Source organism: Idiotropiscis lumnitzeri, chromosome 21 (assembly GCF_059441095.1).
Source record: "Idiotropiscis lumnitzeri isolate Australia: NSW breed Sydney's pygmy pipehorse chromosome 21, RoL_Ilum_1.0, whole genome shotgun sequence".
NCBI classification, from domain to species: domain Eukaryota; kingdom Metazoa; phylum Chordata; class Actinopteri; order Syngnathiformes; family Syngnathidae; genus Idiotropiscis; species Idiotropiscis lumnitzeri.
In genome coordinates, this window is record NC_142411.1 from 9,988,047 (window position 1) to 10,099,520 (window position 111,474).

The window sequence follows — 111,474 nt, forward strand, 5'->3', positions numbered from 1 at the left end:
TACAGGTTGCTTGAAATTCAGAAAAAGGTTTAGTCGAACAGCTGGCATGATTGCCGTGAAATCCTGCAGCCCCAAACCCAGCACGACACAAGCAAATCTATACCATATCTCCTTTCCCTTTCTAAATGGCAGCAATGGCGATTGTTCGGTCAGCCGTGTGTGAATGCACAGTGTGATATGATAACAGCACAAAGCGGGAGCGGGATGTGATGCAGATTCAGGTTCTTTGTGGACATAGCAAGGGATTGTGGTAAACCTTGATAGGTGGTGGCGGGGGAGGGGGGGTTACAGCTTGATAAATATTTGCTGCTCAGGTCGTTGTCGATCAGCCAATAGATTCAAGTTGAGGCTTGTGCTTCACCAAGGAGACGCAGGCGTTGGAAACAATGACAGATTGCAAACCAGATGTGGTTTTGCAATAGATTTGTGGTTATGTGTGTCTACAATTGTTTTGTTTTTTTAAAAGCCCGCGGACGATCAATAACTTCAATTTACAGTTGAATTGCAGTATCAACCTTGATGCTTTGCCGCATATTGTTATGAAAACACTCCCTCCACAAATTGCACAACATAGCTAAAAATGTTTTCTTATCTGTATTTGCATAATTTACATTGGCATTCTCTTAAATCCACAGACATTGTAAGTACAAATAATGGCAACTTCTACTACATAAAAACAAGTCTTAAACAACAATATATAAGCACGGGGTCACAGCACATTGTCAGAATAAGATGTTTTAGAAAAGGCTGAATTATTTACTATCAAAATATATTCTCAAGCAACAGTGCCTCTATCACAGTGACAGAATTTCTAGACGTGTTTGATTGTATCGATCGGCTGAGCAGGATGCTTATTATTCACAGCAAAACAAATATACAAACACATGTAATAAGTTCATTTGAACAGTGCCACTTTCAATATATTGTGAAAAAAACATGTAAACAGATTTCGGCATTCTGCATAGACCCACATAGATCCATTATGTAGCATTAGAGTCTACCATATAAACCAGACTCAATAAAAAGTTTGTTCATTCATATCAGGACAAACCTGAAATCCATTCTAAAGTTTACAGGTGAAATGAATTTAACCGTTGACGGATACGTTTTCAAGGCCGTCAACTTCTATGTCTTATCTCTCTGTACCTCTGCGTTGCAACCAGCTGCTGAGAATCTGTAACACGCTAGTTTCAATGGCCTCTACCCTCTGAGAAAATCCTGTTTGAAACATAACCGAATTCTAATTGAACCAGGAAATATATTGGTCCATACATGGACAACGCCTACTCTGAATTTTCCTGTTCGTCTCCTCGTAAGAGAAGAGCCAGTTGTGCAGAAAGTAGTATTGATCAGTTGCATCCACAAGTTTGGAGAAAGTAAAATTAAGTTCCCCCGTAAATGTTACGGTGCCGGAAATTTCACCCGAAAGCCAACTTTTTGTGACTTGTGTAGTTCATGGGTCCGCAGCAGAAATTGTGCTGACCTTGTTGTTCCTGCTTATTCGCCTTTCAGGCCGTGGTTTGGCCAACTTGGTTTGGATGAGCTCCTCAGGTGTGTTACCCAATGGCGGGAGCAGCCTCTTCTTGCTGTTCCTCGTCTCAGGTAACCACTGAGGAGGTAGCTCAAAGGGTCCGAACCCAAATTGGCTGGGGTCTTCTGTTTCTGGAAGCGTAGCCGGCGCCACCTGCGACGATGAGGTATAAGCACACGTGTGGACTGGAGATGAGCGCGACGCCGTCATCGTGGGCATGCCTCCATGTCTTTGCAACAGATCATTTTTGGTAATAACGTGTGCCCGTAGGTCTCTTAGTCGTGAGCCGTTCTTGTGATCCTCATTTGACCCTTCTAACTTGTGAGGGGGGATCTCATTTGCTACATTGTCCTCTTCCTCCTCAGAGGGCCGGAAAATATGCTGTTGGCCGATGTTGAACATCTCCAGAAGTTGGCTCCCAGAGCGACCTGCCGTTTCTAGTCCCACTGGTTCTCCTATCACAACCTCCCCGTCCAGAGATACCAGAGCCCCCATGCTGACCATGTTCCGTCGACTGTAGCGTCTGTGGATTCGGGACAGTAGTTCCAGGCAACTGTGGCGCGCTGAGCGATTAACAGTCAGGAACAAAAGTGGGTTGGTGAGCAGGGACACTTTAGGGAGCCATAAGGCTGTGAGGTACAGTGACGCAGGCAAATCTTTGGGCTCAACCAAAAGGGTACGATAGACAACCAAAGCGCCATAGGGGGCGCTGCAGGCAGAAAAAGCCAGAACAACCGCCAGGAGGCTGGCGTGCAGCTCGGCCTCTCGTCGAGACACGTACGGGATGGAGATGCTGTTCTGCGGCGTCCGTAAGGCGGCGATGATCACCTTCTTCTTCTGGCTGGCGCTGAGCGCTCTGCGGATGAGCAGCATGAAGAAGAAGACCAATGCCAGAGGGAGGATGACCGTGGTGATGTTGTAGATCAACACGTACAGCGTGTGCCCCAGTGTGCGGGCGTGGTCTTCCGAGCAGGACGACGTCACGTAGATGTCTGTGACGTTGGTAACGGCAAACACGGGAAGACTCACTACCACCGCGTGGACCCAAATGTAGATGACCAAATCCCTGGATCGTGCATCTGAGATCTTCCTCTCAAGTGGGTATAGTACTGAATAGTATCTAGAGACACAATAGAAAATTCATTGGTCAACAAATATACAAATTATCAAAATACAACTGCAATGACACAACCTCTCTTAAATTCTGTGGTTTTTGACTTGAACAGACCCTTTCCTTTCTCAGCTGGCCAGAAGTTGAACTGCAGCATGCAGTTACTCACTTGTTCATATTTGACGAACGACATGCAACCAGTGTGCGGACAGGGGGAGGGGATTGTCATTCATTCCCAGTAAGTGAATCCCAGAGGGCACATTCGTCAGTTGTTATGCCGTTCATTGGCAGTGAATGAACGATCCTGCCCTGAGAGATTTAAAACTCGTTGTGGCACTGATTAACATCCATTTCATTTAAGCCAACCACAAATGTTGAGTTAAGCCACATGAATACAAACACACACACAGGGCGTGTCCGTCTCCATTATTTTATTTTAACAAAAGAAATTTTTTTTTTTTTTTGTTGCATAATGGTGGAAAACGCTTTGAAATTATTTATCTTGATTTCATACGTCAAAAAACACAACACACACTACATGATGTATGAAACACTCTTGTATTTCATTTCATTAATCAAAATGCAACAATTAAAAACAAAAAAAACCTATATTCCCAAACCATTTTTTTAAATGAGGCAAAATACATATTTATCACTTTGAGAAAAAAAGCATTCTGAGTGATTTGTATACATTGAACCTAGAAATGCTGCCTCTCCTCACGTCTGCATTACAGATAATAACAAATATGTAAATTGACTCTTAGCTTTGCATCTTTGCTTCACTGTTAGCAAAACCATTTATGAGAAGGACTTGCCTCTTTTGCATTATTGTCTCTTCAAGCACGTTTTCATACGCTGCACAGATATGAGGGGTGCTTATAGCTATAGTGACTGTCAGCCATCATAAGAATAAATAATCAACTGATTTGATAAGTTTATACAGTATTTTCTTTTACAAAAGAAAAAATATTTGTAGCTTTTCATACTAAATTAGTATGAAGAACGTGGTATTTTGGATAATTAATAACATTCTAGTAGAGTGGCAAGCTACTGTATTGCGATGTATGTTAGGTGGTCCATTATTTGTATCAACAGTCCTCTAAGAAAACCTGGAAAAGTGATTTGGGTTCAATTTATATTCCTAGGATATGTTCAAAATTTATATGAGATGTCGTTTCTGGCTACTTTATGCTCACGCACACCAAGCATTGTTCACCTTCAGTAACACAAAGTGCAAATACAGATTGAAGCATTGACGTTTGTGTTTGAAAGCACCATCGTTTGGAACTGACGTACTTCAGCCGACTTGGTCAAGCAATTAAGAGCTTAAAGCATTGCTTGAATGCGTTTAAACCTTTCATGTCTGTGAAGTGCACTTTTCAATTGAGTGAACCGAGTCAGAGGTAACCAAATCCCATTTCATGGCCGGTGGTTACGAGGTGGAAAGTGGTTACTTCTAACACATTTGTATCCATCAATCTGTTTTCTTTAGTGTTTTGCCCTCAACATGGAAACTCCACCTCAGAACTGTTAAGATCACCACTCATCCACCATATTGCATTTTATATCATGCTTGTGTTTTTAATCTGGAATAAATACATGTTTTTCAAACTTAACATCAACTAACCTGTCTAATGCGATGGCGGTGAAATTGAGCACGGTGACCGAACAGAAGAGTTTGTGGAGGAATTTGATGATCTTGCAGAGCAACAGCGTGTGAAGCCACCAGCAGCAATGAGGGCTGGAGCCCAGCGCCACGTCGAAGGGAACGCATGACAGTCCGGCGCAGATACCCGTACAAGCCAGGTTTTTGATGAAGCGATTAGTGACGGATTTGAAGACGTTTGTGGAGCAGGTGCACCACAATACGGTGGCATTCCCTGTGGGGAATAAAATGAAGAGCTTTTGAGTCACATCATAACATTCCGGGTGTCCAAACACGCCTGGTGGAAGAACAATGGCATTAGCTGCGAGCATTTTAACATTATTTTTAGGACATTCATGAGGGGGATTGGGTTTATTTTCATATAGGTAAGTATTGTACATTTTCCCACTCCCTTGAACATGAAAACTGAGTTGATCTACTGATGATTTTCTTTCTTCAAATTTTACTTTTTTATGTCATAATGTTTATTTGTTCAATCAATCAATAAATAAATCCATATGGTGATGTGTCTTAAATCATGAAATGCGCTAAATAAATAACGTTTATCTATTTAGCTATAGCTAGCTAGCTAGCAATCTAAGTAGCTTGCTACTTAGCTAGCTAGCAATCTAAGTAGCTTGCTACTTAGCTAGCAATCTAGTGACGCTATCTCTCTAGCTAGCCATCTAGCTAACTAGCTAGCTAGTTAGCCATCATATTGCTCCTCCAAATGAGCTCTGCGCCAATTGCAAATATCAGCAGCCGAGCAAGCTCCACATGAGGTAGCTAAGAAAGTTGAATTGAGCCGGCTAGGTATTTATCACGTTCACTCATTTAGATTAGCGCTGACCTTTTCTGATTGGCGCTGCTCAGTGTGACTATGGATATTAAGTCTGTACGGTGATGATCCACACACAACAGTCTAGAATGGTAAAACTAGCTTTGATTTACATCCAACCCTTAGTCGGGATGCAAATAGCTCTGTTACTAAAGAATTGGCATGAAGTCTCACTTTAGACAAGGAGTCTATCCATCCATTCATTCATTCATTTTCTCATCAATCGATCACAGAGCAGATCGAAGCAGACAAACAATCACACTGTCCCTGAGTGGGAACCAAACTCATGATGGAAATAATGTTAAGGTTTGTAAGTAGACGTAGTGTCGTGTATAAAATATACCACAGCAGTCTTTGCTTTATTATTGTCCTGACATATGAGCCGTCGAGGTTACGAACGTCTCAATGGACTAGTTTTTGCTGTAGTGAGTGTGATGATGGGTCATCATGCGGCACACTCACTTCCTGCCATATTTATTATCTGTTTTATATTTACACGTGTTTTTCCACACAAGCATTTATTTGAATATGTAGCATTAGTGTGTAACAAACTACAATGGGAGGCATTGCACAAGTGGTTGCAGTTCATAGGTATGTTACCAGCATTTTGGTTATATTATCTCGACTTTTTAGCTATTTCAAAGCCTAAGGCAAACATTTTGTTGATTCATTAGAAAAAACAAATAAAACGAAAAACTTACAAGCTCATTCCATACAATTTATTTCTTCTTTTGTGTTTGTTTCTTTGGTACATCAAAAACAGTAATGTATCAATCTAACTAGCTGCATCGTCGTACCAATAAAGTAAACATACAATGTAATTTAAAAATAAATGTACATATATAAAATAAGATTTTATTTTATGTTTAAATGTCAAACAAAAACAGTTAGAAACAGATATTGAAATTGGGTCGCCCACCCACCACACAAATGTAAAAATAAGCAACCACGGTTCAAATAACATGCTGGGATGTTAACGTGGATTTGTTGAGGATCACTTCTGTAAGCATACTACAAGTCCCCGAGTGACTTCATGGCTCAACATTGATTTTTGACTTGGAAAGCAATGCATTTTATGGTCTATAAAAGTTAATAGGAGACATAAATAACCCTCAATCCATCCATGTCTACAGCGCTTGTCCTCATTAGGGTCACAGATGATGTGGAGCCTGTTCCAGCTGACACCCTTGAGTGGTCACCAATCAATCCCACAGCATATTGAGTTCAATATAGACAAACAATCATTCACTTTCACATTCACAGCAAACCTTCATCTTTTTGGAACCGTGGAGGTACCCTGAGTATATTTAAAAAAATAACGTTCCAAAACAAAGAAAACATGTTAACTCCACACAGGATGGGCCCCGAATCTCGAACCTGTGAGACCCACTCATTCACCACAATTCCACTAACATTGTGCTACCTTGAAGTTATGTCTTCTCCAACAAAGAAACATAAATTTAGGTTTTCATTTACACCGGTGTTTTTGAAAGGACCACTTAGCCTGATTAGACAAATACATAGTTCAGTTTAGGTTTATTGTGCACTTTAACTTATTGTGTTCAGTCCATATTTTATATTGGTCCATGTGTTATTATTTTTGCAACCCTGAGTCAAATCATTAGACCCTCCTTCATATGACTAGTTCATGGATAATATAACTAAAGGTATTTTCTACTGTATTATACATAATATTAAAGTCAATATTATTAGAATTGCATTATAGATGACGACAATGTTACATTTGCCAAAGCTCAACTCCAAGAGCAGTGCATGTTTAAATACACAACCAACCAACCGTCTGTGGTGCTAGCTGGAACCTAACTCAGCTAAAGTTGGGCAAGAGGCTGGGTACACCCTGGACTGGTCAACAGTAAATCGCAGGGCACATATAGAGAAATAACTATTCAAACTGACATTCACACCTATGGACAATTACTTAACAATACGTCTTTTGAGGAATGTGGGGGGGAACCCAGAGTGGGGAAAATCCACTCGAGCACAGGACAAAACAAACTGCACATAGGGAGGCCGAGACTAAGATTCGAACCCTTAACTTTAAAACTGTGTGGCATAGTGTTTCTCAGCTGTTATTAAGTATTAATTATTATTAATTATTAAGTATTTTACAATGCAAAAATATTACAAGCAGATTTTACAATTGTCTTTCCAATGAAATGCGGGTCGTTATCATCTCAAAGCTATTATTCTGTTGTATGAATGGCAGAAAAGTAGAAAATATACAACTCGAACCCCCAACTTCTTAACTGTGAGGCAAATCTGCAACTGGTATGATACTTGTGTTATTTATTTCAAGAAAACCAGGCAAAGTGCTACAATGCAAAAACATAAAAATAATCAAATTTTAGTCTCTTGTATTTTTTTTTTACGTTACTTTTGCAAGATTGCTTAACTGAGACTAATAATAACTTCCAAATGCAATAGAAAATGACAGGCTCACTGTCGCCTGTCAAAATTATTTATTGCAGTCCCCATTCATGTTACCTTTGGACTTACCGAGTAGCGACCCGATGAGGATGAGAACCTGGACGGCGGTGCTGAAATCACGATAGGCTTGCTCCCTGATCAGCCGGTCCCGGTCGTCCAGCGCGGTCCCCTCAACCGGCGGACGGCTGGAGGAGTTGAGGACACTCAGCAAGATATGAGCAGCTGTCACGTTGGCTGCACTGTCCCCGACCATTGCAGCCCAACTCTCGCTATCCATATCGTGGTCCAGTTCGTTTTTTTTCTGGTGTGTGTGTGTGTGGGGGGGGGCGTTCTTTGTTTTTTTTTATGCACGCTGGCGGCACTTCAATTGAAACATTATAGATAGCAGCGATTGGAGACGATGGCCAAGCATGCACCGAAATCCGCACGCATGCATCACAGAATTTAAATCTGAGAACGCCATTGGAGTGCATAAGACAAAAAAAATCAGTCAAAGACATCCATGCGCAAGGGGATGCACGGCTGGATCCGATGCGTCCATTTCGTGCTTGCCTCTATCCCTCTTGTTCCCTCGGTGGTTGTCAGACTCCTGCTGCACCGTGAGAGGTCGCCCATTGGTCGACTGGCTGGAGTGGAGATCCCACGATTAATGAATATTTCACGACGTGACACGCGCGATTGCGAGAGTCGCAAAGGGGGGGGGGCGTTGGAGGATGCCCCTCCTATTTATATGGCATGATGATAAGTACCCACATTGCTGAATTAATGAATGTGTTGTTCGCAACAATACCAAATGCAATCATTTATTGCACTGGCATATTCAAAGGAGACTATTTAAACATTCAAACATTTAAAATTCCCCTAAAAAAGATACATGCAAGTTCTGAAAGTCACTAATTGTCCGACTAGTTTTATTAACCTCACTCTTGGTATCCATTCCCCACACCACTGTGTTTCTGAAACTAAATTAACTTTAGAAAAATCACATCTATCTATCTATCTATCTATCTATCTATCTATCTATCTATCTATCTATCTATATATGTATATATATATATATATATATATATATATATATATATATATATATATATAATGGGAAATCAGGTAAAGTTCGCTATCATTCCGTTTTGATGCTGGGGAGAGCATGAAATTGTTTTGCCTTTCAATATACAGTAAGAATAAATACATAATCTTTTTCATTCAAATTAAGTCAAGTCCATTTCAATTTTAATATTGCTGGTCCTCAATATCTCTTTAGTTGAGATCTGTTAAGCATAGTATCGGTAAGGGTGTTGTTTATGGTGGGCTATTAATGTTACCTTGACTTGTTGACCGCTCAAAGAAATCCTGTTACCCTCTGTTTGTTCTCTCACAACGGATTGTGACATTCCTCTTTGGTTTGTGCAAATGACCGAAATAGGGCACCGGCGTACACACACACACACACACTCGCGCACACACGCTTTCACTGGAACCCCGTTAATATGATTGATATTATTCCTTTAGTCATATTTGATTATACAGCTCGGAGCCCTAGATTGATAAGATTCTTCTTTTTAAGAAAATTGTTTATTTTAAGGGTGGGGAAAGGATTACTAACCCAAGTATCCTTAAGTAGAGAAGGCCAAAAAGCAGCAGTTGAATCCTTCTACCAGATGCACTGTCAGAGCTTTGTGGGTCTTGTAAAAAAAAAAAAAACATATATATATTATATATGTGTATATATATATATATATATATACATATTTGGGCCCAATCACGCCAAAGTTAAAAATGGACAAATTGAATATAGCACATTTATACTTTTAGGTCCTTGCCAACCACAGTATGACCTCTTTAAAGGAGGCTCTTGAAATTGCGATTTTGTGTAATGCTCATTGTGCTCACTTCAACAATGTCCTATAAGGCTGAGTCAGATTGAAACGACACTTCCAAGCTGTCCAAGTTATGAGAAATAATTAAAAACCAGAAAAAAAAGGCTGATGTTGATTCCCGAAAATAACAGCATGTAATGCTTGCAAACTTGCTAATAAGTTCTTGTGGTGTTCAGGGGTCTCTTGAAAAACTCTTGATTTGCTCCCACAGGTCCAGCTGAGACTCCGAGTGGACTTTTGGCTGCCCACCAAACACCACAGCTCTTCCCAATGCAGCCTGGAAAGAAGATGGACAAAATGGCATATGAGGAACTTTCAATAGGTGACCCGCTTTTGGATAATAAACCACCTGAAAGCATTACTTGCCATCACTTTTCAACATTTCAGCGGCTTGCTTGGCAAGCTGTCGAAAAAATTACTATTAGAGTAGAAATATATAAAGCCTTTGCTGATTTTATTCATCTAGGCAGGACAAATGTCATGATAACTCTGTTGATTTGACTTTGATGCGCCGAACAAAATGTAAGTATTGTTTACTGTGTTTTGGGGTAAAAATTGTTTTTCAAGGCTTAATACACATTTAGATTCCATCCATTCACGGCACGGTGACTAAAAAAAAAGGATAAATAGATTTGTTGCTCTGGCACTGTTATCCAGACTGTCACCAAAATTTTATGTGAAAATCTGTTTCATGTTATGTAATAAGACGATAATTTAGTTTAACTTGGTGAAAGGTGAGACAGGTCAGTTGAAAGAAATGCAGTACTGTGCAAAAGTCATCAGCCACTGTTAGATTTGTTGTTTCCAGCGATGCCAAAAGTGATTAAATAAATGAGACTGCTGACCTCCACCAAGGCATTAAATTGTTTTTTTTTAATATTATTAACATGGGGGTTGGACAGTTTAATTGGTAACATTGACTTAAATAGTAAATATAAATACGTTCCAGTCTTTATTCTCAAAAATGTTTGATTCCGTCCTTTGTTTTACGTACTATCCTGCTTCAAAATGTGTAAGATGTCAAAAAAAGTATTAGTGTTATACAGTGCATAAAGTCTAATAGTCTCACAAACATACTCAACTCCTTTAACATAAATGAAAATAATACTGTAGCATGCCCCCTGAACAAGGATATGAGACTTTACTGATGAACGTGGTTAGTTACACATACATAACTGGATACCTCCGCAAGATTGAAAATTCACTGAACTGGTTGACCTAATGAAATGAAAACAGCATTATAAGGAAGGTGCTTTAACTCATTATTATCAAGGATTATACAATGCTCCCAAATTTCAGAGGGTAGCATCAGAAATGATTCTGTAACCCTTTATATGACCCAGATGTCAAGTTGCTCTAGATAAGTGATTGTCAAAAAAAAAAAAAAGTTAGGAGCAGTCATGGGCAACTTAAACACTGGAGGGGCCTACAATTTGGGCAAAACAAAACCAAATAGTTGTATGACAAAAATGCCATTTTAGATCTTTTATCAATGCATGTATAAAAGACCCACCAGCATAACACATAAACAAAGTGTTTAAATTCAACAACAAAATAACCACGTAGCCCACCGTGATTTTTTTTCCTAGCGCAAAGGGCTCTCTTGCATGAAAAGCTCCATTCAAGGACAGCACAAAACTGCTACAATAAACAATAAACCACCATTATGCTCATGAATTTTTTTCTAAAAAAAAAACACCCCACTCAATTTTATAGCTATCTTTATTAATTGACTACTCTGGACAGCCAAATGTGCCTTTGAATGCTGCCTCTAAGTGGCATCTCACAAGATACTCAAAACTCTGGTGGGATTTGTGTGTCATGATGGTTCAACAGCAATGTGCCCCGACGACATTATGTCCCGAATTATGAAATATTTTGAATGACGTAATAATCTTTATTTTGCACATGCAAAAAAAAATCATGTCCTAGCTTGATAATACCAGTACATATAATAATTGAAAGCCATTTATTTCAGCCACAAATCATTGCAACCATCTTGTAATCTGATTGGCTAACATTAAAGAACAGGCATATGTAAAGCTGGAATTATTACAGAAATTGCGGTTATTTATGTTGGACAATTGCAAAAAAGACAAATTAATCTTTAAAAACAGAGTTACATACTGTAATTAAAGGAAATATAATTTTGGAGACAAGTTGTGGTAGTATTAAATTGAGTGTGTTGACATTTTAACATAATAAAGTTTCTAATTGTCATAGTTGCAATGACTAATTTTGTGTAAGATGTGAGTCTCGGATGCTTGGCACACTTGATGCTTGCTAATAAGAGCTCGTGTTGTTCAAGTGTATCTCAAAGAACTCTTGGACTCGCTCCCACAGGTCCAGCTGAGCCGACGAGTGGGCTTTTGGCTCCCCACCAAAGGCCACAGCTCTTCCCACTGCAGCATGGAAGGATGACGGACAAAATGGCATGTGAGGAACTTCCAAAAAGTGTCCAGCTTTCGGGTAAGAAACCACCTGAAAGGATTCCTTGCCATGACTTTTCAAAATGTCAGCGGCTTGCTTGGCAAAAAAAGCGCTGTTCCAGTTGCGGTCGTCTTCTGAAACAGCAAACAGGAAGTGGCAGTTGGCCCGCTCTATTGGAATCAAAGAGGCACGATTTTTTTTCAGGGTTGGATCTGGGGTGACATCACGGATATCAATCAGCCAAGATTTCCTAATTTTTGTTTTCCATATGATAGGGCGTAGTGGCGGCATCACAATGTCTTTGTAGTGTAATGGAATCACAGTATTTCCACTGCAGCCATTAATACAGACAGTTGCTGTGATTCCTGAGAAAAAAGATGCCATTGACAATGCCAAAGCACCACTGTGGGACATTGAGATAACGCCTATCCCTGGACCTCGAACCTAAAAAAACAAGAGACACAGATAATTTTCATACTACATATTCATTAGATGTGTGTCATTTAACACACACATTTGAAATTTTAATGTAAACATTTTTTTGTGTTCATGGATTATCATATAAATTTCTAGACTTTTTTAAAATTACAATTCATGACATAAATCTCTTCAAATAAGAATTCACTTACCTCTGGATGCTTCTGTAGAAAGTTTGCAGCCTCTTCAAAGTATTCCAAATCCAAGTTCTTGGGATTTTTGGGTAAATCTTGGTAGCCATAATAAGCCAGCGCCAGCACAACAAAACCTTTGTTTGCCAAGAGGCTGGCTCGCTGCTCATTAAGGCCTCCACCTAAAATATATAAATCTAAAATTCCAGGGAATGGCCCCTTCCCTGAAAAGAAAAATACATAAAAGGATGTGAGAGAAAGTTATGCATTCAACAATGAATAAAAAACAGCACTGTGTCAAGTCCACACACATTTTGTAAATTGCATAACACCTTAAGAGAAACGCCACAGTTTAGTAATTAACGACCCGGCTATTATTTGATGAACAACAATAAACACAAAATAACCTGCTGGTATGAAGAGAACTCCTCGCACACGTCCCTCTCGTACTGGAATTCTCCTCATGCCCTCCGTCATGTATTCCCTCTCATTGGTTTCAGAAGCTAACATCTCCCCAGTGTCTCCATTGTGGACTGCAATCTCTACTAGAGTTGGGGTCAGTACGGTCTTCTTCACAAGTTTTTTGTGCGGGTTGTCTGGCACCATGGACCACCATAAACCCATGGGCTCCACTCCAGTGTAACTTCCTCCCAGAGAGGTTGCGCTACTCACGTCTACCAAGCCTTTTTCATCAGCTCGGTAGAGCGCAGAAGCTTTGAAAATCACTCCTTTGTCGTCAACCAATCTCGACCTTAATTCTACCTGTTTGAGGGGAGCGAGACCCTCAACTTTGACTTGAACCAGTTTGTCAAAGAGACAGCGGACACCGGGAAGGATTTTTAGGCGAATCTGAGCCATTTCAGTTTCAAGGCAGATTTGCGACTCACAAAAATGGTCTGAATGTTGCTTTCATTGTCGTTACCACAGGGTCTGTCAAGACAAACATGACTCATGAATAATCAAACATTTTGCTATGTAAGCAAAAGAGAAAAGGACACAGACAGGTTCAAATACTATTTCAAAGTCAAATTCCTCATTTTAAAATTTTCCATCATTTACAGCTGTGCCAAATTATGTATTCTCAAAATTAGCTTGGAAAGACAGTAAAAGGAATTTAACAAAATATGTTGAAGAATCTTGGATTTAAATAACCTGTATTGATTACAATGTCAAGGAAACACACATCTGTAGAGGGTTTAATAAATAAAATTTGAACCCAGAGAATACAAGCCAGGTATCTAAAGATGTGTGGGCACAATTCCACTCTAAAGTTGATGGCATACCGCATCATCAAAATAGTGAAAAGCCTGTGTCATCTTTTAAAAATTAGTCAGGCAATCAAAGGTGTCGCCAATTGCTGTGGCTGTGTTATCACGTTTATTTGCAAGGATTCCATTTATAGCAAAAAGACATCAATGATAAGTGACGTGCAGTGCGTTTTAAGATCGTTGTCAGGTAACCACACAACTTTTACACAATTAAATTCAAATTTTACATTTTATAAGTATAAGTAACATGTAAATTACTTGGAACAAATGTTGTTTTTACATTGCTGCTTAATATGATAGAATATTCCCAGAATATCTGCATGAATAATGATGTGGATTAACGCCCCCTTTGCTCACAAGTGCAATTTCGAACCAGCTCAAGGGCATAAACAAAGACCCAGTGATGTTTAACTGGGTGAAAGGTTACCAGCTCACGATTGTCTTGCTGAACAAGTAAAAAGAAAATCAGGGTAAAGTGTGAACTAAATTAATCGTAGTTTTACATTGTGCAGAAAGCCTAACGTGGATAGAGCGTGCTCGTATCAATGGAAAAAATGCAAGTTAAAGCTTTGTTGTTATTCTGCGTTTGAGAGAGGATCGTGGTTTGAAAAGACATTACACAATGAATGCAATGCAAACAACCCCTAACCTATCAGCCAAAAGAATTACAACATACCTTTAAAAAATGTAAATATTGGTGGCTAAGTAAAGCGAAAGTACGGAGCTCATTCACCGGAAGCAGCTGGAAGGAACCACTTGACTGAAAAAAGACGGGGTGGTTTCTGAAACGCTCCTTTTACTTTTTTGTTTAAAATGTTGAAGCGTCATTTACTTTCTTCTTCAACACGACTTTAAAAACGTCTGATTTTGTAACTGCAGTATATTTTATTTTTTTAAGAGTGGGAAAAACGTTTGTAATTGTTTTGCCAATGTGACAGTGGTACGCTCGCTCCGGCAATTATGACTTCGTCTCCTTGTTTAGACTTTTCAAAAATATTAACATTTTAAATACATAACTTGTGTCCTTTGCACCATATACTAAAATTATTTATTTTGCTAATTTCGAAAACTTATAGTTAAAAAGTAGACATTGACTATTTTTTTGCGTATTCATTGGAGCCACGAGAGGGCAGTATTTAACGTAATAGCTTCTGTCTCGTTCTACCTGTAACTAGCGTTATGTATGTAATAGCAGGGATGTGTACACTTTGAGTGTCCCTTTGATCAATTAATTAAATTAGTAAAATGACAAATTCACAAAATTACAGAATTTTATCCACATTAAGAAAAGCATTTTTGTCTACCCAAAACATATCAGTATAATTGCCGTAAAAAGCACTTCATCATATGCAATGGTGTTCCAAGACTTCATTGTTAAACTCGACAGCTGTACACGATCTGGGCCTATTTTTAACCATGAAAAAAAAAGCTTTGGAATACAAAGTAAATATATAAAATAAGATTTAACGTTGCACTCAATTGTAATTGCCGAAATGCATTTCATTTTTCAGCCCTTTCGGAAACCTAAAACGACAATAAATTGTTAAAAGTATTACAGTCGAAGTAAAACTACGTCAGCCCCTTTGTGTGTTTTACATTTTTCTTTGTCTTGCCACCTAAAGTTGCAGTTTTACTCTGAAAGGGCTCACTTTAACTTTGAAGGGGTCCTGCGGATGACTTGACAGATTAAGATCCGCCCTTTCCACGGAGTAGCCATGGAAACCGCGCGAGAGCGAGGCAGCTGGTCGAGTTTTCGCACAGCGAGTGTTTCCGCTCACCTAAAATAAAGAACTGTGGCGAGCCGAGCCAGCCGAGGACAAGAAAACAACAGAGCCTCGCTGGGGAAATACGCCGACAGCGACGACATCATTTGTGATTTACTTATTTTCCACCGTCAAGTATCGCGTCGTGTGTGTTAATTTACGTCGCGGTTAAATGCGTCGAATGTGAAAAAGGGAGGAGGGCTCGCCACTGGCAACCTTTTGTCGGTAAGTCGCCTTTTATTTGGCAAGCTTAGCAGGGAAAGGCCACTACGAGAGCCTCGTTTGTTTGTTTTCTTTCTTGCTTGGTCATGAACAGAACATCTTAAGTGTTTCAAATTGAATCATTGGGAATTTATCTCACTTGGAGGATAAGTTTCCTATTTATAAACTTGATACTAAACCACTGTTAATTAAGATTAGAGCAGAACAGCGAATGAGGTTTTACATTGAGGTAATCTCAGTTGCTGATGTATGAGACTGTCATTAAAAAACAGATTTTACAAGGTATTGTTACCTAGTATAAGGATTTGTTAATATTTAAAAAAGCAAGTCTTTTGAGTGTTGCTTGTGTATTGTTTCGATTAGGTCACGTTAACAGCTATTTGCTATTTATCATACAGTATAATTAGCTATCAGATAAATAAATCATAAATGCAAGTATTTGCGTGCGCATGTATTGTGCGAGTGAATGCGTGCGTGTGTTCTCTGCAACCCGTCACGTTCTTTGTTTAAATATCTCGCAGTACATTTGCACGTGTCCTAGCGTGTGACCGACTACTGCTGCGAAGGCTGCTGGACGTCTCCTGAGAACTGGAAGTGCTGTGTTGTAGTGTTGACTTTGGTGGGGTTTCTCATATGTTCCCCCCCTCCAAACCACTGTCCGATACCACCCTCGCTTTTGTTCCAATAATACATCCAGTCGCTTCCTGTTTGCTGGAAAGAACAGAAAACGTCACACTTACCGTACTCAAGGATGGAAATGATTACTGCCTGTCTGGTTGCAATGTAATAATGACAATCCTTTGAAAGAAGGAAGGGAAAAGCAAGCGATTTAAGGGCAACACATGTATGTTTGAACCTAAGGTCAACCACGCGGAGATGGTTGGTCTGCTGCATGGTAGGTTTTTTTGAATCATCGACTCCCAAAGTCTTTCTCAAAATATAAATGGACATGTCTTCGAAAGGGGGGTATTGGGTTCACGATAGTTCCGACATTTCAAGATGTTAGATACGAACCCCGCCTGTCGTAAGAATCCATCAGTTGCCGTTGTTTTGACATTGCATAGTAGGGATTTCTAATTCTAATTCTAATTCTAGTGTTTTTCATTCAGAAATGAGCAGAAAATCTGACATGCTTATTAACCAACACTCATTGAACTAGTTTGACCAACGGGTTAAGATTATCCGCCGAGCAGTACAAAAAGACAAATGCTCAGTTATTGTGGTACTTAATGTTTAACATTTGCTTGTTTTATTTTCATTCGAGAATACGGCACAATGATGTTGGGAAAATAATGTAGTTGTGAGTTATTTTGTTCCTTCTGAAAATTGCAATTTAATTTGTCTTTATCATGCATTACAGGATTCTAAGATAAAGGCAAATAAAGCATGAATTATGAAAGACATTTTATGTGCCATAAGTACAGCTATAAACTTACTAAATACTTTGATTTGCAGTTTTCAATATAATTCTGCCACACAATAATGGTCTAAACCTTAGTATATACTGTCCTCTAAATGAGTAAATCCCACAAACTAATACGCAACAATAATGCAAACATATCATGGCTTTTCCACTTCCTACATCACACTTTATGACTTGTCTGGCCTCAGCATCTTGCTGTGTTTTCAAATCCCTGCCAACATTGGCTAGTGATCATCTAATAATTATTTATTTTTGCTCTTTTGTACAACTCTTGGATTTGTCTGTCACATTCCTTAAGGTTGACGAGGACCAGACAATGTGGGGTTTAAAACAAAATCTACATATTTATCGCAAAGAGTGAGTAGTGTGTGCCATGCAGAGCTTTGTCTTTGGGGTCCCTCCACAGCCTCCGATGCCTCTACCAGCTGCGTTAGCATTGGGCCCTATGCCTCTACCAGCTGCGTTAGCATTGGGCCCTATCGGGTGTAAATATCCTCTCGGCTGTTTCTGTGGCACAATGACTGCTTTCTGCCCGTGCTTGTGCTGCTGCTTTCCTTGGACCGCTTGCATTCACAGAGCTGCAGACAGCTGAAAAGCCGCAGTAACAGCCTGCTGGGTGGATGCTCGTCAGACTGGCGTCTGAAGTGGACAGTTGTCGTGTTTTTCTGTCGTGATTGGAGGGTTTACTATCTTATACCGGACCTGTATTTGTGTCCTGTTACATTTGAGCAAATCTTGCTTGACCCCAGCATACGTCACCAGAACTCAATACAGCACGTATAAATAATAATAAATAATAAATAATAATGCTTTTATTAGTCCCACAATGGGGAAATTCGAGATTCGAACCCAGGCCTCCTGGGGAGACTGGGTCCTGAACGCGGCGCCTTAGACCACTCGGCCATCCTGGCAGCCAGGCTTACCTGTATATGAGCTTGGCTTTTTCTTGTGGCTTTTCTGCAAACCCTCAGTAGCAATCGACACAAGTGAGAAGTGAAGATTCTGAGATGGAAGAGATGCTAACACAGGCTGCTTGATCGCTAGCCTACTGGCTAGCATGTGTTATGAAGAATCAACTGTTTAGATTGTTTAAATGGTTTGGGAGCCTAAATGCGCTAAAGCTAATGTGTATTTGTATTGATTTGGTCATTTGAGGTTCAGTTAAGTTTGCTTTTGCGAGGAAGCACAAAGTTCTTTGACCTCCTATGACTTGCATCTACGCCAGGGGTAGGGAACACCAGTTCCTCAGGAGCCATATCCTTCCTGTTTTGGCTCTCTCCTTACACCTGATTCAAATAATCAGGATCGTTTCAGGCTTCTACAGAGGTTGTTGATGTGCTGATCGTTTGAATCAGGTGTATTTGGAGAAGGGAGAGAGCTAAAACAGGCAGGATATAGCTCTCGAAAAACCGGACTTTCCTACCCCTGATCTACACGTTATCAAATGGTTTATGGTCGACTCAAAAAACATATTGAGATTTGTTACTGTTACATTTTGGTAATTTTAATTAATGGTAATGCTGTATTTGGCGGCACGGTGGGCGACTGGTTAGCACAATGGCTTTACTGTGCAGAGGTCGTAGGATCGATTCCGGCTCCGGCCTTACTGTTTGGAGTTTGCATGTCTCCGGATACTGCGGTTTCCTCTCACATTCCAAAGACATGCATGATTGGTTGATTGAATTCTCTAGCTCAGGAGTCCTCAATCCTGTTCCTCGAGGGCCGGTGTCCTGCAGGTTTTCCATCTCTCCCTGCTGCAACACAGCTGATTCAAATAATCAGATAATCAGCAAGGTCTGCAGAAGCTAGATAACAATTGCTCAGGTGTGTTGCACCAGGGAGAGGTGGAAAACGACCAGGACACCGGCCCTCGAGGAACAGGATTGAAGACCCCTGCTCTAGATTGTCTCTAGGTATGAGTGTGAGGTTGGTTGTTTGTCTCTGTGTGCCCTGCCATTGGCTGGCAACTGGTTCAGGGTGTACCCCGCCTACTGCCCGAAGACAGCTGGGATAGGTTCCAGCACCCCCGCGACCCTCGTGAGGAGAAGCAGCTTAGAAAATGGATGGATGGTTGGTAATGCTGTATTTAGTGTCTCTGAAAGTAGTAGTAGTAGTTGTCCTCAGTAGTTAGCTTGTTGGTAATCGGCAGCTTAACAGGATGAAATTTGGTTAGGAAGAACAGGATGAAATTTGGTTAGGAAGAACGATGAATTTATTGATATTACCGCCATGCTCAATGATCGTTACGGTGACATAACTGCATGTCCCATCTACCTAGATTAGACTGTCGACGTAGCGGATTCATCTTTGGGTTAGCATGTTTGTGGTCAGTGTCTTACAACATGCTCACTATTTGCTTCCGCGATGTGTGATAACAGCAGCATGTTACGAATAACGGTAATGCACAATCTCTAAACTATAACAACTTTTTTTTGTTTTCCATATGACTACATATTGCAAATACTTTTGGATGTCCCAATGTTGGGGAAAAAGTTAAAACACCCATAGTTTCTAAAGGTTAGCCTGGGTCCTTTTGCATTCTTCTTCCCTTCAGCTCAAACTGTCTTGTCAAATTTGGTTTGTGTCCTTCTCTCCCACTGACCCGCACCACATGCATGTATCTGTTGCCATCAAACCCTCGGGAACATAAGGACGATGGTAGGCGGGTGGGCAGCGAACCTGCTGTTTGTGTATTGGAAATTTCTCACTCCTTTCAAATTCCCTTCAGCTTCAATCATGTGAAACCATATTACATTGAAGCATGTGCAGCATTGATCAGATATGCTGGGATTGATGTACTGCACCGCTCTGCTCTGTGAAATATTTGCACTCAGCACATTGAGATTGGCATTGCAAGCATTTTTACAACATAGAGTAGGTATAGGAAACATCTTGAACATTTGCCTCTTTTGTGCAGAGATGCCACAACGTTTCCTCGTCAGACCCATAGGAGAAGTCCATGTATTTATTTAGCGGTGGTGTAAATCTGCTACTGTGTGCATTTTCTGTGTGACACCAGATACATGTGCAGCCTCACCTACTACTGTTAATCCGGAGTCTGATTTCTTCCCAACATGTAGGCTTGCACATGCAACCCAGTCATTTGAAGTCGCGTGTTTACAGTATCACCATCAAAGCAGCTCCGGGTCATCTGTCAGTGGCCACGCAGCAGATCAGCAATCATCATATCCCCTGCCCTCTAATTGTAACCTTGCCATTACAGTTACCATTAGCTCAGCAACCATGTGTCTCTCTACTCTCCACCCTCTCTCTCTCTCCCTCTCTCTGTAAAGAGGATGCTGTCTGCAAGTTCCCCATAGATAACAAATACTGCCACCTCTTCACAATCTTTCAGTAGCAACATAGCCACAATTTACAGAGGTATACACCAGAGTCTCACCGATGTTATAAAGACAGTCGCTGAATCAATCAGCATGTAGTTTTATTCAAACAAAATTGAGGAGAGCTCTTAGCGCCATTCTTAACGGTTCCATTAATGGTCCTGGAGAAATTGTCCAATTTATTTTTTTGATTTATTTAAATATATCATAAAAATTTAAATTTTTGCGATCATATGACGATATGTTTCATTGTATTACATAAAGATCACATAATCCCCATCGTGTTTATATCATTTCGACGTGTGGCGAATAAGGTTTGCTCTGTTGCTTCACGTACTTAATATCCAAGTTCAGCTCAAGACAACAACCGTTATCGTTGTGTCATACTGTGCAGGCATGACTAATCAATTTAAAAACAATCCAACGGTTGCACTAATGTAAAACGCTTGGTTTGATTAGTCTGATGATGGTTTGATGCTTGGAGAGGGATGTTCACTCTGCACCAGTTTAGTTTTGCGCAACATAACTTACATGTGCAACACAAGTTAATATATTAAAAAAACATTTGTTTTCATCTTCTTTTTTTTTTTTTAAACAAAGAAGTCTCGATCAGAGTACCATCATAGCACTTGATCGCTAAGCGGTATCGTTAGTAGGATTGAGTATGGAGTAGTAGTAGTATTGTTACAATTTTAACAGTACTTAACCCTATATATAAGTTAGAATGAAATGTTTTTTTTTATTAACGTATTGTTTGCATGATATATTTAAAAAAAAAAAACATTTAAAAAATTTAAAATAAATGGAGGCTGACATTCTGTTGGAAGATGTCTAATACCAGATTTTGTTTTTTATAAACCTGTTAAACAATGGACCGAAACCTTAAGTGGTGAATGGTGATAAGTTAATAACGGCGGCACACCCCATCACGTCATGTTACGTTTCTCTTTGTCACTTAACACTATGCAGTATTACTGGCACATGCTACACCACTCATCTCAATAAATAGATGCTCATTCTAAAAAAAAAAGATTACAGACTGTCAATGAATTGATCGCCTCAGAGGTGTAAGAAGGCAAAGCAGGAGTCCCTCCTACCTTTCTCATGTTTTCAAAGCTGCTACCTCATTGGCCACAGGGATTTGTTGTCCAGTTGCATCATCTCTATCAGGGCATTAACGGTTAGTTTATTTAGATCTTGGACGAAAGCCAAGCACAGACAAGGTCAATTACAGGACTTTTTGTGCTGTTGTCAGATAGGAAGTGACGAAATAGCCATTGTTTTGAAGCCAAGGATTTCGCATAGCAACTTTTATGCAGGAATCAGGTAGCTATGCTGAGAAAAGGCCCTTTTCATTGTCACAATGTATTATAACCCGAATGTCGTTCACCGTCCCTGCTTGTGTCTGCGGTTACATAATAAGATGCTGAACGTGTATAGTAATCCGTGTTCTCTCCGCTCTCTCTGGCTTGAACAGGTTAACCCGTAGAGGACTCTTGCCGGCTGCTGGAGGAAAAGATGTGCAATGGAATGGTAGCGTTACATACGAGAGCCCCTTCCTCCTCTTCCTCCTCCTCTCTAGTCCACAGGCTGGCCTTCCCTTCGCTTCTCCTCCTCTTCACTGTGCTCCCCCATGGCCGCGCATCAGGTAAGACACACACACATACGCACCCCCCCCCACACACACACACAGAACCTGGCTTACTCCCCTTTTGTCCTCTTACACAGTGCACATGCAGTAAATTGCTGTTTTAATCTGTTTCCACTGACTCGTCGGAGTTATATTCTGCTCGTCTTACAGGCCAGTCAGGTTAAATTGGCTTCCGTTTTACCCTCGGGTCGCTCAGGTTGCACGCTTCGGTTCATCACTTTAATGAATCACAACAGTTCCCTTAGACATTTAGTGAAACAGAGAGATAATGTTGTCTGCTGCAGTCAAATTTATAATCATGTAGGACAATTCATGTCCTCTGACTGAGAGGTTTTCACAGTGTAAGCAAGGGTTGACATTTTATTGAACCAATCTCGGGGTCAAGTTTTGTACTTGAGTTGGATAAAAAATAATTTTTTTATCAGAAGCAGTTGTCCAGTCGTTTGGTTCATCTGGTTTCATCAAGAACTATACACTCACATGATACAAACAATACATTGTTGACGTTGTATACTTGGAGCCCTGTGCCGGTGCCGGCGTCCCGTTCACTTCAGCTCTCCGATGTCCCTCCTACACACACACAAGCTCACGCCATCTGCAAACACGCGTGCACACACACAAAACCAGCTCGTGAAATGTGCCAGATGTCCTTGCTGCCTGCCGGGTTCAAGGCGACTATGTATGTTTTCATTTCAATGGGTTAGAGATGGAAGTGTTTGGCTGCGGGGTGCGCTGCAAGTGTTAGTAGGTTTACTTTGTAAAATGTCTTAAATAGATAAATATGTCTTTATGCGCATAAATGTGCAAGGAACACAATAGAAAATAGGGAGGATGCGCTGTGTATCGCCGCTATTACGTAACACACGATTTGTGTTGTGTTGAGCCCACGGGCTGCTCTGACTCTCACGTTCAGGGTCCAATACACTGGCAAGCTAGTCCGGCTAAATGTATCCTTAAATCCGCAAGTCACGTGCTGTGCGTGTGTCCGTGTGCGCGCGCGTGTATGTGCTCAGCTGTTGGTAGTGCATCTTTTTGCTCACCTAGTATAGTATCACCCATGATATAATTTTAAGACTTACATTTGCTTTTTCAATGTGTGATTTCTCAACTGTTTTAATACTAACCTTCAATTAAATAATTGTTAACATTTAACAGTTTGATAGTGATTTATTCAAATCATTCCTTTTTAGTTGATTTGATGTTTTTTACATTGTCATTGTAATTATTTATTAAAATAAAGCAGTGTGAATTCTAATAGTTTTTATCAATAAAAAAAATACAGATAAGGCACTGGATTGATAAGTGTATCCTAATAATGATAAAAATAAAAATGAGCGATCTGGATGATGTTTCTAATGAAATCGCTGTATACATAATTCACATGGGTAGTCCTTTGACAGATTTCAAGGATGGGGAAGGCACTGGACATTTTCATGAATATGAAATTTCATCACAAGCGAGTTTTTCCAGTCTCATACAAATACAAGCGTGTGGTTTGAATAGAAATGGAAACTGAAGTGTACTATCGGCCATTTGCATGAAGGAGGCACTTTATGAGACAAGCAGAACGTGCAGTATTGCTTCAGTATGTCTCAGTTTGAATGTTTTTCTGGATCCCCGATCACCGCCCAAAAAGGCTTTGCGAAAACATTTGTAAATGATCTCAACATGGGTCAATTTTAATAACATCACTTGACGCCGTTTTCAAAGGGAGTCTGTGAAAAATGGAGTGCATGTCTTGACAGACACAAAATCATCACAATCAAAATGGGAATGGTGGAAAAAATAGCACCGTAGTAATTCTTTCCAAAAAACTGAACTATGACCTTAGCAGTAATTAACGCCTTATTTTATCCAGCATAGTCATCATGAATAACAAAAGTCTTCATGCATATCACGTGCTAATTTTTATCCTGTGTGAATGTTCCCATTTTTGACTCGGTTATTGTAGTGTAATCGTACCCATGAACATCTGAGGTGGATCCATCGAACTGTCTTGCACTTGGTCTTTGTGGTTTGTGATAAAGGATGCAGGCGTAGACAGTGAGTCAGAGCTGCAAGAATCGAGACTCAGTTGGCTGAATATAAGGTTTTATTCACATGATGGCATGCCTTGTTTTCTGCTGTAACAGCATTATGTGTCAGGAGGCTCAGATCATTTTTTTATGGGTCCAGTTAAGTAGACAAACCATCCCAACAAAATACCACAAGTCTCCCATAAACAGGCTTGCTCTCTGTGGGCTTTGCGTGTTTCTAATATTTATATATGATCATGTGTGAGAACAGGAAATGGCTGTCCCAGTCCCTGAGCTTGAGCAAAAAATACCATCCAATAGGAGAGCATTATGTAGAAGCATTACTGCACTAAATAACTTAAGATTAAAAAAAAAAAGCAGCAGATTACAACTAATTAGTAATGAATACATTGAGCCAGCCTTTTTTTTTTTTTTTTTTTTTTTTGAGAAGCTTGTTGTCTATAGATGCGACATCTCACTCGGTGTACCGGGGCAACCCAAAGGCAGGACGTTGTTTCTTTGCGTTTTGACTCGCAAATGAAAACAACTTGACAGTTGTCTCTTGAACTCCCTCTTCTGTTTCATAGTGCAGTTGTCCGCGGAGGCTCCCTTAGCATGTCTTCAAACACTGATAGAAATACCCCCATGAGATGAAAATTTTACGAACAATGCGCCTGGGTATCTACGCGAAGCCTCACGAAAGCTGTCTTTACAAACAGGGAAGCCTCGAGACAATGGGTCACTGCGCAATTAACTGTGGAGGATTAATCCCTGAAGCCCTGTTAGCCCCGCGGTTTGTAGGCATGCAGGGGTAAGGCAATATGTCGACGACTGGCCCCCCGCTCTGAAATGTGAGAACAAAGAGGGCTTTGAGGGGGGTGTTGGAAGCCACAGGCCAAACCACTGCAAGCTGTAACTCCACTCGATCACCAGCCTGCAATTACCACCGCAGTGAACACAGCGCCGCCCCTTGCCCCCGAGATATCTCTCTCCCTTTTTTCATTGCATCCATTACCCAGGTGAGACCAGGGACCATTTAGGGCAGTCTGGTTCAATCCTTTAGCCTCTCTGTTTCACTTTGTGTTTACCACTTGAGCTGTCATTCTCTCTTCTCACCCTGCGTCGTTGAACAGCTTTCCGACCCAATTTAGCCCTGAAGGGAACATTTAAACCATCTTGTGACGGGACGTCACATAAAGCGTTTGTGAATGTACAAAGTCATGTTTATATTTGGATTGCCATTTTTATCATATATGTCTTTTTACGTTAAGGAAACCAGTGGTGGTTTTGCAGCACTACTTAAGAAAGAGCTAAATTATTTTCCGGCGAACGATGTGTGGTTGAAGCACCAGGCAGTCATAATAATTTCCAATGGGCGTCATTGAAGGGATCAGCCTGCTGAGTAGGAGACATCCCTGACTAATGAGCCGCTATATATATCCCGCAGTCTCTTCTCTTGTCTTCTTGCCTGCGTTTGGTCTTTTTTTTTTCTCCTCAGACTTGACACTGACATTACTTTCCTCTTGTTTGTCATCGTCGTTTAGATTTAGTTTCTTTTTTATTATTATTATTTATGAGTATTGTGTGTGTGTGTGTTCTTTTTTTTTTAATTCTAAGGGTTCTTCCCAATAGCAAAGTTATGGAGGTGGATCACACCATATGTCAACATAAACTACTTGTCGAAACATGCTTTGCAATACACCAGTCGCTGACACACGCTTTAGACAGCTACATTCTGGGAAGTCTTGGGCAACCTCTTCTTGCTTACTGTTGGTGTTCTCAATCTTGCTTTTAATATTCTCTACCCAAACACTCAATGACCTGAAACTCTATAATAATAAATAAACACGGAGTGTTGCAAAGTACTGTCATTTAGCTAGGTGTCCAAAAATTGGCCTTGCTAAGACCTAATCGTCTCCGCTGCTCTTTACATCTTTACATTATGAATTGATTAATCCTGCTGTTAATTTTTCTCCAGCATCAGCACTGTTGGCTGCTTTTATAATAAAAACATGCCCTCCATAATGCGTAAGAGCACAGTCAGACTTCACAAAGGCACATAGTGCGAAGAACTCTTCTGACGGATTGATTATGAGCCGAGGGGAAGGGCTGGCCTGTACATGCGCTATCTTGCTGCATTTCTGTTGATTGCCGTCATGTGACAAGGTGGTGTGTTGTCACGGCTCCTGAACTCACTGCTTTGCTACACAAACATCTTCAGCATTGCTGTAATTTTTTTGCTTTGAAGTAACTAGCCATGATAACGCTCCTCTGATCATATGCTTGCAAGGATAAGTTGGCTGTGTGTTTTTTTCCTGACGGCACATAGGCGTGTTGACTTATCACAACTAATACGGTGTATGCGGTCTGAATGTCCTAAAAGGACACTACGTATTTCCTGTGTATATCTTGCCTATTTCCTGTCTCTATTACTTCCTGTTTCGTTTTTGAGCTGTCTGCTTCCATGCCTCATTGTATCGTGGAGTCTTTTCTCAGGGTTCAACTTTGGCTTTCACCCAGAAACCCGTGATACAGGATATTGCCGCAACTGTGCACACTGTCAGTAAAATTGCATCCCCAATCAGATAATTACGCTTGTAATGTCAGTGTTTTCTGTGACGCCACAGTGCTGATAGTACATCAGGAAGGCCACAATTGCAGCGTTGACTTCAGCTCACAACTGCTCTATTGTATTCTTGCTGTCCGATGAATATTAAATTGGAAGTATAGTGCGGCAGCAACTTGACGTTGCTTCCATTTCTTCTGCCTCTTTTCGGCAGTTGCTCTGTCAAAGCCAACATCCATGCACTGAAACAGATATGCTGCAGAGCGGGGTACAGTCTTTTTTGTTGTAAATGGTCTCTGCCTCTTTGGAGCAGGATATTTATGTGCTGTTTATTACTCTGTAAATTAACAGCTTCACAATGACTCATCCATTTAATAACACGGAATGTTCTGTAATATTGATTTGAGTCACCACATTAAAAAAAACATTCTGAAGGTTTCCAATTTGCAGAGGTTATTTGACTTGGACGGTCAAGGTGCCACTCTGGGATAATCGCGCCGCCTTTCACCTCCAGCAAATGTCCTCAACCCTTTGCTGGCTGGCAGAGTCTGCAACCTGAAATGTGATCAGCTCACAGTTGTCACAGTTCCACTGACACCCTGGGAGGGGCAAGTGTGGTGTGTGCTCAACACATGCACATGTGCAAAGGGAAAGGAGGGGGCGGGGGTCCCCAACACGCTCTTTTGTTTTCCCCCTGTAAACTGAGAGGAAGGAATTCTGCCTCGCAGCTGTCCTTAGTGCTGAGGATGATAGAAGAGCATGGGGGGATTCACTGTTTGCCTTTATCCCATCTGTTCTTCAGGCGGGTGTGTGTGCGGGTGTGTGCGTGTCGTTTTGGAGAGTGGGGTCACATAATAGTGCCCTCCTCCCCTCCCCTGCCCTCAACCGCTTTAGCATCGCATGAATATCCAGCCCTTCAAATGCAAAAAGTGTCTGTTGTTCTTTTGGGGTGGAACGGTGCACCCGGTCCCGTTTGTGGGCAAGAACAATGGGATGTAATAGCAGCACACGTGGCTCACGTCAATGCATTGCAACACCACAGGGCGGATGGGTGGGGAGTGGGGGATGTTTCTGTCTGTTTAGAGACTTCCTTCTCCCTGGGTGGATGTATTATGTGTGTGCTTGCATCCCCTACAAGGTCAGATTTGGTTCTTTTGGCAACCACAGTTTAACTGAAGTTTCTGACCATTTTTTTTTTATAGGTGACCATTGTGTGATGAATAAAGTCTTTTTCTGTATACTTTATTTAATCCAGGGAGTTTATTGTTTGTGTACAGTGCAGCACTTTATTTCCAACATCTTGGTTTACAATCCGTTGGATCAGTCGGTTAAACTGGCAAACCTGGAATTAGACAAAAAATAACGTAACCCCAAAATCTGATAGAAATTTCATGGAAAACAACCCCCCTCTAGAAAGAGGCCATTAATGGAACAAAAAAAACATATTTACCAGGCCAAAGAGAGCATCATCATCCCTTCATTTTAATCTTAATCCAACCGGCACATAAATTCTCCTGATTCACAACACACACATTTATAGCCGGTTGTTCAATAGGGCGTCAAAACAGCTGGTTGCAGAAGTCATCAGTATCTGATCTGCTTTGGAGCACTCACAGCTTGTAATAGAGGATAATTAGAATTTTAATTTGCCTTGGGGGAAGACTGATTTAACCCCCCCCCCACCCAACAGTGTTTTCCCCAATCCAACCCCCTCCAGTTCTGCGTAGGCTGGTGCCATTGCTAACAGATGGGGAAAGGGAGATATTCACAGGCAGACGGGTATTTCTGAATAAATTGGTGGATTTTAACACCCCCCCTCTTATTGTCCTCTACGATAACCTAAGGCGAAGGATGTTAGGCTTAGGGATCATCCTCATGAGCGTTCTTGGTCCGGCGGGTCTTTGTTTTGCATTCCATGTTGAGCCAAACCGTTTGTCCTTGAAACTCACTGGTCAGCTGTTATCGTTTATGTGAAAGGGTGTGTGCTCAAGTAAAATTATTGTTTGAAAACACGGGTATCATCCATTTTTTTTGTGCCATTTATCCTGTTGATGATCACGGCATGGGCGGTTCACTTTTGTGTTCATCTTCTTCCCGAGCTTTGCGTATTTTCAAAATCTGTTTATTGATCTATTTTCTCTAGGCTCGGACTTCCTTTCCTCGGCTCCACAACATGAGTACGTCACGATCGGATTTGTCCTTCGTGAGACGGGAAGACGAACAAGGAAACGGGCGTGAATAAAAATAAATGTGTTTTGTATAAAAGTTGGATGCCCAGACGACAAAAAGGATGGGTCTTTTTCCCCACATCGATAAACTTGTTTGCACAAAAAAAAAAACTATCGGAACACAAGATCGCAATTCCTCAATTTACAATTGTGGACAATACTTCCATTTTTTTTAGCATGAATAGCAACAAATCAGGGGGCTGTATAATACATTGAGTACGGACAAGAAGCTGCTTTTCAGAAGGATGATTTTTGGCAGGAGTGTACAATAATCACGTGCAATCCCATCTGCTGCCTTTATGGAGCATTTCTTTTTTTTTTTGTCGTATTTTAAATTGATTTAACACTCTCTTGTTCATCAAGATGACATCAGACTTGTGAGAGAACATTTTGTGTTTAACTGTGACTCATTCCCTTCCTCATTGGTACAAACCAGGGTGGGGTGAACTAGTATCGCTTAGTGTTTTTCCCCTCCGTCTTTCCCATAAAAGGAAGAGACTGATACTGGAACATACACATTAAGACCAATTTCAAAATGTTTTACTGGTATTGCTTCAATAGTTCAACCAAAAGTATATTTGGTCGCAAGCTACATGAGATCTCTCCATTTTCTTAATCAACAAAGGCTAACCCTAACCATGCCTTGTTGCATGAACTGATGAATCCCTCTCAGATGAGCTGTCTTCTCAGACAGAGCAGTGCGGTTGCGATATAATCAATGCCCTGATAAAGAAATTACCTGGATTGAATGAGAATATCCACAATCATTTGTTCTTTACAGTGTTTTTTCTGCGGTCTCTTCCTTGTTGTCCCAATCATAGAGTCTCCACCCCCATCTCTTTCTCTATTCTCTTTCAACATAGCCACCGTATTTCTAGCCCCCATGAGCCTTTGTGTGATTTATGGGTTAACTTCAGGTAAGAACAGGAACCAGCGATTTGTTTGCATGGTAACTGAGTCCACGTTCTATGACAGTTACAGACTGAAAGCAAATGGAAACGCCAGTTGTCGCAGACTAACACAGAAAACATTACAATCCTACTTCAATAACATAAAAAACTTTCAGAACTCTGTGGCTTCAGATGGAGAGGAAATGAGCAATCTCCAAAAGTCTGAGGCGTATCAGTGCCTACACAGTACACATGGTTTTATTTACCGCACAGCTGATGTAAAACTCAGTAAAAAAGTTAGTATGTTCTCCAAAAAACAAAGGAACACCTGGTACATAAAATATCAGCAACAATAGTAAATTCTGATTAAGATGTGAATAATTGAACATTGTCTGTGCTGAAATTATAGCATTTATTTTTTGGGGTTCTGCAATGCAATCTCAGAGAGAGACATTATTTGTATAATAGTTACAAAAGGCTCCCAATTTTGCTTTCATTTAATTAATGTTGCAAAAATAAGTACACACCAATGAAAGTCTCACGTTGCAAAATTTGAGTTTCTTCTGTTTCCAAGTGGGTGTAGTCATTTATGTTGAGTACTTTTCTGCAGGAAATTGCCATCCGCACTGTAGCATTACAATTCACTTAAAGTGTATTCATTTTTATGAATTCATGTGATGTGGTCTCTTGGGCTAAATTGCCCGACACTGTAATGACATTTACTCCCGAGAGCCTCTGTATGAACAGCACAAGCTTTTCCTGGCATGAGAATGGAAGCTTGGCTGACTGGGCTTCTTAAGGACTACTAGTTTCAAAATGGATTCACATTTTCCTGGCTTCAGGGTTCATTTTGACTGCACCCACTAACCTCTGTGAAATGATCTGTATGCCTGATTTAAAGCCCTGGGGAGTTCGCATTGTTGTCTTCTAATGCAGTATGTTCACCCTACAGAAGTTTTTTTTTTTTTCATTTACTGATATAAACGCATCTTTTTCGCCCCATGCGGTATATTTAGAAACTCTCAAATAGGGCGGATGGAGTTATATTGATAGCAAATTATGGTTACTCAAATAATTAGCATTTCTGTGTTGTTTTTCCAACAAGCAGTGCATTTACATATAGAATGCACATTGTTCTTGTTACTTCTGAGTTTTGTTCAGGAGAAACAGCCCCTGCGAGGGTCTTTTGCGGCCCCTGCAGACTCACAGCCTGTGGTCATCAATTCATCACCTTTCCTTATCCCATTAGCACTCTCTTGTGTTCTCTTTCACGTTTAAGCATTGCTGCCTCCAGTTACGCAGGCCGTAGTGGCGAGGACTTGGATGAGAATTGTTGTTGACTCACAAATGTTCTATAAGCAACTGAGTTATGTTTGAGTTTTAGAACATGTTTGTCGAAGAACCACTTGTTTGCTCCACTTACCTTTATTTTTGGTACACAAAGATAGCAAAATGAGCCCCGGATGGATTCAGGAAATACACACTCCATTTAATGTGTTTGTTTACAATTCAGCGCTGGAGTTTTACAGGAAGTAGGATGAGTTGTTCTGGTAATTGTGAGTCATTTGACAAATTGTTGTGTAACAATGTTTTTGATTATTCAGAAAAACTTTAAAACATATTATGAGACCTTCTGTTTTTTTTATTTTTTATTCCAAATATGTTTTCCTCATAATATTCCACCAGCATCTTGTCTGTTCTTCCTCCCAGAAAAGTTATACCCTTCACATTGCAACTTGGTATGTCTGGAACTTTAATTTAGCCACATGCGTCAAGCAGTTTTGGTTGAATAATATTGAAAGTAAAGTCATCCTGCTGTTACGTCGTTTACGTAGGTGCTTGGATATCAAGTCAGACCTGCTCGACTGAGCAGAATGTGTGAGTGTGTGGTGTATTTTTGTGCTTGTCTTCCCTGTCAGGCGCAGAGTCTCAGAGCCGCCACACACCATAGAAGACATTATCTCACGCTAGAGTGGAGCAAATACAGTTTAATGGACTATTAATCAAGTAAAACTATATATAATACGGTGCTCCGTGTCACATGCAAAGCCACTCAAGGTACTTGAGGTCGCGATAACACACAGCGGGGCCGTCTCCGGCGCACCTGCCATTTTGATACAGTGCCTCTCCCTTTGTGGCCTCAAATGCATCCTAGATTCAAGGAATAATTCCCGTGAGCTTTAATTATCTTTTCCACCTGTCAGCTTGACTGTGTTACCCCGTGAAAAGTTGTTTGACCCATCGACGCCACCCCACAGAAACCAGCAGATATTCAGTATTATGAAGTACTCTTCCACATTTGACTCACTAGCACACCCAAATCCTTCAAAGTCAGAAGGAGAAAAACTTGTTTGGACTTGGTTTTGTTAGTAGGTCGATATACCCTCTCCATTTTCAACATTGTTTCCAAATTCCGACTCACGCGGAAATGGAACGTAAAAACTAATGACTAAAGTGCACGCATTGTGAGTTCCACTTACATCCTGTGGACGGTAGTAATGTGTTTGCTCCAACAAAGGAAAAAAATAATGATGTTTCAGCTCTCTGTGCACCCTTATCTTTTGTGTCACCATCTGTGCAATAGAATTCAGAGAAACAGTTGCATACACACACTCAACACCTTTCCTTTCCTTTATTGATATAGCTGCACGACATTGTGTAATAGCTAAATGCATCAAGTTAATTCTGATCGGCACAAGTCCTTCTAATGTAAAAGTCACCCGTTGCGGTTCAACATGGTCTTTTTGGCTCAGTAACGGCTGTCTAATTCCAATTCCCGTCATGTTTTTGTTTTTGTGTAGGTTGTGCGCAGCCACCTGTCGTGCAGCATGGAGAGCTGCTGAACCAGACCGAAGCTAACAGGGACTCCTTTCCCGTGGGCACTGTTTTGACCTACGGCTGTGAGCCTGGATACACTGCAGATGGACCAACCAGCATAATTTGTGACAGTACTGGATCGTGGTTCAGTCAACCCCCACGCTGTGTTAGAAGCAACGGTGAGAGGCCAGGACAGCTTTGGTTTCATGCAAATTCTTTCTGGAAGGTTTTAATCTCCGAGTAGTGCAAGGATGTCCAAATTCTTTTCATCCGAGGGCCATATAGAGATGATAAAAAGGTCACTTTGATGTTTTGCTTTCGTTTGTTAAACAGGGTAAATCCCATTATATTTATATAATGTCGTAAAACCCGTTATTTGGAATCTGCTGAAACACATCTCCACATTCAAAACCAAAACAGGTAATTTGTAGTAAGCCGTATTTGAAGATCATTCATGTGATATGTTCACAAATCGGACCTTGACACTCAGCAGAAAGTGGAGGAAAACATGAAACTAAATTATCCTAGCGGAGACATTATTTTACTATTTTAGCAGTAAATGTATGTATTTATTTGCATCTGTAGAGGTTTATTAGTAGTTTTTTTTTTTTTTTTTAATTCTAATTCTAAAAAAAAAAAAATAGCTTTGCTGGCCATGTCAAGAGTTACAGATGGCGTGCCGCAAATGGCCCCCAGGCCGTAGTTTGTTCTGCACTAAAGTGCATCGGTCGGCAACTTTTTTTGAACCATGCACCAGTTTAATTTTTCAAACTGTTTGTGTAGAGCATATCTGCCTCCACCCATGCGTAATAAAGCCCATAATATGATAATGATATCAACTCAATAAAGCAGAATCAGTTGAGGCCCTAAAAACTTGGTCTCCAACGGGCGCAGTTTTAAAGTGTCTTGACCTGCATATTAATCATCATAACATGATTTTAAACACCACTGTTATTGTCTTTTAAATGTGCTATTGATAACCTGCAACCTTAGTCATCTCCCTCCTCGTCAAAGGTTATTATTTTGTGATTTTTGTTAATTTTATTTTATTTATTTATTTATTTGAAAATGAGTGTCCAATCCCTCTCCAGTGTGTTTGCCCCCCACTGAACCGGAGAATGGCGGCTACCGGTGTCACCCGCCTGGCTGCCACCGCCTCACCCATAAGACTGTCATTGAGTACTTCTGCGACGAGGGCTACGCTCTCAAAGCAGACTACAAGTTTCTCACCTGTGAGAATGGCGAGTGGGATAGTCCCATGCAGATCAGCTGCCGACTCACCCAAGGTTTGTCTCCTAAACAAGCTTTTTATTTTGCGCTATCTGATATTCGTGTGATATTTCCTCGCTCATCCTCCTTTTCTCCCACAGACAAGGAGCCAAGCTCTCCACTTGGCATCCCAGCACTGTCTATTGTGGCATCCACTGCTAGCTCCGTGGCACTCATCCTGCTGTTAGTTGTGCTGTTTGTGCTTGTGCAGCCAAAACTTAAGTCGTTCCATCACAGCAGGTAAGCTGAACACTATGTTGAAATATTTTTAACCTGGATACTTTCAATCCATTGTCATACAACTCATGAAAAAAAAAAAGTCCTGCAGTCACTACATTATGTGTCGCTGGTTTATCAATAACCCATTTTTACAGTCGTGATTTGTTTGCCGGTCTTTACCCCTGATAAGCGCTGCTTAAATATCTGAGAAAATGCTATCAATATATTAAAGAACAAAAACATTGTGAACACCTTGTAGAACATTCAGTCTGACTCCTTTCGTTGCTTGCCTTAATGGACCCGACTACAAATCCGTTGCCAGTAAAGCTGTCTTCATCCAACAGATTGCTCCAATAAAACTGCTAAATAAAGTATCATGATCATTCGGGGTCACGTTGTCCATTTCTTTTTGTACGTTCACGTGGCTCTGTGACACTCTCGTTTTATCTTTCAAGAAGTTAGAATGTTTTGTTTTTTGTTTTTTTTTAAATTGACAAGCGGCAATGCTTTCGTTGTTTTAGAGTTACGCTGACTGCACTTTGGTATTGGTGCTTGTAAAGTACCTGAGAAATGAAAGTAAAATGTCAGCATCGTGTTTGCCTTATCTGTGACTTTGTTTAAAGTCCGCTATAATTTGATCCGGTGCTTATTAGCAAACCTGTTCGTTGTGGCGGCGGAGAGCTTAGTGCAGACTGCAAAATAAAGGCATAAATAAAGTGATTGTACACTCAAGGCTAATCGCCAACACCCTCGTCTGTGGTATGCACCGCACGTGACCGCACAGTACCTTTCCACCTGACCCTGATTTTTTTGATGCTGTGACTGATATGCCTTTCTGCCTGTTTCACTCTTTTCGTCCGTCTGCCCGTCAGGAGGGAGCAAGGAATCTCCGGCCAATCTGGTTCCATCATGGTTGAAGGGGTGCAGGTGGCACTGCCCTCTTATGAAGAAGCTGTGTATGGAAATGCTCCGGGCCCACCTCCTCCTGCACCACCTCCCCCAGCTCCTCCAGAGTCCAGAGTCCCTATCGTTCTGTCTGAGGGTCTCCCTCAGGGGGCCACAGGAGGCCATGACCCCAGCGAAACCCATCACCACAGAGACTTAGACTTCTGTTTCCCATCCACCTCTTCCTCATTCCCGTCCCACCATCATGCAGAGACGGTGCTTGTTCATCCGGCTCCCTCCTCTTCCTCCTCTTCCTCATCATCGTGGGCTAGAGAGCACCCTGGGGGTGCATGTGCAGCCCCGCTACCTCTCCGTAGAGACTCTGAGAGCAGCGACCAGCACAGTCTGCTCTCTGTCACCTCTGCAGATGACTTTTCTGATGGTAAGTTGTGGTGCCAAAAGCACAATGTCGGACATGCATCATACGCCTTTTGCTAGTGAATAGATGGTTGACTAAGATGGTAGACAGCAGACAGAAATGAGACACCAGCCTCCATTTTTATCGATTTAAGAATAATTCAGTGTGAGTCAGTCTCCTCGAATGAACTTTGATTCCGACTGATGCGTCGTTCAATGCTGCCTGTTTTTTTGAGGTTTCCTGTTCTACTGTGTTTTGAATTTTCAAACCCAAACCCCAAAACTGCAAGACAATGTAGCACACCATGCATTCAACAAAAAAAGTCCCAACACAATAATGCTGAATCCATAAAATGAAACAAATGGCTTTTAATCATCTATTGTAATCCGTTGTTTTCTAAACGAGTGCTGTTGTGTCCTTTACATTCTTTTCATGTTGTGTCTGCCCAATCTTTAATCTGCTTGTGTTCTGCGTCACCCGACCACTGCGGTATTATTCTTTTCCAAAAGTGGGCCAAAACCCTTCATTCACAACCTTTGGTAATGGAAAGTTTAAACTACTACCATGAACCCCTGTTTGTCATGGAGTACTGTTTTCAGAGCCATACCACGAAAAAAAATATGAAAACATTTTGTTCTAGCGTTACCTCTCAAAGCATGCTTCAAAGATCAACATATTAAAACACTCTAAGACTTTCGTAGAATAGGAAATGAAGAATGTCTCTCTCACTATTCCCAAATACGAAGCACAGTGTGCTTGCTCCGAGCTCTTTGTCATTCCCATGTGAGGAGAATAAAAGAATATTAAACTGTGTACACGATATAAACACCAAAATGTTCAATCAAACTATATACGAACAAGTCTTCTATCTTAATGCTAACATGTAATATGAAACACCATAAACAGGCTAACGGAAATTAGCATAGGTGCAAAGGTAGTTTTAAACCTTAAAACGAGTGCTACTTGAACACACCCAAAACCGCACGATGCACAACAAAGAGAATTAAACATTTTATATTTAAACACCAAAAATGTGGAACTTTTCTCAGGTATATTTTCTCACGGCTCTGTGCTAGCGGCTTCCACTGCAAATTAGTAGGGGACCTTTTCTGCCCCTTCCTCTTATTTTTCCTGCATCTCGATAGAGAAGATTTCCTTGCATAATCCCTGCTCACTTCCAATATTGTTTCCCCGTCTCCCGACAGATATTCCCTTGCTGAAGGAAGCATGAAGCCTGCCAGCGTGCTAGCAGCAGTCTCCCGTCTCTCTCTGCTGACCAGGACCGAGTGTGTCTGTCAACCCCACTTCCCCAAACACCCCTCACTTGGCCAGCAGAGACCGCACTAGAACTATGGCCCCGCGCAACCTCTGCTGCCATCGCTACAGACGCAGAACAAAGCCATCAACCAGTACATACTGCACCACAAGCAGTGATGGAACGCCAGAGGAGCCAGCTCGAGACTAGACAAAGCGGCGCCACCTCATTAAATAAATCCTTTACAGCCTTTGTAGACGATTCAAACGTACATACTGAGTCAAGGCTGTATGCTATGGGCTATGTATTATCAAACACTCATCTCCTTCCTGGTTGCAATCTATATGTTAGAGTTGACAGAGGCGCCATCTGAAAAGAGTTTTGCAATCGATGGATTAAAAACAAGAAAGGTTAAGAAGTTTGTTCCTGGCCCTATAGTGTTCCAAATTGTCTTCCCGCTGTACTTGAAGAGTTGTGAGTGACAGTTGGGTGTTGTGGCCCTCTTTGTGAATGCTGCATGTTGTTTTTAGTGATGGCTGTCACTGCGCCACGGCCCACTCTGAATTAAGCATGAAGCCTCCTCTACATGTATCTCTCTCGCGCACTAGCTGTCTCTGTATCCAGGCAACATCCGGCATATGGATGAATGGGATCAGTCGGGATGAGTTGAAAGCAGCGTGGGGACCTGCTTCTAGAATCGGGAACAGAGCTTTCGTTCCTCTTCTGTTGCATGAGTTGGATTGATTGTTGTTTCGGTTCCTGGAAGCAATGTTACGTCAGACTCAAAGTGAGATTCGAGGTCCCGGTTTATCGAGCAGCTGAAAAAGGGGCTGTCAATCAGGCTGATTGGTCATGACTAAACTTATAATTAGCTCAAGCAAAATGCTCCTTCTTTCTGTACTTATTGTTTGACGTGTGGCTTAGTTGGTTTTGCTTTGAGTCTGACTTTATGTGCGTGTGTCTGTCTGCATCTTCGTGTATGAAGCAGGAGAGGGCTTCTCCTCAATAAAGTGCGTCGCATAACAGCCATTTCCCGATCAGCCCCTCCTCATATCTGAGGCAATATTCCGCGTTACTTGACCTATGTTCAACGAAAATATAAACACAAATAGTACAGCAATGAATTCAGTACACCCCCGTGTGTATTAATCAATATTTATGCTGACTGGCCCTCCCTAGAGAAACGGCTTTACACCCGCCATCACACTGAAATGAAAATACCACATTTGTGCATTGACATAACTGCAACTGGTTGCAGTGAAATAAGAAATGGAATTATGTTTTGTACTCCCTGGCCCCCAACGCATAAACTCATAAAGCCTAGAGCATATTATTTAAGTCATGCTTTTTGTCATCCTGTCTTGTTGACATTAAGTTTTGTTTTTGTTTTTTTGGGTTGAGCTATCCAAAATGAACACAGCATGACAACCCCCCTTAAAAATCAAACCCTATGTGATTGATCTATTATGGCTTTTCATTTTTATTGCTAACAGAATGTTGCCTTAGACCTGTACATTTTTTTTCGTATATTATCTTAAGCATCCACTTCGGAGGTTGCTTTTTCACTATTGCAACGTTTTCTGTTTTCCCAAAGGCCTTACTCTATTTTCTATTCTATGCATACAATTCTTTATTTATCACTGTTTTTTTCGTCATAAAAAAAAATTCCATCCCTTTCTATCCCTCCCTTGCTTTTTTCCTTTACTGTGACGATGACACTGATGATTTTTTTTTGCGCCTTTGTGTTTCATAATTGGTTCTCTTTACTACCTGCCGTAAACTGTTATGGGGTTAAAGTTTAAAAAAAGCAAAAGCAACATATGTTTTGTTCAGAGGCACTGTTGTACAGTGTCTCTTCCCTGAAAATAACCTACCTTACACTTTCATTCTTGGTTCGAATGCTTTCAGCTTCTGATCTTCCCCTGTACATGGCAGTGGGTGTGAGAATATTAATTTAATATTTGTATAAAGTTTAATTTAATTTTACAGTGTGTATATAACTTTCTAATTAAAGCTTTCTTTTGAATGTGAATGATGTGTCATTTATTTGAGTTAATTAGAATTAGAAATCACTTTATTGTCATTGTACTCAAGTGTGCAACGAGATTAGAGGGCTCCCCTCTCCAGTGCAATACAACAATAATACAGACAAATATATAAATTAGATAAATAAATAATGGTGCAATGGAATTTAGTACTGAATAGGGTATATAAAAACACATCACGATGCTGTTCTGCAAGGTAAGGGTGTTCTCGTGTGTGTGTGAGAGTTCAGAATGGAGAATGTCAGACTTTCGTCAGCAGGCAACCAAGTTGATTAGCTGTCATTTTTATTGCCTTTGGTCATGTATTGTCAAAATAAAAAATAGCAATTTTGAAACCATACTTTTTCTGTAGCACTTGGGCATTAATCAAGGTATACCCTTGACTGCTAGTCTATATACGGGGCACATATAGATTAGTCACATCTATGTGCAATTCGGCGATAACTAATTAACCACTATTATAGTGGTCGATCGAATGTATGATAATGACAATAATTTTATTCTAGCCAAACCCTTTAGAATCAAGTATTGAGGTCAAAAGTCAGTTTGAAATTGTAGTCGTTTCCTGTTCACCTCATGTATTGTGTGGTGAGGACACCTCGTGGTGTTTATGTGAAATGACTTAAAAATTAAAACAAACGAAACCAAGCCCGTCTCCGTACTTCGGCTTTTTCCGGTGGCTGCAGCATACAGTGGAGTCGCACGCCTTCCATTTTGTTTCGTCTTCTGTGTTTGACGTCTCTGTTGCCAGGCACCTAACAGCCCCTGCAAACGCTCCGTCAAGGTATTCTTCGAAACTATATTTATCTCAATAATTCGTTATTTATGGTTGAAATGTGACGCATAGTTCATAACATACGTTCCTCGCTTTCACTGTTATCTCGGTTTGTTTTTAGGTGCTAACTAGGCCGCGTTAGCTTGTGTGCTAAACGTAACATAAATGAAATGTGTCATTATGTTCGTTTGTTAATATATAGGGCAACTGCTTTCAGGATGAGTGGAAGTCGCATATTTATCGGCCGACTAAGCCCCTCGGCCCGGGAGAAGGATGTGGAGAGATTCTTCAAAGGTTATGGGCGCATCCGAGACATCGACCTGAAGAGGGGCTTTGGCTTTGTGGTAAGCAATAAAGCAAAGCGTTGTTCTAAGAATTTGTTCTTTTGAAGCTACAATACTTTGAGCTGTCAAATGCTTATTATTAGAGATGTCAGATGCACTTACACTCTGGAATCACAGTAGTAGAAGTACAGGTACTTGAATAAAATCATAAAATCAAAAGTCTGACGAAAGTAGAAACTGTGAGCCAAAGAAAGTACCAAGAGCGAATTAGCTGACATGTTGCGTTTTATACAAAGTTGTTCAAACTGTTTCTAAATAAATACAACTCTGTGTCCTTACCCTAGTAAACTTATTATTATTATTTTTTTTTTTTTTTAAACGGTCGTAAAATAGCAGTGACGAAATATCATTTAGCAATGAAATAAGTGTGTTAAAAATAACATTAACACACAGATAGACTGGGCCGGCCTGAAATAATAATGATGACTGACCATGACAGACATCCGGGGTCTGTCGCTGGCGACGTTCACTGACGCGGGCCTTCACTGCCGATCAGTCATTGCATCCACAAATTAGACAATTATAACCAACACAATCTTGTTTACTTCACAACACTCTGCGCTGCTATTTTCAGCCTTGTCAAATAAGTTTGCGCTAATATGTGGAAGTTCCAGTTGCGCAACTTAGACCATGCAATCAAAAAGTAATAGTCCTATAATGACTTAGTAGCTTTTCAGTGGTTCTCAAAAACATCTTTCACACAACATTACAACAAAGACACACTCAAGCTGTCTTAATCAGAACGCTTTGTGCTTTATTTAATGCAGGAGTTTGAGGATCCCAGAGATGCTGAAGATGCTGTGTATGAACTTGATGGCAAAGAACTGTGTAATGAAAGGTGAGCTGTTTCCTTTGCGATCAATAACAGCCGCTGTATACAATTTAATAAACATTGGTTTAATGTTTCACACCTCCCATATGTACATTTTGATCTAATTAAAATAATTAAAACTATTCAAACACACTTTTAAAGTACTCCTTAAAACATGCACACCTCTTCCCTACGTGTGCCTGTTTTCTCTCTTGCTTGCAGTTTTCTAATATAAAAGGCTGCGTGCTTGCTTCAAGTTATTTATTTGTAACTCACAGTTAGAGTTTACTGTTAAACCCTAGAATTTCATCTAACACAAGTCAGGTAGCTTATTGCTAACATATAATATGAAACACCCCCAACAGGCTAAAATAAATTAGCGTATATGTCAAGGTAATTATAAACATTCCAACGACTGCTATTTTCCAAATTACACTGTGTGACAGTCAAATTATTGCTGCTCTTTGTGGCACTAAATCTCTCTGTTCACTCATGTAACAAAACCTAATAAAATCCACGCATCTCAATGTAAAGCACGCAACACAGTGTATTTATTGTCTGTCATGTCAGGGTGACCATAGAGCACGCTCGTGTACGTCTGCGTGCCGGCCGAGGAGGCAGAGGAGGAGGTGGTGGCGGCGGCGGTGGTGGTGGTGGAGGAAGCCGCTTCCCTGATCGTTATGGTCGTGGTGCTCAGAACAATCGGAGGTATCCCATATTCACACTTCTTCATGGCCTTAGCAACTTTTTACCCCAATTTTCATGATGTTGCTTCGTCTCAGTCGAAACCCGCCTCCGATGCGTACTGAGAACCGTCTGATTGTGGAGAACTTGTCCTCTCGTGTCAGCTGGCAGGTCAGTATTGCCACAAGTTCTTTTTTTAATTCAAAAGTATCTTATACACAAAAATGCTAAGAGAACATCATTAAGCCCTCTACCTTAAATGTAAGAATTTTTGCTTAAAATACTGTAGTTTTGCCTAAATTTGGTTACGCAATTGAGTCACATTTTATGATGTTTAAGATTTATTTTAGTTCTAATTAAATTGTAATTCACAACAGCAACAACAAAAACAAGTAATCTGTTCTTTTGTTCCAATTTTAACCAATTCTTCACCCCTTTATTTGCCAGCCTGACTGTTGTGTCATGTGGAAGAGCTCGCTTATGGTGGAGTTAACCCCTTCTGGGTCCTTCTGTCTGGGTTGAGCCTGTGGTGTCAGCCAGTCTGTCCTACTCCTACTAGTTGAAGCCTGCTGGTCATGTGAGCGCTGGCTCCTCACTCGGGGGAAGCGCTGGCGGCCCCTTCGCTCACTCGCAACGCCCTCTGTCCAAGGCAGGGGGCGCCAAGCGGTGGGAGAGGAAACAGGGAGTTGACAGAGAGAAAGCAGAGGAGAGAGCGCGAGTCGATGGCCGCATTGATCGATGGTTCGTTAAATTGAGGGGCTTCGATCGATCGATATCCCCCCTCCCATCCCCACTCCGGTGGTCCCGCACATCGCGAGAGAGAGAGCGAGAGCGTGTGAATGCCTCCCCGGTGCCTGTGGATATAATCTGCTGTTACCCCAAAGGTTTCGCTCTCAGGTAGTAGTTTCCTCTCTTCCACCCTGTTCACTCTCTTTGCTGAGGCAGGGTCCCGAGGCAGGGGCGGTCCCGGTGCAGAGCCCTGGCAAAACAGGGCTCGTTGCGCCAAATTCTGCCCAAGTGGCGCCACTGCAGTTTAATTCATGCAGATGGCGTTCATGTCTCTGTAGTTCTAATTGGAGGGCGGCCCAAGAATCTCAAAACTGCACCAAATTGGCTGATCCGAAATGTTACAACTTTGTGTTTTGGTCCTAAAAGCTGTTGTGTCGAAGACGCAGCCGGTTGATAGGTTTGAGGCTCTTGGCCCCCTCATGTAGCCTCAGTAGTTACAATCTAACCATCTCTCCTTTTGACCAATTCAGTCCTATCTCATGTGTTTGATTGAATTTACCGAGTCTCTCCCTGCATTAACGGTCGTTTGCATGTGTAGGACCTGAAAGATTTCATGAGACAAGCTGGTGAGGTCACATTTGCAGATGCACATAGACCTAAACTCAATGAAGGGTGAGTCGTAGTCTTCTTTTGTGTTATTTCTCTGGGACAACTTGTATTAGTGTGAATGTACCCAGAAAATGTCTGTCATTATCTTTACAGGGTGGTTGAGTTTGCCTCTCACAGCGACCTGAAAAATGCTCTTGAAAAACTGTCTGGAAAAGAAATCAATGGCAGAAAAATAAAGCTCATTGAGGCAGCCCAGAAGCGGTGAGTTTTCATTTGGATTTACATTTATTTGTAGTCGACTTATTTTATGCACCGAGCTTTTTGTCTTAAAAATACCTGAGAATTAGTGCAGGTGCTGGGCTAGGTGCTTGTCTTTTTCCCCCCATCCCCCTCCATAGCATCTAATATCTCAGGGCGCTGAAAAACGAGTACCGACAGGTCTTTCCGTCCTGTCGTCCTCTGTTGCTTATTTTTTTTTCACGTTTCTTGGTGGGGTTATGCCTGCTCTGTTAATTTTGTTGCTTCTTTCTTTGTGCACATGTAATGACAATAAAGATGCATTCACTCGGTCGTTGTGGGCGACTCAACAGAACACATCAGGCGATTGACCTTTGCTCATGAAACCGACTTACTGCAACAGTAATACAGTGACGCCAACTGTTGATATCAGGAAACAATGACTTGAAGCGCCACACAATGCTTGATTTATTTTATTTTTTTAATTGAGTCACAAAAGTGGTGTAATTGTCAATTAACAAGTGGATAGAATTAAAATGAGAGGAAATGGGCAAGAAATAATAGTTGTGAGCGAGGGTATTTGACAGGCTGTTGACAACGATCACCCCATTCATCAAGGCAATTTATTGTGAGTCTCGAAAAGAATAAGGTAGGCTAACTTACTTTATGTGGAAATAGAATGTGGTTGCAAACTCATTAATCTTAAATGACCTACCTATCATATTATACATACCTTCTCAGTAACTGTCTGACCTACATGCTACCTGCTAACCTCGCTAGTTACTCTTCACTGTTGTTGCCTTCTGAAGGTCACAAAGTCGTTCCCGCTCCAGGAGTTCATCTCGTTCCCGCTCCTGCTCACGCTCCCGGTCCCGGGATCGCTCTTCATCAGGCAGTCCCAGGCGCTCCGGCAGTCCCAGGCGCTCCGGCAGTCCCAGGCGCTCCGGCAGTCCCAGGCGTTCTGGCAGTCCCAGGCGCTCTGGCAGTCCCAGGCGCTCCCGCAGTCCCAGGCACTCCGGCAGTCCCAGGCGCTCCCGTAGTCCCAGGCACTCCGGCAGTCCCGCACGCTCCCGTAGTCCCCGGCCCTCCGGCAGTCCCAGGCACTCCGGCAGTCCCGCACGCTCCCATAGTCCCCGGCCCTCCCGCAGTCCCAGGCGCTCCGGCAGTCCCGCACGCTCCTGTAGTCCCAGGCGCTCCGGCAGTCCCCGGCGCTCCCGTAGTCCCAGGCGCTCCGGCAGTCCCAGGTGTTCCGGCAGTCCCAGGCGCTCCGGCAGCCCGGCCAAAATCTGCGGTCGCTCATGCAGTGGCTCTCCAACCGGCAACTCATCCCCACCTAACTCCAAGTCAGCGGATCCAACCAAACGTTCCATATCTGGTACCCCTCCCCCTGCTTCTCCTCCTCATGAGAATGGCCCCGGCTCCCAATCTCGTTCTCGCTCCTGTTCTCCTTCCACCGACAGCCAGCGTTAACTCTCCCCGTCTTCTGAGAATCCGTTAGAAGAGGTTTGTTAAAGCTCAACACTGTTTCTTGAGTTTTTTTGCCTTGTGATTGTTGGGTGTTTTTGATATGCAAGCGAGGCTTCTTAATTAATTTGTATTCTTTCTCTTGAGTCACTTAACAATGCCATCTTGAACCCTGTTTCCCTGCCGCCTCTGGTGAGTCCCTAGCTTTTTGGATGCTTGAATTTATTACATAGGCTTTTTTGCCACCGGGATAGGCTTTGTCATCTCACACCCAGGTACGTTTACGCAAAATAAGTTTTATCTACTGGGCAGTTGTGTTCACCAAAAAAGGAGGCGCAATAGAGCACTTGTTTTTTTGTTACTTGACCAATCACAGCCCAAGGATTCATAGTAACTTTACACTCTAGGTTGCTTAGAATATCACTGCTAAGTTGATGGAATTTTTTTTTTGTGTTTTTTTTTTTTTTTTTTTCTGAAGGGGTGCGTTGTATGTGAGAATGTATACATGTTATTTGACACTGTAAGTGATTGTTGGTATGTTTTGGAACAATATAGCTTTTTTATAAAAGGGTTTTGTTTTCAACAAAAATAGGGGAGAATTGTATGTACGGCATACTGTACCTATTAAAGCGGTTTTAGCAATGTTACACACTCTTTCCTTCGTCACTACGAATGTCCATCCCACCACTAAGTGTTGCCGGGGCGTGGAGAAGCAGACAACCTTTCACACTCGTATTGCTGAACCCACACTACCTGCATGGATGTAGTAGTAGAAATTTATTGGAAAATAGTCAACACGGCAGTCCTGACAATGACGTTTAACGCACAACGCAAGTCCTTCTATAAGCCAGTCCAGACACAAGATTGTTCTGAAGGAAACGTAGCCCATCCATTATACCGTCCCTTCGGAAATTGCTTTCACACCAGCATCAGTCATGGCAGGCTGGTACACATCTGTTGGTCAAACATCACACAGACCCGATTCTTATATTGCTAATCTTAATGCAATATGGTGATGATAATGAGCGTTTCTCATGAATGATGTCGGCTCATAACAGACAGGGCTGTTTGGTTGCCGTCGTTGAACAAAAGTGAAGAACCAAACCAAATGGTCATTCTTTACCTTTTTCTTTTCTTGTGAATCTCCGGTGGCACCTGTAGAAGGCGATAAGCGCCATGGCCTCTAACAACTGGAAGGATATGTACACCATTGGGAAGAGGAAGAGTGGGCCAATCACGTCAGGTGGAAAGGCCAGCTTCAGGATGGTTGAGCACAGCTGAATGTTCTGGCAGCCTGTTTCCATAGCGACAGTCCTTCGTTCCCTGAGCCGTGGGACAGGAAAATACATTCATAAGTCATGAATATTTGAGGGTGGTGCTCAACAGAACAACGAATTGGGCGTGAAATGCCAAAAAAGGCGAACTACAATTATTTTTAAATGTGTGTTCACGCCCTCCTATAACCAATGTGGCTGATTACAACTCATGTTAAATGGGAATCATCACACACTTGCCACAATTTAAAGTGCTTCTGATTAAACCCCCCAAAGTTCCATTGTTCTAGTAGGTTTTTCCTGATATTTGTACTTGATATTTTTCTTCCAAGAAGAAGCCTAAAAGTTTCCACTGATATTTGGAACTGTTCCTAATTCCCTCCATCTTGATCAAAGCCCCAGTTCAATTCAGCAACAGGCCTTTGCGTCTGACTCACGCTTGGCTGAGTCTGAAGATGGACGAGATGACGTAGCCGAAGGTGAAGCCGATGAAGGGCATGACGGCGCCGGTGGCCATAAGAGGAGGAGACATCACGGCTAGGACGGCGCTACGGATCGCTACTGTGGCCACGATGGCGATTGCCACGGAGGAAATGGACATGATGGTCAGACCTACCTGAGAGGACACACGACAACCACTTTTTTTTGCCGTTGATTGGGCCAAAAATCTTGTGCAGGTCAAAATATATACTTTTCAATGTTTTATGTATTGTGTAATCCTATCAAGCTGCTTGTAAGCCACCTTGGTAATGATCTTGGAGTACTGCGGCCTGTAGTGGTTGATGAGGATACCAATGCCACAGGGAACGAGGATCATGGCGAGCGACACGGTGATGTCAACGTAAGGAACGGCGTTCTGCAGGTCGCCGAAGCCCTGGCAGTAAAGGTAGAGCAGCAGCGGCATCATGCCCAGAGCCAGCAAGGTGGAACAGGATGTCATCACAATGCTGTGGAGAGAAACATGTGACTTAAAACCTACTGATTGGGAAAATGTACACGGTAAATAATATAACTCATGGGGGGTTATTGTCATGAGTAGTATTGTACAGTGTATATAAGAAGTCTGCACACCCCTGATCAAAACTAGCCTTGAGGGTAATGTTAGGAAAAAGTCAAAACTTTTAGAGAAAGGCTATGCCAAGCTGTGGACAAATGCGGGTAATTAAAGTAAAACAGTCTGGGTTTTATTTCTGCTGGTCCTCGCACACAGGCAGTGAGAAATTTGGGGGTTGTAGTTGTGTAGGCCGGTCACTTTGTCATTGTGTTGCCTTTGCTTCTACATCCAAAGCGGAGTCTATCCCAGCATATACAATTTAGTTGAGTATTTTGTAAGATTAACAAGACAACTCAGTTTATGCCCACTGGGCTATTGTTTCACGTCTATGATTTGCCTTGTGTGTTAAATTTTTCATTTTTTATCTATCTCAGGGGGTGGCCATTTTGCCACCAGCTGTCGACTGAAAACAAGGCTTCAGGGCTCAGGTGAAGGCGTCACAGCTCACCTGTTTTCTAAGTTTGGTTGTGACATTCACAAGCACAAGAATATTTTTAAGTTCTTTTAATTCTGTTTAATTTATCGCTTTCAGCCCATTGTGTCACACCACAATTCCCAGCTGTGGACAAGATACAATCCCCAACCCCTGCTTCCAGAGAGATCTGATACAGCAGGAATGTACAGAGCAACACGCCATCCAGCAACACGAACACACCTCCGTCTTGATAAAGGTGGACCCAATCGGGGTGAATGGCCGACGGGGTTGCCGTGCTGCGATAAATATTACAGTATCATCGCTTTTATGATGATGCAGGTCAGTCAACTCTTAATGACGACAAAGTGAGAATGTGCACTTGGCAGCATCATTAAGGTTATTGAACTGTACAGTGAAATAAAATCAACTCTGCACGTGTGTGTACCTTAGGTTCATGTCCCCGTTTATAGCCAAGGACAAGATGTTGGAGAGTGTCCCCCCTGGGCAGCACCCACAGATCAGGACCACCACAGCTGCCATGTCAGTCAGCTGGAAGCCCTGCAAGCGCCGATAATGGTAATGGCACAATCTACATCATTCCTGTACAACAGTGATCGGAAGTATGGTACGAGTTACATGTGGCGCAGGTACCCAAGCTCCATCTAGTGCTATGAATTTACTTGAAGTGCAAATAACTTTTATGTGAAACAGATTTTTAATTGAATTAATTTACTAGTTTTTCAATTGCATTTAAGTTCGGTGTTACTATTGTAACCGCATATTACAATGGCTTAGAATTATAAATGTACATTTTAGGAATAAAATCTCTCACCATTTTTATGAACACTTAGGCCGACTACTTTATTGTATTTTCTTCATTATGGTGTATTTGAAGAGCTAAGTGTTTATTTGAGAGTACGTTGCATAAAAGGTAGAAGAGCTACCCGACGTGTCAAATTTCTTCACAGCATAACACCTATAATATGCTTTGTTTTCGTAATAAATAAAAAATATATATAGTGAAAAAATACATTTTGATAACAGTGCATTCAGAAAACTGCAAAATTACTAAATTTATGTTGCCCTGGCTTTCCACGCAATTACATTTTGTTTGTTCGCTCAACACAAAAATAAAATTTGTATTTTAGTAAGCTCTAATGTGATTACAAGTAAATAAAAATATGTTAAACATGCAAATTGGCAAACATGATATATTAAATATGTTTACTTATTATCAAAATGATTTTCTATTTTTAATGAGGTCATTCTTTCGTTGATTTTATTATTTTCTTATGTCACATAAACATCCTTGAAAGAACATAACGACCCATCATAAAAGGAATACTTTCTACTTTATTAAATCAACAACCGCAGACAGTATCTTGCAAAACATCTCTTTTGTCTGGGTTAATTATTATCTAATCAGCATAATAGCAATAGTATCGTACAGTGAGCAAGTGCAGGTGAAATGTGACCATCAAACCAACCTTGGCTAAGCAAAATGCTGTCAGCGGCATGACACAATACTGCGCCAGGACTGCAATCACGACCCCTTTAGGTTTCACGATGTGACCCTGGAAGAAGAATATAAACAGTGATTAATAGAGCATCATTATTCTCCTACATAACTGAAAGAAGGCCGCTGAAGTCACCTTGATCTTGGACACCTCCATGGTGCATCCCAGTGAGATCATGGTAATGAATAAGACAATCACCATGAGCACGTTGATAGTTTTATCCACCACGGGCGACAAAAAGGGCTTGAAAAGCACAGAGCTGCTGTTTGCCGACGTCACGTTGAAGGTATCCATGCTGGTGTTTTGCATTGGATTGGCATTTGGCAACTGGCCCACGATGTGATCCATGCTCATAAACTAAGACATACATACGTGCAACGAAAAAAAAATAAAATCAAACAATTAAAAAAAAAAATGGTGCGTTCAACCAACTTAATACAATTGCATTGAACTTGCATGCATGCAAATATAAATACAAGTTCAAGTGATGCCCAAGCTGTATTTGTCATTCCCTTTGATACTAATGAATATTGACTAAAACCATTATTCTTACATTAATCACCAGAGTACTTTTAAAGTTAAGACATGCTTTTCTGCAACAGGCAGAAAGGTCACAGTTGTATTGATAAGCAGTACTTTACATCACCACAATAATCAGCGGCCATCAGTTCATAGTACATATTGTTTAGCGCAGCGGACCTTCACCCTAATATTCATTGCGCGGCGTTCGTTAGTTTAGAAATACAAATGAATGTAGGTCAAGTGAACATTTTGAAAAATCACAAATTAAATCAGCATTGAAGAATCCAATCCGATCATGTTTTAACAGCTCTTGAATCTTTGCGCTTAGAGTGTGAAAAAAAAAACCACTTTGCTTTTACTTTTTTTCCCCATCCCAAAACTCACTTCACTGACAACCACATCCTCCCTGTAGGCACACTATTCCACTGTACTCACACACAGCTATCTATCTACTTTACACTCATAGTAAGTGGAGAAGCACGTTTGACAAGAAAAAAAGCTTTTAAGTGTGTCTCGCCATCACGTACTGTCATGTGGATTACCGTGAAGGTGACAATTACACACCTTCACAGAGAGGTCTGTCTGGTTAAAGTGATAGAACAGTCCCATGTGGACCTCTCAGAAAATGACCCCGCTCAAACAGACAAGCACGTTTGTGTAGTTTACCTGTCAAAGCATGTGCACCTCTTCTCTTCTCCCCCCAGACTGATCTTCTTCCATTGCAACTGACTTATATGTCTCTCACTCACACTGGTGACAAGTGCACTTTGTGGTCGTGCACAGGTGCCATCTAGTGCACGTTCTTAGCACAGAGCTCCGCATACCTGAACAAAGATTATTTTTGGCAGCGCCGGGGATGATTGTTGAGCAGGTCTGCCTCACAGTCGAGGTCCCAGGTTTGAATCTTGGCCCTTTTTTTTATTATTATTATTATTATTATTATCCAGTACTCTGTTGATATTACTAATTCACATAAAAAACGTCGCATTATAATGTACAGTTAAAAAAAAAGTGGACAGCCCCAGTGGGGCAGTTAACTTGAACCCCACCATGGCAACAGCAAGCAGCCACGCAAATCAGAGGAATACTGTTGATCTGCGTTGCTGCTTCCTCTATATAATTAAAGTTTTATTTCAGTTGTGTTTTACAATAAATCATGAATGATTTGTACTATTTATAACATTTGGTGTTGGAACAAAAACAAAACACTTTAAGCAGTAAGTGAGAGTTCCATAGTTTTCCTGGTATGCTGGTGGTTCCTGACCCACCCTATTATATCCATATAAAAACACTACTTTTGGCCCATAGTGCAAAACAGCTGACATATTGTTGTAGTTGTTGTTTTTTTTTACAGAATTCAGACATAATGACATATCATTTCATGAAATGCATTTTAGATATTAAGTCATGGATTGGCAGAGAATTTCCTACAGCTCAATCAGGACAAAACAGAGGTTTTAGTTATTGGTCCTAAAGGTCAGAGAGAAAAACTTTTACCAAAACTACAAGATTTTAAACCCTCACAATGTGTGAAGAACGTGAGCATCATTTTTTACTCTGAGCTCAGTTTTATTCCTCATATTAAAAATGTAACCAAGATTGGTTTTTATCACCTTAAGAATATAGCCAGAGTCCACCCGTTTCTCTCTCAGGCTAACACGGAGGTGCTGATGCATGCTTTTATTCCCTGCCGCCTAGATTATTGTAATGCCCTGCTCTCTCGTCTTCCCAAAAAGAGTATTTCCAGTCTACAACTACCTCAGAATTCAGCCGCACGGGTGCGGACGAGGACCAGAGGGTGGGCACATATTACACCAGTCTTAAAATCGCTGCATTGGCTCCCCCGTGTATTAGTTTTTAAATGTCTTAACGGTCTTGTGCCAACTTGTTTATCTGACCTTTTCTCGTATCAACCCTCGCGGACCCTGAGGTCCTCTGGCACCGGCCTTTTAATTATTCCTAGGGTGAGGACTGGAACACAAGGCGAGGCTGTATTCAGCCATTCTGGTCCTCGTCTATGGAATAGCCTGCCGGAGGACATCGGGTCCGCAGAGACTGTTGATGTTTTTAAAAGGAGGGTCAAGACTCACCTTTTTAGTTTGGCTTTTAAATGATTTATCTTAGTCTTTTAATTCAGGACTGTCATTTTATCGACTATCATTGTCTTGAATTTTTAGCTTCTTTGTCTTTTAGTATCATCATTTTTCTTATATATTTTAGCTCCGTTGTTTTATATTATTGTCTTTTAATTTTTAGCTTCTTCTTTGTCTTTTAGTATCATCATTTTTCTTATATATTTTAGCTCTGTCATTTTATATCATTGTCTTAATTTTTAGCTTCTTTGTCTTTTAGTATCATCATTTTTCTTATATATTTTAGCTCCGTTGTTTTATATTATTGTCTTTTAATTTTTAGCTTCTTCTTTGTCTTTTAGTATCATCATTTTTCTTATATATTTTAGCTCCGTCATTTTATATCATTGTCTTAATTTTTAGCTTCTTTGTCTTTTAGTATCATCATTTTTCTTATATATTTTAGCTCCGTTGTTTTATATTATTGTCTTTTAATTTTTAGCTTCTTCTTTGTCTTTTAGTATCATCATTTTTCTTATATATTTTAGCTCTGTCATTTTATATCATTGTCTTAATTTTTAGCTTCTTTGTCTTTTAGTATCATCATTTTTCTTATATATTTTAGCTCCGTTGTTTTATATTATTGTCTTTTAATTTTTAGCTTCTTCTTTGTCTTTTAGTATCATCATTTTTCTTATATATTTTAGCTCCGTCTTTTTATATCATTGTCTTTTAATTTATAGCTTCTTTGTCTTTTAGTATCATCATTTTTCTTATATATTTTAGCTCCGTTGTTTTATATTATTGTCTTTTAATTTTTAGCTTCTTCTTTGTCTTTAAGTATCATCATTTTTCTTTTATATTTTAGCTCCGTCATTTTATATCATTGTCTTTTAATTTTTAGCTTCTTTGTCTTTTAGTATCATCATTTTTCTTATATATTTTAGCTCCGTTGTTTTATATCATTGTCTTTTAATTTTTAGCTTCTTTGTCTTTTAGTATCATCATTTTTCTTATATATTTTAGCTCCGTCATTTTATATCATTGTCTTTTAATTTTTAGCTTCTTTGTCTTTTAGTATCATCATTTTTCTTATATATTTTAGCTCCGTTGTTTTATATTATTGTCTTTTAATTTTTAGCTTCTTCTTTGTCTTTTAGTATCATCATTTTTCTTATATATTTTAGCTCCGTCATTTTATATCATTGTCTTTTAATTTTTAGCTTCTTTGTCTTTTAGTATCATCATTTTTCTTATATATTTTAGCTCCGTTGTTTTATATTATTGTCTTTTAATTTTTAGCTTCTTCTTTGTCTTTTAGTATCATCATTTTTCTTATATATTTTAGCTCCGTTGTTTTATATTATTGTCTTTTAATTTTTAGCTTCGTCTTTGTCTTTTAGTATCATCATTTTTCTGATATATTTTCGCTCCGTCATTTTATATCATTGTCTTTTAATTTATAGCTTCTTTGTCTTTTAGCTTTATCGTTTTCTTTTATATATTTTAGCTCCAGTGTTTCCTCAAGGGGGGCTTCCGCACTGGGAGGTGTGGCTGGCCTTCTCACAGGGGGATTCATCCCAGAGGCTCCTTAGGCCCGGCGGACCGGGGCCCTTTGCACAATGTGTAGGGTCTACCCCAGTCAGTGGGCTGTCATCCCTCTCATCGCGGATGACCTACCCTGGGTACATTTTCTCATATGGTTTCTCTGTCCCTTGCCATGTCTTCCTGTCTTTCTATTAAGACAGTTTATTAGGTTGTGTGAATGCGAGTGTTCTGTGTGTATGCGAGTTCAGGCGTGCATGTGGATGTGTCATGTGTTTATGTTGGGTGGGTGGAATGGGTTTTAGTTTTTCGTTGTAATTTGGATGTTTTTATTGTACAGCACTCTGAGCTGCATTTTATGTATGAAAAGTGCTATATAAATAAAATTGAAGGACGGACAAAATGCAAGTGGCATTAGAAAAAATATTAATGAGGGTATTTTTTTGGGGGCATTTTTAATACTGTCTACAAGTCCTTGCCTCGCAGCACACTACAGTAGACGGTGCCAAGAACAAACGCTGCATGCAATGGCCACGCTCGACGGACTGTTACGCTAATACTAGTGCCAAAGTTGCTGATGGCTTTCATGTGTTGCTTGTAAAAGCTTCCGCACAGCAAGGCCAAGTACTCTTAATGCTGTTACTGAAGACAGTGAAAGCTTGAAAACAGCAGTGGCTTCCTGTATCTATCTATCGATAGGTAAAAAAAAAAATCAAGTTGTAATATTATCAATCATCCCTAGATGGCAGACATGTCTTAGTTGCGCTTACACTGCTACATTATAAGTAGGCCTGATATTTTTTTTTTTTTGTGGATTTGGAATGATATGCCCGACAAAAATTTTAAGTCAGCTGATTTTTGTGAAAAAAATGAAAATGAGTTTTTGCCTTTGTTAGCTTCATGTTCAGGAGTTTTTTTGCCATCCTTGAATAAATATTTAAATACAAAAGGGCCCTTTACACAGGAAAATAATTTGTGTGTGGTGTCTTGTTTGCTTCAAAACTGTTGTTGGGTTAGGATAGTGGAACTTTTATACATAAATTAATTTAAGATGTCAAGACCATGTATTTTGCATTTATATACGAGTTTTTGTTGTCTCTACTCAAAATAAATTTTTTTACCATACAACTATGTGACCCACCCAGCCGCACTGATGAAAAATGATGGCCTCCCCTCCAGCATTTGAGTGGCTCATCCCTGATCTCCTATGTTGATGTTGTTGATTATTGCTAGTATTCCATTGAAACAACACTTACTTTGTTTTATTATGTTCTGTTTTATGAATGGCTTTCTGCAAATTCATCGGGCTACTATTTCAAAGCTGTTAACAGCTGCTGGAAAATCATTGAAGCACCTTGTGTGACTGTAATCTTTAAAAACGTCAAGGATCAACATAAAAGTGCAAAATTGGACATTCCAGTCATTTATGTTACACACCCATCAATTTTACAGACAGATTTCTATTCACAATGATTTATTTATCCTAACATTACTTATTTGAAGAATCATTAACAATTATTTGTATCTTTCCTCCATGGGGGTGACACATTTTGCAAAGAAGATAGAGATATGTGTCCCAAGACCCCAGATGGTGTCACCGCGATAAAACAAAAATGTCCAGAAGGCAGCGTTGGCTTCAAGTCACACACTTGTAAAGGAAAGAAGTGGCAGCCAGTGTTCTCCAAATGTGTCGCTATCATTTGTATGAACTTTCGAAAGCAGCAGAGGTAACGCATGTGTAGTATTTTCACAAGCAGCAAAATGATGATTAAGGTTTATTCGTATGTTTTGATCCCCACCACTAAATACAATGCATTATATTATAATTATTGAAGGGTCGCTCACATTTTTCAGTCGAGATTCAGTAAGGAGAACAAATTGCAATGCGGTCAACATGAATTTGTGACCTTCCATTTACTCACTGTTGAGGAGGCAGGTCTGTTTCGGGGAAACAAGTTGCTGTTCATCCGCCTCCTTTTTTATGGGGTCAATGGACTTTTATATGGAGACCAGTGGTGAAGACGGGATTTTGAGACTCATCAAGCTGTTACTTGTTCTCAAAAAGCCTTGTGTGAAGAGAGAGAAAGATAACGGGGGTTTTTTTACTCATTGAGGCAAAATTTTCTGACCAAACCGCCTAATTACATGAGTCAATTATTATGCATAGCCGTGAATTGACATCGATTTGGTATATTTAAAATGGACTCCACTTATTTCTGATGTTCCTTACAAATGTGACATCTTTTAAACACGAAATAAAGCATCTCAATTGTATCAAATGTATGAACAGGAAAAAAATTTATTGAATGTGGTGCATTTCTAGAGGTTCATGAAAGGACAAGGTGCAACATTTCCAGAGGCAGCCTTGTGAGCAATCCCATTTTGGATTCAAATTCAAGCGGCAGGATGGCTGACATCTAGCCACATTCTTGAGTTTATGGCCAAATCATCAGAAACCATTATACTGCAGAACAGTGCAAGTATTTTCAGTCCTTTTTACTCAGCATCTATGCTAACAAAATATTATAGCACAACCGGACAGGCACTTCTTAAAATCACACTTCATCAGCCTAGCAAGCAGCGCTGCACTGTAGATCAGGAATGAGCAATTTTGGTCCTCACGGACTGGATGTTTTATGTCTCCTAGATGATCAGCATTGTTATCCAGCTTCTGAAAAAACGTGCCGATGAACCGATCATGTCAATCAGGCGTGTTGGAGTCGGAAGACATCCAGGATACTGGCCCTCGAGGACCTTAATTTGCCGCCCCTCCTCCAGGTCCTTAAGAGTGTGTGGGAGTTCAACCAACCAGTCTACATGTCCTTGGTAGACTTGGAGAAGGTGTTTGACCGTATCCTTCTGGAGTCATGTGGTATTTACCTTGATGCCAACCCTGCCCGTTTTCCCTAGTTCTGTTCAAAAGCATCATGGACAGAATTTCCAGGTGCGGCTCAGGTGTTGAGTGGTTCCAGTTTGGTGGCCTTATTAGGTCTCGGCTTTTCGCAGATGATGTTCTTCAGTTGTCTTCATCATGCCGATACCTCCAACTCTCGCTGGAACAGGTCACAGTTGCGTGTAAAGTGGTTGGTAGGAGAGAATTAGAGCCTCAAACACGGAAACGCTTTTCTTCAGTGAGAGTGGACAAGTACAAGCATCTTGGGTTCTTGTTCACGAGTGAGGGAAGAATTGAGTGTGAAATCATGAGGCGGATCGGCGCACCATCTGCAATTACGGTACATTTACAAGTCAAGTCAAGTCAATTTTATTTGTGTAGCCCTTAATCACAGACAGTCTCAAAGGGCTTTACATAGCCACAATCGACATCCCCGATCTTAACCCCCAGGAGGGCAAGGAAAAACTCACAAAACCTCATTAGGGGAAAAGTGAGAAACCTTGAGAAGGGACCACAGATGGGGGAATCCCCCTTCCAGGATGACCAGGCTGCAATGGATGCCAACTGGGCAACATTTGACACATACAATGATGCTATGCAATAATAGATGAGATAATATAAGAGTCAATTGAATGAAGTGCTGCAGGAAGATGACTTCAGTGGAGTGGGTCCTCATCCAGGGCCGTAATATCCATGGCAGCATATCCGAGGACGAGCCTTCGATCTTGTACCGGTCAGTTGGTGTAAATTCAGTACAGCCACTTCCAAGTGAATCGCCATCACCTAATTCGGGGAATTGGGAACAGAAAAGAAAGAACAGAAATAGCAAACAGGCCAACAAGTAGTTCAATGAAGTGCTGAAATATAAGGAAATCAGAAAAGGCGCTGCATGAAGACGACTTCGGCAGAGCAGGTCCCTTCCCGGTTCGTCAGTGCCGTAATCTTCAAAGCATGTCCCCATCACCTAATTCCCAAGCAGGGGAAGGAGGGGGCAGAAAAGAGAAGAAGCGGCAGTAAACAGGCCAACAAATAATTAAATTAGATGCTAAAGTATATAAATAAATTGATCAAATGTCGCGCTGCAGGAAGACGACATCACTGGAACAGGTGCATGCCCAGTTGGTCAATGCCTTAAACTTCCTAGTGGGTCACCGTCACCTAATCCCCCAGCCGGGGGAAAAGGGGGCAGAAAAGAAAAAAAAGCGGCAGTAAACAGGCCAACAAATATTTCAGCTAAATGCACAAGAGTATAAATGCGTCTTTAATAGTGTTTTGAACATTTCTACTTTACAAATACAATTTATTTTGAATTATGCCATGCAATGGAGCATAAACAATTTATATTATCTCGTTGTATTCTCAGGTGAATTGGATGAAATAATAAAGGATGAAATGACAACAGTAAAACATCAACCACATGCATGAAAGGCAAATGAACCTTGAGATCCACCACCTTCTGCTCTTTACTCTTCCAGTATGTGACAATTTTGTTTACGTTTTTTTTTTTTTTTGAGAGAGAGGATCTGGAGTATTTTGATTGATTTGTTGCTTCGTGTTACGGTATTTTGTTAAGTGTAATTTTGACTATCATGCAACTGACCACATTCTGCTCCATATTTTGTCAATGCCGCATAGCTTGATAAACATACATCTCCAGCAGAGGGCGCTATGCTAACATGATTGTCTTTAACTCTCATTCTCCTCTTCCGTACTCGGATTTCTGGCTTTGTGTTCATGTGCCACAGGTTTCTAATAAACGTATAAAGAACATAGAATAAATGCTGTATGATTAACATTTGCAATTCCCTTATGAAGGATAGCTTCAACATATACAAATAAGGAATCGTGAAAAAGTGTTTGCCCTCTTCTAAAATTCTTACTTTTCGGTATAGTTTCCCCACTTAGGTTAAAGATCACCCAATAAATGTAGATATCAAACAAAAATAACCCAAGGAAACAGAAAATGCAAACTATAGACCCATCTCAAACATCTTCTTTGCCAAGATTGTCAAGAATTAGTTGTTTTTTTTAATCAACTCAACAATTTAATGGGCTCAAATGAACCATTCACTACACATCAATCAACAACTTGATCAAAGTACAGAATCAGCTCTTATCAAAGTGCTAAAAGTTATAAGGTTGAACTCTGACTTGGGGAAGGTGTCAGTCAGTGATGCTGGTGATTAATAACGTTCTACATAAAACGTCCTTTTCATAGCAGCACCAACACCATAACGAGGCAAGGTATGGTAATGGTTCAAAAACAGTCTCCACGGAACAAATATAAAGTGCATGACTGATATGAGCAACACAAAAATGGGTATTTTGTAGATATGACAAAAAATGTGAAGCCACATTTTTAAGTAACCATTGGCTGGATAGATATCATAGCTGTCTCCTCCTGACATGTCAAGGCACTACAGAAATAATATAAACTTCTTCAAAATGTAGGTCATAGGTTCTTGTTTTGTGTCATCACTGGCCCTTTTCCTCATTGCAAATAAACTTTACAAATAAGTTTTTTTTTTGTATGTTTATTTTGTACTCATTTTGCTAGCTTTTTATTAGCATTACGCGACTGAGTCGATCAGCATTTTGACATGCATCAAGAGTCTGTAAGAACAGTGCTTTTTTTTTTAAATAAATGTGATTAGTAGATATTTGAGTCATCAGGGTTTCACAACGGCCATTAAGAAGTGACACACACACACACAAACACTGCTTTGTCACAGTTAAAATTAGCATTTGTGATTTATTTTCATTTTTTTTTTTTTACATCCTGGTTCAAGTACGATCTAGTTTTTCTTCATTATCTCATCATGATACATTTTGCAGCCAGGCTGCATTAGGAAAACTTGTTTTATTTAAAAAAATAAATCACACAAAACAAATCGTGTGTTCTATGTCCACAAGTATACAAATATTTGGAATGTTTCAGCTTTTTGAATTGAGATTTATTGTTATATGAGTAATATCAATTTAAACATTCTTACGCCCCCCCCCCCCCCCCAAAAAAAAATCATTGATCATACTAAAATATATACAAAATAGTTACAGCTTCAGGATAAAGACTCATTCAGTTGAACTATTTCTGGACATTGCAAAAACTTGTTTCAGCACAGTATACTGATCTGAAATTGGGGTAGTGGGCTATGTCAGCAAGGCCCAAAAGGCATTTACTATCCAAACAGGTAACAAGAATAACAGAGTCGGAGATGATTTTGGCGAATAGGAGGGCAGCACCCTGTGCAACTGATCACTGGGTACATGACCAGTGTCAGAAGCTTGAAGAATGCATCTGCTGATTTTCACATTCTCACACCTTGTACCAGTATAGACAGAGCTTTGACTTGAATCACACCTGAAAAGAAGCAGATGGTATAGAAGTAACCCACTAAAAATATGCACACCTTCTAATAACTGCGGGATATGGATGCGTTTGGCATGAACCAATCACATTCACACGAATATGAAATGGGAGTCAGCACACACCTGTCAGCATTTAAAATGTCTCTGAATGACCCCAAATCAAGTTGGAATGCTTTAGTATACTTTTCTTACTTTTCTTGCCAATCCTGAACTCACATCTTACAACACCAGCCATGGTCTGCAGGGAGCTCCCACAGCATGAACAGGATCTCATTGCGCTAGGAAATTGTCTTTTTTTTTTTTCTCAATTGAGCGGGAGAGGTTACAGATCACATTAACATTGGACCAAGTTTTAACATTATTTATCTTGGTGTCATTTTTGTATATCACATAAAACTGGCATTTGAACAGGGGTGTGTAGACTTTTAATCTCCAGCATAAATGGTTAATGGATACGTTTCCGTTGTTATCATAATATAAAAAGGGACATTAATACGGTGTGGGAAGAAACATAAATTATGGAATAGCATATATAGCAATGTTGTTTTTGTTCTCACTGTAAAGATGACTCCTTTAAGCACCAACATCTTGCTTTTTACTATCAGTCATAAAAATCCATTATCTGTTGTGAAATGCGCTATAATATAAAATTGTATTGTATGAACATCTGACTCGGGCGACTTCATATGGGAGGATGCTGTCATTGTGCATTAATTGTATGTGTTGGGTGCTCTCTTTCCACATTTTCACATAGGGGTGTACTCACTTTTGTTGCCAGGGGTTTAGTTATTTTGAGTTAACAACACGTTTGTTAGCATCACTGTTATATAAGCTTTACTCTGACTACTTTTCATTGCGTCAAAATGTCAGTTCTTCACTCCATAAACTGGCATACACACCTGCAGGAGGCCTCTTCATCTCTCGCCACACTTACACCTCCATTCAAACTGCGTTAGCGTTTTCGGATTTGGAAGCCTCCAAGCTTGTTTCCACCGGTTCCTCAGCCGTTGCATCTTTATTTGGTGGGACAGGTTTGATGGGGACCTCAGACTGGATCAAATGAGTCAAATCTGTTGACACATATGAATGAAAATGTATATATATATATATATATGGATATATATGGATATTTGAGATTGTCACCATTAAAGTCAGCAAAAATGATGAGGTCGTTGTTTTTAATGAAGCTCCTCTTGTGTAGTTGCTTTTGAGATATAAAAGTCGGCCAGCCAAATCCTGCACCCCAGAAGCAGTTGCAATTCGGATCCCACAATGCACCGGATGCAGCTGTTGGTTTGCTCCAGTAGTCAGCAACATCTGCAAAAGATAAATTAGCGTAGCAAGGAAAAGTTCATCGTAGCTGCACTCATTTGATGTAAATGTGTTTACTACAATATTTGAATTTGGTTATGCAACGTGCTCTTTTTTAATGCAGGCTGATTTAATCATACCACTCAATTGTGGTAAAAAGAAAAATGTATTATTATTATTATCATAAAAAAATAAAAAATAATAAACCAGTCCATCGCCAAACCTTATGAAAACAAGCTTTATAGAAAATATATGGAATGTTTATTAATCGATGAATCCCTTATTTTGAGGCTTAAAAACAAACCTTGTCGTAGTTGTATCTAGCTACTGAGATTTATTATGTCAGCAGCTATGCATTCTTCCACTACATTGTGAGTCACGCTTCTTTGTTCGCACTTGCTTCTTGATTCTAAATGTAGAAAGTCTACGCCCTCATAAGCTAGAATCTCATTCACTGTTGATGACGTCATGGAATTTTTTATGTCAAGTCAGAGGGCCACAAGGCATTCGTTTGACATTGTTGTATTAAATGACAAACGGATTAAAGTTAACTGGCATAGGTGTTTCTCTGCCAAGCCCATAAATGAAGAATTTGCTTTAATTCTTTTGCAAGCCCAAATAGGAATGACTCAATGTACAGTACATACCGCTGAGCTTGGCCTACCTGTAGTAAAACTCCTTGCAGACGACATCCTCATTTTAACATCAGGATGTTGGTCCATGGCAACAAATGTAACTTGTCGGTTTTGGGCTGGCCACTGCATGACTGCGTCATTTTCACCGCTGCACAAGTGGAAGAACAGACTCACATAGTCTGGATAGGGCACGAGTTCTCCATTTGGGTAAATGCTTATCCCGAAGGAGTAGCCCTCAGGGTTGTAAAAGCATGGACTTTTTACTGCACTTCCAGGTGGGGTGCTGGAAAGAAGTCCAGTAAAGTTATGGATTTGCCAGACAGCATTGGGGCAAACAGTCTCACTAAGAGTGATGTCATCAAGAAAGATGGCACCAGAGGAGCTGGTTGATCCTCTAATTCCTTGGAAGATATAACGGAATTTTCGAGACATCTTGAGTGTTACATGGCTTATTTTCCAATCTTGATTTCCATCACCTGAGAGGCATAAAACAAGAAAGAAAGAAAGAAATCGATTCATACTTCATTTGGTATCGCACAGTTGATAAAATCCAATACCTGTGATTGTGTGGATCTTCCTGACACTGCGAACAGTCCCCGTTCCATCGTCAATCCGGACCCAAATCACCAATTTGTCCCCTGCTGCTCCTGTCATCTTGTAGAAGAATTGTAAGCACTGCTCATGTCTCTTGGGGTAGAGGATGCGAGACTCCAGTAAGGCACTGTTTGCAGCATTACCAGATGAAGTGTCAAACTTCATGAAGTAGCCAGAATCTTAAAGCAGGCATAAAAAAAACATTTAGTGAGAACTGCGTACATTTAAAACAAGACGTGAACCAAAAATCTTTTTTTTGTACCTCTGCACTTTCCTGCAAGGGTCTGATCTGGATGAGCAGGAGTGCTCAGCGTCTGGACCCAGTCTGTATCGTCATCCTTATTCTGGATCATTCCACAGATGTTGTTCAATTCGAAAGAACATTGGTCCAGAAGAGCATGTGTATTTGCTGTTAAAAGAAAAAAAGAATTCAAATGAAACTGTTCAATTGAGCCAAAAGTCGGAGGACTACACTCCACAAATGAACAAAGATGTGGAAATGGACAGAGACACAGACTTTACATTGATCGAGAGGATCCAAATGAGTCAATAATTTGCATAATTTAAATTTTATGCAAAATCACTGATGGACAGTAAGGTCTTAATTTGTGATCTCATTGATCGGATCCACAAAATAAAACATGACAACAAACACAATATCGTTCATTCCAGGGTCGTTCTGTGCTGCCATAGTGTATATGTGAACCCAAAGACAAATCTTTTTTTAACCTTGTTGGGTGTCTTGTGAGTGGAAAGCACTTTGCCCTCGTAACAGAGTTTGTGATTTTTTTTTGGACTAGTAAAAAGTCAGAAACTTATTTTTTTTATGTAAAACAAGTAGATAATGATGGATGGATGGATGCAAGATTATTATAAGATATTCTTTCTCTTTAATTCAAAGAAGCTTTCGTCACTCAGTCTAAGTTATGTGAACTTCTGGCCAAACACAGATGCAAACAGCAGGCGTGTCGTTTGAACAATTAAAATTATAGTAGAAAGGCACACTAAACATTTGCTTAATGACGATGCGAGATAAACTGTTGTCAAACTTGAGTTGAGGCCTTACATATAAAGTCAATATAATAATAGAGATATTACACTGTCATTATACCATTACTTGTAATACTCTATCTTAATTGTCCAGTCTAAGTCCACAGGATCACATGGCTCTTATCTTTTCAAATGTTTACGAGCAGACACTCACCGCAGCTGTACATGTGGTTGAGCCTTGTGATATCCACTTCACTGAAATCCAGTCGTTGTCCGATGACCTCATTAAAAAATGGAATGGTGGTGGTGATTGTAGGGACACTCTGATTCTTGTTGAAGGAAAATGGCCTGTAGTGCATGATGGACTCATAATCATATGGAGTGTTCAGATCAGTGATAAAGTCATCCTCATACTTGTTGAAATTGTGCTCCTTCCCTGTGAAGTCGTGACATTGAACACTTGATTTATTTAAAAATTTTTTTTTTTTTTGCTCACCATTAATAAGTGATGTAGAACAGCAGAACCTCAAAATTGAAACACCACTGTTGGTCCATAATTGGAATTCAAACAGAATATTCTGGAAAATATGCCTGTCAAGATACACAGCATCTCAAACTACATCATGCATGAGAGGTAACTCTGCACTTGTTTTGGTTATTCATTTGGCTTATTGTTGCTTAAGATGTGTCAGGAAAGAACTTTCGAAGTAGTCATCTTGCAACATCACTTGTTATTATAGATAGTTACAGTACTTTTCTGTTAAGAGTAAAGACCGTAAAAAATACCTTCTTCAATCTGATCCCACCAGATCTTGACATAGTCGTCTCTGTCGGAACGTGACTGTTCATGGTAAAAGCCGAGAGCGTGCAGTAGCTCATGCTCTACAATGGCTTTTGTGTCACACCGGGCCCCAATGGACACATTCTGCCCTGTTTTCTCATCCCCAACAAATGACCAGCATCTGCATTTAGGAAAGTAGAAAATTGTTTACAAGGTTCTTACTATAGGCTGAGTCAACATGTTCTGTAGTGTAATTCGATACATAAGGTTATAGTTCACCCAGAGAGTTTTGTGAAGGAGATGTAGCTTGCCTCTCCTTCATAGGGCTTGAAGTCCACGCAGGATCTTAAACGATATTCCTCAAAAGCCTGGAGTATTACCCCTTTAGCATTCAACTCTACAACATTGGCAACCATATTACACTCTTGTTGTTAATCAGAAACATTTGCTTATAATGTTATTCAAGTTACTCCAAGTACCTAATGAATCTGTTAAGATGTAAGGTATAGGGAACTTCCATCTCCTTGTTTGATCAAGAATTGCATTTCTGGTGTGCTGCAATGCATAAAGTGAGAACTGAAGAGAAGTTGTCTATTCTTTGCAGTTAAACCAGATCCGCGTCAGCTCAAGATACTTACATCACCGGCAATGTCTCCCTCAAAAAGATGCTTCAAGTCTAAAAATGTTATGGAATGATGTTCATCATCAAAAATTGGAGTCACGGACAAGATATCAAACAGCTACAATCATTTACCTTTATTTATCTCCGGGATATCAGCCCTTAGTTCGCCACCGTCTGCATTATTATCTGGATAACACAAAGTATATATGTAATTATTGGTCAAAAAGTAAAGGTCAACAACAGAGGTCTTCAATCCTGTTCTCGAGGCCCGGATCGGATGATCAACAAGATATCATTTGAATCAGGTGTGTTGCAAGCAGGGAGAGATGGAAAACAGCCAGGACAGGAGACCCAGGGGAACAGGATTGAAGACTCCGGTTCTACAACATGCATGGGATTATTACATTATCATGAACCAACCTGTAGCTGTTGGAGCCGTCTGCACCTAAAATAAAATTTAAATTGTTTAAGGCAATTGCTGATAATTTTCTGCGTGCAACTCAAGTTTGAGATGAATCTACCTTTAAAACTCCCAAAATGACAATCAGCAACACAGTCTTCATCCGGTGCGCTCCAAAAACCATCTTGTTATCTACACAAGACTTGGTTCTGTGATGCGAGTGAAAGGATTTCCACAACGAATGTAGCGGAGGAGGAACTTTGCTCTCCCCAATAGAGCTTAATAGATAACTTATACTTTACACGTCATCTCAAGCCTCACCCTCAAGTGATGCAGCTGACTCTGTAATTCAACTGATTTCTTTATCTACGCCCTACTTAAGAATCAGTGCTGTTGCCATTCATTTGAACTATGATTTTGAATTGCAAATAGGGAGTTTTCAGAAAATTCCCTTCCTCACAAAGTGAAGATTATAGAACAGAGTCCTGCCAGTGAAGCCAAAGTTAAAGTGCTGAATGTCAAATTAAATTCTCACCTATTCAGCGAGCCCCATTGGATATAAATTATTACCATTTCGTGTAAGTTTTCTAGGCCTGTGCTTCTGATAGTGTTTACGCCACCACAGTAAAAAAGAGGAAAAATATAATGGTATATATATACATACAAAAAAAGATTACAACAGGATTCAATAACATCTTTAAGTTGATAATTTCATTAGACAGTGATGATGTTTGACAAAAACAAGCATTTCACCATATAGTGTTTTTTTGTTGTTTGTATAAATAATTGTGTGATATCTTTTATTTTATGTCTTGAAGTCTCATGAGCAGCAGTCTTTAATATGCATAAGAACAAACAGGTTTTTTTTTTCCGGGTTGGTGTCATTAAGCATGGCTGTTCCTCACTGCACAAACCAAATGCATACATTTTTAAATACTTTTGTTCCACTTCAACCATTGACTAAATCAAAACAAAATTGGTTGAAAAATATTTTTGCACAGAATTACACAAGAACAAACACAATGAAGAGGCCCAAACAAAATGCTCAACACTCAATATTTTTGTGAACAGGCTGTCTGACCCAGTGCGTGCATGACGTCACTGGCCTCACGGGATCGTCTTCAGAATCTGAAGATGGCGATGCCAAGCTGTCGGAAAGTATTTGTCATGATCCGTTTCCGTTATGTCTTGTTTTTGTTTACGTTTGTTCAACTGGCGCGGGGGGCGTTCCCCTTCCAGCGCGTGTCGTGCTGGCTGGAGAGACGCACCCACCTACGGGAGAGACGCGCTCGTCAGCCACGCACCTGTCTCTCGTCAACCCACTAATTACGTCACTATTTAAGCCTCCTTAGACTGGGAAACAGTTTCTTTCCGAGAGCCATCTCCATTCTGAACTCTCACCCCCCCCCCCCCCCCCCCCACACACACACACGAGAACACCCTACCTTGCAGAACAGCATCGTGATGTGTTTTTATATACCCTATTCAGTACTAAATTCCATTGCACTCTCTTATTTATTTATCTAATTTATATATTTGTCTGTATTATTGTTGTATTGCACTGGAGAGGGGAGCCCTCTAATCTCATTGCACACTTGAGTACAATGACAATAAAGGGATTTCTAATTCTAAAATTTCTAATTCTTCACTGACTACTCGTCGTCGGTGCATTCACCCTTTTTGATGTCACTGTTGCCCTTTTGGCCCTTTTTGGATTTCACTGTCGCTCTTGGTTCATCGTTCATGCTCCATGCTTCATGTCTCCTCGTCACGGTCGCTTATCCCCGGTTCCTGTCCCTGTGTCATAGCTCTGCCCAGCCGCGTTTCGTTCGTCTTCATTGTTTTGCACTTTGTCACGTTTATTTATTCCAAGTACCTTGTTTGCCTTTCGGTTTTGTTTTGTTAATTAAATTCCCTTTACGTTACCCTTACCTTGGCTTCCCTGCATTTTGGGTCCTCTCCTACCTCCTCCACCCGCGGAGCGTAACAGTCGCCCCATCCATCCATGAAAATGTGTATCAATATGAGAAACCGTTCATTGCGACATGGCTATTTTATTGTTGAATACAACATATTTGTAAAAATTGTGTCCCACACATTTAAAATATTGTGAGACATCCGACCTATACGACATCATAAAAAAAAACAAGGCATAATAGGACCATAGTAACTGCATAGCAGCTGATACATCGATGCATAAAGGAACAACCAGTCACAACAATGCGCTTTTATGTGGCATCTTTGCTTATTTGCAGTATTTCCACTTAGTGACCCAGCTTGGTAATGTAAAGATCGGCGCACGGCCCTTGTCTTGCTGATGACTATTGTGTTCACAGGAGTGTGTCTGTGTGTGTGAGAGAGAGAGACAGCGAGATGCATCATGTTTTTTCTGTCTACATCAATAACTGGACTGGCAAGACCTGTGGATTGTTAAACAGAAGGAGGATTTCAAATGAAAGAACCCCTGTTTGCGATCTAAAAAGAAAAAAAATGGGTAAGTTTAGGTAGATTTCTGGTTTATGAAACAGTAAGCACAGACTACTGTTTGTGTGTCTGTCTTTGAAAGTGTGTGTGAGAAAAGCAGTATTTACACATGCCGCTGGAGAAGCAGTAGTGACGGTTGTTTGATTCACAGGATGCACGGTAGGGCTGGGCGTTGTGACCTCAAATCAATATCACAATAAATTGAGCAATTTTACCTCTGTAACGATAAATGCACGATTAATTCCCCCCGTGGACCAAAATCAAAATAAATGCAGGAAATGCATATTAACTGCTTTTTTTATTGACCAACTGGTACACATTACTTTCAATGAAAAATAAAAGTACAAAAATCATTTGTATAAACATTCCAAATAGCTTGCTTTGCATGACTTGAACAATGTCACAAAGAACAGGAGAAAAAGGGTACCTCGAGCAAAATCTTTTTCTGCAAATAGATTGCGCCAAGATGCTGTAATGCCATGTGCAAAGGCCAATCTTTAGCTATGTTACTATCACCGTCAACTCTGAGACGTTCTCTCGTAGGGTGTCACCTCCGTTATGGGCTGTTGTCACTTGTCGAACCTTGCTTCTCACTTTTAGCACAAGCTCCAAGTCAATAGTATGGTTGTGTTGTAGGTGGTGAAAAAGAAAAGGTTGGACGTGTTTTTTTGGGATCTTATGACACACTTTGTAGTTTGTGTTCTTTTAATCAAACATCGTCTTTATGGAACCCAAAACATTTTCAAACGACAGATGTCGACTTTTCTTTCGGGACAAGCGCAACAGGAACAACTTCTGTTAGAAAGGTTCCGAAGTTGAGTGTCGTTTGTGTGCTTGTTGAATGACTGGAGTCGCGTCGGTGCCGAGCTCTCGCGAGAAGCGCCCGCATACGGGTTTCTGGCAAATGCCTGTTGCGCTGCAGTTGTTAGCCGACCACCACTCGCATGTGACGTGTTCGATGCCTCAGTGTCCGTGTGCGTTCCTGACCTCAAGTAAGTACACTAGTGTATTTATTTGTTTACATCGTTTATTCATCGCGCCGCTGTGCATCGTCATGTCTACTCCTGTCTAGTCTGTTTGTCGTCGTGCGTCCCCGCCATGTTTCTTCCCGCGCTCCGTCGCCGAGCTCCCTTTGAAGTTCGCCGCGTCACTGAATGTGTGCCTTTAGCTCGATGTGTGAATGCCTAAATGTTCCCCGCGGTGTGCTAGTTATATAAAAGGAGGTTGTGCTCCACTAAAGCGCGCTCCTTTGTATAGTTTATATAGTTTATACACCTAGGTGCGTCAGGTCTGCTGTAACCTAGGTAGTACGTCTGCTGTAACCTAGGTAGTACGCAATCCCTATTGCCGCCGCCATTGTGCGCCGTCCACGGCTTGTAGTTGGCAACTGTTTGATACAGTCGATGCGTCTCATTTGCATTTATGTAATTTGCGCATGCAGGTGCATTTTACAGCTTATGTTTGTTGAGTTGAGCTATAGACTTATGTGCTGTTTCTTTCTGTTGCAGTGCCACACACGCTCACTGCTTCCCACCCGCTCATTGCTTCACGAGCTCACTGCCACAAGCTCACTACCACATGTGCACTTGCACATTAGCCCCCTAAAGGATAATGTAATCATGGCAGTCATGATCTAAACACAGAGCAAAGGGTAGACTGATAGGAGCCACCAGCATGACTTTTGTTGTCCCGGCATGAAAGTCCATTGTTTCAGAGGTGTCTCGTTCACACCTCCTTTGTTGCAGCCTTGATCCAATCTTCCTGCATTCCTCTCCTGAGGGTCGTGTCATTAGCATGGTCCAAACTTCGGTTACACTTAAAGGATTTCGTACATTTGACTAGTAAAGGAATATAAGAGTTTGAGCTTAACATAGTTCATTAGATGTTGCTGCATCCAGTGTATGAAAGTGTGATACTGTAAAGTGCTGAGCGTGTGACTGGTGGAGCGGAATGGTGTGTGGGGAGCGTTAGCAACAGAATAGGGGTTGCGGGGGTGTGCAAGAATGGAACGTTGCAGGACAGATGGTGATCGCCACAAGGAAGGGGGAAGCCGAGATGAACCAAGCACAACCAGGAGGAGCCACCACGGGATTCGGCGGGGGAAGAAAGACTGTAACGAACTCACAAGTGCATTTGTTTGATACTTTATTTTGAAGTTATAATTTGGATGCCATATGCTTTTAGTTTGGTGCGCTTCCGGTATGACCAGGAAGTATACATTAACATTACGCTATTTAAGGGGGCGTTTCCAAAGGAAAGGAAAGGAAAGGAAGGAAAAGGAGAAGGAAAAGTTTAACGATCTTGACATTGCCGATCAAGAAATCAGTTTTACGCAATCTAACGGAAACTTTCTAAGGCTGCAAGCACCTGGCTGGAAGGGGAACAAGGTATTTAATTGTTGTTTTGTTTCATCGTTATTTCGTTGGCCGTGATTTACCCATGCACAGGTGTTTCATGACATAATTAACTGCTGTCACTCTGACAATAGCGTCCATTTGTCGATTTTGTAGTATCGCGGGTTTTTGTTGTAACTTTATTTTCTCACGTATGGCCAAAGTAGTTACTTGGATTTGATTGCATGCCGTTGAGAGCTCTCATTTATGTTTATTTTGGTTTGTTTTACACTGTAGCTCTTACGGTGTTTCCACAATGAAATCAAGACAACAAAAGGAATAAAAGACTCTGTGGAACATCAGTACGCTTCACCATTGTCTGGCTGGGTTCGCTACAGTAAGAGCTTGAACTACACCGCTCCGTGACGACCTGTTGCTTCCACGAGGGGGCGTGACAGCGGATCTACACGCCATGCCCGGCATTGCTGCTTCATCGCCTGGGTACCTGGTCTCATCAGCAGAGCATGAGGCAGCACACCAACGCTGAAACTGGGCAACAGTCTCATAAACTCGGTGCAATGGTCAAGTACAGTCACGATCACTGACTTTGATGCTGAACTTCCGGTAAGCTGAACACATGAACAGCTTCCTCGACTGGAACACTGAACATTTATAAACACATCAAAGGAAGGAGACTGTTGAGATCTACAAAAATTGGACTATTTTGGTGTACTCTTTATATTTAAGGGTTTGTTATATTTGCATAGATTCAACAGCATGTGCCATCTCAAGTTAAAATATTTCATTCATCCATATTTGAGCGTGATAAGTGTTAGTATATAATTACTTAAACTCTAACGTTGTCTCTTGCACTACAGTTATTTGAAATTGGGGCTTAATATTCACTGTTATTTGAAAGCTTGCACCTGTGTTTAATATATGCTCGTTAATAGAAATTCTGGCTGTTGATGGCAAAATTAGTAAATAGTGACTGAGAACAAATTCACTCCTGATTTGATAATTCTGAGGGTTAGTGATGTCAAAGTCAGATAACACTAAGGAAACAGAGCAGATGGATAGTTCCCAGCATAAAGTTCCCAATCTCCAGAGTGAGCATCATACAGCTGTGAGTGCACTTGAGGAATCACACTTAAAAGAAATTAACAAAGAAGGTCAGTCTGATAATCCAGGTGAACTTGCAAGCACAGCGGCTGGTCTTCGACGTTCTGAGCGTGCACGGAATCCTACTCAGAAAATGCGTGCACTACAAATGGAAGAATTTAGCAAAAGGGAGAAAAGACTCATCTCCATGTATGAGAATTGGAAACTCACGGTACGTAAAGCAAGACATCAACTTAAGTCGCCGATGACGGAAGATGAGCTCTGGCCACTTATTGAGGATCTTAAAAATGCCAAGGATGATATTATGGACATATATTTTGCAATTAGGGAGCTCTCCACCCCAACCATCGCAGTAAGAAGGCGAGTTGATACTTGTGAATCCGTTACCACAGAACTGATAATCATCGCCCACAACAGAGCAATAGATGATGAAGGGATGTTCAATGAGGAACAGGAGAGACACCGCCTCCATGAACTACTACACCGCAACTATGGAAGGTCTGTTTTTGGATCTTCTGTCTCCTCCACCTGCCACAGTAAGTCTGACCAGCACTCTGCGACTTCAGACATGACAGCTAAACGTGCAGAGGCAGCAGGCGAACTATCGCCGAAGGAGATAAATTATGAGTTGATGATAGCAGAAGAGAAACAAAAGGCAGTGATAAGACAGCTAGAAGAGCAACAATTGACAGCTTTAGAAGCACTCAAAGCACACAGGCATGAGTTGCATCGTTTGCAGGCAGAAAAGGAAACACAAAGACATGATTTGCATTGTTTGCAGGCGGAAAAGGTAGTACGAGTAGCTAAAGGCAAGCTGAGCATGTACAATAAGGAAATGGAACGTGAAGCTCTTGACTGCCTGGGCAAGGAAAAGGACCAAGACGCCAAAATACTGCCGGCAACTGCTGTCCCGCCATTGCCGGCTGCAACTGCCTCTCATAACGAGATTTCCACTCTTGCTCAAGTCTTTCAAGATAGCTTAGCATTGAATAGGCTCCCAGTTCCTGAGCCATTCATTTTCACTGGTGATCCCATCTTCTTCTTCTGGTGCCATGGCTGAAACAGCCCTTGACGACTCATGATGAAAAAACTTTCAGTCTTCGGTTTCTTGCGGCGTCCCAGATAGCTCGCGAGTTTCTGAGCCCGGTGTAGTCCTTGATCTGATTTAGGTACATGAGCCTCTGTCCGCCTCTAGCTCTTTTCCCAGGTACTTTTCCGGCTAGGCATAGTTCTTCAATTTCGCCTTTACGGATGATGTGGCCGGTGAAGTTGACCTGTCTTCTTTTGATGTCTTGGAGGAGTTGGCGTTCTTTCCCAACTCGTTGGAGCACCGAGATATTGGTCTCGTGTGCGGTGTACGGGATGCGCAGCATCCGACGATAAAACCACATCTCTGCGGCTTCGATGTTCTTTGTCGTTGCTGAGGATAGGGTCCAAGATTCGCATCCGTACAGCAGAACCGACCACACGAAACATTTCAGAATTCTGACCTTGAGAGGAATAGGGAGTTTGCGATCCTTTAGAATGGGCGACATTTGGTTGAAACTTGTCTTGGCCATTCCTATGCGCCTTCTAATTTCTTCCTCGCATCGACCATCTGATGTAATCTTTGACCCTAGGTAATCAAAGGAGTCGACTTGTTCAATTGCGGGTCCGTTGCACGACAGGTTACACGTTGGGGGCCGGCTTTCCTTGGAGATCACCATGCAGAAAGTTTTCTTGCTGTTAATCTCCAGCCCTTCGTTTGTTGAAGCCTCCACTACGAGATCCAGTAGCCTTTGTAGGCCTTCCTCACTGTCAGCGATGAGGGCAGTGTCATCTGCGTATCTGATGTTGTTGATACGGACACCGTTGATGAGAACTCCGTCGTTTGAGTCTTCAAGCCGGCGGAGGATTTGTTCGCTGTACAAGTTGAAAAAGTCTGGACTCATTCCGCACCCCTGTCGAACTCCGCGGTTGATTTCGGTCCACTCCGTGAGGCCACCCGGAAGTCTGACGGCTCCTTTTTGAAGCGAGTAGAGGTTGTAGATGACCCTAAGATCTTTGTCATCAATTCCGATGTTCTTGAGCATTTTGAATAGCCTTTTATGACGGACCCGATCGAATGCTTTTTGGTAGTCAATGAAGCAGACGTAGATATCCTGTTGGTGTTGTATGGCCCGTTCGCTGAGCATTCGGATGGTAAATATGGCGTTTCTCGTTCCCCGATCTGGCATAAATCCGTACTGGCATTGAGCGATCTCCGGACGAATCTTCGATCGGCAGCGCTCCAGTATGATTTTTAGCAGCAATTTCAGGGTGTGACTCATGAGACTGATTGTCCTGTGCTGGTCGCAGTCCAATGCGTTGGGTTTTTTGGGGAGGGCAACGAAGACAGATTTGAGCATGTCGTCGGGTATCTCGCCTGACTCATAGATGTTATTAAGAAGGCTGTGGATGGTGTTGATAGACTCCTCGCCCAGTGCTTGTAGCATTTCTGTGACGACCTCGTCTGGGCCAGCCGCTTTGTGTGCTTTCATCCTGCGCAGCGCCCATTTGACTTCTTCCTTCATAATTGGTGGGCCAGAGAGGTCCGAGAGCGGAGTGACTTCCTCCCCGTCAGTGCGAACATCTTCGAACAGCTGACCAAGGTATTCTGACCACCGCCGCGCAACATCTTCTGGCTCATAGAGGACTTCTCCCGTAGACGACTTGATACACGCCGATGGGCGTGACGGCATTTTTCCTGTGACTTCTCGAATTCGCTTGAACATCTCCCTGCTGTTTTGGTCTTTCAGCTGCTCGATTTCTTGGCACTTCCCTTCCAGCCACCGCTCCTTAGCTTCTTTGCATTTTTGGAGGACTGTGCTGTGTAGATGATTGTATTTCTCCTGGTCACCCTTGGCCAGTCTTCTTTCTTCCATGAGGTCTTTGATTTCTTGGGTAATCCAATGTTTAGTTGCTCCCTTAGGTGATCCCATGCGATTCACTGAATGGAAAGCAGCATTCTCCTCTCTTGTTGACCAAAGAGTAATCACTCCTGCTGAAAAACTGTACTATTTAAGGAAATATGTTGGTGGACAAGCACTTCATGTCTTAGATGGGACCTTCTTCCGAACTGATGATGGGGCCTACCAGGATGCCTGGAACAAGTTAAACCATCGCTTTGGTCATCCATTTAGCATACAAAGAGCATTCAGAGCAAGGTTATCTAACTGGCCCAGGATTCTATCTAAAGATGCCGAAGGACTCCGAAACTTCTCAGACTTCCTTAATGCCTGTCAAGATGCCATGCCTCACGTTAAAGGCCTTGACATATTGAATGACTGTGAGGAGAACCAGAAGCTGGTCCAGAAACTACCAGATTGGGCAGCTTCGCGCTGGAACCGGCACGTAACACAAAGCCTGAATGAAAGACAGGAATTCCCGAGTTTCAAGGAGTTCGCAATATTTGTGTCTAGCGAAGCAGAGATTGCCTGTAATCCAATCACATCCCTCCATGTACTTCGTTCATCAGGTTCTAATCCTGAGAAAAGAACAGCCAGAGACTTAAAGACAAACAAGGCTAGTGTTTTCGCAACTAACACAGCTACAGATGAAATCCCAAAGACAGAGCAGAAAAAGTTGAAGTCCATATGCATACTTTGTCAAGATGCGAAGCATCAGCTCCATTCATGTTCCAAGTTCAAAGAAATGTCACTGTTCGAACGACGCAACTACATAAAAGAAAATAAACTTTGCTATGGTTGCTTGAAATATGCCCACGGTGCAAAGGAGTGTCGTCATCGCCTCCTCTGTGACAATTGCAAAGGGAAGCATCCAACAGTTCTTCATGACTACAACTATAAAAAGGAAAGGTCTTCCACAGAAATTAGGTCCAGTCATGATGCTACTTCACTCAGTGTCACGAGCAAGGGCGTGTCCTGCACAACAATGGTGGTGCCAGTGTGGGTGTCTTCCAAAGCTGATCCAACTGTGGAGAAACTTGTTAATGCCATGCTGGACACCCAAAGTGATACGACATTCATCAGCCAGGAAGTGAGCGACAGCCTCAAGGCTGAAAGACACCCAGTTAAGTTGAAACTGACTACCATGAGTGGCACAAACATAGTCATCCCTAGTCAAACTGTTTTTGGCCTTCGTGTGAGAGGATATAGCTCTGCTGTTCAGGTTGATCTTCCAGTTACCTACAGAAAGGATTGCATACCAGTAAACCGCGCTCACATTCCCACTTGCGAGACTGCTGAGCAATGGAGTCATCTCAAGGGAATAGTAGATGAGCTTCAACCACTGAAAGACTGTGAGGTAGCACTTCTGATAGGCTACAACTGCTCTCGAGCCATGGCGTCTAGGCAAGTAATTTTGGGAGGTGATGAGGAACCCTATGCTATACGGACGGATCTTGGATGGAGCATTGTAGGGAGATCATCACAAAGCTATGAGTCACAGCGCATGAGCCGCCTGTGTCACAGGGTAATGGTAAAGGAGCTGCCTCCAGCGACACCGGCCGATGCTATTCGTATCTTAGAATTCGACATTAAGGGTGGCAAGGAGAACAGCAACATCGATTCAAAGGGTTTGAAGTTCATCAGGAGGGATCCCTACGTCGACAACAGCCTGACAAGTGTTGGAAGCAAAGAAGAGGCCATTGAAATTGCCAGAGAAGCTTGTGAACTCTGCGCCACAGGCGGTCACAGACTCCACAAGTGTGAAATGACCGGGACGTCCAAAAAAGGCATGCTACCTTCTGAACTCGCAGTCAATATGGAAAGTATAGATCTCTCATTTGATAACCTTACCACTGTAACAGACGAAGAGGCAGAATATCGCTTAATTAAGAAACTCCAAAAAGGTGTCTATCCAGCAGACTTTAAATTGTTACTTAAAGTGAATTCCTTACCATCTCACAGTCCACTGTACTCTCTTGATCCATTCCCTGATAAGGATGGAGTCCTCAGGGTGGGAGAGCACCCGACAATCATCCCAAGAGATCATCACATTATGAAGATGATTATTGGTCATTTCCACGAAAAGGCAAACCATCCCGGCAAAGGTCTTAAAAATAAGGAAATTAGCTTCATCGGTTTCTGGACTCCGGGAATCGACAGGGCAGTGTCGTTCTACATGAGAAAAAGGAAGAAGAAGAAGATAGAGAGACAAAGAAGGAAAAAAAGGAGAAAAAAAAAAGAGACGCACTCTGGAATCAGTGGAGATTGAACAAAGTATCTGAAACTACTATTGACAAAGATGGGCTTGGAAGGAGAGTTAAGGTCTGCCTTGTAGACAAGGAGCTCGGAAAGAAAGGAGAGCGCCTCCACAAGCTGTCCACAGTGGAGCGCCCAGTTCACAAGCTAGTCCTGCTTTTAGAAGCTGATTAGACTCACTCGATAACTGAAAGTATTTTGCTCTTGCCCAAGTTATCTCATTAGAGAAATTCTATTTACGGTCAGAAATCATTCGTACCTAATGTAAACCAAATACCCTTCCATTATTTACTAATGATTTGGTGGGAGTGTAACGAACTCACAAGTGCATTTGTTTGATACTTTATTTTGAAGTTATAATTTGGATGCCATATGCTTTTAGTTTGGTGCGCTTCCGGTATGAGCAGGAAGTATACATTAACATTACGCTATTTAAGGGGGCGTTTCCAAAGGAAAGGAAAGGAAAGGAAAGGAAAGGAAGGAAAAGGAGAAGGAAAAGTTTAACGATCTTGACATTGCCGATCAAGAAATCAGTTTTACGCAATCTAACGGAAACTTTCTAAGGCTGCAAGCACCTGGCTGGAATGGGAACAAGGTATTTAATTGTTGTTTTGTTTCATCGTTATTTCGTTGGCCGTGATTTACCCATGCACAGGTGTTTCATGACATAATTAACCGCTGTCACTCTGACAATAGCGTCCATTTGTCGATTTTGTAGTATCGCGGGTTTTTGTTGTAACTTTATTTTCTCACGTATGGCCAAAGTAGTTACATGGATTTGATTGCATGCCGTTGAGAGCTCTCATTTATGTTTATTATGGTTTGTTTTACACTGTAGCTCTTACGGCGTTTCCACAATGAAATCAAGACAACAAAAGGAATAAAAGACTCTGTGGAACATCAGTACGCTTCACCATTGTCTGGCTGGGTTCGCTACAAAGACCAATAAGAGCAAGCTAGAGTTAACTGCAGGATACACATAGCCAATAGAATCATGCCAGGATGCCTTTGTCTTTGTGTCATTTACATATTGTATAGAATGAATCACTACTGGGCAACTCGGAAAAAAGTTCTGTTCTGTTCTGTTGGTGGCAAGAGAGGTGTAGAGTTGTATTGAGAGGGATCCGAGACCCAGGCGAATATGTAGTAAATCTGTGTATTGGGAATAAATCCACTCGTGCGTGAAAATGCCGGCTTCCTGATACCTTTCTATTGCAGAACGAGCGCGCATATTGTTGGATGAGTGAGAGTTGGGTAAAGTCGCAAATTGGAGTCAGATTACTAATTTGAGTTTACATTGGTTTAAAATTAAATTCTAGCATTGATTTAGAGCTAAATTCCAACACCCCTCTCTCACTAGTTCACATGCATCCCAGCATGCATGAGTCCATCACCTCCTTTTCATCTGTGCCCATGTTTTGTCCGCCTGTTGCCTGTGCTATTGCATGTTGATTTGAAGATACGCCATTAAACCCACCAACCCACATCTTGGACTCATCCTTGTGTTCTGACCGACACCCAGGGGTGAAAAGAGCATACCCCCATTGAACCAAATCACCTATACAGTCCACCCCTTAGGCTCTCCAACATTGTGGTCCTTCGAGCCGGATGCTCTCTTTACCCTTGATCAACATGGAGTTTGAAGATTGTGGAGCACGACCGACGCGTCAGACACGCCCCCCCACCCACTTAGACAACTACCATGTCCAATATATCGGGCACAGGCAGCGAGACAGGTATGGGTACGAAGAGGAGTGGCTATCTCACGAAGAGAGAGCAGCCAAGATGACACCCCCTTACTTCTCCCCCACTCCCTATACGGATCACCACAGGCGGGATGCTGACCTCCATGAGGCGGACCTGTACCACCCAGTGCGGAAGATATACAGTCCGGATTCCCAGCTAGCCCACCTGCAGTATCCAGAGGGAGCTCTCAGGGAGGAAGTCCGAGAACCACACTCCCCCTATCCTGTGCCGCACAAACGCGCCTTGAGAGACGACACACAGGACATCCATAAAGGGAAGGTCGTGCTACATCAACCACAGCAAGCCCTTCATTCCGATGTAGCTGCACTCCAAGAAGTTCAAGCTGAAATGAGGAGGCTCACCAACACAGTACTCAGTCTTCAACAAGCTATGTCACACTCCGTCAGCAGTCATGACCTCCGTCCCATCCACTCGGTAGATGAAGATGAAGAGGACTGGCCTGACCCCCCGCCATGGCCTGACACAGCAGACTGTGACAACCCGCCGACTCCAACGATGACTGAGCAAATAGAAGAGCTGATTTCGGAGTTACATCGGATGAAGAGACAAGCATCTAGCCACTGCGAAGTGTCGCCAGTCAAGGTCAGCAGTCAGCCGTTGCGCCGTCAATCCCAGCAGTTGAGCGCGGAACCTGGCCACCCTCATCTAGCTTCCTCTTCCACTGCGTCACAGCACTACAAGTGGGAGTCATAGCTTCTCACCTTCGCAGCACCTCCCGACAATCAAGTGGGCGTTACCCCAGAGGCCAAAGCATCCAGCTGCTACGGCACCACCGCCACAACTCCAGCACCAGCCTGCGTACCAACCCTCACCGTTTAGGGCTACACCTTATGCCGCAGCTTATGCACCTCAGCAGCCTCCAAACCTCCACCCGCCTGCGCAACTCAAGGCATCTACCTCCTAGATGTCCATCCTATGCTGCGACCTGTACTCCTCAACAGTCAACGTACTTGCCAGCACCCACACAGCAAAGCTACGGGACGCCAGGACAAGGCTGGGAGACTCCAGCGCCACGGCACCAGGATCCACCCGCCACCACTGAACAGAGCTACAAAGGGCCACGCCCCTCCATACCCTACTTCAGCCACCGTGATCCATGTGAGTTTGCACGCTTGAAGATGGCTTTGGAGAACCTCTTACCAGTGGGAGGGACAGAGCTCTTCAATTACCAAATCCTGGTTGATCATCTGAAATTAGAAGAGGCCAAGTTGATTGCAGATTCCAACATCAACTCACCTACGCCTTACACAGACACCATGTTAGCCCTCAACGAGAAGTTTGGTCAGCCCCACCAAATAGCCCTCAAGAAAATTGCAAGTGTCCTCGACTCACCAGATGTTCGTCGTGGTGACACCGCAGCCTTCGAACGGTTCGCCCTTCATGTCCAAGCATGGTCGGTCTCCTGAGGACGTTGGGCACCGCCGGCGACATCGAACTCCGCTGCGCCTCTCATGTGGTGAGACTGCTCAGCAAACTACCTCCAGAGCAGCGAGCAGAATTCTGTCGGTGCACCTTCCGACAAGCAGGCAACGTTCCCACTCTGCTTGATCTGGCCCAGTGGCTCAAATATGAATCGTGGTGCCTGGACTTCGATGGGCCAACAGCATCCAAAGGGGCAAAAGAGAAGCAAGCATCCAAGTCAGAGAGCCGCCAAGGACAGCGAACCGTTGCCGTTCTCCACGGCGCCAAGAGCACAGAGAACAGCGCACCGGTGAAGGACTCACCGAGGAAGAAGGGGAGGCCCAAGCCCTACTGCCCTTTCTGCGAGAATGAAGAGCACTTTCTTAGTCAGTGCACCAAAGTAACCAAGCTGAGCAGAGAAGAACTCACAGATTGGATAAAGAACAACAAGAGGTGCTGGCGCTGTGCAAGGCATCACCAAGCAGCCCAGTGTGATCTGAAGAAGCCCTGCAGCCTGTGTCAAAGAAAGCATCTACAGGTCCTTCATGAAGTCAACGACAGACAACACAGACCTTCGAACAGCGAAACCAGCCAGCAAGTGAGCCCCACTACTGAAGTCCTGTACTTCGACCGCCCCCGAGAGGAAAACAGGGTCTTACTGAAGGTTGCTCATGTGCTTCTTCATCACGGCAACCGCACCATAACTACCTATGCAATCCTGGACGACGGGTCAGAGAGGACAATGCTCCTGTCAGCAGCTGCCCGGGACCTGGGCATACAAGGCACGAGGGAGGACCTCCCACTGCGAACCATTCGACAGGATGTTCAGACTCTCCGGGGCTCGACGGTGTCTTTCCGCATCTCTCCCGCTGCTGACCCCAAGACCAGTTTCAAAGCCTTCACTGCAATACGCCTTGGTCTGGCAGACCAGTCCTACCCGATGGATCGACTCCAACGGAGGTACCCTCATTTGGTTGGGTTACCAATCAAGCCCTTTCACAATACCAGGCCACTGTTGCTTATTGGGTCCGACCACCCACACCTGATTACCGCTGTCGAGCCAATCAGACGGGGCACTCCAGGCGGACCCGTAGCTCTCCGTACCAGATTAGGCTGGGTCCTCCAGGGTCCGGCGAAGGCCATCCAGGACCCCTTACGTCCACAAGAGTGTTTGTTGACATCAGTATCCCCAGTCGATACAGAACTGTTTAGACACGTCGAAAGACTCTGGCAACTCGACACTCTTCCCTACAGAAGCGAGAAGATCGTGACGAGGTCAAAGCAGGATCAAGCAGCCGTGGCCCTGCTCGAAAAGACCATCTGCATAGAGGTGCACGGGATCCTTCGCTATGCCACCCCCCTTCTGCGTAAACGAGACATGCCTATTCTCCGCGCCCCAAAGGAAGCCGTCATCCCCAGTCTGCGGCGCACAGAACGACGACTGGCCAAAGATCCAAAGCGTGCCAAGGTCTATGGCAGGGGTCCTCAATCCTGTTCCTCGAGGGCCGGTATCCTGCAGGTTTTCCATCTCTCCCTGCTGCAACACAGCTGATTCAAATGATCAGATAATCAGCAAGGTCTGCAGAAGCTAGATAACGATCGCTCAGGTGTGTTGCACCAGGGAGAGGTGGAAAACTGGCAGGACACCGGCCCTCGAGGAACAGGATTGAAGACCCCTGGTCAATGGCATCGAGATCCAGAAGCTGGTGGACGCAGGCTCTGTCTCCAAGTTAAGCCATCAAGAATTTAACCAAGAGGGAGAAGAGTGGTATATTCCGCACCACATGGTGAGCCATCGCGGCAAGAACAGAATCGTCTTCAACTGCTCTTATCAGTATAGAGGCCAGAGCCTGCACAGTTCACTGCTGCCTGGACCCACTCTCGGAGCATCGCTTTTGGGAGTGCTGCTGCGCTTCAGGGAACACGCTGTCGCCCTTACTGCAGACATTAAGGGGATGTTCCATCAAGTCCGCCTACTCCCTGCTGACCGTTCCCTCCTTCGGTTCGTCTGGCGTGACATGACCAAAGGTGACCCTCCAGAAGTGTACGAGTGGCAAGTGCTTCCTTTTGGCACCACTTGTAGCCCCTGCTGCGCTACGTTCGCTCTGCAACGCCATGTAGCCGAACATAGCCAACCAGAAGATGACGTGAGGTTCTCCATTGAGAGATGTTTCTATGTGGACAACCTCCTGCAGAGTCTTTCTACTCCTCAAGAAGCCAGTCGTCTGGTGGACGGACTACGGACGCTCCTAGCTGCTGGCGGATTCGACCTACTGCAGTGGGCAAGTAACATGCCGAGCGTTGTCGAACACCTACCCAAGCAGGCAAGATCAGACAGCTTTGAGCTCCATCTTCCCCACGACCAGGCAGACTCCCCTGAATCCACGCTAGGACTCAGCTGGCACTGTCATACGGACACTATGAGTTACAAACACCGACATATCGAGTATGGCGCGCCAACGCTGCGGAACATCTACCGCGTCTTAGCCAGTCAGTACGACCCTTTGGGGTTCCTAATCCCATACACCACTAGAGCCAAGATGCTTGTCCGACGCCTCTGGGAGAAGCACAGAGGCTGGGATGATCCTCTTCTCCCCCAAGACCTCCTACAAGCATGGAACAGCTGGGAAGAAGAGTTAAGGTCCCTTCCTCAAGTCACCCTACCAAGAGCCTACCTACCTGCCAAAGTAGATTCGTCAAGTGTCACCCATGAAGTTCACGTGTTCTCGGATGCTTCCGAACAAGCATATGGATCAGTGGCGTACCTGAGAACAAGCGACAAGCAAGGGCAAGTCCACCTGTCTTTCCTTCTTGCACGCTCGAGAGTTGCACCCAAGCGTCTCCTCTCTATGCCCAGACTGGAGCTCTGCGGAGCTGTCACAGGAGCCCAACTAGCCAAGCTCGTCAGGAGGGAGCTCACGCTAAAGATAACACAGACAATCCTGTGGACTGATTCCACCACGGTTCTGACGTGGCTGCAGTCGGAGTCCTGCCGTTTCAAGGTCTTTGTTGGCACTAGAGTGGCAGAGATCCAGGAACTCACCAGCCCTGATGCCTGGCGATATGTAGACTCAGAGAGGAATCCTGCGGATGATATCACAAGGGGCAAGAAACAGCTAGACCTTGTGAAGCCCAACCGATGGAGTCAAGGACCTTCATTCCTTCTCCAACCCCCAGAAGATTGGCCAGTCCGGCCTAAGCTTGATAAGGACGACGATACCTCAGAGCTAAGGAAGTCTGCCTTCTGTGGAGTCACTACAGTCCCGGTCACGCTACAGTTCAGGAGCTGCAGGGGGCGGCATATCAGAGCAGCGGTCATACTGCTGAAGATTACCGCAGGGCAGAGATCCTCTTCCTCAAGCGATCCCAACGTGACAGCTTCCCAGACGAGCTGAGGCTCCTGAAGGCTGGCAAGCCTGTCTCATCCAGCAGCCGCCTACTCACATCTCCTGAGATGGATGCAGAGGAGGTCATTCGTGTTGGAGGTAGGCTTCGTCACGCTGAGGATTTAGACCAGATAGCCGTTCATCCTATCGTGCTGGATCCCAGCAACCCCTCCACTAGACTCCTTATTCAAGACTTCGACAGCCGTCTGCATCACCCCGGACCAGAGAGTGTTCGCGGAGATACGGCGCTCCTCCTGGATCCTGCGTGGCCGTGAAGCAGTACGCCGCTACCAACATACCTGCACAGAATGTCGACGCTGGAAGGCTAGACCTGCTGTCCCCAAGATGGCGGACCTACCACCTGCTCGGCTACGCCTCTTCAAGCCAGCCTTCTTCTCCACTGGAATGGACTGTTTCGGGCCATTCCAGGTCAAGGTGGGAAGACGCACGGTGAAGAGGTGGGGCATCATGTTCAAGTGCCGCACCACCAGAGGCGTTCACTTAGACCTTCTGAACACGATCGACGCCGACTCGTTCCTGATGGCCCTCAGGCGGTTCATTGCACGCCGAGGGACACCCGCTGAGCTGTATTCGGACCAGGGAACCAACTTCCGAGGAGCAGAAAGAGAGCTGCGAGAGGCGTTCGCTACCCTGTCCCCAGATCTACAGCAACAGCTAGCCAAGCGGAAAATCAGCTTCCACTTCAACCCACCAGCTGCACCCCACTTCGGAGGGACGTGGGAAAGGGAGATACGTTCAGTGAAGGCAGCCTTGTACACCACGATGGGAGCCCAGCCAGTCCCAGAGGAAGTACTAAGGACCGTACTGCTTGAAGTGGAAGGGATCCTCAATTCAAAGCCACTGGGATACGTCTCATCCAGCCTCAATGACCTCGATCCTGTGACACCCAACGTCCTGTTGATGGGGCGGCCGGATGGATCATTACCCCAGATTGTGTATCCAGAGACTGACCTGCTGAGCCGTCGCCACTGGAGACACTCCCAAGTTCTGGCAAATCACTTCTGGTCCAGCTTCCTGCGTAACTACCTACCGAACCTGCAGACACGACAGAAGTGGCAATCCACCAGAGCCGGTATCGTCGAGGGCGCTGTCGTGATGCTGGTGGACCCCCAGCTGCGAAGAGCGATGTGGCCTGTGGGCCATGTCACCCAAGTCCATCCCAGCGCTGATGGACACGTCCGCTCCGTTGATGTGCAGATCGGCGAGCGCAACTACACCAGACCAGTGGCCAGGTTGGTCGTTCTGCCAGCTCTCCCGGCTGGTGATGAGGACGTCGCTACAATCAAGACCAGCCTGCCGTGAGACATTCGAGACTCCATCACCCTTCTTAGGAGCGAATGTACTTCGAACATTCGGGGGCGGCTGTTAGAAAGGTTCCGAAGTTGAGTGTCGTCATTGTTTGTGTGCTTGTTGAATGACTGGAGTCGCGTCGGTGCCGAGCTCTCGCAAGAAGCGCCCGCATACGGGTTACTGGCAAATGCCTGTTTCGCTGCAGTTGTTGTTGTTGTTGTTGTTGGGCTGGCGCCTGGGCGGAACCTCCCAAGGTTCGCCCAGCTAGCGCAATCACCTTCTGCGGCGCGGTGGAGAGGCCGTTGTGAGGGGGAGGTGCGTCGCCGAAAATCCTCTGCCGGAGGGGAATGAGTCGGGGGCACCGCAGGAGCCATAGCCAAAAGGTGGCAGGAGATAGTGGCGGCGCCCTCTCCCTGACCGGTCCTCCGGACCGAGTCGTGGGGTGATATGGGTGCCGGCAGGATACATTCGTCGTCGACGGGGGACCGCCGACTTGTCCGGGAGACCACGTAGAGGTTCTATCCTTCCTCCCGGCTGCAGTTGTTAGCCGACCACCACTCTCATGTGACGTGTTCGATGCCTCAGTGTCCGTGTGCGTTCCTGACCTCAAGTAAGTACACTAGTGTATTTATTTGTTTACATCGTTTATTCATCGCGCCGCTGTGCATCGTCATGTCTACTCCTGTCTAGTCTGTTTGTCGTCGTGCGTCCCCGCCATGTTTCTTGCCGTGCTCCGTCGCCGAGCTCCCTTTGAAGTTCGCCGCGTCACTGAATGTGTGCCTTTAGCTCGATGTGTGAATGCCTAAATGTTCCCCACGGTGTGCTAGTTATATAAAAGGAGGTTGTGCTCTATACACCTAGGTGCGTCAGGTCTGCTGTAACCTAGGTAGTACGTCTGCTGTAACCTAAGTAGTACACAATCCCTATTGCCGCCGCCATTGTGCGCCATCCACGGCTGTAGTTGGCAACTGTTTGATGCAGTCGATGCGTCTCATTAGCATTTATGTAATTTGCGTATGCAGGTGCATTTTACAGCTTATGTTTGTTGAGTTGAGCTATAGACTTATGTGCTGTTTCTTTCTGTTGCAGTACCACACGCGCTCACTGTTTGCCACACACGCTCACTGCTTCCCACCCACTCATTGCTTCACGAGCTCACTGTTACAAGCTCACTACCCCATGTGCACTTGCACATTAGCCCCCTCTCTCACTAGTTCACATGCATCCCAGCATGCATGAGTCCATCACCTCCTTTTCATCTGTGCCCATGTTTTGTCCGCCTGTGCTATTGCATGTTGATTTGAAGATACGCCATTAAACCCACCAACCCACATCTTGGACTCATCCTTGTGTTCTGACCGACACCCAGGGGTGAAAAGAGCATACCCCCATTGAACCAAATCACCTATACAGTCCACCCCCTAGGCTCTCCAACAACTTCAAACAAACATTACTTCGTCTTCAGCCGTGTCAGCCGCTTATTCATTTGAACCGCCAGCCACGACCACGTCCCCAGTTTTCTTTCTGGTCGGATGGGCGGAGTCACGTGACTACACGCGCTGTAGCCGCCTAAAAGGGGCATGAACATAGCCGCGGACTGAAAAGACTTTTCTTTTCTTTTTTTTTAAACACCGAATTTACCGACATGGGCAAAATGATGGCGGTCATTGGAATAAATTTCGGTAACGGCAAATCTTCGGTTTATCGCCCAGCCCTAATGCACGGTCTGTTGCAGTCAGTGTGAACGCCACTGGGATCTTCAACGAGGAGCGAGATGGACCACTCGAGAATGGAAGGACTTTGAGATTCAGGTGTCGAGCAGGGATTTGGAAAAAGTCCATCAACTTTGAGGAATAAGGTGAGAAAATGTGTTGTGTAAGGTCCACACTCTTAAGTATTTACGTATGAACGGATTAGTATTAGTCCCCGGCAGCCATTTTTTGTTGCCGCAGTAAGCTGACAACTGCTGTTCCCCCCCCCCCCCCAGCACTATTTGAAAATGACTGCAATAAATAGCACATAATGGGGGGGGGGGGAATCATTACTTTGCTGAGTGACTAATTTGTTTTACAAGGCTGCTTATTGTTTAGTCATTTGTGACTAACTTTTCAATAAACATGTGCAATACATTGTGACGTTTGACGCCATTTCGGCAAACAGAGCCCGACAGTCGGATGACCACAACGCCCCACAGTCACAGAAGTGCAGTTTGGAGTGACGAATTTACATTTTAGCCTACGAGAACTCCGTTGATCTTGAGCTTGTTCACGAGTGTACACAAATCAATCTAATAAGACCATTTGTTGATGAATTTGCTTTATTTAATGGTGGCTTCTAAATACTACATTTACTATTGTTTTTGGTAAATATATATTGTATTGTTCTGTAGTATTTTAATTTACGTATTTTATTTGTGTGACGATTTATCTGATGTTCATGCTCTGATCTCTCCATTAACAGCGCTTTCATAAAACGTATTTCTCAACAGCGCATTGGCGCGTATAGGTGCAGCGTGCTTCTAGTACCACAAGGCGGTGCGCGAGAGTGTTCATTACGTGTAGAAGTATTAATTTCGTATAGAGACCAGGAAGCAGCAGTCGACCTTTGAAGCTTTTATCGGCTATGCGTGGTTTAATGACTAGAAATTGTGACGTCACAACTAAACGTAAATGCTTTAATGTAAACGTCACAGTAAATGATTTGATAAACATGTTATTATGGACGTTATCAATCTTTTTTCTGCCATGGCAATGTTTCAAACACTATCGTTATATAAATGTCGCTAAAAAGTTCTGGTTCTCACGACGAGGTGGCCGAGTGGTTAAGGCGATGGACTGCTAATCCATTGTGCTCTGCACGCGTGGGTTCGAATCCCATCCTCGTCGGTTGCTTTTTATTTTTTATGAATTTTTTTTTTTTTAATTGAATTTCTCGTATCACGTATTAGCTTTTCCTCGCTGTCGGGCAGAATCCCCGTACTCTCAGAATGACAGTTTAACAGGAAGTAAAAAAAATGAAAAAATAGAAGCCAGTTTGTTTGATGGACTGCTCATTCATTGTGCTCTACATGCTTGGGTTCGAATTCTCTCCTCATCGGTTGCTTTTTAAAATTGAATGTCTTCTCGTATCATGTATTAATTAGCTTTTTGTCGCTGTCGGGTAAATTCCAATTGCTGTGTAAATGACAACAGGAAGTTAAAAAAAAGAAAAAGAAAAGTCAGAGTTCACAGGCACTGCTTCGCGGAATTGTGAAGCCCCACTGGGCATAAATCCTTTGAAGATTTCCCAAAAGCAAATGTCTGCCCTTGCCTTTGAAAATATTACGAAAGCGAAAGTCTGCCTTCTCATTCAATACCCTTGACGGCTAAATACGTCTTTATTTTTTACTCAGTTGGTAGTGAATGAGTTAAAGGTCTCATGTGATGCAATAAATAAAACAATGAGCCAACTAGCCCCATCTTAGTCGCAGTCACAGGGATCAATTTATAACAAAGCCAACTTAAATGTAGCGAACCTTATTTGTTAATGTCTAAAAAAAAACATCCAGACGTGAAATAGAGGCGACAATTACGCCACACAGCTTCTGCAGAAGGAGGAAACTAAAGTAGCTTTGTCACACTTCTCAAACATAAGTTGAGTTTAATATTAACTACATATGTTTCCAAGCAATTTTCACAGCTTTAAATTGGTTAAAATTGTGTAAAAAAATTACAAAGTGGGGACGGTTGACTACTATCGATTTTTGGGGAGGGAAAGATTTAATTAGACCATATTTGGACGTACGAGGTTTCCGCCGGACAGTGACGTTTTCCGTCTTTCATGGGGTGGAGGAAAAAAAAAAGACCCTAAATGTGTGCATAGTTGATACTCCAAAACAATTATATAAAACCAAAATACACAGAAGGAAGTTATAACAGATTTAATATTGATTGTAGTACAGTTTACATAAATTATAACAGGTACAATGGTTTTCCATTGTGAGTATTCCATGTGATGTGAACCATACTGATGAACAAGTGACTTGATGAAAATACCCAAATATCAGTCAGTTCCAAAAGAAGAACAATTGTTTCTCGCATTGCATTCATTTTTGTAGAATTTTGCCAGCATCTCAATTTTTTTCATTGTCATATAACCTAGCTGGATAGATTTTAGACAAAAGTAATGTAAGTAGCAATGTATACAGAAATCAACTGGTTGTGCTTGACTTCACGCAAGTTGAAATCCAACCGGGAGTCTTTGATGTTATACTAGCTTGCAACATAACTTTTTTTTTTTAATTCCCATTTTCATTTATAATCACAAGTCTTGGGCGAGCAACACCTTACAGCAGGGGTCTTCATACCTGTTCCTCGAGGGCCGGTGTCCTACCCGTTTTCCACCTCTCCCTGGTGCAACACACCTGAGCGATCGTTATCTAGCTTCTGCAGACCTTGCTGATTATCTGATCATTTGAATCAGCTGTGTTTCAGCAGGGAGAGATGGAAAACCTGCAGGACACCGGCCCTCGAGGAACAGGATTGAGGACCCCTGCCTTACAGTATAAGTAGTAACAATTAATCGTGCTTTTTCAGCAATTAAAGGGTAAACATGAAAAAAAAAATCATGTAAGGCAATTGTGTTACATCAATAATTAAAAATAATTAAAAAAATTGAGTCAGACTGAATTGAATTCTGTTGGCTTGAAATTTTCTACTAAAATATAAGTAAACAGAAGAAATAAAACTAATTAAGAGGGACAGAATCCCAAGACTTACCTAGCTGTGTTATTTGGTTTATTTTTGAGTAAAATGAGAGATCCATGCTGTCAAAAATACCTACACGTGATCTAACATTACTGGAAACTGCTACACTTAAACAAAAAATTAGTTAATCAGTCCTATTCATTTTATCCACCCAGTATGGATTCACCTGAATGTAAAGATAATTGTATGACTAAAACAGATTTTTGTTGGAGTGAACTTGCAGATTTATTAATAAAAAGGTCCCCTATTAATATATTATTCTCGTATAACCGGCCTTTGACTTTTTCTTGAGAGCAAGTTAACCTCAAATCCCGTCGACCAAAATTCCAGTGTGTTACCATTCGGCAATTCCAAACTGAATGACAAAGACCGAGTTGAGTACACTTAAGTTTACATTATGAAGCACAGTTTCAATCAAATGCTGCAAATACTTGGGCTTTAATTATGAGCACTAAAATAATGTGACCATAAATGGCTACAGCAATAATGATAGTGATGATATATCTGTATACACAAAACATTCCAGCGTTTATGTAAAAGAGAGGATTAAACTGTGTATATTGGATGCTACTGCAGCATGAGAGGAATGACTCAAATATATTTAGGAAATGGTGCAGCCTGTGTCCTTCTGAGGCTTTAAATCGGGTTCCTTCATTGGTTTTACTTCTTCCTCTTTAGGCTTGGCCTGGAAGGAAAAAGCGACAAAAACATGATTATTAGAAACAATTAAAATTGTTGCATCATATTTTTCCAAAATGTTAAGTTTTCTTATGAACAAGGATAAAAAGTAACGGGCTTTTACTTGTATAGCGCTTTTCTACATTACGCTCTTAAACACAGTCATCTACTGATGAAGCTCTCCTCAGTCATCTACTGATCATCATCATATCTTGGTCAATTTAATTTTGTCTTTGGATAATTCTTAGATGAACTTGCTGGTATATTTTGAGCCGTTGTCCCCATATTTAACCCAAGAGCGCTTGAACCATGGCCGGATGTTTGGCTGCAGATTTTCTGGTAGACAGAAGAATTCATTGTCAAATTAACCCCATGAAGTCATCCAGGTCCTGAATGGGCAAAGCATCCCCAGATCTTCCTACACACCATGTTTGACTGAAGGCATATTCTTTTTCATCAAATGCTGGGTTATTTTTACACAAGATATTTTTTTTAACTGCCTTGTAACCATATAGTACATTGTTTTGACGGTCTAAATGATTTTTCACAGACAATCCTTGGAGAAACAGTTACCCCGGAAACAAAACATCCTTTCAGGTGAGTTATACTACCTTGTCATTTTTGGCTCCCCTGGTCAGGTCAAAGGTGGCGTAAACTTCAGGGGTACAGTGCTCACTGGGGGGTGGCAGCTCAAAGGGGACTGGCTCAACCAGTCCATAGTTTGCCTTTAACTCTAGCTGGGGAGGTTCAGCTGGGACCTTGTGGAAGTATCTAGGAAAAAAAAATACATCAATAAATTGGGAAACTTGTTACTGTTGCATGTAGGAGCCTTCACTGCACAGTGCACACTTGCAATGCGGGGTTCTGTCATAAAGATTTACGAGTGGAGAGTCTCGTCCACTGCTTTCGAGGCGATTCATAGTGATGTGGTGATGTCAAAAATTACAGCCCATCAATAAACTATCACGGCTCCGGTGAAGTTCACAAGCTGAACAAATGGCAAAAATAGTAAATTATGTCTTTTTAGCAAATGAGAGACACTTGCCCACTGCCAAAACAATAATACAGTATTTACAGTACAAAGAAGTTTGGGTGATGATAGAAAAGTGATTAAAATTGAAATTACGATTAATAAAACGATTAAAGTATGGATTTCAAAATTCCTACTGAGTTTGTGTGTGAATATCTAATAATTTAAAGGAATATCACTACCATAAATCGATGCCTATTTTCTGTTAACATGCCGATGGGATTTTACATTGAATTTAGCATTCGCACTGGCGATGTGTTTGAAACAGGGGTGTTTACACTTTTTTTGCATGTGAGCTACTTATAGAATGACCAAGGCAAAATGATCTACCTACTATATAAATGCAATTTTTTATATATATTTATATATATATATTAGATATATTTATATATATATATTTATTTTATTTAAAGAGAGAGAGAGTTTTTTTTGTACAATGTATGTAGATGTAGCCAATCTCGGTGGCGGCTTTCGCTTTTCAAGTAAGTTGTCTGAAAAATGACTGCTGTCCTGACAACTGACTTTTTAATTCCTTCACCTTTCTCTTCCTCAGCTCGCTTTTTGGCGGAAAGTCGGTATCATTTTCCATGAACAGTCTGAAAATGCCGCTCCACATTTCCCTTCTTTGGTATTGCAATGGTCGACTGGCTAATGAGGCAAACGCACTTCGAAAATGTCATTGTGAAAAATAACTCCTTCTCCCATTCCGTATTAAAGTGATACGTTTTTGTCTTCTTACTTGGTCCAGCACCCCCACTCATGTTTATACCCCCCTTGAGTTCAAGAGAATAAAACGAGGGCTTAAAATTGGAGGTAACCAACTCGCTAGCTTGTTAGTTGTGCTGCACTTAGCACCGTTTTTTGCGCATGCGTGGTGACCTGTGTCACAAAAAAAAAAAAAAAATCAGGTGTCATCTGACTGGGTGCCCTGTATAAATCACGTGACGGATAATGATAGGCTGACGTCTATTTTTTAATGTCATGCGATCTACCCATACTACCTTTGCGATCGACTGGTCGATCGCGATCGACGTAATGAGCACCCCTAGTTTAACAAAGCATGTTTCGTATTCGTAATTGAATATACGTGTGATTGTTTTTGTTGTGTTCCAACTGGGGTGACATTAAACAGCTTAAAGCACACTCATAGATGGCAGAATCTCATACAGGTCAAACGTGGAACTGGCAGAATGGAAAAATCGCTTTAGTGTCTAGGTAACTCTTAAAACAAGGGCCACGACTCAGAAATTTTTGTTCCCATTTGCATTCATGTGCTCTATTGAACTATTGAATGTCAACCTAGGTGTGTGTGTGTGTGTGTGTGTGTGCGTGCACTGGTTTTCATGTGGTTTTGGGGACAAACTTGTTTACACAGTCACGTCATGGGGACCAGTTGCTAATGGGGACAAAAAACCTGGTCCCCATGAGGAAAACTACTAAAAAACAGCTCAGGGGCTGCACAGAATGTTCCTATCAATTTTGTAGCTCAGGCCCATACCACATTCACGTCATGGGGACCAGTTGCGGTATGGGGACAAAAAACCTGGTCCCCATGAGGAAAACTACTAAAAAACAGCTCAGGGGCTGCACATAATGTTCCTGTCAATTTTTTAGCTCAGGCCCATACCACACAATTTTTTATCATAGCGTGTGTGTTAATGGTGCTCACCAGCTCCCCCACATGATTTGTAGCTGCTACTGCACTCACTGGTTTACACACGTTTTTGCATATGCCCGCCCACACCACCCGCACCGCCCACTTGTTGGTCCCCAAATGGAAGCATTTTATCAGCGAAGAAACTGTAACAGGTGAACCACATTGAGTAATCATCAGAAGACGCAAGAGCTAATGAAGATGGCAGCAGCAGACGCTAAAGTAAAACACAAGGTAAGCAATGCTGGACGAATTAATGTTACTTCACGTCTTATGTTACAAATTTACGCTAGTCACCGTGTATCAATTAGCAATGAGCATCATGGACCCAGTTTTATTAAGATCAGTTACTCGATTGTAGCCTGGGTTTCCCTAAGTGCTTTAACCCTATGTAGCGAGTGAATATAAGTATAGGTTGTACATGCACAACCAACCATAGTCTCCTCGACTAAAAATGTTATAACTACTGAAGCTCAGGATAAAGGTTTTCATGGCGCGATGAGCTATGGCTAGGCTAAGGTAAATGCTAACCACTCAAACTCCACTCCGAGCTTCTACCCTTATTTAATTATAATGGAGTGTAGGAAAAAATAAAAGATGAAATCTATTGACTAACAGATTGATTTGATACAAGTTACAGTCCATTTAAAATAAGAAGGGCTGTGATAATCTCATACATGCAGGGTATAGACACTGTTTGTGAAAGTGTGATATTTCAAATAGTGTGAATTCTAATAGAATGTGCTGCAGCGAGCCAAAATAAAACAGCTTTTTCTTTATCGGCCTTTAAATTAAAAAAAAAAAACATCAGATGCTGATAATTTTCAAAATGCCAAATATCGGCTCTGTCGAGAATCGGTCTATCACTAGAATAAACCACAGGTTTGTTTAGTGTTGTGATTTATTTATTTATGAAATGTTTTTATTTTTCTAATTTTAACATGGCCCATGATAAATGCATGAATAATATTTATGTTGGCTATGTATTTCAGGTAAATGTCATGTATCAATGAGATTAGATTATTATTAATCATGATCTAGTTTGGGTGCTCACAATGTCCCCGCATCAAACTGTCACATTTCAGTGTAAAAGTGTGACGGTCATAACTGTATTTGGAAAGTCAGACTGCAGGCCATCCGGTCCCCATGAGAAACTGAAACAATGTGTAAAGAAATGTCCCCATAAAGCCTGTTTGATTGTAAGATGGATGGAAATGGAGTTTAATTAGGAAGAAAGAATGTTTACCAAAAAGTTGTTCTCTCTGGCAATTTCTTTATCTATATTGTATATGGTTTACTTGTGGTTGACTATGGTTTTCTTGTATCATGTTCTAAAATGTGTTTTTTTTCTGAATTTATTACAGATGACAAACATCACAGCCAAAGATGACGTTACAATACCCTCGTCTTGATGCTGCTGATGCAAGGAACGTTCAACAGGTATCTTGAAATCCATTTTCCTGAAATTTGGTCTATCTATATCTGTGCATTCATGATGGTGGACAGCCATTTTTATGATTAAAATATTGTGCTTGCACGCAGCAGGCAATTTCACATAATGCATTCAGAATATTAGTGTTAGCGGACAATTTCAGGTAGATTTAATCTTTTGCAGGAATTATCTTGTTTAGTTAATGCTCTTTTCTAGACACTCACGTCGTCCCCACAACACACTTTCAATAAGTGTGTGAGAAAAAACTGTGTAAAATCTTTTAATAAGGTCCGCATGAGGAATATGCGCGACATCTGTTCCTCCGCTTTCATCCACCGGGCGAGTAAACGCAACTATGGTTTCGTGCACCACCACATGCAACACTTTTGCACCATTCTCATGGAAAGACTCTCCCTGCTAGAGGGACGTGTCCGCCAGCTAGAGCAGAGTAATGTGGTAAGCGTAAACGTGGCGGACACGACTGTTAGCACGGGTTGTAGCCAACCTGCTAGTCCGGTTAGCATTGGCCGTAAACGGCTTGCTAATCGCGGTGAGCCTGTTAAGACACATAGCAGTTCCATTCCACCTCGGTCTCATGGCTCCCGCACCTTAGTGATAGGTGACTCCATTACCCGCAACATTAAGCTTGAAAATCCAGCCACAGTAATGTGTATTCCTGGGGCCAGAGCACCCGACATAGAAGCTAATCTTATGGAGCTAGCGCGCAAGACACCTAGACACCAGCGCAGTGCAAACAACGGTAGCTATTCAGATATAGTGATACACATCGGCTCCAATGACACTAGGATGAAGCAATCAGAGATCACAAAGAAAAACATAGCAAGGACTTGTGATCTCGCCAGAAAGATGAGTCGGCATCGAGTAATTGTCTCTGGCCCCATGCCTGCGAGAGGCAATGATGAGAGGTTTAGTAGATTATTCTCGCTAAACTGGCTAGTTTTTGTAGTGAGCAGGGACTGCAGTTTATAGATAACTGGCCTTCTTTCTGGGGCCGACCCGACCTGCTAAGGATGGACGGCCTTCACCCTAACTGGGAAGGCGCCATCACTCTTTCTAGAAACATAGATTTTTGTTTGAGCCTTCCATGACTATCCATATTAGAGCAGGTCGGGTTGCAGGCGAATAGTGAGCCTGTAAGGAAGGGTATGGAGTCTGTAAGGCTAGAGCTAGACTTAGACAACACACATAGCTTTTCTTCTAGATTTGAGCACTACACACCATACGCTGTTACATCTCATACTGATATAATTTCTACTGAGGTGGCAATACATGATGGGTTTAAGCATTCCTCCTCGGTCGGTTTTATCGACGACGAGCCGTTCTCTCAAAATAATAGCACTCGAAAGCTGGTAAATAACTATCGGATTCCGACCGTCGGAAATTCTCGCCGCGTTTATAGTTGCTCGAGGTACAATCCGGGACCTAGGCAAGGCAATCTCCTTAATATTATGACCAGGAGTCCTGTTGCGCGGAATAACTTAGATAGACCTATTTTACTGAAACTCGGTTTTTTAAATATTAGATCGCTTTCATCGAAAGCCTTGTTAGTTAATGACCTTATTAGAGACCATAATCTTAACATGATTGGTCTTTGCGAGACCTGGTTAAAACCGAATCAGTTTTTACCGCTAAATGAGGCTTCGCCTCCAAACTTCGTGAGCTTGCATGTTGCGCGCCCTCAAAAGAAAGGCGGGGGTGTAGCCCTCATTTTCGAATCTATCTAAAACGTAGTCCTCGTCCTAGCAATTCCTTTAAAACATTTGAAGTTCTCATTATGCAATCCACAGCCGCGCTGCCGTTTTATCTTGCCGTTCTTTATCGTCCGCCTGGCTCTTACTCAGGCTTTTTAGATGACTGATTTAGTAACTCATGCGGATAATATACTTATCATGGGCGACTTCAACATTCATATGAATCTCCCGTCGGAACCACTTTCCGTGGCGTTTCGGACAATAATTGATATGTTTGGTTTCACGCAAATAATAAATGAAGCAACGCATATAAATGGTAACACGTTAGATTTGGTATTAACCCGAGGCTTAGCATCCTCAAAAATAATTGTATTACCATATACTAGTGCTATATCTGACCATTACTTTATAAAATTTGAAGTCTTGGCTGATTGTCATCGTTCTGACCACAATCAAAGCTATAGCAGCCGCAACATTAGCTCCTCAACCACCGCTGCGCTCTCTGAGCTACTCCCTTTAGCAACTGCTTCGTTTCCTAATTATATTGGTACGATTGATGATCTCACGAACAACTTTAATGTCGCTTTGTTAAATGCGCTTGACTCCGTCGCACCTAAAACTCGTCCAAAGAGGCTTACTCCGTGGTTTACAGAGGAAACGCGCATACTGAAACGATCTTCTAGGAAGCTTGAGCGCAAATGGCGTGCGACCAAACTTGAGGTCTTCCGTCAGGCATGGTGCGATAGTGTACTAATATACAAAGAAGCGCTTGATCTAGCCAAAACTAATTATTATTCTAGATTAATTGTCTTGCATAAAAATATTTATACTATTTATAATATTTATACATAAATATTTATTTGATACCGTAGCAATGCTAACACAACAGCAACCAACCTCGGATAGCTCTTCCTATTCAGCTCACGATTTTATGCAATTCTTTACTCAGAAGATTGAGTGTATTCGTGATGAGATTAAAGACACCGTTCTTAAAATTCCGTCGAACGCCGCAATAAATGGTGTTAATAGGGACATTAGGGCTGATAACTGTCCGATAACCTTATGTCAATTTAAAAAAATATCTCTTGAAAGCCTAACAAAATTGGTTAGTGCGGCAAAACCGACAACTTTTGTGCTCGATCCGCTTCCTGGCAAACTAATTAAAGAACTGTTTACGACCCTAGGACCGTCTGTTTTAAATATAATTAATCTATCGCTTACCACGGGTATAGTACCAGCAGCTTTTAGGACCGCCGTTATCCGACCGTTACTTAAGCAACCAAACCTTGACCCAGAGAGTCTCAACAACTCTAGGCCGGTTTCAAATCTTCCGTTTATTGCAAACATTCTTGAAAAAGTTGTAGCGCAACAACTTAATGAATATATGACTGCTAATAATCAATTTGAACCTTTCCAATCGGGTTTTAGAGCCGACCACTCTCCTGAGACGGCCCTTGCTAAAGTTACTAATGATCTTCTCGTAGCTATGGACGCCGACACCTCATCAATATTACTCTTACTCGATCTTAGTGCCGCTTTTGATACCGTTGATCATAACATATTATTAAAACGCCTAGAAACGTGTGTTGGCATTTCAGGTTCAGCGCTTTCTTGGTTTAATTCGTATCTGTCGGAGAGGACGCACCGTGTAATTCATGGCAATGCAACTTCGGATCTTTGTAAGATCACATGTGGAGTTCCGCAGGGATCGGTACTTGGACCTCTATTTTTTAGCATCTACATGCTACGGAAATATAACATTAGTTTTCACTGTTATGCTGATGATACGCGGTTATACATGCCGTTGGATATAACAAATCCGCGCGACTGCTATAAATTAGAGGCATGCCTTGCCGAAATTAAACAATGGATGTCTTTCATTTTTTTGCGTCTTAACTCAGATAAAACCGAGATGCTGATCATTGCACCAGCGCGTCATCGGTACCTTTTCAAAGACACCACTCTGAGTGTCGATAAATGTAATATTACCCAAAAGGATTCAACAAAAAATCTCGGTGTTATATTTGACGCAACTATGTCATTTCAAATGCACATTAAAAATATTACTCGAACTGCGTTTTTTCATCTGCGTAACATTGCTAAAATTCGCCCAATTCTATCAACGCGTGACGCGGATATCTTACGTCTTACGTCTCGCCTCGACTATTGTAACGTTTTGCTCTCGGGTCTCCCCATGTCTAGTATTAAAAGTCTGCAGTTAGTTCAAAATGCAGCAGCTAGACTCTTAACTAAGACGAGAAAGTTTGATCATATTACCCCGATATTAGCCAATTTGCATTGGCTTCCGGTCCACTTGAGATGTGATTTTAAAGTTCTGCTACTTACTTTTAAAATATTGCACGGCTTAGCACCTTCCTATCTCGTTGACCTCGTGGTACCATATGTTCCGTCCCGAAACCTTCGCTCACAAAATGCTGGTCTTTTAGTGATCCCGCGAGCCAAAAAGAAGTCCGTATGTTCTAGAGCGTTCTCTATTCGGGCACCAATGCTTTGGAATGCACTACCCTCAGATATTAGAGATGCCACCTCAGTAGAAATGTTCAAAACACTATTAAAGACGCATTTATACTCTTGTGCATTTAGCTGAACTATTTGTTGGCCTGTTTACTGCCGCTTTTTTTTTTCTCTTTTCTTTTCTGCCCCCTTTTCCCCCCTTGGGGATTAGGTGACGGTGACCCACTAGGAAGTTTAAGGCATTGACCAACTGGGCATGCACCTGTTCCAGTGATGTCGTCTTCCTGCAGCGCGACATTTGATCAATTTATTTTTATACTTTAGCATCTAATTTAATTATTTGTTGGCCTGTTTACAGACGGTTCTTCTCTTTTCTGCCCCCTCTTCCCCTGCTTGGGAATTAGGTGATGGGGACATGCTTTGTAGATTACGGCACTGACGAATCGGGAAGGGACCTGCTCTGCCGAAGTAGTCTTCATGCAGCGCCTCTTCTGACTTCCTTATATTTCAGCACTTCGTTGAACTACTTGTTGGCCTGTTTACTATTTCTGTTCTTTCTTTTCTGTTCCCAATTCCTCGACTTGGGAATTAGGTGATGGTGATTCACTTGGAAGTGTCTGTTCTGAATTTACACCAACTGACCGGTACAAGATCGAAGGCTCGTCCTCGGATATGCTGCCATGGATATTACGGCCCTGGATGAGGACCCACTCCACTGAAGTCATCTTCCTGCAGCACTTCATTCAATTGACTCTTATATTATCTCATCTATTATTGCATAGCATCATTGTATGTGTCAAATGTTGCCCAGTTGGCATCCATTGCAGCCTGGTCATCCTGGAAGGGGGATTCCTCCATCTGTGGTCCCTTCTCAAGGTTTCTCACTTTTCCCCTAATGAGGTTTTTTGAGTTTTTCCTTGCCCTCCTGGGGGTTAAGATCGGGGATGTCGATTGTGGTTATGTAAAGCCCTTTGAGACTGTCTGTGATTAAGGGCTATACAAATAAAATTGACTTGACTTGACTTAATGTTTACAGAAATGTCCCCACAAAGGATTTTCGATTCCAGATGTGTGAAAGTAGCCAGAACTTGTTTGGGGATTAAGGAATATGCATTATATTTGAGGTTTTCATTCATAAATGTGTCTTGCAAAAAGTGTCATGCAATTTGTTTATCTATATTGTATACGGTTTACTTGTGGTTGGCTATGGTTTTCTTGTATCATGTTCTAAAATGCGTTTTTTTTCTGAATTTATTACAGATGACAAACATCACAGCCAAAGATGACATTACAATACCCTCGTCTTGATGCTGCTGATGCAAGCAACGTTCAACAGGTATCTTGAAATCCATTTTCCTGAAATTTGGTCTATCTATATCTGTGCATTCATGATGGTGGACAGACATTTTTATGATTAAAATATTGTGCTTGCACACAGCAGGCAATTTCACATAATACATTCAGAATATTAGTGTTAGCGGACAATTTCAGGTAGATTTAATCTTTCGCAGGAATTATTATCTTGTTTAGTTAATGCTCTTTTCTAGACACTCACGTCGTCCTTACAACACACTTTCAATTTGTGTGAGGAAAAACTGTGTAAAATCTTTTAATATCGTCCGCGTGAGGAACTAGCATAATGTTTACAAAAATATCCCCACAAAGTCTGTTTGACAACATTCAACTGGTATGTTTAGCCATCACTTTTTCATGGGACTTGAGTTCTCTATATCTGTGCAGTCATGATGATGGACAGTAATTTTTATGATTAAGTATTGTGCTTGCGCACAACAGGCAGTTTCACATAATACATTCAGAATATTAGTGTTAGCAGAGTATTTGAGGTAGATTTAATAAGTCACAGGGATTATTATCATCTTTTGTTATTGATCCAGGATGGCCGAGTGGTCTAAGGCGCCGCGTTCAGGACCCAGTCTCCCCAGGAGGCCTGGGTTCGAATCTCGAATTTCCCCATTGTGGGACTAATAAGGGGAATATTATTATTATTATTATTATTATTATCTTTTCTGGACACTCACGCTGTCCCCACAACACACTTTGACTTAGTGTGTATGAGGAAAAACTATAATTTTCAATGTAGTCCCCATAAGGAATTGACATAATGTTAACTGTAATGTCCCCACAAAGTCTGATTGATTCAAGATATATGAAAACAACCAGATGGATGATGACAGGCATCCAACCAACACTGTCCTGGAGGTACATATGTTGATAAAGGTTGGTGTTGTCTGTGACACGGTTGGAATGAAAATCAGCACCTCCTAATCTGATACCCTGCTCCTTAATCATGAGGGGTCGAGTGCCCTTTTGTCCCACCGGGAGGATGTCCCAGGACACGCTAAAACGATTGTCTCCCAGGTGGCTTTGAAACAGCTTGATGAAGTCGTGAGGGAGATGTAAATCTGGACTTTCCTGCTTTAGTTGCTGCCCCCACAACCCGACCTTGGATAAGCGGTAGAGAATAAATGAATGGAACACAGAAATGCATTTAGAAATGTATTGCAACTGTCTTTGAACTTTGACATTTTTTAAAAAACAATTTGGGGCATTAAAAATGATAAAGCTTTAGTTCTCTATGAGTGTAAACACAATTTAGAAAAATCTTGTTCCGTAGGAAAACGAAGTGAGAGGGTTGACATGGCCCAATTGACACACAAAGCACAGACACCACCATCAGGTAAGCACAGGCCACCATCACTAGATTGACTATGAAATGCTATCAGGAATTGATGCAAAGAAGTCCTCCTTCAAAGGTAAACTCGTTAAGTCATGTTGCTTTTTAGAAAATGTATTTTCACTGTACAAATTAAAATATAGATGCCTGTCTGTAATTTTCACTGAAACGTGATTATCTCATATTGGTATGAATTACAACCTAAGCTCTGACTGCTACATTTTTTCTGAATGTTTTAGAAGTCGCGGCACGGTGGACGGCTGGTTAGCACGTTGGCCTCACAGTGCGGAGGTCTTGGGTTCGTTTCCGGCCCCGGTCTTTCTGTGTGGAGTTTGTTCTCCCCATGCCTGCGTGGGATTTCTCCGGGTATCCCGGTTTCCTCCCATGTTTCAAAGACATGCATGGCAGGTTGATTGAACATTCAAAATTGTCCCTAGGTATGAGTGTAAGCGCGGATGATTGTTCGTCTATGTGTGCCCTGCGATTGGCATGCAACCAGTTCAGGGTGTCCCCCGCCTACTGCCCAAAGACAGCTGGGCTACAGCACCCCGTGACCCTTGTAAGGACAAGCGGTACAGATAATGGATGGATGTTTTAGAAGGATGCATCAGTGCAGCCTGTTTGCTCATTGAACAGCAAAAAAGGTGATTGCCAGTACAAAAGACACAATGCAGTGTGATGATACAATTACAATGTAAATCTATGTAATGGCTGCGTTTTCACTTTAATTGCGGAACCAGGTCCATTGCAAAGGTTAAGAGCTTTAGATTGGAATTCAATCATATACTCGCCTTTATTATTTTAAATAACCAAAAACTCCTAAATAACCAAAAACTCCCTATTTTCTCACTACTTCAAGGCAAATCCACACAGAGAAAAGAAGAATTCCCTGGCAGAAAACCCAAGCTCAAGCAATGGAAATGCACATGATGAAGTTCATCAATTATTTTCTCGTCCCAGGACAAACGGACTGTGAGAAATGTTTAATAGCAGTAGCAGAAATACTTCAAGCCCGGGACTGGAAGACCCCCATATTTTATGTCTACAACAGGATCTCAGCTGCCAAAAATAAATTCCAGCGCCACTACATTTTTGTTTGGTTAGCTGCACCCTGCTCAGGCACTTTCCCCCCCCCATTATGTACACTGTATTACTATTTGACCACCGAGTTATTAAAAGGTGTCAACATTACATGTTTGATTTTAATTTTTTTTTAAACACAATACAACTTTATTTATATAGCTTATGTACAGTTATTGTTCATCACACGTTGTTCATAGTGTTAGGAAATACAACACTACGGTTCTTTGATTGGAAGTTCCAGAAGAGGTCGGAGATGTATAACCTACGTGTTGAAACTATATTTAGCAAACAAAAAATATAAAATTGGACGGGTTCAACTTAAGTATTCATATTAATTGATATTTTTGTATGGTCTTCAGAGGACTCATTTGATAGTTTAGTTCAAATGCTTGCCATTTGTCAATATTAGTTCTAGTAAGTGACACTTTGTGTAAGGTCCCCATTAATCACGTATACCATGTGGGGACCCTGTGTGACTTATGGTAATAAATTTACATATATTCAAATTAAGTCCCCATCAACCACAAAAAAAAAAATCGTTTTTTTTTTCCGTCCTCATATGACATGGTCCAGACATGACTTCATCATTTCTGTTATTTTAAGGCGTGTATAGGCTAATAAGGCCGTAGTACATACGCCTGATTTTTTTTCACGGCTCTAGATCATTTAGAAAGGGTAGTCCCCACAAATGATGAATAAAAAAGTGGTCCCCGCAAACCATAAAAACCCGTATGTGTGTGTGCGGGGGGTACGGGGGTGTGTGTGTATGTGTGTGTGTGTGTGTGAGACGACTCACATGAAGCCATTTTCTCTCTGGCACTTATCCAGTGTGTTCTTGATGAAGCCACCCAGTTTGAGGAAGAAAAGCTGCTCAGATGGTTTGGCCGTGGTGCCCGGACCTTTGGTGTGACGATACTCTTTGCACAGTTCTTCAGCACGGGAATAAGCTATGAAATGAATTTCATTATTTCAGTGAGGAAGCCAGCTAGTCAAGTGAGAATTAGTATTTGGGCCTGTACAGACAAAACTCAGAAAAACCAAGCCTGTGTAGTGATTGAATTTTACTAAAGGTTCAACAGAGCGTATGCAGAGGTGTCAAATTCTGATTCAGAAAATAAGTTTGGCTTAAGCCACAGGCACTTCTACTTCGGTGTAGCTCGTTTTAAAACCAAACTGTGGCCCATTTTATTTTTACTTTCTGGATGTGGACTTGATACCTGTTTCTTTGAAATCGCTAAACACAAACTAGATGGTCTTATTTTGCAAAAAAAAAAAAAAATCCATCGAAATAGGAAGAAAATGCATTGCTAAAGAATTTTTAAGATCGCATTTGTAATGGTTTTGTTACCATGACAATACAGTGGAACTTATTTGGCTTTACTATATCCAATTGCAGCCACGTTTATAATTTCAATCTGCAGTGCGTCATTTTATGGCTTTTAATAGGCTGAACAGGAATGACTTCAAACTGCAATTTGCACAACCTGCTTGACTTCAGCAAAACAAGTGACCTATGGTTACAAAAATCCCACGTAAGACAATGCTGCTGAGATATAATGAAAACCAAGAGACATACCCTTTTCGGCTTCTTGGAGAGATCGTATCGCCTCACCACACTTATCGTTTGCCAGCAGCGTCTGTCCGTGATAGCAGTATGCCTGCAGCACATGTTGATAGGAACACCACACTACTGAGAATGAGATCACACAAAACATCTAACCCTGACACAAGCGAACAAACTTACATAAGCCATGTAGAATAAGGACTTGAGCTGGAGATATTTCCGCCACTTGCTGCTGCACTCGGGTGCCAAAGTGTTGAGAGTGTGGTCTGGAGACAAAAATCAGCAGGTTTTAATAATGAACTGTTGCTGGAGTACTGCCTATAGTCTTAAAACAACATCACGAACAACTCTGGTGTTGAAATGCTCACCCGCTTTCTGATAAAAGTTTGCCGTCTCAGATGCCAATGCTGCGACAATTGAGGCATTGTGCTTCAGTTCAATGGCTCTGGCAATTGTCACTGTGGAGGAACAAGAATGTTTGCTTAATCAGATACCGAGCAGATTAGGGGCCAAATTCTCTCACCTTGCAGGGGAAGAGAACTTACGAGAAGATAACAATCCAACAAGGAAATACAACATTGTGCCACATGACAATGGGAGTAAAAGCACACATGGTTTTCCAGCTATGACATACATACCTTCTTGAGCCTCTGCCTGAGACTGGATGATGTATGCATCAATCACTCTGGGATCCAGGTCTCTACCTTTTTCTGCAGGGGTGATGAGACGAGGGATGTGGGCCTCCTGTCAAAGAATGACAGCCATTTCCTCCATTTCTTTTCTATTAAGTCTTCATGTCGGCACACAAAATGAGGGCAGGCTAGAACATTCTAATTTAATGCAATGTGTTTTCATAAAAGAAATACATGGCTGTAGACAAGTTCCCTGCTTAAAAATAAATACAGCTAGTGATCAGGTTTGACAGGGATTGAGCATAAGGTAACGAACACAATTAATACATTTTGTGACAAAATGTGTTAATAGTCACTGTGTGTCTGTTACCCTCAGATTTTTGAAGATTCCAGCAGCAACTTTCAGGCTGCGATGAACAACTTTCGCTTCATCCTCTGAGACACTGTCAAAAAAGAAATCATCTTGTGAAAAACAAACACACAGGTAAACGTTTGTCACGTTTAAAGACAATTTTATAAACACATACTTTTCTTTTCCAGCGAGTCTCGAGGCAAACTTGGTGTACCACAGCGCTACGTTGAAGGCCATGGAGACCAGCTCGAAGATTGCATCTTGTTGGGCACTAAGACGACAGCATGAAACAAGGGGAATGTTAACATTTTAAACTATTAGAACTATTGTTATTAAAATTATGTTGCAAAAATATTTTTATGTAAATTATGTAATATAAATGAATAAAAAGCATTTGGTGGAATGCTTATTGTTGCATGCGGCTTTCGAGCTGCGTGCGGTACAGAGCTTAGAAAATACATTAGTTTGGGGTGTTGCTATGGAAACCTGGCGACATTGTGCCATCGCAACATGCATACAAATAAGCCATCAAACTGACAGGAAGGCTGCAGTTAAAAGTATGACGACTCTTAACTATTTTTATATAGTATAATACCCTAAAATGGCACCAGCGGAATGAAAAAGTCAAGAGGCCAGGAGGATTGTCAAATTTAGTTTTGAAAACTGTCACAATGAAGTGGAAGTGTTAAGGATGAGATTTTGTAGGAAGAAGCATGATTGTGCCCAAAAAAATACTTTTTCCTTTATATAGAATAAAGCTACACAACGATTTTCAACTGTTTAAAACTTGTGCTACATGATGTTAAAAAAAAGAAAGTAGGCTTTGTTTAAAAAGTAGTGGATAGTAAGACTCGAACTCTGTCATGCGGATTTACAGCCATGGTGTTTCCAGCAAGTAGATGTGGATTTCTCAAACACCTGGTTGCCATTTTTACATTTTCTGTCCATAGTGGGACTCTGAGCCTGACTCCTTCGACTCAAAGGCCCAAATCCTTACAGACGGAGCTATTTCAGGCCAACTAAGAAATCGTGCTTCTTTAAATATCAGCAAGCATGAATGAAGTGTTAAGGTACAACAGTAGTGAGGTACAGTTCGTCACTATAGTGTGAGTGGAAAATAATTCATCCATACCTTGGTGTGTTCCCTTGTAAAGTATCAGTCCATTTGAAGTTCTGAATATACCTCATCTTGTTGTCCTGTGTAGTCCCATCCAAGGAAACAATAAAGCCTGTTGGATCATAAACGACAGCTTAAAGTGGAATGATATGGGGACCGGGTTTACTATTGCATCGTTTTTGACTAAAGGTATGCATCATGTTTTTAAAGTGGGTGATTTGACCATGTTCATATTTCCTCAGATAGTGGCATTGACTCAACGCAGCACCAGCCATTTATTTGAAAGAGGTTTCTATTTTAAGGGGATACATTTGAGCTAATTGCACAGCTGTCCATTAAATTGACATCAGAGAATTATTAAAGTCAAAGTATGTAATTGCTTCTCAGGTCTATTTTACATTCATGTGTTATATTTTTAGTTTCTATAAATAACGCACTGCATAGAGGCATAACTTATCTACATGTACCTCGACCAGTATTGCTGCTAGTTGATTCAAGTTTGCACTTGCTGCTTGGGTTGCAAGAGCATGCTGATTATTTTTTGTCAATTTATTTCAAAAGTTATCAATCGGTTTGTTTAGCATGTGTGTGCTTGAGGAAACTACAAAATATCAAGAGGACAGTGGTCAATCAGTCCAGTCACAATTTTAGGGAACCATGCTATACGTGGCAGTTCGGATGATCTGATCAACAGTGGCACACGTTTTACGAATCATTTTTATGGATTTTGTGTGACTGACAACTGACATTGCAGAAGGGAGAAGTATGCATCTGTGGCACTTTTCATGATCTCTGCGTTGCAAGTGACATCTGTGAACATTTCCAGCAGCCTTGCCCTGGTTGTCCTTAGGTCACTATTTGTGGAAAAAATATATCGTTAGATGGTGTTTCTACAGTTGACAAGAACCATGTGTGGCAGAGCATTTGGTTAACTTTATGACATTAATCAGAACACAAAAGACTAAAGTTTGAGATCGAACTAACACCTGATGTTTAATTACCATAATAAATAGCAAAGTCCAAATCTGGTTATGAACACATCAGACATACTTGCAGATTTTATTGGCAGCGGGGCTCCCTGCTACGCCATAAAAATTAAAGGACACAGGCGCTGTAGCCTTCAGAGGATTTCGGTGAAACCAGTGTGCCATCTCCTGGGCGATGGCACGCCAAAATTGCTGCAACAGTCAACACGACAACAGGTTAATCCATGAGTTTTGTAAATATTCGATTGAGATTTTTTTGTCATGGTTGAGTATCGACGTGTTCATTTCAGTGGAAAGCTTGGGTTAGCCAACGGCTAACTCGGTGTGGCTACGAGACGACACAAAAACAACACAATATAACACATCCATTTGCTGTTCCGAATATTACACTTTGCCTCAATTTTCACATTGTGTCGATGTCTTAAAAATAAACGATTTCGTGATTACGTAAACCACGGCGATTGGAGAACAGCTATCGGCTAATATTAACGCTGGTTTGATCTAAGTAGTTCTATCAATACATCGACCGATTCGTTACATCACAAATATGTAATACAATGTGAAAATGTCGGGGTAAAAACTTACCAATCTTTGTGACGTTTGTTTTTGGTGATGTGACGGAAAGTCCGATGCTGACAAATTACTTCCGGAAATAAACTGGGACTGAACGTTGACCAATGGAAACAGACTGTTTAGTCACGTGACAAAAATCCAGGATGTACGTCCAACCTGCTTGTCTAGCTGCAGTACTTGAGCTGCAAATGCTTCACAATCTTTTTATATATTTAAAACAGCCAGTCAGTGTGGATGCGAATGATTTTAACGTTATTTGAATCATTAACCCTGTAATCAGTGTTTTTAAGTATTTCGATAAAACTAAGGCAAATATCCCACCGATATTTATGATACAGTAGCAAGGTGTCTTGATGTGATATGCTTTCATCAAAATGCGACAAGGATCATAAATTACAGAACACTTTCACAAACTGTCTTGCTGAAATTAGTATTGTTTTGTTTGAAGGCACGGTCTCATGAAAATGAGATCTAATGCTAATCTGAATGCAACTCAATTCATTTTATTTTAGTCTGGTTATGGCTTGTGGCTCTGTATCTTCACCCAGCATCGCTACTATCTTGGGTGGAGACAAACGATGTGCCGCACTGTCCACAGCGAGGCAAAGTTCAGAATGGCTAGCTTTACTTGGTTGTTTCACACTTGATTGGTGAGCAAGCTCTCAGGAGAACCAACCACTGTATACAGGAGCAAGCAATAGAAAGTACATTTCCCATGAAATGTCCCCTTTTCACACAGTAATTATATATTTTTTTGTTTTACATAAAACATTCTAACATAACTTTCAGTATGTGTTATCTCAAAGGCAGGAAGGACTTTTATCACGAATGAATAAGGAAAATATACATTTTTATTCCATTCTGAAAAAAAAAAAAACATTAACAGGTATTACCAGAAATGATCCAAATTTAGTCTAGACAATAATAATAATCACAGCAATATGCCTTGTCAACAACTTGAGAATCATGAAATCTGTTAACACATTAATGTCAGAGGCCGTGATTTACAGTATACCTCTTGTTTGGTATATTCTTCTCCGGGAATAACTCAGAGTTTCTAACAGAAATGTGAAATATATCAATGCACCATCTTAGGTTACTGCATAACAAGATAGGATGTCTGTTCATTTCAAATTATAACCATTTGGGAAAAATATTTTGTAATTTAAGACTAGGTAATACTAAGTGCTGCGTCGTCGTCGTGTCAACGGACTACCATAAGAGAAGAGAAGATGAGACTAGGGTGAGGTACAAAGGAACAATCAAAAGGCACTACTGGTCAGCTGAACCTCAATTACATAATGAATAGGACCGTGTTAAACTTCAAGTTTACACTGCCAAAACAATTCACATTAAGGAAATTTTCACTTTTGTTTGTATCACAAATGTACATTTTGGGATTTCCAAAAAGGACACATTTCTGCTGTTTCTCGAGCAAACACGCAAGGGGGGAAAAATCAATCAGGATGTCATGGTTGACATGACTCATAGAAGAGAGCAAACATGATCAAAGTCTGCTCACACAAAATCTACCGTACGCAGTATTCAGTAACTTCCATTATACTTGCATCAGTTTAACATTCCCATTCCTTCCATGTTTTAATTCACTTGAAATCATTCCATGGAAAGCATGCAAACAAAAAAACTGGATTTCATTGATGCAGTGCAAGACATGACACGCTTGTGTAAAACAAGCTTTCATTGAAAAAAAAAGGAAACTAAAAAACAAATGATAAAGGGACATCTTATCCCATGTGTCATTATTAGGGTCGTAGGTAACTGGCACAGTTGACATTAGTCGAAAGGTGGGGTTCACAGATGAAATGTAATATTAACTAAGTACACTCACATTATTAACAGAGTCTTTGGCAATGACGCGTCTGCTGCATAACAAGAGCTGAAGCAGTGTAATAAAAGTATGTACAACATGCTTGAACTTGATTTGCTTGTGATTTTTTTTTTATGGGGCAAGACCTCCCAAACATTAAAACACAGTAAGTCTTGAACCCTCATTGGTGAATGTGTACGTTTAAAAAATGTGCAGAATGGACTTTTTTCTAAAAAAAAAAAAATCTTATTACATCAAGGCCCAGTTTAAAGACGTTTGGCATAGTTATTGCATAGACCATGGTCTCGGATATCTCCCCACCCTCCATTCTTCATGTGGCCCTTGTGCTGAGCTGCCTCAGCAGCGGTAAGGACAAGAGAAGGAGGGAAAAGTCCATCTTTACTTAACTTAAGTGCCTCCTCGACCTTCTGTGAGGCCCATTCTGGCCTGCAATTCTGCTTTTGGTGGATCCCACAGTCTCCGGTGTGAAGAACTCGAGAGCCCTGAGCCACAAGCACTTTTATGGGCTTTGAAATACAAGTACCAGAAAGATGCTGCAGCGTCCAGTGCCAGTTGGAATCATCATACGTGCAGAAGTCGTTGCTGCAACCCATCATTTTGTAGTACACCTCTCTGGAGATGGCCATGCCGATGTTGTGTTTTGTGGACATCCACCCAGTGGTCGATACCTTGTTAGACAGTGTGGGGAAGTCACTAAAGTCATTATGGTTTCCCAAAGCAAGTAAATCACAATCCTGGCAGCTGTTCTTCCTGAACTCAACCATCGCTTGATAAAAATGGAAAAAGTCTGGTAAAATATAGTTGTCCTCCTCTAGAAATATTACAAATCCATTGTAGCCCTGCATTGCTTGCACTCGCTCCCACACAAAGTGCAACTTCCACCACCAGTGATGTTTGGTTTGCGTTATGGAGGTTTCTCTGTAGCGTCCATAAGAGTCTGGGTACTCTGCATTGAGACATCCAGTTTTGATGGCATTCTCTCTGGATATGTCCCGTGGGCAGTCCCGTGGATCCTGCCCAGGAAACTCAGTGGGATACAGCTGAGTGCTGAAAGGGAAATAAATTTGCAGTACCTTGCAGAAAGTGATCCCTTGCAAAATTGTGTTGATTTGCGCTGAAAAATAGTCATGGCTGAAGATGAGGAGGAAGCTGTGGATCTCTGCGGCTTTCTCCAGGGAGTTGATGAGAAGTTGCAGGTATTCCGGTCTGTTGTGGACCTGCACGACCAGCACCAGCTGGGGATCCCCTGGAAACCGCTCAGCATTTAAAATATGTTGCTTGTAATTAGCGCTGTAGACTGATTGCCTCAGTTCTGACAGCGACCCAGAAAAGTCAAACGTCACTGTGTCACTCGAGCGTAAACCCTGATTAGCTTCATTATTCACGTCACTTGTGCCGTTCTTGGAAAACGAAAGCACACGCGTGGAAACCAAAAGAGTCCAAACGACAAAGGAAACACCCAAAAGCACCAGCACATTTTTTTTAGCCAGTCGACACCTCATTTTGGATAGGTCAGAAAAAGCAACCTTTGGTCACCAGCAGCTCACATTATCTGAAAAGTTTCCCATATACGTCACGTAGAAAAACTGGGCGAAACTTCTCTCCCGATCCTTTTCGCACCTTGTCTGCTGCCACACACGTTGCCACTTCCTTTTAACACAAGTGAAAACAAAGGAGATTAATTCATTAGTAACAATATGAACGACGAATTAAAAGCGAGCTTGTCTTAGACTTACCTCGGTTGCAGTGTAACTTGACAGTGAACACCGCTCGTAACAGGAAGAGAGAAATCTGACGGGGGTGTTTCATCTTCTCCCCTCCACAACACATTGACTGCTGACGTGTACAATGTGGCACAGCGTCCAGTAGTTTTCTCCCCTTGGACAAGTTCCGCCCCTGTCTTGCAGGCTGCTGAAAGACGCCTTTCCAAACTCAAAAGTGAGCGGCTGCTGGACGAAGCATACGTGCAATTTGTATGTATGGGAAGCAGCTACATGGCTCTGTTTGACAGGACTCAGCGCGCGAGGCGCCAGGGGCGTTGCTAAGCAGAAAGCTTCACTGGGGCACAGGCCCCCCTACTACATGCAACACACCAGTGGTGGACGATCAATGCCTTCTCTGCTGGCCTATCAAGAAATGCTATCATATTTATGATAGAAGTGGATTTAATTATATATATATATATATATATATATATCTCGCAGGGCACACATAGACGAACAACCAACCGCGCTCACATTCATAACTAGGGGCAATTTAGAGTGACCAATCAACCTTCCATGCATGTTTTTGGAATGTGGGAGGAAACCGGATTACCCGGAGGAAACCCACGCAGGCACGGGGAGAACATGCAAACTCCACACACACACACACACACACACACATATATATATATATATATATATATATATATATATACAGTGAACCCCCGGTTATCGCGGTTAATGGGGACCGAGACCACCCGCGAAAACTGAAAATCCGCGAAGTAGCGTCGCACCTTCAAAAAAAAAAAAACACATATATATATATATATATAGGTGCGAAGTATATATATACGGTGTTTTTTTTTTTTTTGAAGGTGCGACGCTACTTATATATATATATATATATATATATATATATATATATATATATATATATATATATATATATATATATATATATATATATATATATATATATATAAATATATATCGGTGCGAAGTAGCAGCACACCTTCAAAAATGCTTAAAAAAAATAAAATAAATATATATATATATATATATATATATATACTGGTAGAGAGAGAGAGAGTGAAATTCATGTTATAAAAAAAAATTATTATTAAAACTTATTATTTTTTTATTCCCCAGCCATTATTTTTGTATTTATTCAATTACTTCTTTTTGTATTTATTTAATTACTTCGACTTTTACCTGCTGGTACGCCGTCCGGTGTGTCCTGTGAATGTTATGATCCTCCAGCAGAGCTGGAGGATTGAACAGGACTCTCCAAACGCAGACACGGGAAAAAAGGTGGTGATACAAAGATATTTATTATGATCACAATATAGTCAGTGTAATCAGCGCGTCTCGCAGCAGCTGACGGCATGGCGCGAGACGATCGCTGGAGGAACGCCTACACAGCTGAATAAACAAAAACACGCGGCATGACAGGCACGGATCATGACAGTGAAATGAAAGGTGGCATTCTTCATTTATTTATTTATTCATTTATTCATTCATAACTGACAGCCTCGCGCTCCGCCGGTGCCCGGGCGGAAGGTGCTCATCTACGGCTTAACTGCCACGCACGCCGGCCGGAGCTCTGAGACGGTCCGAACCGCGCGAAACGTCGCCACCAATCGTGTCCGTCGCCACCAATCGTGTCCGGGGGAACCTGCTCTTCTTCGTCCACTCTCTTCTTCCTCCACTCTCCTCTTCGGCGCACGCCGGCCGTCTAACCGCTTTAGCGCCCCCTTGTGCCGCTCGGCGAAACTACAATGCCCCCGAATATTTTTT

The 111,474-nt window shown here is 41.9% G+C and overlaps 8 protein-coding genes, 2 long non-coding RNA genes and 1 other non-coding gene across 16 annotated transcripts; 5 read left to right on the top strand and 6 right to left on the bottom strand.

The window, feature by feature from the left end:
- Window positions 1–606: 606 nt before the first annotated feature.
- On the bottom strand, window positions 607–8,250 carry gpr176 (G protein-coupled receptor 176). Its single transcript, XM_088286482.1, has 3 exons — window positions 7,643–8,250; window positions 4,270–4,522; window positions 607–2,651 (listed from the first exon to the last, which is right to left on the bottom strand). Exons 1-3 carry the CDS (start codon window positions 7,848–7,850, stop codon window positions 1,454–1,456), a joined length of 1,659 nt encoding a protein of 552 aa, XP_088142608.1. The 5' UTR covers window positions 7,851–8,250; the 3' UTR covers window positions 607–1,453.
- Window positions 8,251–11,425: 3,175 nt separating this feature from the next.
- On the bottom strand, window positions 11,426–14,525 carry acot20 (acyl-CoA thioesterase 20). The gene is made up of 4 exons (XM_088286389.1): window positions 14,433–14,525; window positions 12,896–13,418; window positions 12,510–12,712; window positions 11,426–12,324 (listed from the first exon to the last, which is right to left on the bottom strand). Exons 2-4 carry the CDS (start codon window positions 13,344–13,346, stop codon window positions 11,734–11,736), a joined length of 1,245 nt encoding a protein of 414 aa, XP_088142515.1. The 5' UTR covers window positions 13,347–13,418; window positions 14,433–14,525; the 3' UTR covers window positions 11,426–11,733.
- Window positions 14,526–15,469: 944 nt separating this feature from the next.
- Window positions 15,470–38,750, top strand: susd6 (sushi domain containing 6). Of its 3 annotated transcripts, none has more exons than XM_088286759.1 (7): window positions 15,470–15,744; window positions 21,983–22,153; window positions 32,657–32,851; window positions 33,764–33,958; window positions 34,043–34,181; window positions 35,033–35,487; window positions 36,669–38,750. In XM_088286759.1, the coding sequence occupies exons 2-7, from the start codon at window positions 22,024–22,026 to the stop codon at window positions 36,692–36,694; spliced, it is 1,140 nt and encodes a 379-aa protein (XP_088142885.1). In that variant the 5' UTR covers window positions 15,470–15,744; window positions 21,983–22,023; the 3' UTR covers window positions 36,695–38,750. The 3 variants fall into 3 exon arrangements, with proteins under 3 accessions (XP_088142885.1, XP_088142886.1, XP_088142887.1); XM_088286760.1 differs by lacking the exon at window positions 15,470–15,744 and adding an exon at window positions 19,038–19,077; XM_088286761.1 differs by lacking the exon at window positions 15,470–15,744 and adding an exon at window positions 21,811–21,831.
- Window positions 38,751–39,419: 669 nt separating this feature from the next.
- srsf5b (serine and arginine rich splicing factor 5b) lies at window positions 39,420–45,063 on the top strand. Of its 2 annotated transcripts, none has more exons than XM_088286456.1 (8): window positions 39,420–39,547; window positions 39,741–39,882; window positions 40,650–40,720; window positions 41,264–41,401; window positions 41,476–41,548; window positions 42,705–42,778; window positions 42,869–42,976; window positions 43,762–45,063. In XM_088286456.1, the coding sequence occupies exons 2-8, from the start codon at window positions 39,757–39,759 to the stop codon at window positions 44,420–44,422; spliced, it is 1,251 nt and encodes a 416-aa protein (XP_088142582.1). In that variant the 5' UTR covers window positions 39,420–39,547; window positions 39,741–39,756; the 3' UTR covers window positions 44,423–45,063. The 2 variants fall into 2 exon arrangements, with proteins under 2 accessions (XP_088142582.1, XP_088142584.1); XM_088286458.1 differs by having other exon boundaries at window positions 39,438–39,547; window positions 39,756–39,882.
- Window positions 45,064–45,295: 232 nt separating this feature from the next.
- slc10a1 (solute carrier family 10 member 1) lies at window positions 45,296–48,970 on the bottom strand. The gene is made up of 7 exons (XM_088286459.1): window positions 48,812–48,970; window positions 48,647–48,733; window positions 47,605–47,717; window positions 46,433–46,637; window positions 46,128–46,306; window positions 45,540–45,739; window positions 45,296–45,370 (listed from the first exon to the last, which is right to left on the bottom strand). Exons 1-7 carry the CDS (start codon window positions 48,968–48,970, stop codon window positions 45,309–45,311), a joined length of 1,005 nt encoding a protein of 334 aa, XP_088142585.1. The 3' UTR covers window positions 45,296–45,308.
- LOC148316915 (uncharacterized) lies at window positions 47,130–53,519 on the top strand. Its single transcript, XR_015840177.1, has 3 exons — window positions 47,130–47,498; window positions 47,610–47,735; window positions 52,781–53,519. It is a non-coding gene; the product is annotated as an uncharacterized LOC148316915 (long non-coding RNA).
- Window positions 53,520–58,858: 5,339 nt separating this feature from the next.
- Window positions 58,859–64,594, bottom strand: mep1a.2 (meprin A, alpha (PABA peptide hydrolase), tandem duplicate 2). The gene is given in 15 exon segments (XM_088286890.1): window positions 58,859–59,069; window positions 59,977–60,028; window positions 60,031–60,147; window positions 60,221–60,394; window positions 61,053–61,499; window positions 61,581–61,796; window positions 61,880–62,026; window positions 62,822–63,043; window positions 63,394–63,569; window positions 63,668–63,785; window positions 63,868–63,943; window positions 64,027–64,064; window positions 64,143–64,196; window positions 64,431–64,455; window positions 64,532–64,594. Coding segments are annotated over 15 exon segments (2,136 nt in total).
- Window positions 64,595–67,791: 3,197 nt separating this feature from the next.
- LOC148316917 (uncharacterized) lies at window positions 67,792–92,935 on the top strand. Its single transcript, XR_015840123.1, has 4 exons — window positions 67,792–67,886; window positions 85,133–85,255; window positions 89,371–89,417; window positions 92,869–92,935. It is a non-coding gene; the product is annotated as an uncharacterized LOC148316917 (long non-coding RNA).
- trnas-gcu (transfer RNA serine (anticodon GCU)) lies at window positions 86,201–86,282 on the top strand. The gene has a single exon. It is a non-coding gene; the product is annotated as a tRNA-Ser (tRNA).
- brox (BRO1 domain and CAAX motif containing) lies at window positions 87,302–106,301 on the bottom strand. Its single transcript, XM_088285711.1, has 14 exons — window positions 106,138–106,301; window positions 105,617–105,744; window positions 105,314–105,420; window positions 104,582–104,678; window positions 103,625–103,720; window positions 103,468–103,540; window positions 103,104–103,209; window positions 102,834–102,923; window positions 102,646–102,731; window positions 102,478–102,559; window positions 101,698–101,848; window positions 89,432–89,591; window positions 87,932–88,827; window positions 87,302–87,720 (listed from the first exon to the last, which is right to left on the bottom strand). The coding sequence occupies exons 2-13, from the start codon at window positions 105,715–105,717 to the stop codon at window positions 88,744–88,746; spliced, it is 1,233 nt and encodes a 410-aa protein (XP_088141837.1). The 5' UTR covers window positions 105,718–105,744; window positions 106,138–106,301; the 3' UTR covers window positions 87,302–87,720; window positions 87,932–88,743.
- Window positions 106,302–106,958: 657 nt separating this feature from the next.
- Window positions 106,959–109,991, bottom strand: LOC148316920 (alpha-1,6-mannosyl-glycoprotein 2-beta-N-acetylglucosaminyltransferase). Of its 3 annotated transcripts, none has more exons than XM_088286929.1 (3): window positions 109,711–109,991; window positions 109,048–109,624; window positions 106,959–108,642 (listed from the first exon to the last, which is right to left on the bottom strand). In XM_088286929.1, exons 2-3 carry the CDS (start codon window positions 109,474–109,476, stop codon window positions 108,220–108,222), a joined length of 852 nt encoding a protein of 283 aa, XP_088143055.1. In that variant the 5' UTR covers window positions 109,477–109,624; window positions 109,711–109,991; the 3' UTR covers window positions 106,959–108,219. The 3 variants fall into 3 exon arrangements, with proteins under 3 accessions (XP_088143055.1, XP_088143054.1, XP_088143053.1); XM_088286928.1 differs by having other exon boundaries at window positions 106,959–109,220; window positions 109,595–109,624; window positions 109,711–109,989; XM_088286927.1 differs by having other exon boundaries at window positions 106,959–109,624; window positions 109,711–109,988.
- Window positions 109,992–111,474: the final 1,483 nt, after the last annotated feature.

Bases quoted from the DNA above. Each gene is read 5' to 3' on its own strand.
- srsf5b (XM_088286456.1), top strand. From the start codon at position 39,757: ATGAGTGGAAGTCGCATATTTATCGGCCGACTAAGCCCCTCGGCCCGG. The intron at 40,721-41,263 runs GTGAGCTGTTTC...CTGTCATGTCAG, and splicing joins AAAGAACTGTGTAATGAAAG to GGTGACCATAGAGCACGCTC. The intron at 42,779-42,868 runs GTGAGTCGTAGT...TTATCTTTACAG, and splicing joins AGACCTAAACTCAATGAAGG to GGTGGTTGAGTTTGCCTCTC.
- slc10a1 (XM_088286459.1), bottom strand. From the start codon at position 48,970: ATGGATACCTTCAACGTGACGTCGGCAAACAGCAGCTCTGTGCTTTTC. The intron at 46,307-46,432 runs GTGGCTTACAAG...GTGTCCTCTCAG, and splicing joins ACTCCAAGATCATTACCAAG to GTAGGTCTGACCATCATGTC. The intron at 45,740-46,127 runs GTGAGTCAGACG...CCCACGGCTCAG, and splicing joins ATCTTCAGACTCAGCCAAGC to GGAACGAAGGACTGTCGCTA.
- brox (XM_088285711.1), bottom strand. From the start codon at position 105,717: ATGGCACACTGGTTTCACCGAAATCCTCTGAAGGCTACAGCGCCTGTG. The intron at 103,721-104,581 runs GTATGGATGAAT...CTGTCGTCTTAG, and splicing joins TTACAAGGGAACACACCAAG to TGCCCAACAAGATGCAATCT. The intron at 89,592-101,697 runs GTGAGTCGTCTC...TTTTTTTCCTAG, and splicing joins CAGAGAGAAAATGGCTTCAT to ATACTTCCACAAGGTCCCAG.
- gpr176 (XM_088286482.1), bottom strand. From the start codon at position 7,850: ATGGATAGCGAGAGTTGGGCTGCAATGGTCGGGGACAGTGCAGCCAAC. The intron at 4,523-7,642 runs GTAAGTCCAAAG...TATTCCCCACAG, and splicing joins CCTCATCGGGTCGCTACTCG to GGAATGCCACCGTATTGTGG. The intron at 2,652-4,269 runs GTTAGTTGATGT...TTGTGTCTCTAG, and splicing joins ACCGCCATCGCATTAGACAG to ATACTATTCAGTACTATACC.
- susd6 (XM_088286759.1), top strand. From the start codon at position 22,024: ATGTGCAATGGAATGGTAGCGTTACATACGAGAGCCCCTTCCTCCTCT. The intron at 32,852-33,763 runs GTGAGAGGCCAG...ATCCCTCTCCAG, and splicing joins ACGCTGTGTTAGAAGCAACG to TGTGTTTGCCCCCCACTGAA. The intron at 33,959-34,042 runs GTTTGTCTCCTA...TTTCTCCCACAG, and splicing joins CAGCTGCCGACTCACCCAAG to ACAAGGAGCCAAGCTCTCCA.
- acot20 (XM_088286389.1), bottom strand. From the start codon at position 13,346: ATGGCTCAGATTCGCCTAAAAATCCTTCCCGGTGTCCGCTGTCTCTTT. The intron at 12,713-12,895 runs GTTATTTTGTGT...TTTTCTTTTCAG, and splicing joins AGTTCTCTTCATACCAGCAG to GGAAGGGGCCATTCCCTGGA. The intron at 12,325-12,509 runs GTAAGTGAATTC...TTGTTTTTTTAG, and splicing joins TTCTACAGAAGCATCCAGAG to GTTCGAGGTCCAGGGATAGG.
- LOC148316920 (XM_088286927.1), bottom strand. From the start codon at position 109,476: ATGAGGTGTCGACTGGCTAAAAAAAATGTGCTGGTGCTTTTGGGTGTT.